The following is a 144,179-nucleotide window of genomic DNA, read 5'->3' as shown; positions in this document are numbered from 1 at the left end:
CAATTGGTTTCCATTGTTTATTTTTTTATAGTTTTTAAATTATTTGTCATCCTCATCTGCCTCTTTTCAACTTTCAAATTAAGGGGTCACTGACCCCGGCATCCAAGAACTATTGCTCTGTGAGGCTACAGTTTTATTATGTAGGCTCTCTGCTATTCATATTTCCACTCTCTCGTTTAAACCACTGCCTGGTTGCTAGGGTAAATAATGTCCCAGCAACTTGATAGCTGCTAAAATACCAAATGGAGAGCTGTTGAACCAAAAGCTAAATAACTGAAAAAACATAACAATTAAAAAATGAAGACCACTTGTAAATTTTCTCAGAATATCAATGTCTACATCATATCAGTAACCAATCAGTGACTTGAAGGGGGGTATATGGGATTTGAATCTGACTTTGCTTACAAATTAACAGAAGTAGTGCATTTATATATTTATTTTACACAGCCTATCTATATACCCAGTTTAATATTTACACTGAACTGTTTCTTTTAGCAGCATGAAACTGGAGTTATTTAGATTTGGCAATTAAAGACAAAAGCAAAATGGTTTTAATTAATTAGAAACTAAATTGTTTTTTTAAATGCATATTCATTTTTTTTTACAGATTCTGAGAGGCCGGGTGGGACTAAAAAGAACAAGTAAGAATTGATAGTGCAAAGGTAAAAATATTCTCAATGTATTTTCAATGTATTTCTCAATGTAAATTATCATTTGCTTTTTGACTTGGGTTTGATTTGCAGAGTATGTATTATAATGTGGACACAAATTGGCATCCACAGTGGTAAACTGCATGCAGCGGTAAGAGTATGCGCTTCCCTGGAACTACCTTCAATCTATAGAATCAGGTTTGTCTTTAAAAATATATATATTTATATCTAGAAGTTCAGAAAAGGTTTTTGCACCTTTTCTACATAAGTCCAACCTATTATTCAGTAACAGGTTACTGCCTCCCTGATAAGTCATATACCCTTCTGCTATGTCCTCATCCCCCATATTTTACCTACCCAAGCGAGAGAGGGAAGGCGGAGGAAAGTATTCTTGTGATTGAAGAACATTCATCTGTAATTTCTAATACGCCAGTTGCACTGTTTTATAGAAGATCATTCATTCTCTCATTTTTTTATTAAAAAATACAAAAGATTTTTTCCTATAAGTGTCTCTTCCCTGCTGACAGCAATTTGACTGAAGAAGACCCTCAATCAATATTCTGTCAGTAAGAGCATTATAAAGCAACTGCAGGCAGAAGGCAGCAAGCAGGAGAACAAGGCAGCCAGCTGAGCCAGTACTGAGGAAAATGATGAAGGGCAGGAGCAAGGGGGGAGGCATTTAAAAGCAAACCCAGTCAATGCAATGACAGAAAGGTTATTTTTCCACTATATATGTCTCTGTTTAGCAATAGCAATATGCACAGAAGACTATGGCATTGTAAATCTGTCCAAATGTAAAATGTATAATTCCTTAGAATACTGAGTCTTTGTTTCTTTTTCTGTTAAATGAAATTACAATTAAGCTGGGGGGTAGACTGAATTTTCAAAGACGTGGAACATTCTGGCAGTAGCATTTGCCAGCAAAATAATTCATAACTCTAGGGTTCAGAATTAAGCCCAATCTTAATTATCTTTCTGTTGCTTGATTTTAATTAGCTTTCTGAGTGGTTTTCAGAAGAGAAAGAGGCTGAATATACATTTTCCGCGAATGTGATATATTTCTTTTTCTCTTCTGCTGTAAGAGCTTTACACTTTTAATTGCAGTGGAAAGTGTTGAGATATGAATATGTGAAAAGAAAGCTGTCAGAAATTAGATAACCCACTGTTATGCATCCTAGATGAGGGAGAAAAAAACTATTAGTATGCAGATAATTCCCTATATTCTCTAAATGAGCTATCTTAATATTTAATTATGTTACTGAAGACAGTCTGAATATAGAATTAAGATTAATCACTGCTACAAACCCAGCAAGTTAGGGCATTTTTTAAATGTAAATATATGATTTAATATTATATTTAAGAATTCTCCAACTTCCACTCTTGTATAATTTTGGATACCCTTGCCCTCTACCCTGCCCTGGCTCAGTGTGTGTGGGATTTTAGCATGGCGGATGTGCTGTAGATAAATAAGATGCAAAAGTTGCTGCTCTTTAGGGAGGCATTAAATACAGGATTCGGTTCATGATTTGGTCAAGGTTCGGCCATTTTCAGCAGGATTTGGATTTGCCTAAATCCATGTGCCTGGTGGAACTGAATCCAAATCTTTAAAATCACATAAAGTTGAAAATTTTAAACCATGTGCCCAGCATGCACTTCTCTTTCAACCTTCCGTAGCCTAATACACATATCCAAGGTTTCAGATTCAGTTTGGTATTCAGACGAATCTTTTACAAAGGATATGGGGGTTTGGCCACTTGGTTTGGATTCAGTGCATCCCTTCCCCTGATACGTTGGCAAATATATTCAAAATTTAGCACTGGGGGAATTTCCCCTGGCCAAAAGATCTGAATGCTAATTCAACAAAACTTGTCATATTCTTCTACTAAATTACACATGTTGTGGCAAATTTTCATTTTTGTTGATGGAAACTCTCCAAATTTTAACTTTAGCCTTTTAACAAAAATGCCCCCATGTCAGCACTGGTTTCCTTAAGATGGTCATACATGCACCGACATTATTGTACCAAATTGTGATTCATACAATAAACCCTATTTGTATGGTGGGAGACGAGGCGACTGATATTGGCAAAAGCCTTGGATAGTGATCGTCTCACCCATCACTCAGGACGGAAATTTTTGAACGGGCGCCTTTGAAGGTTCCTGAGCACCAGCAAACATTTAGTGCTGAATCATCAGACAGGGGACAAATTCTTTTGTTTCTACCTGCAAATCTGACAGTTCAGCTCTGAATGTTAGTGGAGGAAAGTTCATAATCACCATTAGGCCACCATTAGATATTCTGGTTCCCACCCACAATCCCAAAACATACTTGATTGTAAGGCAATTGACCCTAGTGCCTTGTGTGAATATGATAAGGTCCTAGGAAAACTAGGGCAGTGACTGACAAGAATGATCATCTTTACAGAGGACTGCACAAATGAGTCTGGGCTATATAAATGAATAATATAAAATAATGATAAACATTGTTGTTTATTTAAAAAAAAAATTGCAGCTAGTGTTGCATATGAATGTGCTCATTTTACTGAGTTACCAAAAACTTTTACAGTATTACAACATGAGTTTGGCAGTGGCAGGCCAAGAGTTAAGAGCACTGTGTGCCCAATCCAACATGCTCCACCCCATCCTCCCCACACGCGCATCATTCTACCCCACGCATGGAGATTCCTGGCCGAAGCTAGGGGTAGGTGACAGAAGAGGTATATGCCAACCACCCCTCCCCCGACTGTTGCGCCCTAGTCACATGCCTCTTCTGCCTACCCCTAGTTCCGGCCCTGGAGCTTAGAGCCTCTATAATTGCTTCATAAGAACAATTACTTAGCTTTGCTTCTTTTGCAGCATTTTTTAATTTTAATGTCATTGAATGAATGACCTAGTGCCAAAACATTTGTATTTATTTGTGACCTGGAATCTCAAAAATCAAGGATTTTAAAATTCACTGTCAGTTCTTTGAGTTTAAATTTAATGAAATACTTTGGAATGTACCGCACAATTCTCAGAGAGGAACAATATAATCATATATGCAAGCTTTTTATTGTCAATTTGCAAATAATTCCTATTTTTTGCAATCTCCTGATGTGCACCCCCCTTTCCACTGCTGGTTTAATTTAAATGTATGTTTGCTGCCATATCTGTTTTCCCTGCTTGGCTTTAATCAGTGACTTCCATTATCATACCCCTAGGGGCTGATTTACTAACCCACGAATCCGACCCGAATTGGAAAAGTTCCGACTTGAAAACGAACATTTTGCGACTTTTTCGTATGTTTTGCGATTTTTTCGTTACCAATACGATTTTTGCGTAAAAACGCGAGTTTTTCGTATCCATTACGAAAGTTGCGTAAAATCTGGCGCATTTTTCGTAGCGTTAAAACTTGCGCAAAAAGTTGCGCTTTTTTCGTAGCGTTAAAACTTACGCGAAACTTTGCACCTTTTAAGTTTTAACGCTACGAAAAATGCGCAACTTTTCGCGTAAGTTTTAACGCTACGAAAAATGCGCAACTTTTTACGCAACTTTCGTAATGGATACGAAAAACTCGCGTTTTTACGCAAAAATCGTATTGGTAACGAAAAATTCGTAAAGAATCCGAAAAAATCGCAAAACATACGAAAAAATCGCAAAATACCGATCATTACGAAAAAAACGCAATCGGACTCATTTCGACCCGTTCGTGGGTAAGTAAATCAGCCCCCTAGTGTAATCACATTTCCTGCTCTGTGTAAGGGTAAATCATTATCTGATAACAGGCAAAAGGTGTGAATTTGGATGTATTTGATGTCTAGCCAATTGGGCCCTCCCCTTAGAACCATGTGACTCTCTTGAACTATTTCATTGGGATCACTCTGGGAGCAGCTTGGCAGTATAGCAACTTAAAGTATACTTTAATGAGTTAGACAGAGTTGGACAGCAGTGAACAAACTCCATCTGGGACTTCGCCTGAAAATGACAAAACTCACTTCATTCCTGTTGATTGTATGCATTGTGCTCCCTAAGGTAGTCTCTTCCTTTAACCCTCCTGTTGCCTGTCCATACTCCATCCACATATCCTCCTCCTTGCTCCATCTACATACTCCGGCTCCTTTACCCTCTATAACTACTTACGTCACCTCTGTCCCCCGGTTACTGTCCGTACGCGGAGGCGCAATCATTTAAAATCCTCTGCTCACGTCTTCTCACTACTCTTCCTACTATTGCTGGCTGCAGGGGATGTCTCTCCAAACCCTGGGCCCTGCTCCATACCTACTTATATTCGTCCTCGGCCTTCTGTCCCCATGCCTAAAACCTGTCGCTCTGCTGTTTCTAACCTTATTCAGGTTCCCACTCTTCCCTCCTCCTACCTTCTGTTTTCCTGTGCCCTTCTTAATGTCCGTTCCTTGACTAACAAAGCTACACTAATCCACAATCTGTTCTGTTCTAAATCATTTCATCTCCTCGCACTAACAGAAACCTGGCTCTTACAGGATGACACCGCCACTGAAGCTGCGCTCTCTCATGGCGGTCTGTCTTTCTCACACACCCCCCGGACCACTGGACGCGGTGGGGGAGTTGGAATTCTCCTTTCCTCCCGTTGTCGGTTTGCACCTATTCCCCCAGCTTTTTCTTTTAACTCATTTGAGGTGCATGCACTTCAAATCTTCCATCCTCTCTCTGTACGGGTGGCTGTCATTTACAGGCCCCCGTCAGCCTCCTCCCCTGCTACCTTCCTCTCTGATTTTGAAACCTGGCTCTCCTTTTTCCTCTCTACTGACGGCCCTGCAATCATCCTTGGGGATTTCAACTCCCACATTGATGATCCCTCGCAACCCTGGCCCTCGCGTTTTCTCCGCCTAACCTCCTCCTTTGAACTCCAGCAGTGGACAAATGCTCCAACTCATAAGGATGGCCACTTTCTGGATTTAGTCTTTACTAAAAATCTGTCCCTGTCTGATTTTAACAGTGTCCCCTTCCCCTTCTCTAACCATCACCTGGTTACATTTTATGTCTCTCACTCTCCTTCCCAACCTGCTCCTTCCCCCACTGTATTAAGTAGAAATACACGCGACGTAGATCTCCCGGGCCTTAGCTTCCTCTTTCAGGTCCAGTCTCTCCTCCTTTGATGAGATGTCGGACCCTGATACCCTGGTTAGCAAGTACCACAGTATACTTGCCTCCACCACTGACCTATTTGCACCCCATCAGCCTAAGCGTACTCGGGTTCAAAACCCCCGCCCCTGGCTGAATGTGAGCACCAAATTCCTACGCTCCTGTACGAGGTCTGCGGAACGTATGTGGAGGAAATCCCGTACGCAAGCAGAATTTATACATTATAAATTCCTATTGGCCTGCCTCAATTCTGCCCTGTCGAAGGCTAAACAGGAATACTATAACACCCTCATAAACCACAATAAATCCAACCCGCAACGCCTGTTTTCTATTTTCAATACCCTTCTGCGTCCCTCACAGACTCCATTACCTCACCTTATGCACTCTCCCCAGGACTTTGCTGAGTTCTTCATGAACAAAGTGGAGTCCATCCGTAATCAGATTCCTCCCTCTACTAATACAAACCAGCTCCTCCTTCCTCAGCCCCCTGCTGTATGTCTTAACTCTTTTGGTCTCGTAACTGTCTCCGAGGTCTCCCACCTTCTTTTGTCTGTTCCCCTCACCACTTGCTCTCTTGACCCTATGCCTTCCTCTCTGCTCAAACACTGCATTCCTGAACTTACTCCGGCTCTTACTCACATCTTTAACTCTTCTCTGACCTCTGGAAGCTTCCCCTCTTCCTTCAAACAGGCCTGTGTCAAGCCCATCCTAAAAAAGGCGACGCTGGACCAGTCCTGTCTCTCTAACTACCGCCCTGTCTCACTTCTACCGCTCGCCTCCAAAATCTTAGAGCGTATTGTCTTCTCCCGTATTACTAACTTTCTCAATGACCATAATTTATTAGAACCTCTGCAATCTGGTTTTCGGCCTGCGCACTCTACTGAGACAGCGTTGTGCAGAGTTACAAACGATCTTCAGGTTGCCAAAGCCAAAGCTTTTCCATACTAATCCTCCTAGATCTATCGGCTGCGTTTGATACGGTTGACCACTCCCTCCTGATGCAAATTCTGCATTTGATTGGTCTCCACAGTCAGGCTGCATCCTGGATCTCTTCTTATCTCTCTAACCGTTCATTCACTGTCTCCTATGCTAATAAAACCTCATCTCCAGTTCCTCTTAATGTGGGGGTACCTCAAGGCTCTGTACTTGGGCCGTTGTTGTTCTCCCTCTACACGCTGTCTTTGGGAGATCTTATCTGTTCATTTGGCTTCAAATACCATCTGTATGCTGATGATACCCAAATTTATCTGTCGACCCCTTCATTAACAGCTGAAACTGAGACTCAAATCTCAAGATTTTCATCACACAGTGGCAAAACCTACCCCTGACCCCTCCCCCACCAAAAATCAGTCAGTATAAATATTGTATTGGGTTTTTTCTTTCTTTTTTTCTCTGGGCCACTGTGTCATTAAAGGACAAAGAAAGGTAAAATCTAAGTAAGCTTTATCAGAAAGGTCTATGTAAATACAGCCATAAGCACTCACAGAAACGCTGCACTGACTTCTCTAAAAAAGATTAGTTGTGTCTGTAATTCCTGTGCCAGAGACACGCAGCTCTCTGCTTTCTCCCCTCTCCTGCTCCCCCCTCCCTCAAGAATGCTAAGAACTCACTCCCCCACTTAGGAATGTGGATCTGAGCCAATCAGCAGGAAGCTGACTCATAGTCATACTAACTGAGCATGTTCACTTGGTCTGGGTGTCTGTGCAGGAGTGAGGCATTATGGGAACTTTCTTTACACAGCTCAGCGTTTTTTTTTTCCTGTCTGGCTTCTGATCGTCTGAATAGGTAAAATATGGGGAGACTTAAGGGCACTATTGAGAGAACTGAAGGTATGCCTGCAGCTTGAGATTAACTCTGTATTAGCCGTTCCTTCTTCTTTAAATGCTGAGGCCACTGTGCCAAATATTGTTGTAATATTGATGTAATACTAAAGTGGGTGAAATATTATTGTTGGGCCACTGTGCCATGCTGCATGCTACTTCAAAATTGACACTGTAACATCAGGGTGTGGTTAAAATTGGGTAAAAATGTTGCTGTGGGTACAATGTGTGCTGCGTTCTTTGTTGTGCCATTTCAACCACTGGAGAACCTGTCTAAATTGTAAGCATTAAATGAGTTTCACAGCCAAACTTAGTGAAAAAAAGACTATTCATTCTACACCGCCCTGGCCTGGGGCCATAAAGAGGACCAAAGAAGTGGAAAAAGATCACAACATGGTCCCCTGTGCTGCTGCAGTTTCAGTGAAAAGGAGTACAGGTATGGGATCCCTTATCCGGAAACCGATTATTAAACCGATTATTAAGTTCTGAATTACGGAAACTCCATCTCCCATAGACTCCATTATAAGCAAATAATTCAAATTTTTTAAAATGATTTCCTTGTTCCCTGTAATAATAAAACAGGACTTTGTACTTGATCCTAAGATATAATTAATCCTTATTGGAGGCAAAACAAGCCTATTGGGTTTATTCAATTTTTAAATGATTTTTAGCAGACTTAAATTCTGGAGATCCAAATTACAGAAAGATGCCTTATCCAGAAAACCCCAGGTCCCAAGCATTAGGATAATAAGTCCCATACCTGTACCAGCTGGGGCCTCAGCTAAACAGTTACAGTCATTGGGAGCCCAGTGATTATACCTTTTCTTATCCTTTAAAGGTTTCTTAGCTGTTTTATAAAAATACTAAAATTAATTTTGGGACTGAGCATCATAATTAAACATGTGGCTATTTAATTATTATCAACTATTGTAGCAGAACACTACTAGTAAAGGGGCCATGAATAACTGCCATAAACCACATCAAATTTGGGTCAAAACCCATAGGTTAAGAATCACAAAAACAATAAAAAACAAATAAAAAAGACCAACTGAAAGGTACATATCTAACATGCTAAAAGTAACCTTCCCCCTCAATTATCACTCTCAAACCTCCACAAACTGTAACTCATTTCCTATTGACAAATTGCTTTATGTAAGTGAATTAATGGGTTACCCCAGGTCAAGAGTGAGGTCAAATAAAAATGAAGTTAATTTGGAGTTTTATCAATGGAATTGCCCCCCAGTGTATATAGATAATGTAATAGATATCACCTGTGCCTGTGGGTGCATGTGTGGGTCAGACAATCATCCTTCAAAAACATGAATGATAAAAAAAACATGAAAATGAATTTTCAAGCAATAATCACCTGGCCTGAGAGTGCACCCACAGCTGCAGACGATTCTCATGGGTAAAAAAGAAGAACAAAAGCCTAAATACTAATATGGCTAAAATACCATATTTTATATACTGACTGAGCTTAATGCACCAGGCCTTCAAAGTTGTCACAAGGGGGCACCATCTTTGATTTTGTGTCAGTGACACTGCACATGCTCACTGCACTCCGAGCAGATGTTAAGAAGCTAAAGTTAGGCAGCGGCGTCAATCATGAAGCAGAAAATGAGGTTTGTCTATTATATAATTATTATGATTATTAAATTCTGATGCAAATTAGTCTGTTTTCAGAACTGTATTATAATCTGTATTATTTACTATTCAGCCATGTATTGTGACATTTATATTTTGTGTATATTGTAGATTGTGCATCTGCCTCTAATCTCAGGTAACTGACAGCAGCACAAAGCATGTACCTCTGTGGCTGATTACTACATTCTGTGTGCCTTGGGTTGCCTTGAATTGGTACAGAACCCCAAAATATAATCTGTAGCTTTCTAGCTTGTTATTTGTTTAGTTCTGCTTTAGTTCTCCTTTTATTACCTTTTTTATATTTAGCGCACATGAAAGGTATGGTTTTCCTTTGGTTAACCCCTGTACTGTAATATAGCTGAGGTTAATCCAACTCCAGGCTTTCCCTTTGGACTGCCTTCTAGAGTGCTTCATGCCTTATTCATACTACTCACTACTCAAGTACTTTATACAGATGCTCAATAAATCAGTCAGGGCCATAGCTAGGGGTATGCAGAAGAGGCGAGTGCCTAGGAGCAACAGTGGGGAGGGCGTTAGCCATATGCCTCTTCTGTCTGTCTCTCCTTAGTTCCAGCCCAGGCAGTCAGGTGAAAGAGCAAACAGGAAATTGTTGCAAGAGTTTGAGTGAGTTATCACATTTGGAGATGAGTGAGGGAAGTCTGATTGGCTTGCCTCTGAATTCTATAATAAAAAGAATGTGGTAATACAAGCAGAGCACTTTCTACAAGAAATCAACTGCTTATATGTTGTACCTATAATACAGCACTAGATGGCAGCATCATGCTGTAAAAGTATATCAAGAAGTGAAAGCCTTAAAAACAGAAGGTATATACATGCCCCATGCTACACACATACTATTGCCTTAAAACCAAAAATGAAAGCATTATTACTGATATTTAAGGGGTCTTATGAGCCCCAACTGAAAAAATAATTTGCTTCTAGAGCCCTAACCAAACCTCAACATTCTTACCTTTTCAGTTCCTGCATGGGCACCAACTTCACTCATTACAAGAATTCTGGGACAGGTCCATTTCAACAAAGAATTGGGCTAGAAATGCTTTATAAGGCTCAGTAACACAAACTCCATGTAAATTTCCCATAATGCAATGTTTTCCCCAATATTACAGCATCAAAATGAATGCAATTTCATTTGCGCTTTCCAACTGTCATAAATTGGACGCAATATTGTCAACATATTTCCAGTGTTCCCTGTGTGAAGGTGGACTGCGCTTATTGATGCAGGGCGCTGAGGAAGCCTTAACCAAATGCCTGGTCTGAAGATGGTGGTAGCGCCAGGGTTCCTCGGTCTCAATAGGTGCAACTACACTGGATTCAGAATGGGAATCAGGAAGGACATAGCTGTGCCAAGCGCTACTATGCAGAAGTGAAATGCGTGCATCTTAATGCAACTACGTTTAATGAAAGGGGTTTTACACGTAATTGACTGCAGGGAAATTTGCGGGGCCTCAGTTGCACTTGCTGCCTTAAATAAGCCCTCTTATGTTTTGAGTGAAGATCTGTGCACTGAAGATGCCCATAGTAGAACCTCTCATACTGTTGATTCAAAGTGCAGTAACACTGACTCACCTTAAGAAAGCATGCAAGCTTGCAATCTTTGCCCTTCTCTGCCACTTATTAATGGTTCACTGAAAATTCCTTGGTTTGTATCTTAGGTCCCCGCAGCAAGTAGTACACTGAGTCTCTTCCACATTACTGGGTTTTATGATTAAAAAATACACTCTGGACAGAAGGTTACATCTACTGTACTTTACACTGTTCTAACAGGTTAAAGCAATGCTGAATTCTCTAGGTATAAGTTTGGGTGTCAGTCACTACATAGAGGCTAATCCCCTGAAACTGCCCTGTGTTAGGCGTTAAGTGCACCCACAGCAAATCCTTTGGCACGCTCACTGAACTTCACATTAATGCACCCCATATTTACTATGGTTGGTCTACTCTTATTGATGAAGACACATCCCTTTTTGTGCTTGATTTGGCATGTCTATTACATTCATTTATGGATTTATGCAATTTTAATCCTATTGCTACTCTTCTCAGTATGGGCAAGAGATTTTATTGTGGGTGCAACATTTGCTTCAAAGTATTTGTTACTAGAGAAAGAAAAATAATGGGCATTTGTGAGCATACAAATACCACAACCAAATCAATATGGTTCTGGAAATGTTTTAAACAGTTTTGGGTGAGAGCTGGCGATGGAACCCAAGAATATAGAGCAAGTGATTAGAAACAAAGTCAGGCTTACACTCTACCCATTTTATCCTAAATGTTATGTAAATGTATATTTGTATGTACATAGAAACAATCCCTAGTTATCAAAACTACAATTCACAGTTATCATCCACTCAAAATAATTTCTCACAAAAGTGAAATGTGTGTGTGAAGTGTAACAACATCAGTGCACAACAATAGTGCTTTGACCAATCTAATGATCCTCTGGATCAGAAGAACCAATAAAGACTTATAAAGAGTATAATAGCAGGGAGTACTAGCTACATTATAGATGTATTTATAGCCTATTAGTATGGAGATAAATATTGACTACTTTCCATGTTAATTCCCTACTAAGTATATAAGTGGGCAGTATGAGAAGTCAGTAAGATAGCCACATAAAGGTGGCAGAGTAGATTTACTAATAAAGATTAGATAATATTGAGCAAATATCGAGAGTGCCTGAGACAAAATTAAGCCATCTGTGCTCTTGGAGCATACTAGAACAGTACAGCGGTAGATTTAAAGGCATCATAAATTGGCTGCAAGATATTCTGAATAATGTGGGGACCTGAGGGTTAACAGCCCCTATGGCTTTAATCCCTAGACTTCCTAGCTTCTACTGTTACCAGGCAGAAGATCTGTTCCAATTTTTCTATTAGCATATGTGTAATTATTGGCCCATACACTCTATATATATCTATATATATATATATATATATATATATATATATGTTTAGAAGGTGGTTAGTCCTTGCTCTTTGGCCTTCTTCACTTGATCAAGGTGGACGTGTTCCAGGGAGCCTGAAATCAACAAAGCCCAGAGGGATCCTGCCCTAGAGGAAATCATTACTTCTATTGATGTCGAACAGCAGGTAGCAGCTCTTGTGCTCCAACCAGGAGAGATAGTGGATAGTATTTCTCATAAAGGCTCTACCTACCTCTGTGAAGGGACCACAGTATTGAAGAGGGAATCCGGCTATATCAGATTCCTGATCCATTTTTGCTTTATGGGATCCAGGCAATTTGAGGTGGAAACCGAAGAACTTTTTATAATCCCTTCACAGTGGCACACCTACAATCTGCTCTGTTTATGACTGATTGTGGTTATTACCCACAATATTATTATTATATCAAAAGTTGTGAGTATTTTCCCTGGGTATTTGGGACAAATAAATTGTTCCGTTTTGTTACAAAGGACATCTGGCATCCTATTTTTTTTTGTGGCAGTTGTACTACACGACCTCAGTATATGTTTCCATCTAGCAAAGGCCGATCCTGGTGGATAAAGAGTTCAAATGTAACCCATGTTCTATCTCAGTAGCTGGATTTGGCCTGATTCAGCCAAGAGAGAGTTACATAATGTACCCTATTGGAAAATATGAGGATAAAAGGAGTTCCTAAGCATATAAAAGCATGAGGCCTTTTGGTTTTATACAGGTCATGAATCATACAAGTTTCAGTGAATCATGTGACACAAATGAGATCAATAATCACTGATTAAAAGAATATAATTTACAGGATACTCATGTCTCTTTTACATTAAAACTCAACAATTAATCCCCAAAAAACAAGCTGTCGAGGGAGATTAAAAGCAAATATTTGGTACACCCAGCAGTATACGCAGTAATAGTAAAGAAAGCCCACTGTCTGAATATAATTTACCCATCAATCAATGTGAAGTAACTATCTAGCTAGTCAAGTGCACTCGAAAGGTTGCATGTCTTGCCTGGGGTGATAAAAATCTGTCATGAATGGAACCTGATCTTTAAGCAAGGCTGGTTTAAAAAATACCTTCTAGCCTTTATACAAACAGGTAGGGAAAGCAGATCTAGAGGGAATGAAGCATATGAGGAAGAGTCAGCAGTCATAAAACACACCCATCCGCCAACGCAAAGGATTAGCTGCAAACATACATGGGTTCTTATAGATGTTAAACATTTTTCAAAACCTGTTTAAAGCATCTTAACATACCCTTTCTGAAAATGGGGGCCAGATAAATGAATGTATATAAATGTATGGGTATACACGCATTTGGCATAAACAAGAGGTCTTCTGCACTCACCCATTATCAATATATATAGGACATTAATACATTCTGTGCATTAAGTTACTAGGAAATGGTCTTCCCTTTAAACAAAACAGGGATTGTTTGTCCATATATTGCAATACAGTATATTCTAGCTGGCCAACTACGTCAAAGTCATCCCCGGTCTGGACAGTCCTACACTCACTTTCATCTGATTCATTAAGAATTCTGCAGCTTCAGTATACATTTTACAAAGGGACTGAGTTTTAGCTGCATATTGCTTGCTTTCAAGGTCAATACTCCCATTTGGTTGCCTGTTTATTATTGGGATCACCTTACCGTAGCTAGGAATGATGGGAGCTACAACAAGAAGCTGGCCACTGCTCCTTTAAATATTATAGCAACATAGGGGAAGTTGTGCTCACCATTAAGTGGGGGTCTGTGACTGTCTATATGAAGTTTGTTATCACAGCCTTATTGAACCCCCCACTTAATGGGTTAAAATTTAGTGGTGAGCACAACTTCCCCTTTATTGCCATACACATGTTTGAGACCCAAGTTTGAGCACACCTAAATGCCAGCTAACTGATTTCATTATAGTCTTCTTGGCTGAGAGTTCAGTGAGTTTTATTGCATTGCATTATTTTAGATGCACATGCTGCATTTTGAATTGCATTTGGAAGCAGCTCCTCCATGCTTGCTTATGGAATTAGCTGGACTATTCCATAAACAAGCACGAAGGAGCTGCTCTAAAATAGGTGGTGGAAATAAAAATAGATTTGGGGAAATGTAACCTCTATCAAGATCAAGTTAGATTACATTTTGCCACGTAAAATTCTAAAGAATGTAAGCCGTGAATGGTTTGCATACCATTATTCATGAATCAGTAACATCTAGACAGACACTAGGAATGGCAAGCATGGGGGAACTAAGTTCATTTTTAACTCTTGTTAGTTATTGGAAAATTTGTATAGAGGAATGTTTTTCCAATCTAAAGCAGGTCTCCAGTCTTCACTAGAACCAAAACCCCAAAGTAAATTAATTATGGGTAGTAAAAAAACAAAAAACAACACACATTAGAAAAGAAGTTGTCAGACCATTTACTGATGCATCAAGGGGAAGCAATTCACTGAAATAATCTTCATAAATACTCAAACTACAAATCTGGACTTTCATCCTGAGCCCTGATCAATCCAGACCAGAAATGACCCAATCCACATAAACCTGCCATTTTCAGAAAAGACCTGAACCTTTTGTTGATGGATATGGAACAGTTTCAACTAAAAAAAGGGTCAACTGGTAGGTATGCAACCTGGATATCCACAAATTCTCTTTTCTTTGCTTTTACTTACTCACAAATGTATCTTGTGAAATTAAAGCAAATAGTAAATAGGGCCAGGTCAGTTTGTGTGTTCTGTTTAAGTTTTGCACAGTTTTTTAACATTTATTTATATTTATAACACTACCTGTAAGAAGGGTGTATGTTCTACCTGTGGTTGTGTGGGTATCCTCTGGGTACTATGGTTTCCATCCACACTCCAAAAACATACAGGCAGGTTAACTGACTCCTGATAAAATTAACCATTGTTTGTGTGAATGTGATGGGAGCATGGATTGTAAGGTGCTTTGGGACAAAGAGGCATGTGACCGCCCTCAGTCACTATTTATTGGGCTGGTGGGGAGTTGGGTCTAAGTGTACTTGAACTGCCAGGACCTATTTTGAATCCTAGTTCAGACATGCCAGGACAATGTAAATGTCCCCTAATGATGCTTCGTGCTGTGTGATGATAGGGACATATATAAAACAAAGGGTTTCTAACACCAAGGCACCAAGGCCAGATATTAAACATGTACCTTATGAACCTGACTTACAAACCATCATGCTAAAATCACACGGACACGTTGAACAAAATACTTCATTTGTAACTAAACTTATCGAGTCTTTCAGGAGAGGGCTCGTTCCATTCCATCAGACTGTAAAAGTATTTAAGGGTTGTGCGGAAATATTTGTGTCAAAGTAAATGAATCGATGTAAATAGATTTGGTTCAGATGTGTTCAGAGTGCAGTTCAGTTTGTCTTTTTTTGTGAAAAAGCTGTTTCAGGATGAAATCAGCAGTCTTTATAATGACACCAGTAAAATTATTGGTTTTTCAGTATGATATTTGTTGCACATGCCCTGCAATTCCTGAAAGTGCTATTCATAGCAGGTTTTTTGCTTGATTTCAGTTTCACCATGTACCTGTAGAAATGACCACACTTTTTATAAATAGTCCCCCTAATTTCAGGGCACCAAAATGTTTGGGACAATTGGCTTCAAGGTGCTTGTGATTACTCAGGTGTGTTGCGTTGCTTCATTAGTGCAGGGATAAGATACCCAGGCTTGCTTCTACCATTTGGAGTCTGTAGTTGCCATTGTTCAATATGAGGAGAAAAGCTGTGCCAACGAAAGTCAAGGAGACATTGGCCAAACCTTAGGATTACCAAAATCAACTGTCTGAAATGTCTGACTTCCTCTCTCAGAAAAATCCTTAATTCCCGTGGCCAGAGTCTGCGCAGTTCTCTTCTCTCTCCCCTCTCATGCCAAAATGACTTTCCTTCTCCTTTAAGAAGAAAGAATGCACTGGTGAGCTATAATCTCAAATGGACTTGTAGACCAAGGAAGACCTCCACTGCTGATGAAAGAAGAATTCTCACTATGTTTCTGATCATTTTGTGACTTGCTCTAATGGTTATCTTTCTGAGTATTTTCTAACATGTAATGCCTTTTCCTTGCATTTGGTGCTTCTTTGCTTTTAATGTTCCCTCCCCTTGTATGTTATTAGCCAATGTGTACTTTACTCTGATTTGGGGGGCTTGGGCTTATATACTTGTTTCAAAATCCATTTTGTTTAGCCTATAATTTAGTGCTTTATGCACAAAATGTGTAAAGCTATGTCTTCTGTTGGTCCTTAATAAAGCTTGCAATTCTTTTATACAAGCCTAGTCGTGGGATCCATGAGTGCCTCCTTTTTTGGTTGTGGTGCAAACATTATGGTGCCCTGAAATGAGGGGGTCTATGTATAAAAATTGTTGTAATTTCTACATAGTGAAACTAAAATGTATGCCAATAACTTTAAAGTCTGGAATGTGCACTTAAATCACATCTGAATTGTTTGATCTAAAATTTTACACTGAGGAGCAGAGGAGTAAATCAAAGTAAAAATTTTCTTTGTCCCAAACATTATGGAGGGCACTGTACAAACCTTCATTCCTAGGGGCCCATTTACTTACTCACGAACGGGCCAAATGCGTCCGATTGCGTTTTTTTCGTAATGATCGGTATTTTGCGATTTTTTCGGAAAATTATCGAGACTTTTTCGTTACCAATACGATTTTTGCGGAAAAACTCGAGTTTTTCGTAGCCATTCCGAAAGTTGCGATTTTTTCGTAGCGTTAAAACTTGCGCAAAAAGTTGCGATTTTTTCGTAGTGTTAAAACTTGCGCAAAACGTCGCGCCTTTTAAGTTTTAACGCTACGAAAAAAGTAGCAGTGAGAGTATTAGGAATCCTGTGTAGCCTGGTCTGCTCCAGAACATGTTTCAAGTCTTTCCTCTACTTATGGATCAAGCACCTTGGCTTTGTCATTGAGTGAGATTTTCTGAGCAGACACAGCTTCTGTGACCTGATATCCTGAGTTCTTTCATTGTGTTCCTGCAGGGATACTGCATACAATTTCAGTGTCTCTCTTGCTGTGTCTACCATCCAAGTTTAGTGTTTTAGCAACCTTAAGGCCTCCAAACCCGTCCTTGCCTGCTATGAGACTAACTGGGAGCTGGACAAGAACAGACAAGATGCCATAAAATACAAAATCCAATGCCCCTGCAATAGAAATTGGGTAATGGGAAAGACAGAGAGAGAGATAAAGTCATGCTTTCTTCATGAGTTTGTTAATAAAAGTTTCCAGTTTAACAAATGTTTCCCTGACAAAGAAGGGCTTATCCCATACCTGTATGTAGCTAGAAGTTTTGTTTAGGTTTTTCAGAAATATCTATGTCAAAGGGCATGGCTCCCTGAAAAGAATTAGGTTCATGTGAGTTTAAACTTATGTTGTTCTTGTGAAGAGGCAGGCATTTTTTTATTGATACAGAAGTGGAAAATGTAAATGCAGTGGTGTAACTAGTCTGCGATCCCGCCCACAGGTAGTAGAGAGCCAGGGGGGATTTCTTTACAAGTATAGATGAAGCAGATTCAGGCCCAGACCGTGGAGTCTGCTTATCATTTTTATTTAAACGTGATCTAAACTCAAATTAACTTATGTAAACTTATTCAGAGCGTTCCGCTAAGCATTTTTGCAATCTACATTCATACTGCTATAAATCTGTTTATGTACTGTGCATCAGATAAGTCTCCTTTCTCTTTCACTATATTAGATCAGCAACTGGCATTCCGAGCAGCAGTGTAATAAATATTAATGAACCATCCAGATAACGGGGAATTGATCCTACTTTAACCTTTAGGCTCATGGCTCTTAAACTCTTCAGCCAGTGGAGAAGTGCTGGGATCCTGTCAAGGAGTTCATCATTTGGTTCAATTAAAACCTACTGCTGATTTTGCAATCAAAACACTCTAAAAATGTTCTGCCTGAAATCTACTTAGTATCTAGTGACAGGTGGTCGCCATTGAAACTTATGGAAGCATATGGCCCATGAGAATTAAGACAGTGGCTTTGACCCTGATATTATATATAGAGTCCCTGTCACAAAATACTACAGGGCTTCTGTTGATTGCTGCAGAGGAAATAGAAAAAGTCAAATCATTACCAGGAAACTGATTTCTCTATGCTGTAGAGATGTCAGGTTGATGAGGAGGCATGTCCCTAAAGTGATGTTCTCTTGAATTATTATTACTTTCAGTAACTAGATGGTGGTGTGGGGCAGGAAGTCTAAATAAGATAGCAATTGGCCACTTCTTCTTCAGCTGATGTGATAAGAGTGGATGACACCAGAGAGTCTGTGGTCAGCTATCTCAGAGAGGTGCCAAGGTAAGCCATAAAGGTAATTTGGCTAGTGGTAGGCCTGGCCCATAGGGGTAGTAAGAGATAGAGGTAGGCCAGCTAGTTGAACAGCGGGGGCAGCATCTTGGCAGTAACTCACCAGTCAAGTATCCAGTGTATAGGTAGCTAGAACTAGAAAGTTCTTCTTGCTGCTTAGATTGCACCCCTAGAACAAGCCTTATCCCGTGCCAGAAACCTGGATGTCATTACACCTGATGTGAAGGAGGAGTATCAGGAAGAAAGACAGCAGGAGAGGGCCAAATGACCTGGGAAGGTCTGTTTTACTATTGATTATATATTGGGGAACAGTGTGCATTTCTCAGAAGCTGTGCTAGTGACTGTGAATAAAGCTATTACTGAGTTCATCTGCAGCCTCATGCGGACCACCAGTTTACTCCATTTTAAGTGTTCAACTACAAGTCTCCCATTATTTGTAACAGTGGTGTGTGCCCTATATGGTTAATTCAGCCATTACCACTAAATGAATTATCACCTGTGGTACACTACATTACACACCCCTAAGCGCCCTGGATGATTCCTATTACCCAGTTTTGGAGAACATTTTTTATTTTTCTGCTGAAAAACATTCATTGACACTTATTAGGGCTAAATGTCACATAGCTGTGACAGACAAACCTCTACTCAGACACTTTCTGCTGATTCACTGCATATACTCTCTGCTGTTAATTACTGAGCTTAGGGACAAACTCAAAATATACTGTATATATAGAATATATATGTCACGATATACTGATTAGTAAATAATACTGGTTACTAGTGCATGGCAGCTCTGAAACCAGTGCAGCTAGCATTAGAATGTAATAATCAGCCCTTTAGCATTAGTTTAAAGACAGGCCAACATCATTTTCTGCTTGATAAATTGTGATAACCCTAAGCTTAGCTTTTCAACAGCTGCCCAGAGTGTACTGAGCATGACCCTTCTTACACTTCTTACAGTATATAAAATAAGGCATTTATAGCCATATTAATTTCAGCCCTCACATATACCATATATTACGCAATAAAGTGCAGAAAGAGGTTTTTTTTTTTAACCGCCACTCTTTTCTGCATGATTGCAGCAAAACCCAAGTGACATTATCTTGAAAAGTATTTTTCAACATTTGCTTGTAAAGTCATGCTGGTGTTTGACTTTTATGTTCCCCCACAATCCCTTACAGCAAAGTCTGACTGTCTTTCCTCTGAGAAGATGTTGTAGTCATTTCCATTGACACAGATTTAAATATAAGAGGATTACATGATACTAATTTGAGAGTACATACTGACTTATTCAAACACACTCCTCCATTTTTACATGGTTGCCAATGTGTCCATCCTGCCTCTTCTGATTGGTGCAAAACTGTTCCTATTTACTGTGGGAAACCCTGGAGCTACTGCTACGCTTGACCTGGGATCAGGGTTTCCACAGCAGGTTGTCTCAAAAGGGTTAAAATGAACCAGATACAAATACTGTTCTAAACACACACAGTGGAATTGATTCCAAACCCACCCATGAATATAAACAGTAGATGAAACTTGTGCCTGTTTTGCATCAAAATACAAGCCTATTTGTATCACAACTGCATTGAAATTATAGTACAAATAAGGCAAAAACATTGTGATTATCTAGTTAAATAAACTGAAAAGAACCATTTGCTCTGGTCTCAGTCTGGTATACCATCTCAATAGAACAGTCAGATACTCTTGGAATAAAGTGGGAGGGGAAATCAAAGAGATAAAAAATGGAAACCCAAAAAGAAAGTAGCATATACCAGTTTCTGTATAAACAGTATTAATTCAACAAAGCACTCAATTTTAGGTGTGCAGACTTTGCCAGTATAAGGACATCTCTGCAATATATTAACTGGGAAAGGCTTTTTACAGGGTTAAACACAGAAAGAAAATGGATATTTTTTTAAAATGTTGCTTAACATGTATACATGTCAGTAAATTGCCCTTGTAAGCAAGGAAAGGCATTGCAAAGCAAAACCTTTATAGTTTTATAAAAGTGTTAGTCTTGAGGAAAGCAACATGTATTTTATTGAAGATGCCTAGTTCTTTGTAACTATGATAAATAGGTTTCTGCTTTGTGTCAAGAAAGTATAGCTAATTAGTCCCAGTGTTGTATATGCTAATCCAAATCTGACTATCCTTGAGCATGTCCACCAGATACAAAACATAGGCCCACAGTGGGGTTAGATTCTGATGAGGATATGCATGCAAAGTTATTGCTTAGCAAGGGAAGCAAGTCCAAAACACATTCATCTATAGTTATAAAAGTCGACTCTACACTAAGTACATATGAAATATTTCAAAAAGGGAAATTTTGGAATAACAAAATGCCTTTGAAAGGTATATTGTTAAAATGCAGCGGGATGAACAGTTATACTTAGAGCTGCTGCCATGTTTGTTTGCATGTACCTAATGCTGCTCAGGTATCAGGACTTATGCAATATTAAGGAGGCTTCAGTTGTGCTGAACATGCAGTGTCAAGCTATATAAGGTACTAAATCTAACAATATAGTACATTTGCAAAATATATCAGTGAGTTAGTGATAAAAGTAGCATTGTGAGGTTTCAAAATTCAAGTTTCTTATCCTGGCTCGCTTACCATTTACAAATATTAAAAAAGCACCTTAAAACCTTTATACAAAGGGCAGATAGAACAGGCAAACCTAGAGGGAATGTGACAAAAGAGGAAGAGTCAGCAATCATAAAACACACCCATCCGCCACCGCAGAGGATTAGCTGCAAAGGTTCACAGGTTCTGACATAACAGAGCAGTAAGTGGGATAGGCTTATGGATGTTAAGCATTTTACAGTCAGGCACAACCTGTTCAAAACAGATCTTTTTTTGTTACTCTTAAACCTTTGTTTGCTACATTATTGTAAAACCCCTGTTCATTATAAATGAGTGTGAAGCGCTGCGTAACTTGCTGGCACTATATTATAAAATGATCATGGTAATGATGATAAATCATGTCACAACTTTTCTCAAATAGCAGGCAACATATTTTTATAGACCTACATTGTTCAGGGGTTTACTTTTCCTTTAAAGTAAAGGTAACACCTTAAACTCTCAAGATGAATGCTATTGATTGCATGTTAATAAGGAAGGCAAGACTGAATATGATGAACTAACTAATGCTATAAACAAGCTTGGAATAGATGCTCTCTACTGGGTAATGAAAACACACTCTGTGGAATGTAATTTGGCTACACTGCCATAAAGTGAGCTTCATGAGCTACTAAAGGACTGGGAGACAGATGGTGCTTCATATATCCAGCAGCTCCAGAGATTATTTTATTTTCTATCTATATCATATAGCTCACAACCAAATAATGGTACGTGACCCAAAAACTAAGGCCAGTTGGGACAAAGTATTAGGCATTTTGCCAACCATGGTTTTTCCACTTTAAAACACAGTATCTACATGAATTAAAATGCCGTAAGTTGTCCCAAACAGTTCTGCTGCAGTTAAAATGCTGCAAAGCTACGCTATTTGTAAATTTTTCATGGTTCTAACAAGAATTCACAACATTGTGGTTTCCATCTAGCAGCATGGAAAAAGCAAGGACCGCAGTGTGGAGTAGTAGCTGATAACTGGACTGTACAAACAGGAATGGCATGGTAGTAGTTTGAATACAGCTGTTTTGGAGCAGTTTTATGCTACTGTATCCTAACATGTTCCTGTTGTGCTAACCTCAATAGAGGAAACAGCTATACTAGCATAATTTATCTCTAGGACCAGGCTGTGAACAGATTCAGGTGGGTCCCAGTAACTGCCAGCTGGCTTCTGCAAGGGGAACTATTGTATTATGGACCAGTAATATAGTCTCATCTATCTGTCTTTTCATTCAAGGTAACCCTTGTTAGTTACTATAAACACAGTCAGCCACCTTGCCCCTGCAACCTACCCCCTCTGCAAACCCATGCGCAATGCCATCGTAAGGGGGGGGGGGCATTAAGAATATCTTAATCTAGATTTCTCCATTTTTAACCAGTAGCATCCCACTCAGGGCCCCCCTGCTCAAATGCAACACTGACTAATGAAAATATAGGGTCTTATATTTACTAAAAATCCAAAGTAAGAAGTTAAAAGAGAAATTAAGCTAATTTCCAGGGGCATAAATTCTCTGTGAATATAAATAAGTAATTTGCCTATACAACTGTAGGGAACATTTGCTAGAGAATTTGCCAGACAAAGAAATTATGTATGTGGGATGGAGAATTGTGATGTATGTGATGTAAATGATGTATGTGGCATGGAGAAGATGAGGTAAATAATGAAAAGTGGCTGCTCTGTCTTTACAATAGCAGTTTCTCAGCCTCAAACTTGGGGAAATTTCTTCTGGCAAAAATTCATTCTTGAACTCTTAGTAAATTGGCAAATATTTACTGGAGAAATTTCACCTGGGAAGGGATGTGAATACCAATGCAAAGAGAATTATCACAAATGCAAAATAAATGTATGTATACAGTATTCATAGATACTACAATAAAGGACACTAGTCCTTGCAGGAGAGCCCCAGAAGAAGGTGATGGCCTTAAATGGTACAGTAATTGAATTCTTGTTAAGCCATTAGGTGTCACTGTGTTCAATCTAAATGTCCATCTGGCTTCATGCTTAGCCTTGTAAGCCTGGGAAGGACAGTGTTGACCGGAAAGTTCTGGAAAACTGTACATTGCTAACAACTGTGAGTGTATTGAATCCTATCTGTTATCACTTTTAATGCAAAGCCAATGATGCAGTTGGTGGGCAGTGAATCCTGTCTGGGCATCTTCTTAAGTATGGGGGGTTTAGTTCTCTTCAAAACTTTTTTTTTGTTTTTTTTGTTTTGGTGGTTATCTTTGTACATGGATAGAGAATTTATCTTAAAGATTATATAAAGAGTGTAGGTGTCAGCTGAACATTTCTAAGTGGTGTGCTGCAGGGTTCTAGATTGGGTCAACCTTTTATCTGGGCGGTGATATATCAACCATGTCATTTTTACCAAGCACTAACACATTACCAAGAGTTTTAGATGTAACAATTTATGTTACGCTAAAAAAATAATCAAAAACAATTGTCTGAATCCCTTCTCCCTACATGTCGCATCCATTAAGGAGCTAAGATTTGGACAGCTAATGGTTCTAAGTGATGGTGCTGAGCAGAAAAGCGTGAGACTGAAGCGGATTTAATCAGATCCATTTTAGGGCTTGGTGGTGGATTAAGGGAATGAGTACAGTTTGTACTGCAAAATTTGCTATTTACTCCACAGTACATGCAGGAATGTACAATCTTCAAATTACCTCTTTAATTATTTTATTATAATACCATAATATTTTTGACACAATTTATAATAGTGTTCTGCTATTTCCATCACATTAGAGATTATGATTTCATATATTTATCTAGATCATACATTCAATTCATCTGTTTACTTTGCCTCAGATAAGCCTCCTTATCTATTTTACTCTCACTCTTCAGCCACAGGCATCACATGAGCAGTGCAATCATAATTTATGAGCCTTTCAGAGGAAGGTAATTAATCCTGAGAGTATATCTAGGGTCCCTGCCACATGCCTAAAGAGGGGTTCTGTTATCTGAACAAAACAGAAAATAGGAAACAGTTACATGATTACTAGGAAATGGATTTCCCCATGCAAGCATAAATGTGCTTATAAACCCCTTATTTTCCACCAAAACTACAGTACAAGTATGGGATTTGTTATCCAGAAACCCATTATCCAGAAAGCTCCCCATTACGGAAAGGGAATCTCCCATAGACTCCATTTCAATCAAATAATTCACATTTTTAAAAAATGATTTCCCTTTTGATTTCCAATAAAACAGTACCTTGTACTTGATCCTAACTAAGAAATAATGAATCCTTATTGGAGGCAAAACATATTGGGCTTATTAAATGTTTAAATTATTTTTTAGTAGACATGGGGCAGATTTATCAAAATGTGAGATTAGAGAAAAACCGACTTTCTATTCATTCCTATTGGATTTTTAGAATTGTATTTATTCACGGGTGAAAGTTAGAATTCACCATTTGCCTAATATGCTTTTAAAAGTCCAATAGGAATGAATAGAAAGAGGGTGACTTTTTCTGTGGAAAACTCTAATCTCACAATTTTATAAATCTGCCCCTTAGGGCTGTGGCACACAGGGAGATTAGTCCTGAGTATTCTAGATAATAGGTCCCATACTTGAACTTTACACAATAGCTTCCAGGCACAAATTAAAATTTTTAATCCTTATGACAGTATCCCAAAAGATGTTTTATTATTTTGACTGCGAAAAGGCACTGCACAGGGGAGCATGGTGGGTCATTGGTTTAATATCAACATAGCAATATCTGCATTGGTTTATACACATGGGTCTAGATTTAATAAGTGAAATAATAACTGTAGTGTCTACAAACAGTAGTACAGGTATGGGATCTGTTATCCAGAATGCTCAGGACCTGGGGTCTTCCAGATAAGGGATCTTTCCGTAATTTGGATCTCCATGCTTTAAGTTTACTAAAAAAATCATTTAAACATTAAATAAACCCAATAGGATTGTTTTGCCTCCAATAAATATTAATTATATCTTAGTTGGGATCAAGTACAAGCTACTGTTTAAATATTATGGAGAAAAAGGAAATCATTTCTAAAATTAGAATAATTGTTTAAAATGGAGTCTATGGGAGATGGCCTTTCCGTAATTTGGAACTTCCTCTATAATGGGTTTCCGGATAAGGGATCCCACACCTGTATCTACAAATCATATTTATGGATGGTAATTTTAAGTTAGCATGATGCTTTCCTGCTCCCCCCACTTCAGCTACAGTGCTTGGGACCCTATTAAGGTGTGCGTTCCATCTTTATATAATCAAGAAGCCCAGTAATTATACTATTATTATTATTATACTATACTATACAGTAATTATACTAATTAAAAAAAACATAAATTTCATGTCATGTGGTTGTATGGAAATTACAGTTGTATGGAAATTACTTGTAAGGTACAAAGTACTCTATTCATGTGATATCCTGTCTGATTATAGAAGGAGCCATTAAGGCCAGAGCAAAGTCTGTCATTCATGTCAGCAGATGTTACAGTTTCCCATTGACTCATGTGACTTAACTCACCAAAATGACATCACCACCTTTTAATTTGAGAAAATTACATAATACTGTCATACATTGAGCAAATGATAGTTCAGGATATAGTTTGGATCAATATAGCCTAGACAGGGGTCCCAAAACTTTTATACCTGTGAGCAACATTCAAATGGAAAAAGTGTTGGGGAGCAACACAAGCATGTGGTGCCAGAGGTGCCAAATAAGAGCTATAATTGGCTTTTTCGGTTGCCCATATGTTGACTGGCAGCCTACAGGAGGTACACCTGCTATTTATGCAGCCAAAACTTGCCTCCAAGCAAGTACTTCAAAAATAAGCACTGGCTTTGAGGCCACTGGGAACAACATCCAAGGGGTTGTTGAGCAACATGTTGCTTGTGAGCTGTGATTGGGGATCACTGGCCTAGTGTTTTTACAGTTAACAATCAATACATTTACTCACATTTTTATGGGATGTTCAAATAATAAAAAGTGCAAAAAACTAAGAGTCAAAATTATCAAGTTTATCCAAAAATGGTTCTAACACATTTGGACATTTTAGATGCCCATCCAGAAAACAGCATTTACTTATTTCTGGAGGAACAGCAGTGATACTACAAAGAAGAAGAGATTCTCATATAGAGATATCTAGGTCTAGGGATCTACCGGAATTTGTTTACTTAATCAATTCTGTCCTGCTAAGGAAAGCCCCTGTGGATTCCCTATCAGAGGTGCCCCCAAGATTACATCTGATATGTTGCATATCCTTTTCTAGCCACCCTTGAGCATGCCCACCTCATATAGACATATACCCACTACTAAGCTATTGCAGTAAATTGCACTGTGGGTAATCCAGAAGAAATGCAGTTATAAAGATTTTTGAGGTTCTCTTGCTCCCTATTCGTGTACATGAAACTTTATTCCTGCTCCAGTCAGCTGTTCAACAAACTGATTCATGGGATTGCGTGGGAAAATACCAGTAAGGTACAAACTAATCATTCCACATGACAGTGTCTGATTATGGAAAAAGCTATAAAGACAAAGCACAATCTGGCAGTTTTCTTATACAAGAAAAATTCTTTGGGATTCCCCTGTTTTATATTTTATCAAAACCGACCTCTATGTTTGTCCTAGATTTTAATATATGCAAAATTATTTAAGGTTTTTTATAAACTGTTGGTGGTTGGTTTCATTTGCACTCCATCACTTGATGGCTTCTACTATGTGTGACTGTAATACAGTTTATTTAGCAAAGCCATAATGGTTGTGTTCTGGGAAGAAATATGCTTCATTCTCAGGATCTAGAGAGATAATGACAAACACTGTTGTATGACCTTTCAATGTCACTAACTTAATGGTAAATAGAAAACTTAGTGGCTAAATAGAAAATTGCCATTTTAAGAATTAAGGGCTGCCTCCTGGGATCATAGGATTCACAGTGCACACAAACAAGCCAAGGCACACATACATGCTAGGTCACATCAGCCAATTAATGGACAGAAGTCTGTCTTTTGCATCCACACTTCTTCCTGTTACGGTTAGAGCTGCATTATTTCCTGTCAGGTGATCTCTGAGGGAGTACACATCATCAACATTTATTTATATAGTGCCAGCAAATTACACAGCGCTTCACAATAAATTTAAACAAACAGGGATCTTAAAAAGTTTAACAAACAAGGGTATACAGAGTAACAATAGGAGGGCCCTGCTTGCAATAATCCACAATGGTGGATCAAGGGAAAGGATGTAAAAGGGCAATATTTACTGATATATAAATTCCAGTTTGGCACTTAACATAAAACTAAACATAACATAACTAAACATAAACTATCTGTTGGTTAAAGGAAAACTATACCCCCAGAATGAATACTTAACCAACAGAAAGTTTATATTATGATAAGTGACCTATTAAAGAATCTCGCCAAACTGGAATATATATATCAGTAAATATAACCCTTTTACATCCTTGTTAGTGTGCACTGTGAACCCTATGATCCGAGGAGGCGGCCCTTAATTCTTTAAATGGCAGTTTCCTATTTAGCATTACCCAATAGCACATACTACTAAAAAAGTATATTTTTATAAAAATGGTTTATTTAGATGAAGCAGGGTTTTACATATGAGTTTGTTTATGGAATATATTTGTATACAGACCTGCATTGTTTGGGGGTATAGTTTTCCTTATAGTATTCATTCTGGGGATATATTTTTCCTTTAAGCAGTAACATATTTCGAGCACTGTAAAATGACTGGGTTTATACATTGAACATACAGATTACAAACCAATAACTGTTATTAAAGGTATAGAGGCTCCTGCCTAAAAGATTTTATAATCTAAAATGGGCTCAAAATTTAGAGGAGATATACGGTATCAGCCGCATCTCCTACTATTATATTCTTCCTCCCGTTAAATGTATAATGTCAAAGAAAAATATTGTTTAAATTATGTTTTGCCTCTTAAAATGTCATTATATCAGAGCTGAAGAGACTACCTTCCTGCTCAGTGTCTAGACTGAGACTTATTGCACGAAAAAACGTTAAAGCAAATGTAACAATACTAAAACCACAACTTTTTCGTATTGTCACACAAAGGACAGTGTAAAAAAAAAACACGTTGTAAAAGGGACACCTACCATTGACTTCTAACTGATATCGACGGCTTTTAGATGGCATATTTTGCTTTTATTTGGGTCACATGTGACAAATTTGTACTATGGTGAAAAAAAAACTCAAGCGTTACTACATGCAAGTGGAAGTTCAAACTGTATTTCACTTGTTTGATTTAACTATCAACCGGACCTCCACCATACCACACTCATGGTAATTTGGCAATCCTAAAGGTGGCCATACACGAGCGACATCGCCAAGCGAGCGGATCTTCCCCCGATATCCCCACCTACGGGTGGGCGATATCGGGGACCATTTAGGTAAAAAAAATAATAATCCGATCGTTTGGCCCTGGGGCCAGACGATCGGATTATGTGGGCGGCAATGGGGCAGTCGGATCGGGGACCGCATCAACGAGCCGATGCGGTCCCCGATCCGACCAGATTTTCTAACCTGGCCGATCGAGATCTGGCCAATTTCAGGCCAGATATCGGTCGGCCAGGCCGCTCTGCTCTCCCCATACACGGGCCGATTAGCTGCCGAATTGGTCCAAGGGACCGATATCGGCAGCTATAGTCGGCCCGTGTATGGCCACCTTAAGTGTGAGATAACCTTATTGTCTATACATTTGCATACTTTCAACAAGTCTACTAATGTAACTATCTTAAACTTTGAAATGACCAGGCACTCGCGCATAACATCCTATCCTGTAATGATATCATATATACAAAATCCTATGTTACACTGTTTTTTTCTTTTCTCCTATAATGGATATTATCTTGCATATGTGGATTCCGATTGTTACAAAAATGAATAAAAACATTTCTAAAAAAACCTGTATTTCACACTGTTTTTCTTGTGCTTTTACCTACCTTTGTTAAGGACTAATAAGCTTAAGAGATATCACTTTGCAATGAAAAATACATTAATGGTAATGGCTGCAACATGTTTTCCCCGACAGAAATCCTTACACATCTCTAAACCAATTTTCTATTTTTGTATTCCCACTGAAACATCATGTTGATGACCACCTAACAGATGATTTTTCCAGATGGACCTTCTATACTTCTTTTAATTCAGTGACACATGGGCCACTTCCTGGAATGGCCTGTGGGTGATTTACAGCAATGAAATTCCATTGTTTATTTTTAAATAATTACATTAACCTTAATTTCTTCTTGCACAGAAATGGTTATTGCTTCCTGGAACAAATAACAGCAGCCAATAGTGGTGGGAACAGGTGATAATAAAGAACTAATTTACAAAGGAGTGAAGGTGGAAAGTGCCATGGGTTTTGCCCAGAATGTGCCAGTGACAACTCTGCTCCTCCATTATGTTGTTGTTCCCAACTGTAAATACCACACTGGTTAAAGGAGAAGGAAAGTCTAAATCACTGGGGGTGTCAAATACTTACCTGATACCCCTGGCCAGTGCTCCTGTTAGGAGAAAACTGCACTGGCCTGGGGCATATGCAAGCAAGTTTTCTTCTTCTTTCTGTAGAATACTGGGGCCTGGTCAGGGGTTGCAAGTAAGCGATTAAAGTCACTTGGGGTGCCTAACATTTTGGAACCCGCCGTGATTAAGCTTTTCCTTCTACTTAAAGCTTTAAGTTAAGCTAAGCATATTTGTATGAAAAATATTTCAAAACTACAGAAAAATTAGCAAAATGTATTTGTCACAGCTACTGCATACGGTAACTTTTTTCTTACTCCAAATACATTAAAGTCAATGCCCATTTTTAGAATTTTCACTGCAGTTTCACTAAAAAATTCACTGATGCCTAAATCCATGCCTGGTGAAAAAATTTGCTCATTACTATTTTATATGCCATAGAAGGAGTGGTACATAGTTTTTCCCATACACTCCCCTTATCTGAGTGGCATTTAGAAGGAGAATTCAGAACCTTGTACCTAAGGGCTGGCATAACTAGGCATTAAGTAAAGGGCACCTTTGTGCAGCAAGTGCTATACTCTGTGCCTTTTGGCTCTACCAAGGGCACAACCGACACAAACTGCATAGTGCATATAATATGTATGACCCCCCCCGATGGGAGTAATAGCATTAAATAAGACCTCAAATCTAAAAAAAAAACACAAGTGACAGGTAGGAAAGAATACTGAAACAAGTGTTCGAAAAATGAAGGCGCCATTTCAAAGTGAAATAATAATACTTTTAGTCTGAATCATTGTTGTAATACATTGATTTGTAAAAAAGATTTTTTAAAAGGCAGTAACCAAGAAGAACTGATATACTCGTTTGCCTGTAAAACACAGTGTTCACAATTGTCAGGCAGAGACGTGCATAGTTTATAAATACTAAGGGTGGAAGTTTGCTTTGCAATAAAAATATATTGGAGGAACCAAATGAAAAAGTCTTTTAAAAGCTGTTCAATTATCTCCATAAAAGCACTCTGCAAGATCCCTGCTATTCATGTTTATTTTTTCTGTGAGAGGAAATTATTTAACCTTAAAGTGGTGGTTCACCTTTGAGTTATGTTGTAGCATGTTATAGAATGCAACTTTGCAACCAGTCTTTATTATTATTTTTGTAATAGTTTTTTAATTATCAGCCCTCCTCTTCTGCCTCCTTCCAGCTTTCGAAGGTCACTGACCCTGGTAGCCAAAAACTATTGCTCTGTAAGGCCACAATTGTATTGTTATATTTACTTTTTTATTTACTTATCTTTCTATGCAGGACCTTAACTATTCATATTCATATTCTTGTCTCTTGTTCAAACCACTGCCTGGTTGCTAAGGTAATTAAGACCCTAGCAACCAGATAGTTACAAAAATACCAAACTGGAGAGCTGCTGAACAAAAATCAAAATGATCAATATCTACATCATAATAAAAATTAATTTAAAGGTGAACTAGACCATTAACTGCCACCATATTAAACAAAGGGGATTTAACCTACCATGGGGTTCTACAAAACAGCTGAACAGATCTTCTAGGCTGCCCACCACCCTCCTTTGCCTGCCAGCAGCCTGTTGGCATGCCACTACCGCCATTAACCTACATCAAAACATTAGCATAAATACTGATTTATACTAATGCTTGAAGTTAACAGGGCAAAATTTAGTTGATAAAGTAAGAACGAGTAAGTTAATGAAAAAGTTAAAACTGACTAAATTCATTAATGGATTTATATTGAGCAGGAATAAAACTGGCCTGACTCGGCTAGGCTAATGCATAGCTGCTGCACTGAAAGTGTCAAAGAAAAACTTGAGTGTAGATCAATATGTATAGACTCTGGATTGGTCTATCTGGTGACATTATTGAGGCAGCAGCAAACTCCAAGCTGTTTAAACATCAGCACATGACTTTGTGCTCTTATCAGATTAAAAAGCAAGCTGTGCTCTGGCAATCATCTTTCCTTGCTAAGTGGAATATCAGTCAAGTCGGTATAATTTCTAAATCTTACAGGTTACTTATTAACAAGCACAGAGGCCAGAGTGAGTGACATATTAATAGTAGACAGCTGCATATTTCCGGAGTCGTAAAAAAGCTACTGTTTTTCCGAGCACGTTTGTTGTGCTCTAACCTTGTTTGTCAACTTTTCCATTGTAACACCTGTATAAACCACATTGACAATGAAGAAATCATTTTTGGACGATTCGGTTTTCTTGGACGACAGTGAATTGCTTTCGGAATACCCAAGCGATCACTCTCCCCTCAGCCTCGCTGAAAGCCTTGAATTCCCAAGGTAAGTAATGATTAATTGTTTGCAGTGAGGTGTTAGCAGCTTAAGGCATAGCACCACTGGGTCAGAAGCAAACGCCTGTACCAGCTACAGGTATGGGACCTTTTATTCAGAATATTTGGGCCCTGGGGTTTTCTGGATAAGGAGTCTTTCTGTAATTTGGATCTCCATATCCCAAGTCTGCTAAAAACAATCCTTTATATGTTAATTAAACCAAATATGATTGATTTGTCTCCAATAAGGATTAATTATATCTAAACTGGGATACAAGGTTCTGTTTTATTATTACACAGAAAAAGGAAATAATTTGTAAAGATTTGAAATTTTTAATTAAAATTGAGTGTTGGAAGATGGCCTTCCCTTAATTTAAAGCTTTCTATATAAAGTTTTTCCGGATAACAGATCCTATACCTGTATTAAGGTGGTCATACATAGTAAGATCCGCTCGCTTTGTGGGGTTGCCAAGTGAGTGGATCTTCTCCTGAAATACCCACCTACGGGTGGGCAATATCAGGCTAATTTGGTCGTTTGGCCCTGGGGCCAAACGATCGAATTAGAACCGCGGGTATAGGCACCGTTTGTTCAGGGACCGCATCAACGAGCTGATGCGGTCCCTGATCCAATGGAAAAATTAAACCTGACGGATTGAGATCTGGCCGATTTCAGGCTAGATGTTGGTCGGGCAGGTTCGTTGTTCCTGCCCATACACGGGCAGATAAGCTGCTGAATCGGTCTAAAGAACCGATATCGGTAGCTAGAATTGGCCCATGTATGGCCACCTTTAGTATAGTATAGACAAGTAAGCAGTTCATATCATTTGCATTCAGATATGTTTATGTATGCATTATATGATATTAAATGATGCACTCCCTTCCAGTATCGAACTTTTTATTTAGTTGTTTCCAAAAAATAGTTTCTTTGACCCTGTTTTTTGTTTAGTTAGACACTTATGAATGTGACACTACTGTTTGCAGCATTGGTCTACCGAGTTGATTTGGTCTACGGCCCTGTCTGTAAGGAGTTTATATACCCTTCCATGTCTGCAGTTGTTGCAGACCTATTCACAGACCTATTCACTGCCTATTAGACTTGTTGCATTGTATTGTACAGTGTTGAGGATAGCCAGTCAGGGACTCTAGCAAATCTGCCAACATGCCACCACTGCTGAATAAATTAAGGCTTCCAGGCCTGCGGAAATTATACAGAAGCAGAATGCCAGTGGAGGGTGAGAGGTTAACAACTGGGTACACCTGGACATGCTTTACAAGGGTGTTTGTGAATTTGTACCTGGGTGCTTGGGCAGCAAGATTGATATACAATATAGCCCTGGGCCCATAGCCCTACACTTTCTAATATATCTCTATCTTCCACAGCCAGGGACAATGGACCTAAGTAATCTTAAGCCAGAACATTTAATGGCAATAACACTTGGCTCTAATGTAATAAAAGGTTGCTACAGGTCTAGTAACCCATAGCAACCAATGATCAGGTAGCATATTTTGGTCAGCTGTTTGGAAGCATATTGCTTTGAATTGATAGAACTGGGCAGATCTTGATGTTTTTTTTATTACATTACCCCAGTGGTATTTTGCTACTTATTTTAAACATAAGGCTAAATGTTGGCACATAAAGTATGTTTCACATGACACAAGATACAGACAGAGAGGCATGTCTGGTGCACATCTCTACTCCCTGTGTAAACACAATTCCAGAGGGTGCTTGCATGGAAAACAAGATCCAACAGTTCCAACAAGCACCCAGAGATTGCAGCCATTGTCTTCTATTGAAGACTGAACGTTTGTTGGTATAGAGTGGGTGGGAATATACATTCAATCCCACTGGTCATTTACTATTGAATGCATTGAAAAGTGTCCAAACTAGCTCTTTGCCTCCAATTATGCTTCAAAAATGTGCCAGATATTGATAAGAAGTATATAAAGCAGGGATGCAGGTATTGGTGCTAGCCACACCAGTTTTATAATCATGGAACAAATTGGCACCCAATACCTGAATAATGCAGCAAACGGAGTTATCCTAATTTTATTACACGGTTTACATGACACTTCAGACGTGATCTTGTCATGAGCACTGTGTAATAAAGTTGGGATCACCACATTTGCTGCATTTCTCAGGTCTTGGTTCTCAAGACAAGGCAAGGGGACAAGAGAAATAAATGGGCAGTAAGAAAAGTTAAGACAGCTATTGAATTATATAGAAAGTGCCCATCTCTGTGAGGGTCCCATGACAGGTTTACCCCTGCAGTATTACAGATGCTCCTTTCTATAAGAGTCTGCCTTCTGCAGGATTAGCTCCAAAAATTAAGAACCTCAAGTTCCAGGAACTGTTTTATTCCTCATCAGTAACCCAGGCTCCATATTGGGCTGGCTTCTTTTTTATATTATAGGAAATACTCATCACTATTTTTTTTTATATATTAAGTATATAGTTTGTATGTTCTCCTGTGTCTTTATGGGTTTATTCTGGGTACTTTGTTTTTCTCCCACACTTCAAAAGCATACAGCTAGGTTAAAAGAGAACTAAAGCCTAACTAAAGACATAGGCTAGAAATGTTGTAAATTATGTTTTGTGCTTATGTACCAGCCTAAGCCAACAACAGCCCTTTAGCAATGAAAATCTGTGCCCCCAAAGATGCCCCTGTAGCTCCCCATCATTTTTTTGCTGATGCCCTGCACATGCTCTGTGCTGCTGTCACTTACTGAGTTTAGGGACCAACTCACAATATAAATGTCACAATATAAGGCTGATTAGTAATTAACACATATAATTACTGCATGGCAGCTCTGAAACCAGTGCTATTAGCATCAGACTTTAATCATCAGCCCATTAGGATCATCTTATATGACAGACAAACATCATTTTCTTTGCTTGAGAATTTCCAACAACCCCTAAGCTTAGTTTCTCAACAGCAGCTCAGAGCGCATGTGAGTGTCGCAGACACCTCTAACAGAAGTGTCCCGTATGGCCAGTATGGTCACCCCCTGTGACAACTTTAAAGGAATGGATTATTACTACTGTAGAGATGGTAAACCTTTAGGCTGGTTCAATAAGTTCATTATATTAAATATGACATGTCTATCCATATTCATTTTTAGAGTTTAGTTCTCTTTTAATTAACTCCTGACTAAATTGACCATAGTGTGTGTGAATGTGATAGGGACCTTAGATTGTAAGCTCCCCTGGGGCAGAGACTGATGTGAATGATGAATAATCTCTGTAAAGCACTGCAGAAATGTGTCTGCTCTATATAAATAACAGGAAGTAAATAAATATCTGACTGTAAATTGTATTAGTAATTAACTTGGTGTCTATAACATTAATGATAAAATTAAATAAGAAATGTAATGTATGCTATAACTGGCTGATGCTGAACATAACAATAAACAGGGAAATACAGTGGCTTGCAAAAGTATTCGGCCCCCTTGAACTTTTCCACATTTTGTCACATTACAGCCACAAACATGAATCAATTTTATTGGAATTCCACGTGAAAGACCAATACAAAGTGGTGTACACGTGAGAAGTGGAACGAAAATCATACATGATTCCAAACATTTTTTACAAATAAATAACTGCAAAGTGGGGTGTGCGTAATTATTCAGCCCCCTGAGTCAATACTTTGTAGAACCCCCTTTTGCTGCAATTACAGCTGCCAGTCTTTTAGGGTATGTCTCTACCAGCTTTGCACATCTAGAGACTGAAATCCTTGCCCATTCTTCTTTGCAAAACAGCTCCAGCTCAGTCAGATTAGATGGACAGCGTTTGTGAACAGCAGTTTTCAGATCTTGCCACAGATTCTCGATTGGATTTAGATCTGGACTTTGACTGGGCCATTCTAACATATGGATATGTTTTGTTTTAAACCATTCCATTGTTGCCCTGGCTTTATGTTTAGGGTCGTTGTCCTGCTGAAAGGTGAACCTCTGCCCCAGTCTCAAGTCTTTTGCAGACTCCAAGAGGTTTTCTTCCAAGATTGCCCTGTATTTGGCTCCATCCATCTTCCCATCAACTCTGACCAGCTTCCCTGTCCCTGCTGAAGAGAAGCACCCCCAGAGCATGATGCTGCCACCACCATATTTGACAGTGGGGATGGTGTGTTCAGAGTGATGTGCAGTGTTAGTTTTCCGCCACACATAGCGTTTTGCATTTTGGCCAAAAAGTTCCATTTTGGTCTCATCTGACCAGAGCACCTTCTTCCACATGTTTGCTGTGTCCCCCACATGGCTTGTGGCAAACTGCAAATGGGACTTCTTATGGTTTTCTGGTAACAATGGCTTTCTTCTTGCCACTCTTCCATAAAGGCCAACTTTGTGCAGTGCACGACTAATAGTTGTCCTATGGACAGATTCCCCCACCTGAGCTGTAGATCTCTGCAGCTCGTCCAGAGTCACCATGGGCCTCTTGGCTGCATTTCTGATCAGCGCTCTCCTTGTTCGGCCTGTGAGTTTAGGTGGACGGCCTTGTCTTGGTAGGTTTACAGTTGTGCCATACTCCTTCCATTTCTGAATGATCGCTTGAACAGTGCTCCGTGGGATGTTCAAGGCTTTGGAAATCTTTTTGTAGCCTAAGCCGGCTTTAAATTTCTCAATAACTTTATCCCTGACCTGTCTGGTGTGTTCTTTGGACTTCATGGTGTTGTTGCTCCCAATATTCTCTTAGACAACCTCTGAGGCCGTCAGAGAGCAGCTGTATTTGTACTGACATTAGATTACACACAGGTGCACTCTATTTAGTCATTAGCACTCATCAGGCAATATCTATGGGCAACTGACTGCACTCAGACCAAAGGGGGCTGAATAATTACGCACACCCCACTTTGCAGTTATGTATTTGTAAAAAATGTTTGGAATCATGTATGCATTTCGTTCCACTTCTCACGTGTACAACACTTTGTATTGGTCTTTCATGTGGAATTCCAATAAAATTGATTCATGTTTGTGGCTGTAATGTGACAAAATGTGGAAAAGTTCAAGGGCCCGAATACTTTTGCAAGCCACTGTAAATCAGTGATTTCTAATCTTTCCTTAAAAGATGCTTACCAGAGAATAAGCAGGATCAGATTGCAAATGCTAAAATATGCATTGTTTATGTGACCTATTTGGCAGGATGCCAGACTCTATAGAATGATACTGTATGCTGCAATACGACTTCCTTGTATACTTCCTTGTATAATTAAGAAAGGCAAATGTACATATTACTTGTATTCTATTACAACATAAAGAGTCATTACACCAATCATTATTTCTGATTTACAGAAGACAAATGATGCATGCTATTCAGAGGTCTCATATGTCCAGCCGGATTCTTCCTCTGTATAAATAATAGCCGAAGAAGAGAACTTGTTCTCTGATTTAGGATTAAAGAAAATGAAGTCAAACAAATTATTTGGGAACACCTCTATAGAATAATAAGTCAAGGTATCCAATGTGTTTCCAACTTTTCATTATACCTTTGTAAGTAAGAAGTTACTGTAGATAATTGAAAACAATAACACCCAATACAGAATCTAACATGACACCTAGTCATTAGGTTAGTAGCCCATAGTAACAAAGAGATGCTTGCATTCCAACAGCATACCATCAAAAAGTAATTTGTTGCTATGGGAGGCAAATTGTAATGTGTTGTTAAAGGGGAATCAAACCCAAGGGTAGCCTAACAGAACTGGCTCCATTTGACCATGCTTAGGGTCAAGGGTGCCATCTACCCTGGCCTGCCAACAGATCACCTCATGTCACACAACTACAAAGGAAAGTGATTGTGGAATAGGCAAATGAAGCTATGCCCTGACACCACAGCACCACCTTTCCCTCAATTGTAGACAAAAACAACAGGAATCCTGGCAAGAAATCCAAGTATTGCCTTCTAACTTTTCTCAAGGCTCACCCACTGGGATTAAACCAGAGCCAGAACAACAGCCGATCAGAAATGATTCGCAGAGGGCATACTTTTTCCATTAACAGTGATTACATTCCCACTATGTCTTTGCAGCATTCTTCAAAATCACTGAGACAAGCCACTCCCTGAGTCAACAGTAAGATACAATGTTTTCAGCTAATAGAGCACAACCGTAGCCCAGCAGCCATTCAAAGTGAAAGTAAAAACATTTCTAAATGGTTATCGAGAGGGCGGACAAAGGGGCATATTTGTAGATAGGGGAACAAACAGAAATTTGTTTGTAACACAGTCACAATGTTTTTCATCTCCCTTTGATCAATATGCTTCTACCTATATATTATGTTTACATGCAAGAGATACATTATAAGTTTTGTATTAATGCCAGAAATTTGTAATGTATGAAAGAGCATTTGGGCAATTCCAAAAAAAAAAATTCTAACAGTACAGAAAAGGGAATGAGTCCCTTGTGCTGTTAATCTGAAAAACCTAATTGGAAACATATCTACTATAAATAAATTTAAAGCAACTGGACTTTTTAAGTAATCATTGAAGATGTTTCACTACTCATCCGAGCAGCTTCTTCAGTTCAACTGACTGGTATGGGAAGTCCTCAGCATATTTACTCTTCCACTAATCCAATCACAATGGCACTATGTAACTCTTCAGAAAGGTGACATCTGAAACTCACAGAGGTGTGAATGCTGTGGAGTTACTTTGAAAGGATTGCCAAAGTATCATGGAACTCTTCAAAGCAGGTGTAACTTGTTAGAGTTGCATGAATGGATGTGTGAAGAGTTCTGAAACTGCCGGGGTACAGATGTTAGAACAACATTGTATGTAGCAGACAGATGGTGTCGAAGTCCCTCGCCTCTGTTTAGGGATGGTTTCTCCACTTTGACATGAATAGCCTCTTTTACACCTCTTTCAAACCAGCGGTCTTTTTTGTCAAAAATTTGGATGTTGCTATTTTCAAAGGAGTGTCCCTTGTCTTTTAGGTGTAGAAATACAGCAGAGTCCTGGCCTGTAGTGTTCGCCCTCCTATGCTGAGCCATTCGCTTGGAGAGCAGTTGCTTTGTCTCACCAATGTAAAGGTCTGTGCACTATTCATGTCAAAATGGAGAAACCATCCCTAAACAGAGGCGGGGGACTTCAACGCCATCTGTCTGCTACATACAATGCTGTTCTAACATCTGTACCCCGGCAGTTTCAGAACTCTTCACACATCCATTCATGCAACTCTAACAAGTAACACCTGCTTTGAAGAGTTGCATGATACTTTGGTAATCCTTTCAAAGTAACTCCACAGCATTCACAGTTCATACCAGTCAGTTGAACTGAAGAAGCTGCTCGGATGAGTAGTGAAACGTCTTTAATGATTACTTAACAAGTCCAGTTGCTTTAAATTTATTTATACTAGATATACCATGACCTGGATGAATGAAAATCTTCATAGACTAATTGGAAACAATTGCACAAGTATGCCTGCTTGTAATTCTTTTTTAATCTGAAGCTGTTTTGTCAGACTTACTATGGAAACTTTTAATAAACTGAATGGAATTCTTATGATGATAATTAACTATGGCATGCAAAACATTATGTAATTTATAACTATATCTACCTTTTTCCGAGTGGAAATAGGTGCTGCTTCAGTTACTGGATTTCCTGCCTGGATTACAAAGTGTGATTGATAAGAAAGTAATTATTATCAATGCAGACGTGACAAGTCAGTGTGTAGACTATTGGCAATATGAGTTATATTTTACTCTCCTTGGAAAACACAGATATTCTTATCAATATCTTACTGATTAATGTGGTATACTGTCCATGACAACTCAGTGGTTAAAAGTCCACTATAACCATTGCTGGGTTATTACGTTACAGTACAGGTATGGGAGAATGGGATGGGAAGTTTGAGCCAGACAAAGAATAGAGGGGTGTTTTAGCTCCTAATACAGAAGCAAGGGAAAGTAAAGCCCAAGCACTGTGTGCTGGAAAGTGGCATGACAAGAAGTTTCCCACATGGTTTTTTGAAGGCTAGACCTAGATAAACAAATGCACTAGTTTTATGATGTATGTACTGTTGCAGTAGATGTTGTTTGCTTAGATTTGGCCAAGGCTTTTGATACAGTGCCACATAAACGATTGCTTTCTAAACCAAGGTCAGTTAGTCTTGGCAATGCTGTTTAGGCATTGAGAAAAAGGCTAAAGGATTATGCAGAGAGAGGTTAGAGTGTAGAGAGGTGCTTAAAAGGGAACTATTGTGAAAATAAACATTTTATATAAGCTTCATTTCATTAAAATAAGAAACTTTCTACATATAAGCAATTACAAATTTTGTGCTGTTTCTGAAATAATTACGTTAATGACCCCTGTTAGCAATCTGTCTCTCTTCAATCTCTCTTTATGCAGCAGCGGGAGTCAGATTTTGATTGAAAATTAAGTCTAATACATTCTTTGGTGGAGATTAGTGATGGGCGAAATGTTTCACGGCGAATTTCCGCGTTTCACCATTGGCAGATTGTTTCACGAAACGGATAAAGAAATTCAGCGCGCGTCCAAAAATTGTTGCGGGTGGCAAAAGAATAGTTGCACGTCAAAATAAATAGTTGTGGCGTCAAAATAAATAGTTGTGGTGTCAAAATAAATAGTCGCACGTCAAAAGAATAGTCGCAGGCGACAAATTTGTTCTGTCTACAGGCAGGATTTTGTTTGTGCTGGAGTTCCTTACCAGCCTGGGGTACCTGCGAGTGAACATCTCCTCTTCCTTCATCTGTCTTTGTGTGCTTGCACATGCACATGCTCAGTAGAGTGAAAAGCCAAACTTTAACAAAAAAAGCCCGGGATTCAAAAGACAGAAGGAAGAGAAAACACTTGCTGCAGCTACCCCAGGCTGGTGCTCCTGTTAAGCGATTACAATAACTGGGGAGTTCCTAACATTTGGCACCCCCCTATGATTTTCCCTTTCCTTCTCCTTTGATTGATTATATTTGAAAATTTTCTTATTTGCATGATAGGAAGTGAATATTCAATTTTCATTTTTGCGATAGTTCCCCTTTAAGGGGAACATGATCATTATGTATAAATCCAGAGGACCATTTAAAAATCTCTATGATGCATTTCTCACCAGTAGACTAGAAGACATGAGGGCATCACCTAAGACTGGAAGAAAGGAGGCTTCATTTTAAGATAGGAAAAGTTAACAATGACATTCCAACTGAGAAAATGCTATTAGTTTAACATTTATCCAGGGATTAGTCTGATTGACCTTTTGGAGTCAAGAAGGATTTCCCTATCTCTAAGGCTAACTGGTTTCAGATATGGATTTTTTTAACCTTATCTGCTATGTCACTATGTAGTAGGTGATGCAATTTTTTCAGAAGATGAATTTCTCCTGCGAGGTATTCATATCCTGCATTCCTAGCATGAGTGAACGTTTCTTATCTCTTGCATGCTGCTACTTTGTTTTGATAAAGTACCTACTGGTTATAATATTACAATCAACAAAATGAAAATGAGTTGGACATTAGGAACCACAGATTTTTGCCATGTTTCCTGTATACAAATATATATGTGGTGTGTCTGTGTATAATCATTTCTGGCCTATTGCAGCAAAAAAAAAGGAAAATCAAACAGCTAATAAAAGAAAGTGATTTTTTTATCTATTATTTGAAAAAAGTTACACAGCAAGCTATGAAATAGTGGAAGACGATTTCCCAAAGGGGCTAATTTCTGTTGGGGTGGGGTAATTTGTTTTAAACCAACTGGTATGTTATTTCATAATAAGTTACCTATTTAAGATGTATAAGCAGCCCAATCTTACTGCATAATTTGTAAAGATCATATAACTTGTACCTGAATACTTCCCCCGCCTGGGGTTCACAGTGACTGAAAAATAAAAGGTATTTGGCACTAAGACTGAAATTCGGTTCTTGCAAATACTTTATTATGCTATTGTACATGACTTGTTTGGGGGATTGTCCCCTTCATCAAGTATAAACAAGTGTTCAAAACTAATAGCTTTATGGCTCCACCACCAAAGAATTACTGTATATACTTGAGTATACACCTAGTTTTTCAGCACCCAAAATGTGCTGAAAAAGTCACCCTTGGCTTATACTCGAGTCGGGTGCCATGGGTCCCTCCAGACTAGCACCCTCTGTCTTTTTTGTGCAAATAAGGCCACCCGCAACCAGACCCTCCAGTGCCCTGGCCCGGCTCCCAAATTCATCTTCATCTACCGTTCTCACCTGTCCCATTCTGCACTAGACATTGCAGTTTATATTCTATATAATCTATATATAGTTTTGAATGATTTTAACTCTTTGTATTTTAGCTGGGTTGCTGATTGAGTGGGGGTAGTACTCTTAAGGTATCATTATTGATACTGTATTGTTTTTGTTGACCCTCTTCTCCATTTACAGAGCTAATTTACTGTTTATCTTTGAAATAAATATTTAAAAACATAAACCCCACTGATGCCTCATTTAATGTAATTGTATTGGTATTTATTTTGATTATTGAAACTTAGCAGTAGCCATTGCATTACCCATCCTATAGGCTTATACTCGAGTCAATAAGTTTTTCCAGTTTTCCTAGGTAAAATTAGGTACCTCTGCTTATATTCGGATCGGCTTATACTCGAGTATATACGGTAATCAAAGAGCAACTCACGTGAAAACTCCACTTCCCACAATTCTTTATTATGTTAGGACTGCATTACTCACAATCCTCAATTATACAGCAGTGGTATCCAATTAAAAAAATCCTTGTCATTTAGTCCACTTTCATGTCCCCTTATTTAGCATGCAGTATATTCTAGTCCATTTATACAGAATACTAAAATAGTTTTATCATTACAGCCTCGCTGGCTTATCCAGGGCTCTCAAACATGTTTACGTTTACACCAATTTAAAGGGTAACTATTACAAAAATAAAAATGTAATACTTGCTTTCTCTCATAGAAATATGAAACTTTATAAATATAATCAATTAAAAACTGTATACTGTTTCTAAAATAATCAAGTTACTCTTTACTAATCCTCTCTCAGCACCATGTCTCCCTTCATACAGTCGGTCATATTTTGATTGACATTTAGATCTAACACATCATTTAGGGGGCCCCTTTCCTAGCAGATGTAAAAGAGCCTACTCAAGTGACTGACTCTAACACAAACAAAATCTAACAAAATAGCTGGCTCTGGCACACATCCTGCATATAGAGAGTCATGATTTTCTTCATTTGAAAAAATTAGCTCTAATACATCTTCTAGGCAAGTGTGTGAAAAAATGAGCACTAATACATCTTCTAGGCAAAGGGGCTGATTTACTAACCCACGAATCCGAATGGTAAAAATTCCGATTGGAAAACTAACATTTTGCGACTTTTTCGTATTTTTTGTGTTTTTTTCGTCGCCGTTACGACTTTTTCTTAAATTGTCGCGACTTTTTCGTAGCTGTTATAACTTGAGCGAATTCGTACTTTTTCGTATTAAGCGCTCGTAAACTGCGGGCAAAACTTTCAGACTTTGCATGATTTTTGAAGCCTCCCAAAGGACTCAATGGCACTCTGCAGCTCCAACCTGGCCCAAGGAAAGTCACGATACTGAAGCTTGAATGAATCCGAAACTTTCGTACTCGGCGCGATTGGCTACGAAAAAGTCGCGACAATTCGCGCAAGTCGTAACGCTAAAAAAAGATGCAAGAATTTACGAAAAAGTCGTAACGTCTACGAAAAAGTCGCGACAATTTCCGAAAAAATCACAAAATACTGATCATTACGAAAAAAACGCATTCGGATGCTTTTCGGACGTTCGTGGATTAGTAAATGTGCCCCAAAGTGTGTGCCCCAAGGGTGTATTAGAACTAACTGAATCAAAATCTGACTCCTGCGTTAAGATAGACAGAAGAGAGACATTTTTCTGATAGCAAAGAGAAACTTGTGTATTTCAGAAACAGTATAGAATTTTTAATTGATTATATTTAGAAAGTTTCTTATTTCAGTGAGATATTGAAATATTATATTACATTTTCAATGCATGATTTTGGAAGCCTTCCATAGGACTCAATGGCACTCTGCAGCTCCAACCTGGCCAAAAGATAGTCACAATACCAAAGTTTGAATGAATTCCGAAATTTTCTTGTCGTTGCATAAAGTTTGAAAAGTACTAATTTTTCATGGAATAACGAACGTATAAAAAAAAAACTCGTACTTTTTTTAACGATATTATCGTTAACAGTAGAAAAAGTTCTAAACTTTAGAAAAAATAAAAAATTTTTCTAATTGTGGTCATTGTGCTTTAATGAATGTGCCCCCTAAAGTACCCTATTTAAATGACCAATTGCTCTTTCTCTGTATTGTATTGCTCTTTCTCTGTAATGCAAGACAGAATCTCATAACTGGCACAAATCGATACTTTTTAAGCTTACTGGGTTTTTAATATTTAAACATAGCCATAAGGCATGGGGCTCTACAGTACAAAAAAGAAGCTTTATCCATAAAACCACAGGTCCCAAGAATTATGGATTTTACCTGCATGATTTGAGGGGGGGGGTGCTATTTTATTAAACTAGTGACTGCACAGTTCCTCAAGTTTCTATGTACATTTGCACCTCCCAGTTGACAGATGACAAAGTGCATTTAATGGCATTTACAAAACAGAACCCTGCCAATAATTGTTCATAGTATATATTGTGCTTTATTGACATTGTGTTTTTATTCTTTGGGCTTCATATCTTATTATCTCTAACCACAGCTCTCTGTAGGGAAAAACAGACTTTGCTCGTTGTGAATACTGAAAGCCCTCGAGGGCCATGAAGTTTATTCATTGTATTGTGAGTGGTACTTATTTACTGAGTTACAACCTGCACACTTCCCTTTATAATCAGTGTGCCTTAATGACTTTCAGAATGGTGTCCACCTAGGTATGTAAAATAGGGAAAACAGAACTTTCTAAACAAGGACAGTGTATTATGTATATATAACACGTGTTGGATATAGCACCCTACCTATATATAAAATAAGTTGGTAAGTTGTTTGAAGAAGTTATTTATACAGTAGGTAAATATATACATGGGAAAACAGTTGCATAATTAAAACTGAGAATTGGCATTACATTCCCCCATTTAAAATTATTTGTTGGAAATTCTCTCAACACAAATGGAAATGAGAAATAAGTTTGACAGCCCATAATTGTGGTCTTTCTATTAACACTCAACAATGGTCTTATGATAAAGGGATGATTTAAATGTTATTTGATACTGCTTTCTTGCCTCCTGCAACCCAGTCATTCCATACCATTATGTTCAATGGGTATTGTAAAGATGTGTATTTAACATTGCATTTGTACGAACTTTCTTGTTGCCAAGTACAATAAAAGGACAAACACACGCCACATCACATTTAAAAGCTCACGATGACAAATGCTATTAATACACACAGTCATTTGTCTGCAACTTGAGCCTATGGATGGAATATTTGTTTAACAAAAGTTCTTATTAGCTACCGATGACATTTGTCTTATTTATTAGAATGATATGTACAGAAGAAGGTTAGATTGATCATATATTATGTTTTAATTTCTATTTACGTTTGTTTGTCAGGTATGTGTGCATTAGTGCTATCACCCCTGGCTATGGTACATGGGGATGTGGATGCACCACCACCAATTGCGTCATGAGTACATAATAAACTGCGTCCACTTTTTTTAATTTATAGCCCTACTTCACAAGTCTTTATTTATTAAATTAAATGTTTTCTTTATACAAGGGAACACAAATGTGAACAGCAAGAAAGGTTAGATTGGGTCAGAACAGAGTGTATACTAAATCAAGGAAAATACCCTCCAAGGACAATGCTGGAAAAGAAAAATTGGAAATAACTTAATCAGGTTAAAAAGGAAAGGAAAATATTATACTGGTACAGATTCTCATATAAAAGCACTTTACTCTTTAAACTGTTAGTATGGCCTCCAGGTAACTGTTGTAACTGTTGTAGAATGGGCCACGCTTAGTAAACCAATGAAATGTTAGCAAATATAAGAATTGCAAGCTCAAACAGCAAACCTGTTTTGTGTTGGTCCATCACAGAGATATATTGCACAATGCAGAGCCTGTAAACGTGGACATTGATGTTGGCTATATACACTTTCCAGTGAGTTTCTAGGCTACAAGTCTGAATAAAACAGTGACTGCAAATAGGGACCTTTTGTGAAAGATTAAAATGGTTCTTTGACCAGGGTTTGGAGCTTGCTGTACTGCAGCAGTAATTGTACTTCTGCTATGATTTTAATTTGTTTACAGAGCACATTACAGGAACAGCCCCATTGTTCTTTTCAATCCTTCATACAACTCAGTCACCCCTGAGCACATTAAGGGGGAGATATTTGATATATTGTGATTATGACTTATAGGCATACAGCATAAAGGTCAAAGGGAAAAACTCAGATGACATTTGTTACTGCTCACATGGTCATTTTGTCACTGCTCTTGCGCATCAGACAGGGTGCTTTCCATTAAACAACATTACGACTGGTTAGGGGCAGACTGGCAAAAAGCCCAGTGTGCCATTAGCCTTAGAAAAGGCTTAGAGTGGGCATATTAACTAAAGGGCGAAAGAGAAAATGAGAGTATTTTGATGAAGAATAAAATTTCATACAACAACATCAATTTACAGAAAGGAGAGTATAAAAGAACTTTGCTTTGGCAAAAATTCTCTTTGGGTTGGCAACATATCTCCAGTGAATCCTTGATGGTTTACTAAGGGCACAAAGAATGAATCTTCACCAAGAAAATGAACATTATAAAAACATAGCAGCTACATTAGCATTTCATTATGTATGTCACCTCCTCCATGCTAATATTCCACATGTATCATTTATGGTGCCAAATTCTCTCAACTATAATTGTATGGGGAAAATCACAGGTGAATATGAACAGAAAATTAACAACAGGAGAACATTTGCCATATTTCTCTTAACTTGTGAGTTTTAGTAAGTATGAAATCTGAAAATACAGCCGATGAATTGAGGCAAACTTTAGTAAACTTAGCAGATTAGATAATGTATCCTTTAGTAAATATGCACCAAGGGATGAAAGTGATTACGCACTTCAAATGTAAAGAGTGACCAAAATGTAGAAGAAAACACTGCATAGAGTTTCTAGTTATGCTATTATGTTGAAAAAGTATGTGATTCCAACTTCTAATGCTTTTTCCAATGATAGGATCAAAACCGTTGTCTATACTTTACATACTCTGCAAAGCAATAGTATCAGAGTCTACTCTGCCATTCGATCTAAAACTGAAAACTGCAATTTTATATACTGTAATAGAGGGTTAGTTAAGTCCGTGTTTCATTGATCAAGGCCAGCAAACACGTTCTCATTGTCTAAAGTTGCAGGTGTTTTATCTGTTTATAGCATAATTTGAGTGTTTACACATGCTGATAGCTGTCACATGCCTGTTCTTATCTGCCATTATTGGCCTTTATAGCTCCTTACCTTTTGTGGGTAACTGTCCTTCCTTATTGCTTATATAATGTTACCATTTTAACTGAAATCCCAATTTTTGATACATACTGTAAAAACTGAGTGCTCATAAAACCCTGCCTTGCATCAGAAATAATTATTAGGATAATGTTGTTTTTTTGCATGGATACTAACCATAACAACACAAATATAACCAACATGCTAACCAACACAGTTATCAGTTATTCTGCAAGCGCAGAGCTGAATTTATTATGGTTCCTATAACATCGAATTATGTTGTATCTTTCACTGATTCAGTTTGTAGAAAAAAGTACACAACATCTTTGGAGAAATGTACCCTGTGACTCCAGTCACCCCTGCCCTACTTCACTGACATGATGGGAATAGGATGCCTACAGGGAACACCCAGGTGTACGAATAGCAGAGAAGTAGAAGTATTTAACTACTTTTCATACCTTTCATCTGTGTTTTATGCAGCTTGCAATCTACATTATTACTAAATTATACTATATTATATATTCTTATGTAGCCCAGGGTATGATGGCTTTTACTTCCCCTTTAAACTGGGATATGGGACTGTAAGATTATTATACTGAAATAAACAAGCTTAAGCACTGTTTTTTGAAATTTTACAAAATTGGTACATGAGGTAAAACCGAATATGTCAGGCTTTAACCAGTGACTAATGTGCATTAAAAACGTAGAAGTGAGAATTTATATACTAAATAAATAGGTTGCAAGGATCTACATGATATAAAAAGGAAAACATTTTTAGTACAGGTATAGGACCTGTTATCCAGAATGCTCAGGACCAAGGGTATTCCAGATAAGGGGTCTTTCCATAATTTGGATCTTCATACCTTAAGGGGCTGATTTACTTACCCACGAACGGGTCGAATGGAGTCCGATTGCGTTTTTTTCGTAATGATCGGTACTTTGCGATTTTTTCGTATTTTTTCGGATTCTTTACGAATTTTTCGGATCCAATACGATTTTTGCGTAAAAACGCGAGTTTTCCTATCCATTACGAAAGTTGCGTAAAAAGTTGCGCATTTTGCGTAGCGTTAAAACTTACGCGAAAAGTTGCGCATTTTTCGCGTAAGTTTTAACGCTACGCAAAATGCGCAACTTTTTACGCAACTTTCGTAATGGATACGAAAAACTCGCGTTTTTACGCAAAAATCGTATTGGATCCGAAAAATTCGTACAGAATCCGAAAAAATCGCAAAACATACGAAAAAGTCGCAAAATATTCGTTTTCAAGTCGGAACTTTTCCAATTCGGGTCGGATTCGTGGGTTAGTAAATCAGCCCCTAAGTCTACTAAGAAAACAATAAAACTTTAAATAAACCCAATAGGATTATTTTGCATCCAGTAAGGATTAATTATATCTAAGTTGTGATCAAATACAAAGCACTGTTTTCTTTTTACAGAGAAAAAGGAAATCAATTTAAAAAATCTGAATTATTTGATTAAAATGGAGTCTATGGGAGGCAGGCTTTCTGTAATTCGGAGCTTTCTGGATATTGAGTTTCCAGTATTTCCATTGTTATATAATAATTTAATTGCAACCATTAGTACTACAAGATACTATCAGGAGGCTGGACATAAGTATGCAGTCATTGAACTTATTATCCTGAATGCATGTGGTTTCCAGATAATTTTTTTAATAAAAAAAATACATTTAAACTTTAAGTTAACCCAATAGGATTTATTTGCCACCAACATGGATTCTTAGGTGGGATCAAGTATAAGCAGACCCCATATCTGGGGAAGCCTGGGGGAACAGGGGGCATGATCATTGGTAACTCATAATTTTGCGTGTGGCGGGTCACCTGTGGTTTTGTGCCGTGGGAGCAACAGGTTTACACTCTAAGTGGCACAATTAAGAGGCAAATAGCAATGCAGTCAGTCACAAAGCTAGTTAATGTTAAACTGCATTTGGTAAGTTATAGCAGGCTTTTTATAGACCATCAGGGAACCTCCCTTCTATGTGTATAACAACTAACTTTGTATTATATCTCACAAAGATACCTTTTTCATTTATGTTATTTTCATTTATGTTATTTTCAGTGAGAGAAAGTAAATATTGAAATTACGGGGCTTATGGGCTTTAAGGTCTTGGGTAAATATGTGTTATTTAGTAAAACCCTGGTTAGAAGTGAAAGATCTTACCACTTAGAGTGTATGCAGAGAACACCTCTGTCTAGGGTCTTTCTGCACCCTGCACCTCACGCCAGAAAAGAATCAAGCATAAAGGGCAGAGAACAGCATCAGCAGGTACAAGCCAACCTTATCCTTAAGGACAGACTGCAGGGAGCTTATATTGCCACCCCTTCTGCCTTTTTAAATACAGTGCTGGTGAATTTAAGTTTATGGCTCCTATAGTTTCTCAAATCTGGTGTAGGTTTATATGGAGTACTTAGATGGTCAGCCTGAATCCCACCTTTAATGTGGTGTCCTGCCCAGTCCCAAATAACACGAGCCAGGGTGCAAGTCAAGGAAGTTCAAACTATTATGCAAATCTATGTTCTTAGGAGTATATGGTTATTAAGGAAACAAAGTGTAAAAGAGAAAATAAGTGTCACACACTGATGTGTACAGAGTAGGCCCTAACAATACTACAAGCTTGTGTATAATGGGAAAGTTAAACAGTCACTTCTTTGTGCTATATGTTGATGCAGTATAGGAAACTTACTATAGCAACACTTGCACTTCATCAAACAGGCATTGGTAGAGCCTATATAAATATATATAAGGTAGTCTTAAAGGAGGAAAAGAGAGGAGGAATATGAAAGAAGCATTCAGAACCATACAGTGCCTCAGGAAACCACCAAAAGAAAAGGCAATATCAGAGTAAGAAACTGGCTGGAAAAGAAGATCTCTTTCTCAATGGTAACATGTTTCTGGGAAGGAAGGTGGATTTACTGTATAGCCTCTAATGCAAGGAGATAGTATGCAATTAAAATACTGCTTTCCAGACTACAAGCTCAGCCTTGGAATAGGCTGTTGTGATGGTGAATACAGAAATTGGGATCAGCTTGCATTGTTACCTAGGAGTAGTTTATTTAAGCAAAAAGGCATGATGTTTAATAAGAGGGAGGCACTCCATTTGGAAATGGCAAAATATATTACACAGTTGAGTATTTTTCTTCTTGGTCTTGTTCTTGTAAGAAGTCTGCACTAAATATTATTCCTATGAGTAAGAAACCTAAGAAACCTATGAGTTCCCCATAGTCTTCTAAGTGAACCTAACCTGTTTTTATGCCAAAAAGGAAAAGGGTTTACTTAGTAAACTATGTTAGACCGTCTAAACATGGGATTAGGTTGTTATCACAGACAGAATATTGAATATAAGCTTTTCCCAATTGCACTTATTTACCAGGTTTATAAAACTGAATAACTGTACAAGAAGGTTTAAACTTTATTTCTCATTCTGAACCATGCCCTTAAAATACAATGAAAAAAAAACGCAAAAGTAATGACCATTAGGCTTGGCTTGTGTAATTGACCGGCCTGCTGTCTCAGGACATGCTTTACAGTTGTTGGTAACTATGAGTTATATTTATATCCATACTTCTATTTTTCAGACTGAATTATCATCAATGTAGTATGAGAGAAGTTCCACCTATTTTGTTAGGGGTCTGCCAAAGCAAGAAATAGTGCTTACAAGATTGAGGCTCTGTTAGGGTAACGGTTTGAGATGACCATGACATTGTCTGGCAGGTTTTAATGAGTAGGGATGAATCTGCTTTGAACTGCTACTTGAGAAACTTGTTAAGGTTATGAACAAAATATCAGGGATTTGTAGCCTAATGTTTAAAACAGGCAAGCCAGTCCTCCAATGAACTGTATCACTCCAGCTTCCTAAGTAATGCAATTCCATAGAACCAGAGCAGACTAGTATATATTTAATTATAGCCTTTAATTGGATGCCTGATGAGAACTTGCTATGTAATAGTGATTCAATCTCAAAGATTCTGCTGATGTCATCCCCACAATCTGATATGCCAGGAATTACATTTTTTGAGACAAAACACTGGGTGTTTCAACAGTACAAATATCTAACCTTTCCTTCATTAAGAAGTTGGGCTGCTTCCCACCTGCAAGGAAATAAAGTTAGCAGCCCAAGTTCTGGGAATCTAAGTCAGCTAGGCATTCAAGTTAAGGTTGCTGTAGAAAATATACCATCTTTAAAGAATTGGCTTCTGAGCATAGTATGGGTGGAATTCTAAATACAATGTCAGCATCCCTTTAAAGAAAATACATATCATGTCACGTTCTTGAGTTTAATATGTCTAAGAATTATGCTCAATTATAATACATTAAAGAATATTTTACATTAAGATTTTTAACTATATATCTTCTCCTTGACAGCACTCACCACTCGCCGGGTGCTATTAAAAATGTATCCATACGTAACCAGTTGAAAGCACTCACAGCTCAATATAATTCAAAAAATCAAAAATAATTTTATTGCTCCACACTCACATCGATGTGTTTCAATCCAAAATTCTTTTTTAGAATTATATTGAGCTGTGAGTGCTTTCAACTGGTTACGTGTGTATATATATATATATATATATAAAATAAAACACAGCCAGCACCAAGGGTCTTATAGTTCAAAACAATCTCAAGTGTATTGCATGTAGGTTATACATGCAGTACACTTGAGATTGTTTTGAACTATAAGACCCTTGGTGGTGGCTATTTTGTATTCCGTGCACATGGGCGGCTATTTATTAGCACTTTGGCGTGAGGTGCTGTCGTGAGAACTTATATATATATATATACTGGCATATATATATATATATATATATATATATATATATATATATATATAGTATATATATATATATATATATATATATATATATATAGTATATATATATATATATATATATATATATATATATATAGTATATATATATAGACAAAGAGATAGTGATGGCACTTTTCACACTTGGAGACATCAGATGAAAAATAAAACTGAGGTTTAATTCAGTCCAACGTTTCAGTTCCAACTGGAACTTTCATCCCTGTTGTCCCAGATGAAAGTTCCAGTTGGAACTGAAACGTCGGACTGAATTAAAGCTCAGTTTTATTTTTCATCTGATGTCTGTTTCATCTGGTGTGAAAATTCCTGTGAATGCCATCACTGTTTCTTTGTCTACATTTGCAACATTGCACTGGCACCCAGGTAGCATCCTAGTTTTTTGGTGTGCAGCTTAAAGACTGTTTTTACTTGTATACATATCATCTGTTACATAAAATTCTCCAGTATAAAAGCTATACTTGATTTGTATGATAAAAGGTGCTTCAAGGGGTATCAGCGTTACAGTGACAGTCTATACATTAGCGTCACAGCTTAGAGTGGCAAAACAGGGATACCTGCACCAGCTGCAGTAAAGTGCTTTCTGTTTGCAGTGCTTTCTGTTTGCAGTGCTGATGTATTAATTACCCTTCAGCCACCAAAGTGAGCCAAGCTGCATTAAAATGTAAGAACAAAATTATGCTTTCAGCATAATGAAAAGAATACATTTAAAGTTAACCTGAACACTTTGTAGAACTTAAGCAACTAAATGCCCATCAAATATGCCATGGGATGCTCTTGGCACATGTAATAAGACTCATGGGGTGGGACCCTTGCACTTTGATGATGTTGTACTGCTGTTTTGAAATAGAAATTCTGTAGGCAGGTACCAGTATCTGCATCAAGAATGTACTTTGAGATGCAACTTCTGGCACTATGCAGAAAATCTAAAGTCTTTTCACTATACTAGGCAGTTGGAAACTATTTCTTCCAGGAACCACTGAGATAGGAATTCTAACAAACATTTCTGAAAAACAGAAGCAAGGCTTGCCATCTGTCTGTTAAACTCAAAGCAAACTGATGTGCAGTAATGCTCTGTGAGTTTCATTTAGTAAAGCTGCTGCTGCTGCTTTGCACCAACTAGCAGTGGCATACATAGAAAGTGCCACACAACTACATTTATTTCTTTTTCTGAAGATTTTAGGCTATTTAACCTTTATTTTCAACCCATTGTCCTGCTCAGTTCTAATTCTCAAAGTAGAGAATGCGTCAGTGACAGCCACACCCCCAGCTATAACTAATCATGAGCCATATAAACCACCAGCAAACTACTTCACTGGACTGGTTAACTGATTTAAAACAGGACATATAGGAGATCCACCATCTGCAGGGTTAACAAGCACTAGTTCTAGATACAAGCTTCCTACCTCCCTGGATTGTGTGTATCCAGGTAAACTTTTATTTGCAGTGCAGAATGTAAATATGATATTCCAGCATTGATTGACAATCTGACTTGTGATGTTGATTGGTTTGACATACATATAAATGTTACTATATGAAGTAGTCTAAAATCAAGCTTCACTTGTTTTTATGGAGCATGTCACACAAAATACCAGCAGAAACCAGAAGGCACTTGTATGGAGTGGTGCTCAGGGGAAAAACAGACACCCGTGTAACACATCTCCTGCCCTTGAGTGGACACTCCAAGCATCTTATATATATATATACACACACACACACACACAGCAGCCCAAGTGGATCTGCTAGAAATATCAGACATGCACATACATACTATATCTGGTGCTATTATAATCATATCAACATGCAAAGATATTTCTGGAAGCCACATCATTACATACTACATAGCTGTGCACAGTTGGGTTCAGATAAAATATGTGTGACTTTTGTGACTTCATGCTTTGTCTAAAAGCATAAAAAGCAACTGGTGTATTTCCCTATCCCCCATAAACATCCACTCCAAATTCACATGTAGTAATTAACCTGCGCATCATATGAAAAATCGACATACAGTAAAAATTGTTCCCTTCTTATAAACAGGCTTCACTCCAGTCCTGGAACATTATCTTCAGGCAAGTCACTTAATCTCCTTGTGCCTGGGGCACCAAACACACACACAGTCAGCTCCGGGCTGGTTCCTTATGTAACTTCTGCTGCGTATGTTATGTAAGAATAAACACAATAGCCAGCTAGCTTTAAACTAGTACATTCTGCCTAAGAAAAGAAAATTTAATTCTAAAGCACTTTCTAACATACAGTAATTTATAAATGGTTTTAAAGTTATTTGCAAATGGTGATGAGCAAAATTTTTACCAGGTTTCACTATAAAAAATGTTCAGATTCAAATGGTTAAGACACATGGAGCTACTTCGTAGCAGCTACTTGTCATGGCTACTAAATGCCAGAAAATACCCTGCTATAGACAATACTGAGAATTGTCTCTGCTAAAATCATAAGCGTTGTCTATTTCTGAAACCTAGAAAAGTAGCTGCTACTACAGGTATAGGACCCATTATCTAGAATGCTTGGGATCAAGGGTATTCCGGATAAGGGGTCTTTCTGTAACTTGGAATACTCAAGTCTACTAAAAAATCAATAAAACATTAATTAAAAACAATAGGATTGTTTTGCATCCAATAAGGATAATTTATATCTTAGTTGGGATCACTTACAAGGTACTGTTTTATTTCTACATAGAAAAAGGAAATCAGTTTTAAAATTCTGAATTATTTGATTAAAATGGAGTCTATGGGAGACGGGCTTTCCGTAATTCTGAGCTTTCTGGATAACAGGTTTCTGGATAAGGGGTCCGATACCTGTAGTAGCTCTGTGTGTTTTTACCCTAATGGGTGAAATAAAAATGTTGCACAGTAAAAAAAAGTTGCGCAAAAAAAAGAAAAAGACTTTGGGACTGATTCACTAAAGTGCGATAACGCTTATTGCATACATTTTTGCGTTAAAAAGCATGCGATAATTAAGTCTCGATTCATCAAAGTCATTTCGCATGCGTTGACGCATATTGCATGCACAAAAAAACGCGTTATTTACCTCGCATTGTGTTAATTCTTACATAGAAATAATATTAACGCATGATTCACAAACACATATGAAGCGTTAAACGCGCTAATATATATTAGTCTGTGCGAATATTAACACCTACTTGGGGCAGGCGGTACTTAAAGAAAATTGTGGTTCGTGAGCTTTTGGCAACACAACATGGGCTTTGCAATGAGATTTTTTCAAGTATGTGTTGGCCCTAGAGTCATGCATCCTCCAGTTTTCAGGGAAATGGCAATTATCAGAACAGTAGTTTTCCAAAAGTAATGGTTCCGTGTGTAAAATTGTGCCCTAATATAGCAAGCGGCGAAATATATCGCGCGCAGCAGGAAATAACGCACGCGGCGGGAATTAACGCAAGAAAACCGCTCATCGCAAGTTAAATAACGCAAAGAACATCACGTCTTAATTATGACGCCAGTCCTTTTAGTGAATTGAGTGTTAAGTCACAAAAAATAAGAAGCAATAACATTTTTAACGCATGCTATAAATAGCGCTCGTTTTATTGCCCTTTAGTGAATCAACCCATTTGACTTCAATACATTTTGCATATTTTCGCCATTTCACACATTTTTCAGCAAAGCAACAGATTTGCTCATGGCTATATCTGACTATGGCATTCTCTGCACTCCTGAAACTGAATTCTGCTGCAATTCCAATAGTCAGACCCAGAGAACTGAAAAGGGCCAAGACAGAAACTGATTTTACCAAAAACAACATTTACAAGTAAATGCAAACCCATTGAAAGCTGTTAATGAAGGTATACTGAAAGTTGCTTAGAGTGATATTCTCTTTCATTATGCAAATAAACAGCAGTTTTTGGGTGGAGGAGACCCTTTTACTTGCAGTGCATTTCCATTATGTTAAAAGCAGCTGGAATAAAACCCAAACCCAATGTTAGGTTCCGCTCCAGCAGGCAAATGGTTACTGTACAACCCTATAAGCAGCAGCCGCTCACTCATCTTCCCCTGAAACATTAAGCAGCGCTATTGTTAATAGACACATGTAGGCTGTTCCCTGGGAATGCAGCGTCCTGACTGAATTATTTAAACTTTGAGCTGCAGCGAGAAGCACAGCCATATCCCGAGAGAGCCGTATCCCGAGAGAGCCTTGCCGCTCGCCTATCCACCTCTCTCCCCTCAGCAAGTTCAGCGGCCGGGGAAACAGCAGCGCTCGCATGTGCCCGGCCAATTGTTTTCGGCGCGACTTGCAGAACTGGTTCTACTAAGGAGCAGGATCTGGGCTGCTCTGGCTGGGAGCCCTGTGTCTCTGCTGCCTTTGTTTCTGACAGCTCGGTTATTAAACTAGAGGTCGGCGGGGAGAGACTATAAATAGTGGCCGGCCGGAGGGGCTTCTCTGGTGTAGGAGCGCAGGTTACTGAGACACCGACCCACTGCCCATGGAAATGGTGGTCATGACGGAGCCGAGCTGCGAGCCTCAGGAGCCAATAGGTCTCTCCGGCAAAGAAAACAGAGCAGCTTACTTAGTGTGAGTACTCAGAGTTTCCACTGTGGGCGGGCGGGTGTGGGGAGAGAGCAGGCAGCGCCTCTAACCCACTGAGGGTACTGATCAGCCCGAATGTTGTAGTCGCAATCACATACTATGCTTTATTTTTTATCTGCAAGTACACACTATGGCGTCCCCGACTTTATCTAAAGCCGCCATGCACTGGTCCATACCCCTTACCAATTGTATAAGCACAGAGTGAAACCACTGGCCATAGGGTAGATTTCTTCTAAAAATAAGTTGTTATTGTTGTTGCTCCATGTCTGTAACCTTAGCCAGATGCATGTGATGCCTGAGTTGCACTGTGATGTTATGGCTGCTGCTTTCCAGCAGGTGTGGAGATTGCCAGTTACTAGGCCAGTTCCCATTTGTTCTAAGAACAAACTTTCTTAGTATTGGTGGGCCCAGAGCAAAGAGTTACTGCCCAGAGCCTTGCACCCTGTAAATCTGTGGCACTTTGGCACATTTTAACTATAAAGTCATATTAGTAATGCTATTTGCCAGGGAGGGATTATATTGAATATTCTGAGACTGTTTGAAGTCTGCCTGGCCTGCAGGTGCTGTGTGCTTAATGGGGGCCCATCTCCGTCTGGGCTTTCTGTTTATACTGATCTATATTCCTCCAAGGATTGACTACAATACAATGCCATTGTACAGAGTGCAGCATGGGCCCTGGGTAAATGCTCTAAGAGGTTTATTAAAGTGGCTTTGCTTTTGTTTGTATTTCCTGGCAGTATCGTAAGTGGGTGCTGGGAGTTGTACTTGTACAGATGAAGGGGGCAGGCTGAGCTATACTGCTGTAAAGTGTTCGGGTTGCAAGCTCACCCTACAATATTGATTCAAATAAATTAATCCTGTGTTGACGTGCAGTGAAATAGGCTAAACCTATGGTTCTGCAGTTATTAACAGTAACTCCCAGCAGCCTTAGGGACCCAAGTATGTTAATCTTTTAGCTGTCTACTGATATCTGTTTATCTGTCTGCTGATATCATCTAATGCTAGTTTTACTTATGCCATCTACAAGTGGGAGTTGTAAGCAGCCAGACAGTAGAATGCAGATAGGGCACACATTAATAAAGTTTACTGGATAGTAGCTTAAAACTAATGTACAATCAGGCAATAAGTATTCAGCTACATGTACTTGCCTGTTTTAATCCCTTGTTGTCTGCCCACATAAGCATCCTCCATTTTCTACTTGCAAGTTACACTATGAAGCTACAAGGCAACCTGCTGACTGTTTCAAGTGTCCATTTTATTGAGAAATATTACAATGCAAGGACTTTTTTTTATCTGTACTTTTTATCTGTATTAGTACCTGGATACATTTCCAGAAAGTAAATCTTAATTAACAAACATGGTTTGTGGTACATAAAGTAAAGCCGTATATATGTACAGTATCTATAAAGTATGATATGTTACATGCTCAAAGAATTTTCTAGAGATACATATAATAATAAAACAGTACTTGATCCCAACTAAGATATAATTAATTCTTACTGGAGGCTAGAGATGCACCGAATGCACTATTAGGATCTGGCCAAACTCTGAATCCTTTGTGAAAGATTCGGCCAAATACCAAACCAAATCCAAATTAAGAATAGGAAGGTTTAAAGAGAACCACACGCAAAGTGGAAAATTTTTCACTGTACACTTCTATATTTGTGACAAAAAGTCACATGATTTTAAGAATTCAGTTCAGTCTGAGGCATGGATTCAGCCAAATCTGACCTGTCCTGCTGAAAAAAGCAGAATTTTGGCAGACTAAAGGTCTGGAGATCCAAATTACAGATGGACCTCTTATCCGGAAGCCCTCAGGTCTTGAACATTCTGTATAACAGATCCTATACCCATATTTGGACAGTGATTGCTTTAATTATGTATATACAACGTGTAAACCGCAATACTTTATGTGAAGTGGCATTGCCCAGCTCTATCGAGGTACAGCCTCTCTGGGCAGGGTAGCCATCAGTTCAAGCACTAAGGCTCTCTCACTTTACCTATTCAATATCCATGGTTCCAAGACCTTACACAACATTGCCAGCACTCAGTAACTGAGCTGCATTCCTAGCCACTGCGCTTTGCAAATAGCTCCTTGTCACTCTCAGGTACATGTGCGGTTCCTTGTATAACCATTAAGAACACTGCATGTACAGTACAGACGGGAGTCATGTTATTGGGCGACAGCGTGTACTGGCACTATTTACAATGAATTGTGACATAACTGTGTCCGAATGAGAGAGGGCACCATTGTAATTATAAATAAGCTGTTGTAAAACTACGTCAGACAATAAGCATCACTAGTGTGATGTTTATGCAAAATTTAAAGGACCTTCCCAAACATTTTTTGTTTAATATTATTCTTTCCTGTGTAATCTTTTAACATATTCTTACAAAAAACACAAACATGCAAAAGTTTTGTTAAATATTTTTAGAATAACAGGGCTGTGACATTAGACCAATGTAGTAATTGGCGCTCTGCCTGATGGGCAATCATATGTGTGAATAACATGGCTCATTTACTAATTCAGTGTACTGGGCAACTTGGTGTTCACAAACCTACAGCTAGCAGTAAGCAACTGGCTACAGATTTTTGCTCTGTTTTTTTTTTTTTTTTTTTTTTTATTGGCAATAAAGATAATAAGACCTGTATGGGATCAGAATAATTTGAGTTTGTAAAGTTCAGTAAATGCATTTATCTAAAATGAATATCCATTTTTGAATGATTTTTTTAAAAGTAATGCCAGAATTGTGCAGATAGTCTAGATAGTACAACCTTTCACTGGTCTACTGGATATCCACCACCCTTCCCTTAAGAGATGCAGATCATATGGTGGCTAAATAGTCACTGATGTACCTGGCCTTTTATGCAGATAGTTTAATCCTAATATTTAGTTCATTATTACTCTCATAATGCCCTTGTCTGTCATTCTTCTTGTTTGACAAAATGATCTGATGTCATTGTAAAAAACCACACATAAAGACTTCATGCACAGTCTGTTGAAAGGGATTTAGCAGTCAGTTTGCATAAGTCTTTCATTAGCTTGTTCTATTTATAAGGGTTTTATTGAAATTGAAAGCGTGCATGTTAATGACATTTAGGTGCCTCTGATGTAAGTCACAACAAGTGTGTAAGGCGTTTGTGTGAATATCCTTCAAAATATCTCTTTATAGACAGTGCTTAGTGATGTTTGATAAGCAATACTTAATGATGTACTTTGTGTCACGTAGCACCTGTTGTAAAATATTAGGATATTAGAAGACACCTTATTATAATAGAATGGCACTTAGTTTTCATGCAATGCAACTTCCTGGTGATTTCTAATATCTGTATTTAAATACACTGTTTCCTATATAATGGCATTCAAATATTCATATCACTCTCATAATTCATAAATGTACACTAAAGGACCTAGTGATTTAAAGGAAGAATATACCCCCAAACAATGTAGGTCTGTACAAAAATAAATTTGCATAAAGCAACTTATATGTAAAACCCCGCTTCATCTAAATAAACCATTTTAATAAAAATATTATTTTTTTTAGTAGTATGTGCTATTAGGTAATCCTAAAAAGAAATTTTAAGAATTAAGGTCCTCCACCTGGGATCATATGATTCACGGTGCACACAAACAAACCAAGGGCACACATACATGTTAGGTCATATCAGCCAATTAATTGAGTAAGTTCTGTCTTTTGCTTCCACACTTCTCTGTTACAGTTAGAGCTGCATTATTACTGGCCATGTGATCTCTAAGAAAAGCACGCAGCCCATCACAAAAGAGATACAAGGGCAAATTTACTCATATATTTATAGTTATAAATAGTTTATATACAGTATATAAGTCACAGCATCAGCTACAGATCCATCAGAAACACAAGAGGCGTGCTTTTTGTCAGTCCTGTGGGCAGTAGAGGAAATCCATGCAGGGTTAATGAAACACTAACAAAGTCTGTTTGCAAATCTGTCTTTAGGCTTTTGAAAAATAAGGCTGATGCCTTTTAGTTAGTCTTGATTGTATTAATAAGCAAGTGGGCACTACCATACTGCTTTCTATCATTCTCCAGCGACATGAGCAAATTGTGCAATACAAGGGGCCAGGTTTATTAATTTTTACACTATTGCAGGGGGGAAAATTTGATCTTTTTATTGAGATATTCATATTTAAAATCTCACATGGCTTTAAGGACGCAGGTCATTGGTTTATATAAATATTCATGCAGGCTGACTTTATAGTCGAAATAGCAACTGCCAGTCCTTGTATGTTGTATACATACCCAAAAATGGTCATAGGAGCTCCCATTGGTGGCATTGCGGCAGGCAGATATGTAAAAGGTAAAGAGGGAAATGCTTGGTAGGTTGGTTAGGCATCAAATGTGGATTTTTATGAAAATGGTGTTTGTTAAATCTTTTGTCCTATACAACCAAGGCATTATCTGTAATAAAGAAAAATATTTGTGCTGCATACCCACCCATACTTTAAATCATTATTTAAATACTGTGTTCCCGTTTTGCCTTTGGTCTGTTTACTTATTTACTAATTTGGATAAGGTTTTGACTTTAAAATCAAATGTCTGCCTTTACTGTAATCAATGTCTTAGACTTCTACTGAGCCCTATTCAGAAAAACAATGTGCAAAGTGTTTTACACCTAAATGTTGTCATGGTAGGCGTCCTCCAGCCAAAACTGTTTTTTTTTTTTTTTTTTTTTTTTTGCTTAATGAAAGAAAATTTATTTTAAGCAACTTTCCAATATACAATATTTAAAAATGTACAATGGTACCCCTCTATGCGGGAACTTAAGAGTTTGCAAAACCTTATTCAGCTTGATTCTTTTTACACTACCTGCCCACCTTAAAAAGTTCAATGATTTTGAAGTTATTTGTAAATGTAATTGCAATTGAAAGCAGAGTAATAGGGGTCAGGTCTCCCGTTAGTCTATTAGTTGGCTCTTAGCAGCTGGCTTGCAACATTGTTTCAGGAGTCAGAGTGCAGAAAATGTGAACAGCCAGACAGATAATTTATTATATAGCATAAATTATACATTAACAAATAACTTTAAAACCATTGAAAATGTATAGTTGATGTATATTGGAAAGTTGCTAAGAATTACCTGTGCAAAAAAGTTAAACATTTTTTTTTCTTTAAACCTAAGGCCAAACCCTCATATCAAACTAAAATAAGCAGCAGCCTTTAACACAAAAAGCCATATAATGTGTAATTCTGTGCATTGTTTTTTACACAGCTTTTTGAATAAGCTCTATATGTAAAGATCAAGCAGTGACAATAATAGCTGGAGATGACGCTACGTGCAGTACTTTGGACCTAAATTTCAGAAAGCAGCAGAACAAACTGTAATTCCTAATTATAATATATATATTTAATAAAGAGTAGCGCACACACAGTGGCTTGATACAAAAGAAAGTGTTTTTTATTGAAAAAGTCCAACGTTTCGAGTATGACCAGTAGTGCTCTTCCTCAGGGTTCTGCAGTATATGTTAGTCCTTTATAAATGTGGTGGTGGTAATAGTAATAAACTGTTCATTAGACATTTTTTAACTACCGTTTTGGAGAAAATGTATCCATTTTCTATACATTGCATTCCTTTCTGCACACAATGTACTGTAATAGTGGCACTGCAGACACCCTACTCTGATGTCCTTATACATCGTAATTCTGATTGAACCCGGGGGGGGGGGGGGCGGGATGATCACATACAATCTAATTTTCACTTGTATGCAATGCGGCGGGCTGTGCTACTAACTGCATTTTTGTGGAGTGAGTAAAAAAAACACGTGAGGCAGTAGACAAGGTGCTGGGAAAATAGTGAGTCATGCCCCTTTTTTGAGAGACTTCCTCTTGTGTCACTTGTGTGTGGATAAAGCAGACAGATATTGTTCGTTTGACAGCAGCTAGCACATAGAGAGGCTCAGGGAAGGTAAGACTTGCTTTGCCTCTTCTCATCGCACTTGCGATCTACTGTGTGCGTTCTGCCTACACAACTTATATGCAAAACTAGATATTTTTTTTAAGGGCAAGTCATTTTAAGGATATATACATAAATATTCCCTAAAACAAAGATTATTTTTGAGACTTTAGGTGCAGTTAAGGTTGCAAGCTATTGGATTTGTATTAGAGATTTTTGCTGTGTATAGATAGAATAGGCCTCGCTACCTGGGTATAATAGTAGTTGCAGCTTGAACTATGGAATAAAACCAAATTCAGACTAATCTGTTTTCACTACGTATTGAATATGTTTTGTTTATAGGAAAGAGTGTTTTTTTTTTTTTCTTTTATCATATAAGGTATTTAAAGTTATACAGCAATCAGCGATTTCTTTGTACTGATATACAAATCTTTTATTTCATTATTATTATTTTTTTTTTTTTTTTTTAAACAGTAAAATCCTTACAAGAACCTGAAATGCATATATCTTTATATCCAGTAGTGTACATATATTTTTTAAGACAATGCAATAGCTATATATTGGGGGGGGGGGGGGGGGGGGGTTAGTGCAGTAATTTACAGGATGAGGGCTAGCTGTAATCTAAGCTACCAGGTTTGTATTGAAGTCCCACTCGGTAAAGGCGCCTTCTAAATGAATTTGGATGTAAAGCATGTCTGTGTGCACGAATGCATATTCCTTTAGCTGGTTAGCTTGTATAAAGCCAACAGTAGATAAGTCTTGTGACTAGAAAGCATTGGTTTCCTTTTTGCTGTTTCCGATAAATGCACTCTGAATTTTATAGCCTGTATATACACAATATGTTGTTTGACTTGTTAGACTTGTGGCACCAGTTACATCACAGTTTTCATCTTCAATATAGATATTTCCCTTCATAGCAAATGTGTTATTTCTAGGTTTGTGTATGGTATGCAGTTATACTATGGAACAGGACCTGTTATTTCATCTCCATAACGTTAATTTTGCACATTTGTTTTGTTCACACCCTGTAAGCCATATATTAATCAGTGTGCAAGCAACATTAGTTTCACATACAGAATAGTAAAGCAAATTGTTTTCTGTACAGTAGGTGGGATTTAACTTTTGTATTTTAGTAAGCTTTATGATCACGTTCCAGATAGCAATTAGAAATGGTTGTCAGTTTAAGGTAAAGAGACCATTTTAAAGGGGAGGTTTCTGCTGATGGCTTTAAACAAATCCAATGTAAATGATCATAAATCAATATGTTTGAGCATGTCAACCTCAGTTTTTAGATAGAAACCCAATTTAGGACTTGCAAGCAACAGAGTAGTAGTATAACCCTCATAAATTCACTTTTGTTTTTTTCTTAACAGCTCTGAGACTGAGAATGGGACAGATGAAAGGAAAATTGCTAAATCGCAGTGTACCACTCCACAGATTCGGATAAATGATGCAGACTTGCTAGATAGCAAAGGAAAGATACCTTTTTCAGGGTACTTGTATATTTCATTACCGTGTTTCCCCGAAAATAAGACACTGTCTTATATTTTTTTAAGCTCCAAAATATGCACTAGGTCTTATTTTCAGGGGATGTCTTATTTTTCCATGAAGAAGAATACAGTACACCTTTATTCCATCGTTTGAGTGGGTGTCTTATTTTCGGGGGGTGCCTTATTTTCCGAGGGGTGTGAAAAATCGGGGGGGTGCCTTACTTTTGGAGGATGTCCTATTTTCGGGGAAACAGGGTATCTTTTACTGTATTTGTGTGCCAGTATTTGAGGAAACTACAAACTGGACATATTTAATTGTAATACAAAGAAACCTATTGCCTTATAGACATTGTGCTGGGTTTACAGTCACTCTTAAGTAACCTCTTTATAATGTGTATAAAATGTCTTTATGTAGTCTCCAGTAAGACCTGTATGCTAGAAGCTAATTTGCATGCTAGGTGTGAATAGAACAGCTCAAGGGCCAGTAGCGCCAAAAACTGAAAATGTTATACGGGTATAAGGTCCGTTATCCAAAAACTTGTTATCCAGAAAGCCCCGAATTACAGGAAGGCCATGTCACGTAGACTCCATTTTAGGTAAATAATTCACAATAATTTTTCTTTTTCTCTGGAGTAATAAAACAGTACCTTGCAGTTGATCCCAACTAATCTGCATAAAGCCATATTGGGCGCAAAACAATCCTGTTGGGTTTATTTCATGTTTAAATTACTTTTAGCAGACTTTATATGGTGATCCATATTAGGGAATTATCCCTTATCTGGAAAACCCCAGGTTCCAAGCATTCTGGTTCTGGCAGGCTGTTAACTGCAAATAAAATATTGATTGGTAGCAACAGTCAGATTTGGTTATGTATCCTATTTGTGTGTAAAAAGTCTTGAATGAAACTTTCAGCATTTGACTAATTATTTTGTAACAAGCTAATCTATACTCTGCAAATATGGGCCCTGCAGCCCTATTGAAATGGCAGCTCCATGAAGCTTGATTATTTATATAAACTTTATTAGCGCTTCTGAAGCAAACATTTACATGTTTACCAGTAAGGGCTAACAGTACATTAGATTTTAAAACACAAGTACCATCTCTCTAGTGCTGGGGAATGTTTCCATTTTGCTTTTTGATCTATGTGGTGCTGCATGTTTCTGGCAACACGCAGCAGGGCAAGATTAACACAGATAAGGCAAGCTCTTATTTAAGTGACTTTGCAGGAAAGGGTTGATCTAATGCCATTGCTTTATCTGATAAAGACACCTATGGGGAAACTAGAGCAGGGAATCTTTAAATACTGCATGCTATTTGCTGTGGTGTGACCAGCAGCCTCTGTAGGGCAGAGGTACGGCATCCCTGCAACAGAAGCACGTAGTGTTGTGTAATATTGCCATGCCCACTGGTTGTTTGTCAGTCAACTCAGTGCTGCAGGGATTTTTTTTTTGTCATATGGCTGACAAGTATTTCTTTTCTTTTTAAAGGACCAGAATCTATGAATCTGACCAAGCCATTGACATGCAGCAGGAACTAAAGCGTGAAAGAAAGAAAACGACTTCTGGGCAGGTAAGGCAAATCGGTCCCTTTCCTGTGAGTATACTAGAAAGTAATCTTAATTTAAAAATATTTAACAAGTAATGGAATGGGGCAGTTTAAATGTGTTTTCAAAATTCCCCGATCGCTAACTTTCCGCAAGCAGTCTAGTCACGTCTTTCTTCATTCGTGCACAACATTGCATTTATATTGCCTTTAATATAATTCATACTAGCTATATATATATATATATATATAATTACATACATATAATAGCAATTGCTAGTAAAAAAACAAGCAAGAAGCTTACCTTTGCCTCCAAGCTTTCGTGACAAGTCAGAGATTACATACCATGCATGGTAGCAATAATTGAATAGATGCTGTTCTTTCCCCGCCTAGGCCTTTGTTTAATGACTTGCATGCCTGATTTGTCCACTCATTACACCTTTGTTTGTTTTTTAGTTTTCAAAGTCAAATGCGCAGTTCCACAAGCTGTTTAAGGATGTCCCCAAGGAGGAGCCTCTTATTGAAAGTAAGTTGGATAAACAGATATTGAAAACTGTTGTGCATTTTTTATATATATATATCAGTCCTGATATGTGAGAGGGTATTTATATGTGAGATGATACACCGTTGTTTTATCCTTGATAAAGGTCCTAATGAGGACCGAAACGTTGGTTTTTAAACAATGAGTTTTAAATAAAAAATTTTTTTTGAATTTTAAGGGTGTGCCGGCCATGGATTATTTCATGCTAGCTATATATATATATATATATAGTTCCAGGACAGGTAGCACTCCACAAACAATAGAAAATGCCCGGGTGCTAATGCCAGTAAAAAATGAATCTAGGTGCATGGAAAAGCCAGCACTCACGGGACTTTTAACAACAGTAAAAAATAAAAGAATATACCAAAGCAAAGCGTCACAGCATGGTTTCTTTATTGATCCGACGTTTCAGTTCCAGCAGGAACTTTCATCAGGGAGAACCTGATGAAAGTTCCTGCTGGAACTGAAACGTCGGATCAATAAAGAAACCATGCTGTGACGCTTTGCTTTGGTATATTCTTTTATTTTTTACTGTTGTTAAAAGTCCCGTGAGTGCTGGCTTTTCCATGCACCTATATATATATATATATATATATATATATATATATATATAATCACAGGGCTTATCCTCCCCCACTATTATGCTATTTGCTTTTATAAGAGAATGACCACAGCATTGGTTCGACAGGCTTAATCCTCCCCTACTTGCAGCTTTTAAAGGAGAGAGACAGATATAATGTGGCCTTGTCTGCCAGGCAGTCTTCTGTGCTGGGTGAAACAGAGTAGCTATTACTAGAGAATAAGCAGTAGTATTAAATGCAATGCCAGCAATATACAGACCTAAAGCCCTGCTGTGTGATATACACCTTTGCACTATGTGCAAAATAAACCCTACACTACTATATATTTGAAAGGAAAACTGCAAAACAAGGAAATATCACATGCTAGGTACTAAGGGTTGTGCTTACCACAGGTATCCTATAACCATTCATTGCATAATATTGCTTTTGGTAAAGGTCTCTAAAGCTTTCTGTATTACTTTGTAAATACCATACAGCAAATATGCATAGTTTACGACTGTCAGTTATTAAATGCCCTTTATTATGTGGTTTATTATGTGAGTTCATCAAATATTCAGTTGTGGTTTTGCTCAGTGATTCCAGCTATGATTCATAATTTAGTGCTTGGCTGTCCCCTATTGTCCCCTACTGCTCAACTAATCCCTCCATGAACGATTCTTTGGTTGACAACATTAAAACAGTTGAAAAGAATTGATAGGAAATACTGAGAACAAGAAATATTTGGGGAAAGATAAATGATTTTCTGACCAAGGGATTTGGTGTCACCTGGTATTCTATAAAGTTTTCAGATGTCCATAGCCAAGTTGGAAAGATAAGTTGCAACCAAAAAACTTTGGCTTCCATCAAATTGTTCCATGTACATTATGCTTAAATCTCTTTCATGTTCCCATTCCCAGGTTTTACCTGTGCTTTACAAAAGGACCTCTTATACCAAGGGAAATTATACATTTCAGCAAACTGGGTTTGTTTCCATTCAAAGGTTTTCGGAAAGGACACAAAGGTTAGTAAAATGTTTGGAATCATTTAACTTTATTCTATATCTAATTTTTATTGTCAGAATGTAGTGGTTTTTTTTTGTTTTTGTTTTTTTAACTCTCAAAGTGATGGTTGGGGTTTAGGGCTTGCTGTCAATCTCCAGTTTTATCGGCTCCACTCCACTTTCAGTACATTACATTACATTAACATACATGTATTATTCCATTTTAATTGTGAAGGCAGCCCTTTTTTCTTAAAATGGCAATGTTTAATTTAGGATTACCCAATAGAACATACATCAAATTTTTATGAAAGTGGTTTATTTAGATGAAGCAGGGTTTTACATATGAGCTTGTTTATGCAATATATTTTTACAGAGACCTACATTGTTTGGGGGGTATAGTTTTCCTTAGGGGTGTTCTAGGACACCTCCGGCATGAGGAAGATATCTGATTGTGTTATTTCATTGCTTAATAGCACTGAATGTCAGGAGCTTTCACAACACATTCTTGCAATTATTTCTGATGTTCTTTATGCTACTAATGACAGAGACAGATTGATTTTTGTTAGAAATTTTGGTAGAAATTTTGTTTAGTCAAAGTGATATACACTGAAGAATGTCTAAGAATTTCCCTGTATTTTGAGAATATATCTGTATATAGAATCTATGCATCTGATGCCAATATCCTTCTTTCCAGATTGCCATTCCTGTGCTCACCATAACTCTCATCAAGAAAACCAAAACTGCACTTCTTGTTCCAAATGCATTAGTGGTCTCTACAATCACAGAAAGAGTAGGTTGGCTTTATTTTAATGTTGCCACTAATGACTCCGTGATTGCCATTTTCATTTCTTTAACTGAGATCAATTCTCTTTCTGCAGTTTATATTCGTGTCTTTGTTATCACGAGATACAACATACAAGTTATTGAAATCCATCTGCGGTCATTTGGAGGTCAGTATAAATAGATTTGTTTTAAAAATAAATATATATTTTTTGCACCTTTGTTTTCTATCTCTCTCCTTGCTGCAGTTTTAAATAGAAATCAAAATGTTGGGGTGGGTTAGTAACCAAACATTTTTTTTATTGCTTATATTTCTGTTCAGGTTGTGTACCCTTCTGACATCCAAACCAGGGTTTGGTTGCAAGGGCCTTAGTATATGGTTTTAAATTCTGAATTGAAGTATTGCACATTTAGGCTGTATGGTTTAGAAAGACTTATTTTAAAATGCATAATTTAACTGAATAATGTAGAAAGTATAAAATTGTGTGTATACATTTCATAACTTAAGTATTAATAATCTGTGCTTGAGTACAGTATATTCTGATATTTTAGTTCTGCCATTTAAGCCATATTCACAACGTATGGAACATAAAAGCCCCACATCATAGTGTAAGGATATCTGTATCTGTTACTGTATAGTTTGCTTAGTGTAATTTACTTTATCTCTTTTTTAAGCTGGGTGGAAGCACAGGAAATAGTCCAAATCCTTCTCCAATTGATCAAAGTTTCAGAACAGACCGTCCCAATTCATTTCCCCTTGTAAGTAAAAGGTGTTTTTTTTTGGTCATGGTGATCTGTTAATTTTGACAATCCTTATCTATCCACATACAAAACTGTATATTATGAGATTGTTTACTGGCATTATGATCAGTAGCTAAATATTAAAGTCTGAGATCTACAACATACTACAGGGATGGGATCCCTGAGTCAGAGAAACAATTATTCAGAAAGCTCCGAATTACAGGAAGGTCATCTCCCCACATATTCTAATACTTTAAAATGATTTAAATTTTCTCTGTAGTAATACTTGTACTTGATGGTAACTTAAGCTGGCCATACACGTGGCGATCTGACGATGTTTCGTGCGACCATCTGTCAGGGCTGAAACAGCAGATAAGGAGGTAGAAACAATAGGATTTCTACCTCCTTCTGCCGATTCAGCCCTGACGGCAGATTTTGGTCAGGTGCCTTCTACGGCGCCCGATCAAAATTTTCTAACCTGGCCGATCGGCGAGTCGTCCGATATCAGCAGCTTCCTGCGATATCGGTTGACTCGCCGACATGCCATACATGCACCGAATATCGTACGAAACGAGGTTTCGTACGATAGTATTGGTGCGTGTATGGCCAGCTTAAGCTGCATGAATCCACAGTGGTGGCAAAACGGTCCCATTGGTATGGTGATCCACATTTTGGAAAGATCCCTAATCTGGCAACCCAAGCATTCTAAACAGGTCCTATACCTATATTTTGCCTTTGGTGACTAATATAAAGCAGCTTAGATGTAGGCAACACTATGATGTGTAAACACATGTTCAGATTTAGATTCGTATTGCAGTTTTTTATTTGCATTTGTGCAGAATCCAAGGCTTTGTAGTTGGCAGGGGTCAAAACTGACTACAAATTAAATAAGATAGATAATCTAATTATTTTCATTCACTGATAATCATAATGTACCAGCAGCAATCATTGCTGTATTCAGTGGGACATTTGATAAGTCTGCTTACCTAATTTTATTATTCGCTAGCAAAATCCACTGTTTGAAAACAATTGGCCTGTACCGTAGCAGTACTAGTTTTAGATGCCGATAGTGCAGTTGCTTTGGAATTGATTGAACGCTGTATATAGTGAATTTTTTAATCCTTACTGGTGCCTCTGATTTACTGTTTATGGTTTAATTCATGTATAATTTAAGGGCCTATCCTAGAAAAATTGATCTTATCAGCACTGGATGACATTTAATTTATATCTGTATTTCAATTTTTAGGATTTTAATGTAGACTTTTCAGAACTAGATGGCTTGGTGCGACAAAGGAGAAATGATATTGAAGACTGCAGCAGTACAGGTTCCCAGAGTGCAGAGTCGGAAAATTCACAAGGTTGGTCTTTGACTATTTTGGGGTTTTATATAACTTTTTCCCCTGTAGAAGCTGTTAGATAATCCATTTTTATAATGTGTTTAAAATAACGCATAGAATGCTCTGAACCTTTGCAAATAAGTTTTTTTTTTTTTTTTGTTTTGTTTTGTTTTTTTTTCCCTAGAATTCCATCAGCCTCAGAATGTAGCAAAATCCCAGCAAGCGCTAAACCAGAGTGATATGTTCACAATCCGAACACAAGAGAGAACTGGTGTAACTGAACATAGGAAAGGTATGTATAATTATGGGTTTTCAGAAATACACAAAGCCATTTCTATATCTATGGAAATTAACTCGTACTGTGTTTGAACAGGTCCTTGGCAGTTCTTGGCATGTGTGAATATTTGGAAGATGTTGTCAATGAATGCCCTGCTACTTATCTATGCAGTTATGTAAGTGTTTGTCAACATCATTTGATTTTGCTAACATACTTCTTACCTTATACTTATTATGCCAACTTATGGTTTCTTGTTAAAGAACATTACATTTTCTGGTTTATGGTCTGGTTTATGTCCAACTTGTGAATCATTGGTCATCGTCAAGTATGCACTGCATACTCAACCATAAACTAAATATTTTTGATGTTCCTCTCTACTTTTATTTTGAATGCTTGGATTGGTTTTAAGTAGGTGAGTGTTGGTATATGTATGTTTTAAATGTTCACTATTGCAAAATGCACATTTTTTTTTAATAGTATGCCATAAAAACATTTTTTTTTTTTAATGAACATTTTAAAATGTTTTCAGTTAGAGCACAGTACCACCAACTGTGTAATCCATTATATTATGGATATTTACTCTTCTGTACTGTGCACACTCCTGAAATGATTCTTCTTTACATGTCTAATGATCAGAGAACATGCAAAGCATAATGGCAATAGGAGTTGTGACTGTAGGGAACAGACTACTGCTACATTGTTTTACTGGTACAGGTAATAGCAATGAGGAGACTTCTTAAAGTAGCAATTACTTTTACAAGTAACTTTGCATATAGTGCAAATGGCAAATATGTCATAGGTTACCACACATGGGCAGATTATGTGCCTTTTACACACAGGAGTACCTGTTAGTTAGATACATTGGTCAAAACTTCTGGTCAGGAAGGATGCCCAGTAGGGGCTGAAGACGCTTACAAATAAGCTCATTTATCTTCTGACCACAAGCAGGGGAATGCTATAAAGAGTTTACATAAAGCTTACAGCTCCCAGTTTCCATTGTCTATAATGTCCTAAAGAAATGGCAGTTATTGGGGAACTGTTGAAGTCAAGGCAAGATCTGTAAGAGTAACTTGTATGCTGACCAGAAAGGCAAATGCTAACCCTCATATGACTGTAAAGGACCTGCAGGAGGGTTTGGCAGACACTGGAATGGTGTTGCACCGTTGCACAGTGCAGTGTTTGCACAAACACAGGGCTGGAACTAGGGGTAGGCAGAAGAGGCATGTGCCTAGGGCACAATGTTTAGGGGCCTGGCACTCCACAAACAATTGTGTGCCTTGTCTGTTTCCTCCTCCCAAACCTCAACATCCGAGGTATGCAAAACAGCATGTAGACAGACAGGAGACCTTTTGAAAAAAAGTGATGTGGACTCATAGTCATAATTTAACTCTTTGGCCACAACCACAAGAAAAAACAGAACAGCATTTTATGACAGAAATACCTTGTCAACTGTTAAAAGTGGGGGTGAAGCTGTTCTGCTTTAGGGTTGTGGGCACAAGAAACACCATACATGTAGAAGGAAGAATGGATTGCACTAAACATCAACACCAATGTGAAACTGAAAAGGGGATCTGGCTCCTACAAGCAGAAGATAATCCTAAACATACCTCAAAAAGTTTTGGAATAGCCCTCGCCTAACCTTAACATCATTGAAAATCTGTGGGTAAATCCTAAACATTCAAGATGGGCCTTGAATATCTTTGGGGGTTATGAAATAAAAGGACAAAGTTTGCCCAGTAGCAACCAATCAGCAGGTAGAATTTACTGGTCACCTGTTTAAAAGCACACATCTTATTGGTTGCTAGCGGTTACTGCTAATGCACAAACTTAGTGCCTTTTATTACATATGGGGTTTAGAGTTAAAAGTTCTCTGCAAGGGAGAGTGGTCAAAAATTCCTTCAACAAGAAATAAGACTCTTAGGTGGATGCAAAAGGCAATTACAAGCTGTTATCTGTGCTTTGTTCCTATGTTTCAAATATTTTAAATGTTTAATTTGGCAAGGGGTGCCTTTCAACTGCACTTTACAGGCACAAGTGCCAGGTATGGTTACAATGGTGTTACAGATTCACCTGCACTCCTTGGATATTTATATGAGAATGTATGACTTTATAATTACATATTTAATTTGAAAATGAAATTATTAAATGTGATTTTGTTTGTTTTCTTTAGTGTGTGCCTTCTGCTTTTTTCAACTTTATATATGCATTCAAGAATTGAGCATTTGGAAGAGAGGCTGTCATTATCGGGATCCATTAAAGGTTCTCCATTAAATCTGTAAGCATCTGTGTTTGCATGTGCCATTATATCAGTAGAACTAAATCAATAGCATGAAAGCTATGAACTTTATAAACCAGCCAGATCTTTGATCTGTCTACTACAAATTTGAAAATGACTGCAAAGACCTGATTGGGTGCCCAGGATAACCACACTGCAGGGTAGCCCCTTTGCTAGCAAATTAGCCTGTTTTTTCTGTATGCAGTGTGTTGCTTTTTGTTTGGTTTGCCTTTACATAAGGATTATTTTAAAAATCAAGATTAGTATGTACCACTTGTAGCTAATTGTTTTATGGGACAAGTAGCCTATTATACCCACACAGTTGATACTGAAATAAGGAACTAATATCCTTGTGTGACATAAGCCTAACCATTAGTATTTTTTTTACTTTATTTGTATTACGGATATGGTGCCATCATCTCTGCAGAATAAGGGGATTCAAACATAACCGTTGACACCTACGATCAATCTTACAAGAGCCGATACTCACAGTATAGTTTGCGTAGTGTTAAAGACGGTGGCATGGTTCTACTCCAAAGGGCTTAAAACAAAAGGTTCTGTCAGCCTACATATTGGTAGTAACTAATGAAGAAAATCAGTAATTAGGGCGTGTTGGTGAAGAACAAAGTTGTTCTGAGAGGTGGAGGGCTTAAGTTGTAACCTTGGTTGAGCAGGTAGGTTAAGTAGACAGGTAGGTAAGTCAGTGCTTGAAGTGGTAGTGTAAGAGGTAACAACTGAGGAGATGAAAAGTGCATAGAGGGGCAGCACAGAAGATTAGGAGGAGAAGTGTGTTGCACTGGCAGCAATGTTCATGATCATCCATCAAGCTTAAAAAAATGCATTCAGATGTCCGAGCAGTGGGCTGGGCCACATACCATGACATACAGTAGTTACTGCAGCCTCAATTTCTAAAATGAATTTAAACTATTTCTGACTATTGGTGTTTACTCTTCTACAGTATTTCCGGTGGTTCTGCCCTAAGACAGCCACCCCCCCCCCCCCCCCCGGCTGAGTTGAGGGGGCTTCAATAGCTTTTTGTGCTAGAATCGGCTTCAAGTTACCAGAAGCAATATTTTGCTGCCCCGGTAACTCGCTTGGTGCTGCAGCCTGAGGCGAGTTTGTCAACTTTCCCATGGCAGCAGTGCTTCTGTCCATGGGAAACCAAAGCCAGTAACAGATGTTCATTTTCCTGTTTAAGCTTCTGTGAACACCTGCTTAGTTATGCACTGCATGCGTGTGTGTTTAGATTTGATTATACATACAGGCATGCCATTTTCCTGTGTAACCACACAGTCCCTGCATTTTACAGCAGTGCCAGCTTTATATTGATGAGTGATGTAAAGTTTTGTTCTTTTTGTTCATTTACAGATGGTCTCTAGAAAAAGCTATGGAAGGCTGGCCTATCAATATTAACGCCATATGTGGTGAATTAACAGACAATCTCGAAAAACTAGACAAGGTAGTATATCCATATCCAGAACCACTACTCTGCACACACTATCCAACTCTGTGGTTGCTCAGAACCATACATTTAAAATCTGTAACTGTTTGGGTTGCCATTTTTTTTTTTTTTTGCTAGATATCTGACATGTTTGAAAATCCCATGGTGTGAGGACGAGTTGGCATGTTGGCATGGTCTTTTCAAAAAGGCTGCGTAGGCTCTTGTTACGATCCATTAGCTGGTCCGACAGCCAAATGATCAGTTTACCTGATTTTGCCCAGCATGTAGATGGCCAAATTGGGCAAAGATTCACTTGTTTGGTGAACTTGCCAAACAAAGATTTTTGTGTATGGCCAGCTTTAGAGTAAAGGCACACTGGGCACTTTGAGCGTTTTCTGTTTGTTTGAAAAATCTGCCCTTAATGTGGCTGCTTTAACAAAATGTGAGATTAGAGCTTAATATATAAAAACTCACCGATGTTCTGTTCATTCCTATGGGATTTTTTTGAAGTATAATTTATTAAATGGTAACTTTTTTTTTTTATATAAAGTTCTAATCTCACATTTTAGTGGGTGCCCCCACACATTCTGATGTTCATACAGTTAAGCGTGAATATATTTATATTTTTATTATAGTAAATTCAATATATCCACCAACAACCTTGGGTGAAGGTTACTATTGAAAACAACACAAATGTTTTATTCTCATCCTAATATTGGCTTCTTTACCTGCTGTGATGAAAGAGAGGGAGGGCCTTTGTTATTTTAAAATGTAGGAATTTTGAAGTCACTGCTTGAATCCAATGTTTGCTTCAGAGCAGTTTTTTAGAAAGAGGTTGCGTGTATTTTGCTCTTAGATATACTCTTATTTGGCAGATTACTGCCATTCTGTAACTACAGATTTTGATTCAGTTTTAGAAACCCAAAGCATCCAGCAGATTCCTTTATACCGGGCTGCTACTTTAAAGCAAACATCTTAGTGGTTGCTCTGGGTTACTAGAAATGGAGCAACATCCATTTGCACATCCAAGTGTTTTATTACAGTATGTAATATTTCTAGATGTTCTGATATGTTCAGCTGACATCTTTTGCTGACTTAATGTTTCTAATCTCAGAGATACAGAGTATACTATGGCAGTGTATTTATAGTATATTTAGGACCAAACCCACCCCCCACCCCCATTTGTCCCATGCAAAAATAATTATTGTTTAACTGTCACAGTTCAATAGGATTTATTTAATTTTTCTGTCATGTGCTGTCTGAATTGCCCAACCCTGTTTTAAAATCTGCTGTTTGACTACTGCAGAATAAATACATGTCTCCTTTTTCTCTTGCCAACCCAAGCCGGAAAGTCAAACAAGATGTGATCTGGGAGATAAAGAAACATTTCTTTTTTTAGACAAATGGTGTTGTCCGTAGAATGTCTTACAATTGTGCAGCTTTTTTTACAATATAGTACAATGGTATTTCTATGTAGTAATGACGAGTTAGAGCAACGTAGGTGTCATACTACGTCATCCTTCATGTAAACAAATGTAGGGCACTTGGGGCTTTATTGACTTACATTTGTTGTAGACTCTTCTTAAAAAAAAAAAAAAAAAAAAAAAAAAAAAAACACATTCAAAAACATTGTGTCTAGTTGTTTAACTTGTTCTGCTGTGAAGGAAGTAATCGGTCCAACCTGATTAGATACTAGTGACTGTCACAAGAAAATGCATCATTTGATGGCACTCCTCCAGCAGAAATCAATTTTTTAAAAGAGCAAACAGATTTTTATTTATATGTATTTGACTTGAGGCGAGATCTATTATTCGTTTCCCAGGTGCCCCCAGCCATGTGACTTGTGCTCTGGTAAACTTCAGTCTCTTTACTGCTGCACTGCTAGTTGAAGTGATGTCACCACCCCCCCCCCTCAGCAAGCGATGGCAGATATGAGAATAGCACTTAGTATTAGAAAGAGTAGCTTATCTGAAAGTAGTTCGTTGTGCAGTGCTGGCTTCTTCTAAAAGCTCAGACTCAGGCACAATGCACTGAGATGGCTGCCTACACACCAATAATACACTTAAAAAAAAAAATGGTAGCATTAATTATGTGCAATGTACGCAGTGTAACTTGGTAATAAAAACTAAACTATAAACTCATTACAGAATCCCTTTAAGTTTTGCAAGGACTACTATTATTGACTTCTCTTACCAGTGGCTAATTCCTTCATATGTTTTGTTTTTCATTTAGATCCAAAGGAATCTACAAAAACTTCTGGAAGATTCTGAATAGCTTGATGAACTTAAAGATGGATGAACCTTTAGACAAAGTCAGCATTGCCCCCAGGAGCCTTTAGCTAAGCCTCTGCTGGACAGGGGCCTTACTACTGAATCTGTTCAGGAGCTTCTAGCTTCTATCTCAGGAAGATTTGTTCAGTAGATTAAAGGATTGCTAGCTCACTATCAGAAGAAATATATTTCAATTCACTGTGAAGATAATGGACTTGATATTTTGCACATGGCTAATTCATAAGAAACACTCCATTTTGTATGTGTTATTTATCTTTAGTGGTTGGTGTAAGCCAAAAATTATGCTTTTGTTCTTTGTGTACATTTGTGTGTCTTGTGTACCTTTTCAGGCCAAAAATGGGCATTCTGTACCTCTATAGGGTAGTGTAGAAGTTTGAGGGGGCTGTCCCCTTGCTGTGAATGTTTAAAAAAGACAATTATTAAAACTTGCATCATAGAACAAGGTGAGAATATATCTGGCCTCATTCCACTGCTTACATATGGTTTCTGTGACTACAGGTTTTGCACACTAAATAGGGTGACTAAATACACTATATCAATAGTTTCACCAAAACATTTCATTGTGGGTTCTTCCTTTTCATTTTTCATGTGTCCACGCCGTACTGTTACAGCAAAGCTGATTTTGTGTGGCTTTTTTATACAATGTTAATATATTTTGAGATATAAAGTTTTCAGCACTTTTTGTATGTATATATATATCCATGACAATGTCTGCAAAGTTTGCTCCAGTTATAGTAATCTGCTAGCTAAGTGACAATCCACTAGCTGCCGTGGGATACTAGACCTATGGTTATGACATTACCCCCATCTATTTTTGCTACAGCTGGGAGTTCTTTGTGTTTGACTTGCAGTTCCCTGCTTCACTGTCTTACTTGTGTGGCTTCTAAAGTCCGTTATACTGTTTAGCTCCAATTATTTAATCCTTGTTAGCGTTATCGTTGCTTTTCTAAGATTAAATTGTATTGGAGTTTATTTTTTTCATGAAAATGTCATTTATTGCTTAGAACGTGGGGGCAGGGCATTCTGTATAAATGGTGCATAATTTCAAATGATGTTCCTAGCACAGAAAATAAAAATTAAAAAAAAAAAAAAGGCAAGTGGTACATATCCAAGATAATTCTTAAAAGAACAATACAACAAAACATTTATTAAATGCCTTTTTAAAACAACACATCCCAAAGAATGAATATATTGCTTTTTTAAGGCATGAACTGTGCTGTGCAGGAACAATGTTGGTTCAGTATAAATGTTTCCCAAGACTTTTTAACCATTTCTGTGAAATGTATGTCAGATTGCTACTTTGTTAAATAAACTTAAATTATCTGAGATTTGTGGGTTTTATTTCATCAGTGTTCCTTTTCTATCATGTAGAAATATATAAAGTGATGAAGTTGGGGAATAATGGAGGAAGAAACAAAGAAGAAAATGTATAAGTAGTTTATTAAAGGGCACCTTTAGCAAAACTCACCCCCAGGCTAAAATTAATACATAGATTATCATAGATTAATTATCATAGATCCCGGTCTGGGGTTTAAATGAGTGTTGAGCACATCCCGACACTGCCAGTAACAAAGTAGATGTGTAGCCAATCCCTGCATTCACACATGCAAATAAGTCGGTAGTTGCTTGTCAGGTCCATCTACTTGCTGATTGGTTGGGATAGCAGCCAGGTGGAAGTGAGGCTACTAGGGTTTTTGTGGAGGTTATGATTAACAGTTCAATATAATACTTCCTTCTGTATTAAGAGGAAGGTAATGCAATGGCAAACTTATTTTACCACAAAATGTTCTCTTTAAAGCATCTTATATTTATCAAGAAGGGGAAAAAAAAAAATCCGGAAACCGTAGAAGCAGAGTCAGAACTACCAGAAACGTAACCTCATTGGAGTCCAGACAAGAACCAGAGGGTGAAGGGCCTCGATATAATTAGCAGGCACTTATAAAGGCATTTTATAATTATTGGGCCTAAATAAACGAACACTGAGCAGCCCATTTATTAATTCAAGGCAAGTATGTGTTGCAACTGGCAGAACACCAGTTGTTACCAATTCACCCATAAATGTCTGCATGTACAGACAGTTCTACGCATAGTGAAACATTTTGGGTACTTCTCCGGTCTGAGAATCAACTGGGACAAATCTAGTGTATTCCCTATAGACCCAAATATGAACCCCAATATGTTCCCTCCTACCCCCCTGCAATGGGTTGAAGCATTTAAATATCTGGGCATCCAAGTACGGAAGGAACTGAGCGACTTTATTCCCAATAACCTAGATCCTATCCTTAAAGCCATGAAAGAGAAACTACAGGTATGGGCCAACCTCCCCCTATCTATCTGGGGCAGGATCAACCTGCTAAAGATGATATTCCTTCCTAAATTTCTCTATATTTTCCATAACTCACCTATTTTCATTCCATCCAAATTCTTCACCTCTCTAGACCAAACACAGACAGCTTTCCTGTGGGCCAATAAACCTCCCAGATTCTCCAGAGCCAAGCTTAGAGCACCAATTACAGAAGGCGGCCTAGGCCTCCCACACTGGCAATTTTACTTCCTAGCCGCACAGCTTTACTATGTACAATGGTGGTTCTCTCCTGATCTTACCAACCCTAATGTCCCACTACAGGCAGCCCTAGCTAGCTCAATGGAATCATTAAAATATATCCCATTCTGTAAATTATCAGATATTCAGACCAATCACCCAGTCATTGTGACACCCTACAAAGTATGGCAAAAGACACTAAAATTATACAAACTGGAGTCTCCAATCCTATCTCCGGGCCTGCCATTGTGGGGAAACTCCTACTTACCCAACTTCCAACAAATTGCCCCATACCGAATATGGCCTCACTGGGGCATACGCACACTTGGAGATGTGACCAACGCTGGGGCCCTGCTACCTAGGAACCAGATTAGACATGCAGACACAGGAGAGCTGCTACCCTGGTTCTCATACCTACAACTCCAACAGGCCTTCCGACACCAACTCCAAAGAACTATAGTTCCCTTTACGCTCACTAAGCTCGAAACTACCCTCCGAAACCCCCTTTCCAAAAAGCTGATTGCCACACTATACTCCCTGCTCCTCTCCACCCTCCAATCTCCCTTTCTGACAGCTCAAAAAGCCTGGTGCCAAGACATACCGGAGCTGGACAATGAAGATTGGGAGGAAGCGACAGACAGGGCCTATGACTATCTGATCTCTACAAGAGACAGGTTAATCCAGTTCAAAATCATACATAGACTCCATCTGACCCCACTTCGACTATACCGTATGGGAATCCGCAACTCGTCCCAGTGCCCCAAATGTGGTGCCCCAGAGGCCAACTACTTTCACTTGATGTGGTCTTGCCCACAAATACACCAATTTTGGAATCAGGTCCTAGACCATATCCAAAACACAACATCCTTACCTAAAATACTCAGTCCCAAGGTCTGCCTACTTGGCATTGTGGATGACATTACCCCCAAAACAGCATTGCGCATCCTTTATAGAACACTACTGTTTTATGCCAGGAAAACCATCCTCTTTCAATGGATGGCACACTCTCCCCCAACAATTGCCAGCTGGCTCAATTTACTTAAAGCCCTTCTACCACTGATACAAATCACCTATATAGCAAGAGGATGCCCTCAAAAGTATGACAAGATATGGGGAACATGGGTCGAAGCCATGGAATAACGCCACAGGGGCCTCCTTGGGAACTCAAACCTCCACTGGCAATCCCAAACCCTCCCCTCCTTGATAGGAATCTGAACACCATTTTGAGTAGGACATTACTGATTACTTAACCCAATGTACCGTTACATTCTGGCATGAAAAGAAAACGCTTGTAGAACCAATGTCAATGTTTTATGTTGTTTTATGTTACAAATGAATAAATAAACACCTTTAAAAAAAAAAAAAAAAAAAAAAAAAAAATTAATGTCTGCATGTATTCTTGAGTGTCTGCCGTCTTCTAAGCTCTCCCTTCTGCAATTCATTAAAACAAAATTCAGTGCCATTTTGCTGCATTAGCCAGAATGATTTCTAATGATTTGCCTTTTAGCTCTAGTTTGCTCTGCACAGTTATTAGAATGGACCCATTGCAATGATGCCGCTGCCATCCTCGGAAAGGCACCAAGTTCATTACAGCCAGTAAGTGTAAATGCAAAGGAAGATTCCATGCTTGCACAATCAGTATTTGTGTTCCACAGAGAATTTCCTTTAGAAGGCTTCCTGAAAAACTTGCAACAGTTTTTCAGAATTACACAATAAGGGACTAGTGAATATTCTTAGGTACTGCATTTGTGGTAATTTAGATGTTTCTGCTATTTCTGACAAACCTTGTTGATTATATTTGTGTTTTGGTTACCCAGGTGCAAACCAGTGCTATGTATTGTGTTCATGGCATTTTTATACTGCATCCACGCAAAGGTTTATGGATATCTTACCACAGTTTTCCCCACCTCCAAACAGGGCACTTTCACTGTTCCTCTAGTAATTTATTTGTATCACCGTCCCTAAAACTTTGTTCTTTTTGCATAGATTCAGGTCCATGTGGCTCAGATCCTCAGGATTTGCTTCATACGTGAGGCATATCATGGAATAGTATGCTTTTTACCTTAACAACAAAATCTTTGAAACTATGCAGCCCAAATGGGTTCTTTTCCACAGGGTCCATCCTTTTCATAGGAAAAGTTTTGTTTTGTTTTTTTTAAAGTGATGGCTGTGAAGTTGTGGAATTCTTTCCTCGAATCACTTGTATTGCAGATACATTAGTTAGCTTTAAGAAGGGGTTGGAAGGCTTTTTAGCAAGTGAGAAAATACAGGGTAATTGAGAATAGCCCTTAGTACTGTGCTGACCAATGACTGGTCTGATTGCCAGGAAGGAGTTTTCCCTCTGAGGCAGATTGGAGAGGTTTTAGATTGAATGTTTTTGCTTCCTCTGGATCAACAAACAGGCAGGTTTCATATAGACATAAGTTTGAACTACTGAGTGTTTTCAACCTAAGTTACTATGTTTAACTAGATGAAGTATTAAGTTGAGACAACAAGAATAGGCAATGGGCATGATAGGGCTCATTTCTAAACAACGACCTGATAACTACCCAGTGGCCTAACTAGATGTTGCTGGACTCCAGAGCAAATTCAATTTATGGCCCCAAAACATTGGTACGTTGACCTGTTCAACCAAACTATACTGAATTTGCTAAATAATTAGGGTAGGGATCCCCAACCTTTTTTAACCGTAAGCCACACTCAGATGTAAAACCGCAGCGTCTGCTTCCTCAGTAGTTAATGCCCCTGTTACTACCACAAGGCTGGCAGTAGTCACCAACAGGATTTGGGATAAAATGTAGACAGTCTGCTACGAGTTTATTCATTAATAGAAAGTAATTATCAGGTAGCATTTACTGATCTTATTGGTTGCTGTGGGTTACTGCACCTGGGCACAATTTGTGCTTTTGTTACAAATGGAGGAAAGGATGCTACTGCTAAGGTACCCCTCTTTGACTGCACAGTGTGGTGTCTTAGCAATAGCCGCCTTGCCATTAATAAATGTGTTAATAAGGGTATTTTGGGGACTGCCTGTAGCATACTTACACAAAAAAAAAAATAGTATTGCTCAGTAGCAGACTTATTATTTCCTCTGCATGAATGGGAATTCCATGGAGACCCACAACATTTCATGTAGATTACTCTTGCAAATATTGCATAACAATTTGCCATTGCTTCATCAATATTTACTATATGATAGTAACTTTATTTGTTTATTCATTATGGTCAGAATACTGTGGCTTGATCCAGAGTTTCCTCTGAACTCCCTTACCTGTCTGGTACTAAAAAAAAAAAAAATAGAAATATTTACATTTCAAGCATTTTACAATGACAGGGATAGGATCTATTATCCAGAATGTTTGGGACCTGGGGTTTTATGGATAAGGGATCTTTTTGTCATTTGAATCACCGTACCTTAAGTCTGCTAAAAATCATTATTCATTAAATAAGTCTAGCTGTACTGTTTTGACACCAATATAGATTCATGCAGCTTAGTTACCCTGAAATACAAATGTTTTATTATTACAGAGAACAAGGTTCTTATTATTAAAAATGATTAGTATTATTGATTAAAATGGCCTATATAGGGGATGACCTCCTTATTATTCGGTCTTCCCACAACTTACATTTAGCCAATAAAAAGCATTGCCCATTTTACCATCAGCAGTGACAGCCTAGCTCAAAGTATTCCTATACACCCCACAAGGGTCACTGCAATGGAACTGTGTGTATATAACAGTGAGTTTTTCCACCAGGCCTAATTTAAAAAAGTGATGGGTGAGCATTTAACTGTTGTTATGTTTAAAGGGCTCCTATAAATTATATATTTTATCGGAAGTGTACATAGCACAGGAGAATACCTATTGTGGCAGTTTTATGATATCTCTCTGTACAGACTATGGGTCTGTGTATAAACATGCAATACATGTCATTTTATGTATAAATTGATAAAAAAAAATTTACGCTATAGCACGTATATTAAAGGTACATATTCATTTTGATTAATTCTGTGTATAAAAACACCCTTATGTCTGTTTAAAATGTGGACAGGTATAGGATTACATAGTAACATAGTAACATAGTAAGTTGGGTTGAAAAAAGACATACGTCCATCAAGTTCAACCATAATGCCTATATATAACCTGCCTAACTACTAGTTGATCCAGAGGAAGGCAAAAAAAACCCCATCTGAAGCCTCTCTAATTTGCCACAGAGGGGAAAAAATTCCTTCCTGACTCCAAGATGGCAATCGGACCAGTCCCTGGATCAACTAGTACTAAGAGCTATCTCCCATAACCCTGTATTCCCTCACTTGCTAAGAATCCATCCAGCCCCTTCTTAAAGTTATATAATGTATCAGCCAGCACGACTGATTCGGGGAGGGAATTCCACAACTTCACAGCTCTCACTGTAAAAAATCCTTTCCGAATGTTTAAATGGAACCTCCCTTCTTCTAAACGGAGTGGGTGCCCTCGTGTCCGTTGGAAGGACCTACTGGTAAATAAAACATTAGAAAGGTTATTATATGATCCCTTTATATATTTATACATAGTTATCATGTCACCTCTTAAGCGCCTCTTCTCCAGTGTAAACAGACCCAACTTGGCCAGTCTTTCTTCATAACTGAGACTTTCCATACCCTTTACCAGCTTAGTTGCCCTTCTCTGGACCCTCTCTAACTCAGTAATGTCCCGTTTGAGCACTGGAGACCAAAACTGAACAGCATATTCTAGATGGGGCCTTACCAGCGCTCTGTAAAGGGGAAGAATAACCCCCTCCTCCCGTGAATCTATACCCCTTTTAATACAGCTCAAAACCTTGTTTGCCCTTGCAGCTGCTGCCTGGCATTGCTTGCTACAGCCAAGTTTATTATCTACAAGGACTCCAAGATCCTTCTCCATTATGGATTTGCCTAGTGCAGTCCCATTAAGGTTATACGGGGCTTGCATGTTTTTACATCCCAGGTGCATGACCTTACATTTATCCACATTAAATCTCATCTGCCACTTAGCTGCCCAGATTGCCAGTTGGTCAAGATCCTGCTGCAGGGATGTCACATCCTGGATAGAATTGAATGGGCTGCAGAGTTTTGTGTCATCTGCAAACACTGATACATTACTCATAATACCCTCCCCTAAGTCATTTATGAACAAATTAAACAAAAGTGGACCCAGTACAGAACCCTGAGGGACCCCACTGAGGACCTTATTCCAAGTAGAGAATGTACCATTAACAACAACCCTCTGTACCCGATCCTGTAGCCAGTTTTCTATCCATGTGCAAACGGCTTCACTAAGACCAATAGACTGTCTAAAGTGTGGTGTCATTCACAAATAGGCATAAATAAAAGAAAATAAAGTGTGGTGTAATTCACAAATAGGCATAAATAAAAGAAAATAACTTTTTATTACAGTAAACAGCACTGGCTATACACAGTATATATATATATATATATATATATATATATATATATATACATACAGTATGTATAGAGCAGTGTTCATGTCAGTCATCTAAAAAGGCAGTTCCACTGAACTTATAGGAACCTGTTTGAGTGGTGACAATATCATGGAGACTCCAGGGCTGCCCAGAATCATGCAACCAAAACCCACAGCTATGAGTAATTGTATGAACTGCTACAGTGCTTGTTCCTATTTGTGCTTATGGCTGGCAATAGGCACAGGGCTTTCCTGTGCTTTTCTATGTGTGTAGTTCAGAGCGTTCTTTTCAGTGTTTTATGTATGGGTTCTAATGGGAGAAGTGTTGTCCCCTTTAGCACTCCAGAAGTTGCAGCCACGCACACAGTAAATTAAGGATTATCTAAATCAGATTAGGAATCTCTAGTTTTCAGTAATGGTTGACTGTACCATAAAAGAATAGTGTTTGTATGTGTTTTTAATTTAGACACGTATACCACAAAATATCTTTAATATGACTTGTTATACATATTATTAGTGTCAGAACTTAATTTTATTATACAGGTATAAGACCCGTTATCCAGAATGCTCTGGATCTGGGTTTTCCAGATAAGGGATCTTTCTGTAATTTGGATCTCCATACCTCAAGTCCACTAAAAAGCCATTAAAACATTAAATTGCATCCAATAGGAATAAATGATATCTTAGTTGGGATCAAGTACAAAGTACTGTTATATTATAAGAGAGAAAAAGTAAATATTTCATTTAAATTTTGAATTATTTGATTAAAATGGAGTGTATGGGAGATGGCCTTACTGTAATTTGGAGCTCTCTGGATAATGGGTTACCAGATAACGGATCCCATACCTGCACTAGGTTTGTAATTTATGTATATACTATATTACGTATTCTTATAGGGTATGCCTATACTCCTAATGACATTCGGTACAAGGACCACATCCCATCATGAGACTAAAGACTGGGTTGTGGGTTGTTATAATGTTGTGTTTTTTTTTGGTGTTGGTAAGGCAAGAAACACTACTAGTATCTTTTTGGGTCATGTTTATTCTTTTTTAAAGACCAAATAAATTGTCTGTTGGGGTGCAGAAATAGTGCTTGAAACTGATGTAGTCACTAGGGCTTTTCCTAGCACCCATCTACATTTTACAGTGTGGAAAACTTCCCCTGTATTATACGCTTATATATTCAGTTCATGTTTACATACCTTTTAGTATGACATAAGCAGTGATTTTTGAGACAATTTGCAGTTGGTCCTCATGTTTAACTTTTTTCTACGCTTTTTGCTTATTGTTCAGCAGCTCTCTGGTTTGGAATTTCAACAATTATCTGGTTGCTAAGCTCCAGTTATGCTAGCAACCAGGCAGTGGATTGAACAACAGACTAGAAGATGAATAATAGTGGGCCTATACATAATAACAAAGTAATAAAAAACCTGTTTGAATGCTGGGGACCCCCATTTAGAGACTGAAAAGAGGCAGAAGACTAAGGTAAAGGATTTCCAAGCCTAATTTTGGTTGTAAGGGTGTGCTAATAGTTTCTCTTTCACTTCACTTTCCATTTTGTTTGCCAGACAGAAGCTGATAATGAGTCCAGCTGGCATTGATTTCCAGTTGCTGATAATGATTTTCACTCTGTATAATCGTGTGTAGTTTAACACATCTATAACATGCCTACAGATTGCTTATAAGGCGTGGTGGGTACAAATAAATCGCTAAAAAATCAAGAACAGCCGGTTTGTGTATAAAGGAAGCACTGCTGAGCCCACACCCTAGCAGCACCCTTGAGTTACATCACTGAGGTTTTAATGTTAAATTTGCTTCCTCATACTTTGTACAACCCTCAGTAATATAACATACAAGTAACATACAGGCAGATTCCACCCCATGGGGCTGATTCACAGGTGTGGAATTGCACCACTGCAGTTACTAATGGCAGAAATTATTGTACTTCTATAATTATACTGCAAAGCAAATAATAGTTTGGGACACCTTATACAGTAATATCTTTGAGTGTTTGCCCCCAAATACTCACATGCATTTATTTATAATTGATGTGTTTTATCCTAGCAGCATCTACTCAACCCCTTAACTGGCCTGCCTCGACCCACGACCCACCTCACCTATCCCTTATTGCATACTCTGTAACCAGCGCCGGATTTGTTGTGTGGCTGCCCCCATTGGTCGCCCCCCCCCCCCCGTGCATGCGCAAACGTTTAAAGTCCCATACGGAGCAGTGGGGAGAGGTCCCCATTGCTCTGTATGGGAGCCAAATTTAAAACTTTAGTTGCGGCGGGGTGGCATGCCGCCCTAGGCCTGGGCCTTTGGGGCCTCGCGATAATCCGGGCCTGTCTGTAACTTAAAAAACTGCCCTGGTCGCAAACCCCAACCTAAGGCTGATGCCACACGTGGCGTTTTTCCGCTGCGTTTTTTCTCAGCCTAAAAACGCCGTACAAGCCACACAACCCGAGACTATGGCGTTTTTCAGCCTAGTACTGGTGACGTAAGCAAATCCCGTTTCCATGGTGCTAATAGTGCGAAATAGCAAAAAACGCTGCATATTTCCGCAAGGTCTGGCAGCTGCCTTTGCGTATACATAAGAATAGCTTGCTTTGCAAATACTGGCGTATTTCGGCCTACGCTTGAAAAATCCGTGCTAAGGCGTTTTCTAGCGTATTTCCGCATTGTGTGGTTTGCTTAGAGTCTTTTCAAGCTATTTCTATGGATGATGATATCAGGCGTTTTTCAGCCGCTGAGAGAATTAGAAAATATGCAGCGGAAAAACGCCACGTGTGGCATCAGCCTTAAGGAGCAGCGCAGCAGCGTATCTGGACGCCATCTTCTTTTCAATTGTAGAAGCTTTGGGTCTCACCTTCGATACGAACCCTGCTTGAGCCTGCGCAGTTGGGGCTATCAGGAAATCAGCTTTAACTGCACATGCTATGTTATAGAATTCCCAACTCTAAGCAACTTTTTCATTGGCCTTCATTATTTATTTGTTTCAGCTGTGTGAGGCTGCAGTTTTATCGTTATTGTTACTTTTCATAGCTTATTTTTATATTTAGTTCCTCGTCTATTTATATATCTGTTTTTCATTTAAACCACTTCCTGGTCGCCAAGGTAATTTGGACCCTAGCAACCAGATAGCTTCTGGAACTCCAAACTGGAAAGCTGCTAAACAACTACAAATAATAAAAAATGAAAAGCAATTACAAACTCTCTCCAAATAGCACTCTCTACATCAGGGATCCCCAACCTTTTATACCCGTGAGCCACATTCAACTGTAAAAAGACTTGGGGAGCAACACAAGCATAAAACATGTTCCTGGGGTGCCAAATATGGGCTGTTATTGGCTATTTGATAGACCCTATATGGACTGGCAGCATACAGAAAGTTCTGTTTGGCAGTACATCTGGTTTTTATGCAACCAAAGCTTGCCTCCAAGTCATGAATTCAAAAATAAACACCTGCTTTGAGGCCACTGGGAGCAACATCCAAGGGGTTGGAGAGCAACATGTTGCTCACGAGCCACTGGTTGGGGACCACTGCTCTACATCATACTAAGTTAACTCAAAGGTGAACAACCCCTTTAAAGGAAAACTATACCCCAAAATGAATAATTACAAAAAGATAGTTTATATCACATTAAGTGGCCTATTAAAGAATATTAAAGGAACAGTAACTCCAAAAATTGAAAGAGCTTTAAAGTAATAAAAATATAATGCACTGTTGCCCTTCACTGGTAAAACTGGTGTGTTTGCTACAGTAACACTACTATAGTTTATATAATAAGCTGCTGTGTACCATGGGGGCAGCCATTCAAGCTGGAAAAAAGGAGAAAAGGCACAGGTTACATAGCAGATAACAGATAAGTTCTATAGAATACAATAGTGTTTTATCTGTTATCTGCTATGTGCCTGTGCCCTTTCTCCTTTGAATGGCTGCCCCCATGGCTACACAGCAGCTTATTTATATAAATTATAGTAGACTTTCTGAAGCAAACACACAACTTTTACCAGTGCAGGGCAGCAGCACATTATATTTTAGTTACTTTTATACACTTTCATTTTTTGGTGTTACTGTTCCTTTAACAAAGTGAGTTGGCAGTGCCTGGCAAGTTACCAGGAGCATCAAAAAGCTCTTCTAGTGCAGAGAGATGCAGGCCCCCCTCACCCGCCTTCAATGCAAGAATACAAAGCGAGGGAGGGAGTGGGGGCAGCGTCGACTTGGCCGCCTCAGGGTGGCAAGAACACATGGGGCAGCTTAAGTAAATATTGCTCTTTTAACCTTTTACCTTGAGCCACCAGTGTACTCCCTCAGAGATCACATGACAGGAAATAATGCAGCTCTAACTGTAACAGGAAGAAGTGTGGGAGTGAATAAAAGACAGTTCTTTGACCACTCATTGGCTAATGTGACCTAACATGTATGTGTGCCCTTGGTTTGTTTGTGTGACTCATATAATCCTAGGGGGCGGCAATTAGTACCTAAAATGGCAGTTTTCTATATAGGATTACCCAATGGCACATACTACTAAAAAAGTAAAATTTTATGAAAAATGTTTGTTAAGATGAAGCAGGGTTTTATATTATAAACTTTTTTATGCAATATATTTTAAAGAAGACCTACATTGTTTGATGGTATAGTTTTCCTTTAATAAAATAAGCCAGGTCATGTGAGTTACCGACTGCAGATTGAACATAAAGTGCTTGGAATTTAACTCAGTTGACCTTGTACTGTCTACTGAAAGGTTTGATCTAAGTGCACAGAGAAAGACTTGCATTTGTGTGAAGTTCATTTCTAAGGTGCTGACAGTGAACAGTCACTATAATACTATACTGCAATATACATACCAATCTATAAAGCATATTTATGTGTAGCACAATATTCACTAAAAACATAATGGAGATGACTGGTGCCATGGTTGAGGCGTGCCATAAATTCTTCATAGCATGATTTCAAGTGGCTATACACTTGAAGTTATATAGTTACAGCCGGATATGGTATGATTGGCTATGCACAGGGATGGACAAATGCTATTATTCCAGGCCTTCAAGCTAATGGCTTCACTCACCTCCTCATGCCTGTGCACCACGTTCCTGCTGACAAGGTACATTGGCATAAGAAACTGGATGGTCTGTTAAAACTGATTGGTCAGGAAGTATAGTTATAATTGTTAAAAAAGAATAGTTAATCTAATCTGGGCATGTATGGCTAGATTACATTTTGAATAAGATGTCTGCACTGTAGGTAAGGAGTGAGTGAACTGCCAGAGAGTCCATTCAATGCGAATAGCTTAAACAGAAAATAACATTTTTAAATATATCATTACATTGTCTTTGCATGCTATTTATAATTTTGCCATAAAAGTATTTGCCCGATCTGATCCCACCTGATCAGAACGGGCAAATACCCACCTGTTCCTGTATGAGGGGGCTGCCATATTTGTGCAGCAGGAGGCCGTTAGCATTAAAAGCTGTAACTGACAGGCTGAGAAGGGACAGTCAGGTTGGCAAAACACTCAGGTTTAGGAACTTCAAGTAACAATTACTTACAAAATCAGCCCTATCAGTGAAAAACAATCAACATGACCTATAGGGAACTTTATGTACATTCATATCTGAAAAAGTACCTTATACTTGATAGTGACTATGTTGCATGAATCCATATTGGTGGCAAAACAATCCTATTAGGTATTTCTTGTTTACATGATTTTCTGCAGACTTAAGGTATGGTGATCCCTTATGCAGAAAACCCCAGGTGCATTCAGTTTTACTGATCTGCACCATTCAGTTATGAATAAAAAGAAACAAAACTATACATTTATTTGAATTAAAACAATAGACAGAATGAATGATTATCAAAAGTCCTATTTATTGGGCCTATCTTGAACCATATATGCAGTGGCCTTTTTATTAAAAAGATGTACTTATCACAGTTAAATGAAACGAGCAATATGGTAATTATAGTCATATGCAATCTGAATTAACTACAACACCAAGATTTTAACTGATGACAGACTTTATAAAATAATATGACAAATTGAATTATAAATTATATCCCTCCCAGAGAATATTATAAATATAAATATCTATTAGATTACTGATCACTGACACAACATTGCCTGAGATATCAGCTGTTATATAAGTAATCATTAAAAACCATTCTAAAAAAATTCTAAAGCAGTAATGTAATATAAAATATTATGTAATTGAGTCATTTATTAGTACATTTCTAGGCACTGGCAGTATGATAGTATGTCCTTCTATTTACAGGAGTTGGAGTCAGATTTTGATTGGCAGGTCAGATACACTGGTGTATGCTCCCATTGCCTAACTTGTATCAGAGCCAACCAGTGGCAGGCCAAGCGACTGGGCACCTTAGACAACCTGGTCGACCACCTGCACCCTCCCCCCCCATGTGCACAATGACAATCGGCATGACGAGGGAGCGCAGATTAGGGGTAGGCAGAAGAGGTACCTCACCGTTGCACCCTAGGCAGCTGCCTCTTGTGCCTACCCCTAGCTCCGGCCCTCGAGTTGTTCTTCAACCAGGGCCGGAACTAGGAGTAGGCACAAGAGGCAGCTGCCTAGGGCGCAATGATCGAGGGGCGCCAGGCAGGAGCCTCTCCTGCCTACCCCTAGTGCTACTTTGTCATTGCCTCCACCGCTTGTTATTAGCGGTGGAGGCAATGACCGATCTGATCACACCGGGTTGCCTAAGGTGCCCGGCCGGCTTGGCCCGTCCCGTCTTCAACTAACCAACTGTGACACAAAGCTGCGTGAAGAATTACAGACTGCTAATAGGGAAATGCTGAACACTAACTTGATTACAGAAACAGAAAGTTTCTTATTTCCATGTGATTAAATTGTATTAAATGTTCTTTGTGGAATGCCATTCAGCAACAACACCACCCCCGTAATTCTCAGAATTCATAATTATATGAAACCTAAATCACTTTAACCAGTTTTGCCACAGGCTGTGTCACTTGCTAGGCAAAGAAATGACAAAGTTAGAGGGCAGTGATGTAGGCAACTGCAAGCAGTTTAGGATGAAAGCCTAAAAGGGGAGCATGTAAAGGTTTAATACATGTAAATATAAACATTATATCAGCGTATACAGTTTTCAGATTTTGCGCATGTGATGTAAGTGTAATATTTTGTTTTACACATAAAGTATACCTGAGTATACAAGTGCATAGAGATTTGCCTGAAACAGAAATTGCATGTGGCTATTTAATAAAAGACATTACAACATTTCTAAAACTCAGTTAATATTTATGATGTTTCAAAAAATATTACTTCTGGCTCATTGTAACACTGTCACAATTACACCCTCCCCAACTGCTTTTGGTTTTTATTTTTATATAAATCTGGCTAGAACTGGTAAAGTAGACAAACAAGAAAAATGTTGAATGGAAGCATTCTTCATGAAGTCATGCACGTCCTTATGGCTGAGGTTTCCAAACATGTTGGGCTTGTAGGTCTCTATAAAAATATATCACATAAAGCAGCTCATATGTAAAACCCTGCTTCATACAAATAAACCATTTTCATAAAAAATATACTTTTTTAGTAGTATGTGCCATTGGGTAATACAATTCACCATGCACCCAAACAAACCAAGGCACACATACATGCTAGGCCACATCAGCCAATTAATGGACAAAGTTCTGTCTTTTACTCCCACACTTCTTCCTGTTACAGTTAGAGCTGCATTATTTCCTGTCATGTGATCTCTGAGGGAGCACACAGCCCATCACTAAATGGCGGCTCAAGGGAAAGGATGTAAAAGGGAAATATTTACTAATATATATATTCCAGTTTGGTAGGATTATTTAGACCACCTAAAGGAGAATGAAAGGTAAAAACTAAGTAAGCTTTATCAGAAAGGTCTATGTAAATACAGTCATAAGCACTTACAGAAATGCTGCACTGAGTCCTCTATCAAAAGAAACACAGGATTTCTTGTCTCTTTTTTTGTACACATAATGTTCCAGTGTCTGAATTCCTCTCCCAGAAACAGCCTTAATTACCGGGGCCAGAGTCTGCACAGTTCTCTCCTCTCTCCCCTCTCCTGTTCCCGCCTCCCCTTTACTGCTCCCCCCTCCCACCAGAATGCTAAGAACTCCCCCTCCCTTAGGAATGTGTGATATCAGCTATAATAGAGACTGCAGGCAGGAAGCTGCTTAAAATGGCAGCTGCTATCTTAAGCAAACTGAGAAAGCTTCTAAAGCTATACTCAGGTATGGTAAAGCTTTCTGCAGAATATATTGTTCTAGGTGCCACTAATGTGGCAAATCTATTGGCAATAAAATACAAAAATGACTTTCCTTCTCCTTTAATATGATATAAACTATCTGCTGGTTAAGTATTCAGTCTAGGGGTAAGAGATGAGGAATGCATGGAACAGCATTTATTGTCATTGTATACAAAATACTAGGAGGTAATGAAAGCGTGGGACTATACCTGCCTTTGTGATATAACCAAGCTGATGACATAGGGTAAGAAATATGTTGTAGTGCAAATGTAACAAGGTAAAAATCCAGGTTGTATTATGTAAAAAAGTGTTTCCAAATGAAAGCACGGGTGAAAAGGACACAAAATTGGGCACACTGACAGGATTCACAGGTACTTGCACCCATACATTCTCCTTCGCAACATGCAGTGCAACCACTAATGTTGCTGCAGCACACACTACAGCTGCCCACAATTGCACTGGGACTATAGGGGGGAGTGCTGCATTGTGAGTAAAAATCAATGCAATTTGCATCTGAATTTTGCACCTTACATTGCATTCATGGATGAGCCTTATTGTGACACACTTTGTTTGTGGTACAGAATACTGGTGAAAAGCTTACTTATTTGTGCAATCAGGGCAATGTTATCTGTAGGATTTCCTGAATGTTGCTACTTTAGGCCAGAGTAGGACTGGCCCACCGGGGCAGCAGGAAAATACACAATCCCCACAGGACACTCCCTCAAGCCACCGCTCTCCCTCCCTCAATGCACTGAAGGTGGAGTTATTTTCCAGTGATTATGGTGGACAGTATTTTTTCAGTGACCCTGGTGAAGAATAATTTTTCAGTTTCCATGGTGGAGACTATTTTTCCAGTGACCATGGTGAAAAGATATTCTCCAGAGACCATGAATTTTCCAGGGACCTTGGTGAAGAATAATTTTCCAGTGACCATGGTGGACAGTAATTTTTTAGTCTACAGACGCAAGAGGTCCTCTGCACTCTGCACCCATTATCAATATACTGTATATAGGACATTAAGACATTCTGTGCGCTAAACTACTAGGAAATGACATTCCCTTTAAACAAAACAGGGAATGTTTACTTATATTTCAATATATCCAAGCTGGCTAACTACTGTAAGTCATCCCCATTCTGTTTCATCTAATTCAGTAAGAATTTTACATTTTACACAGGAACTGAGATTTACCTGCAACTTGCTTGCTTTAAAGGTTAAAAATCCCAAATGGTTGCCCTAATATTGGCCACCACTGGAAACGCCTGACCATAGAAAAAGTAATTTTCCCAGTAACCATGCTGGAGAATTATTTTCCATGGTGGAGAGTTGTCGGCGACAATGGTGAGAGTAGTTTATCAGAGTAGAGCTCCAGTGAACATTTTGGAGAGTAGAGTTTCTAGTTGCCATAAAGTAGTTATTTTCCATTGACCATGGTGAATAGTACTTGCCACCAAGGTCACAAGAAACTGAACCAGAGAAATTTTAGTGACCATGGTAGAGAGTCATTTTTTTCCGTGACTGGTAGAGAGAAGTTTTCCACTGAAAGTGGTAGAGACCATGTGACCATGGTAGAAAGTACATTTCCAGTTAATATGATAGACAATATTTTTTACACTGACCATAGTAGAGAATCATTATTTAGTAACCACAGTGAAGAGTAATTTTCCAATGACTATGAAGGAGTGTAATCAATAACCATGGTGGAAAGTATTTTTCCGCTGACCATGGTAGAGGGTAGTCCTCTAGTGAACACAGTGGAAAGTAATTTTCTAGTGAACATGGCGGAGAGTATTTTTCAAGTGACCACAGACAGGGCCGCCATCAGGGGGGCACAGGGGGTACAGTCGTCCCGGGCCCGGATGTTTTTAACTTTACTTTAACTTTTAACGTACTAGTGTTTTCCTAGCTCGGGCCCCCTTTAATCAATTCCGGGCCCTCTCACAGCCGGCATCCTTCGCTAAGTCCTGGTGTTCCCCGCTACATCAGCGCTTATATAAGGTTGCGCCCCGTGCGTAGTGACGTCACACGTACGGGGCGCAACCTTATATAAGCGCAGATGGAGCGGGGAGCTGCAGGACATAGCGGAGTCTTCCTCATAAACAGCGGTCGCTGGTCTGCGGGACCCCAATGGGAAAGTAACGCAGGGGGGGCCCCACAAGTGGTTCTGCTCTTCCTTATGTGCTCCGCAATCTCACATTTTGCTGGGATGGGGGGAAGGGGGGAAGGGGGGGGGGCTGCTATAAAATCTGCACCTCTGTAAGGAGAAACGGGACATTAGCTGCTCTGCTTGTGGGCTGAACCCCGGCCATGGCTAGGGAGATGTCAGTGGGGGGGCCAGGAGGACGCTCGGGGGGACTGGAGGATGCTTGGGGGGCTCTGGGGGGAGCTGAAGGATGCTTTGGGGCCCTGGAGGATGTTGAGGGGAGCTGAAGGATGCTTTGAGGGGGTGCAGGGGGACGCTGGGGCGGGGGACTGGAGGATGCTGGGGGGGAGACTGGAGGATGCTTTGGGGGCCCTGGGGGGAGCTGAAGGATGCTTTGGGGCCCTGGAGGATGTTGGGGGGAGCTGAAGGATGCTTTGGGGGGGCAGGAGGACGCTGGGGCGGGGGACTGGAGGATGCTTGGGGGGCCCTGGAGGAAGCAGGAGGAAGTGGGGGGAGCCGGAGGATACTGGCGGGGGAGCTGAAGGATGCGTGGGGGGAGCGGGCCATAGTATTTGGGGGAGGACCACCAATGTTTTAGGGGGCCCTGGGCTGGCTAGCAATGTTCTGGCACCAATGCAAAATATAGCCCCTGGCCACAAATGTTTTAGGGGGCCCTGGCTACCAAAGTCTCTGTATCGTTTGTATTGATGGGAGGGGTCACTGGGGGAGGGGCTATTGGGGGCGTGGGAGGAGGGAGGGCCCAGAAAATTTTGTTGTGAGGGGCCCTGTGATTTCTGATGGCGGCCCTGACCACAGTGGAGAGTTATCACTGACCATTTACAGTTATAAAGGCTTATAATTTTTCTATAGAGAGAATGGAAACTTTTTAGCAAACACTTTAGCACATCATCATGTGTAGCCACATATTATCAGTGTGTAAAACATATGGGTCTGTATAAAGTGCACTGTGCAACAAAGGGATAAGAAACAGTCATCAAAGTCCATTACCATATGCTTGTTTTGAAGGAGTTCTTCTGCAGGGAAATTCCCCTGGCCCTATATAAAAAATAAAAATATGCAATATATCATTCATTGCTTGCACATTGAACTCAAGCACCTGACTTGAATTGTAGAGCATATGACATATCATTTTACGCAAGAAAATAAAACAACAGAGTTAGTTCTAATAAACACAATTCTGCTAAATATTTGATATCAGCCTAGCACTGTGATCTGCAGAACTACCTGCTGTTTCACCTTATGCTACTATAATGAAATATGTGATACAGGTATGGGGCCTGTTATCCAGAATGCTCTGGTTTTTTGGATAAGGGGACTTTACATAATTTGGATCTCCATACATTAAGTCAGGGCTCCCCAAACTTTCTTAATCATGAGCCACAGTCAAATGTAACAAGACTTGGAGATCAACACAAGCATCATAAAAGTTTATGTAAGTGCCAAATAAGGACGAGGATTGGCTATTAGGCAGCCTCTATGCACACTATCAGCTTACAGGAGGCTTTATTTGGCAGTAAATCTTGTTTTTAGTCAAACAAAACATGCTACCAAGTCAAGAATTCAAAAATAACTACCTGGTTTGGGGGCACTGAGAGCAACATCCAAGGGGTTGGTAAGCAACATGTAGCCCCCAAACCATTAGTTGGGGAACACTGCCTTAAGTCTACTAAAAAGTCATTTAAACATGGATTGACCCAATAGGATTGTTTTTCCTCCAATAAGGATTATTTATATCTTAGTTGGGACCAAGAGACACCTTTTCAAATGAGATTATCAACAGGTTCATTTATCAGTCCGGAGACAGCCAAACCTTTACCCCAAAAATAGACCTTAAGCCTAGATGCCTTGTGTTCTGCTAAGCACATAACAAGGATGGGCCCCAGAGCACTCACCTTTATCTACAGTTGCATTTAGAAAGGAAATGAGCTATTATTGTTCCAGGGGAGGGGCAGACAGAGTCACAATAGCACTAGCATCAATTTATGCTCTAAAGATAAATCCTTTTACTGAAAATGCGCACGAGTGACATAAAGTATCCATAAACAATTTTGTGACAATCTTTGTCAAGGTGTGTTCAACAACTGAATTCAAGGGTCCAACCTTTATTTCCTTACTCCCATGCCTATACCAGGCACTGTAACATTAAGAAATACATAACCAGGGCCACCATCAGCGGGGAGGAGGGTATCGTGCCCTGTGAAAATCTACTTCAGAAGGGGGTCCAGCCGCATCGGGAAATTTACGCAAATTGCATAAGTTATGCACATGGTTACGTTAAAACTTACGCAATTCACATATACATAAGTAGTGAGTCCAATATTGACCTAATGTGAGGGTTCCATTCCACACCTTTCTCCTGTGCAACAAGAAGGGTTTTTTTTTTAAATCATGGCAATGTCCCCAGTCCCTGGGCTTTGGGTGGGTAATGAGATAATAAAATACCATAACATATTTACCAAGTACCACTGCACTTTAGAAATGAATACATTGACAGATCACCCAAAACTTTACTGTGTAGTTTAAGGGTGGGAATGGGTTCGTACAGGATTTTATGCACTTTACATATAGTACTATGCTTAACTCCCCCGCTATAGAACTGAATACCTGCAAACACCTACACTTCCGCATAATTACAGATTATTTCTTTGCAACTGATGATGCAACTAACTTATTCAAAGCCTTTGCTATAGGAAATAATAGTGTTAGGTAGTAGATTAACTTTTTTGCTTGTTATATAACATTACCTTGGTAATCTGCAACTAGTGACTCCTCTTTGTTTGAATCTGGCATACCCAATGCATCAGCCCAACCTGTCCTCCTCAGTGCTATTTGGCCAGCTTCATACATGGCAAATGTAAAAAATTAAAAAAAAAAAACACACAGAAGCTTTGGGTCTTCTTTAACCTTTACTTTTCACAGAACTAACCTGGGAAGCTATTTCATTATACATTAAGTCTGAGGGCTGCAATATACAGTGGTGTGAAAAACTATTTGCCCCCTTCCTGATTTCTTATTCTTTTGCATGTTTGTCACACAAAATGTTTCTGATCATCAAACACATTTAACTATTAGTCAAAGATAACACAAGTAAACACAAAATGCAGTTTTTAAATGAGGGTTTTTATTATTTAGGGAGAAAAAAAATCCAAACCTACATGGCCCTGTGTGAAAAAGTAATTGCCCCCTGAACCTAATAACTGGTTGGGCCACCCTTAGCAGCAATAACTGCAATCAAGCGTTTGCGATAACTTGCAACGAGTCTTTTACAGCGCTCTGGAGGAATTTTGGCCCACTCATCTTTGCAGAATTGTTGTAATTCAGCTTTATTTGAGGGTTTTCTAGCATGAACCGCCTTTTTAAGGTCATGCCACAACATCTCAATAGGATTCAGGTCAGGACTTTGACTAGGCCACTCCAAAGTCTTCATTTTGTTTTTCTTCAGCCATTCAGAGGTGGATTTGCTGGTGTGTTTTGGGTCATTGTCCTGCTGCAGCACCCAAGATCGCTTCAGCTTGAGTTGACGAACAGATGGCCGGACATTCTCCTTCAGGATTTTTTGGTAGACAGTAGAATTCATGGTTCCATCTATCACAGCAAGCCTTCCAGGTCCTGAAGCAGCAAAACAACCCCAGACCATCACACTACCGCCACCATATTTTACTGTTGGTATGATGTTCTTTTTCTGAAATGCTGTGTTACTTTTACACCAGATGTAACGGGACACGCACCTTCCAAAAAGTTCAACTTTTGTCTCGTCGGTCCACAAGATATTTTCCCAAAAGTCTTGGCAATCATTGAGATGTTTTTTAGCAAAATTGAGACGAGCCATAATGTTCTTTTTGCTTAAAAGTGGTTTGCGCCTTGGAAATCTGCCATGCAGGCCGTTTTTGCCCAGTCTCTTTCTTATGGTGGAGTCGTGAACACTGACCTTAATTGAGGCAAGTGAGGCCTGCAGTTCTTTAGATGTTGTCCTGGGGTCTTTTGTGGCCTCTCGGATGAGTTGTCTCTGCGCTCTTGGGGTAATTTTGGTCGGCCGGCCACTCCTGGGAAGGTTCACCACTGTTCCATGTTTTTGCCATTTGTGTATAATGGCTCTCACTGTGGTTCGCTGGAGTCCCAAAGCTTTAGAAATGGCTTTATAACCTTTACCAGACTGATAGATCTTAATTACTTTTGTTCTCATTTGTTCCTCAATTTCTTTGGATCTTGGCATGATGTCTAGCTTTTGAGGTGCTTTTGGTCTACTTCTCTGTGTCAGGTAGCTCCTATTTAAGTGATTTCTTGATTGAAACAGGGGTGGCAGTAATCAGGCCTGGGGGTGACTACAGAAATTGATATTGAAATTGAAAATTGAAATTGATAAACCACAGTTAAGTTATTTTTTAACAAGGGGGGCAATCACTTTTTCACACAGGGCCATGTAGATTTGGAGTTTTTTTTCTCCCTTAATAACGTAAACCTTCATTTAAAAACTGCATTTTGTGTTCAATTATGTTATCTTTGACTAATAGTTAATGGTTTTTGATGAGCAGAAACATTTAAGTGTGACAAACATGCAAAAGAATAAGAAATCAGGAAGGGGGCAAATAGTTTTTCACACCACTGTAATTGTTTGGTGATGGTAGATTGGTTAACTAAAATGGCTCACTATATTCCATCTAAAACATCTTCATTTGTTATCCATACCACCCTCTGTGAAACATTACCACTTTAAATTGGCTTGCCAATACTTTTCCAGCCACCAGTCATGGACCGATTAGTTTGTTAACAAACCAGTGCATTGCTTAAATTATCAAAAATTAAATTACTGACAATATAGTAAGTCTAGTGGTTTTAGGCCCTGGGTTCAATATTTGCATTGAGATACAGTTAAGCTTCAAAAGGAAACCCAGAATGACTGTAGAGCTAGTGGGGTAATTTTTACAGAGGAAGTCTGAGAATTCTAGGTGTTCTAGTGACATCTGCAGGAAGGAGAAGTTCACAAAATGTTTTTATAGATGCAAAGAACTTGGCACAGTACACCTGTATATTCTGATTAACCTTCCAGTTTAGATATGCAATACACTTTGCTTTGCTGACTTTCATCTAATCCCAATCTAGAATATTTTGGGGATGGAGCCAAAACCCAAACCTAAATCGTCTTTACTTCCCCTTGTGTAATGGAATAATGAAAGATAAAGGTATAATGAATTCTTTGTTTACAGTCTAGCTACACCCTTCCTTATTTCATCCCACAGTCCAAATGCAGGAATACCTGTTCAAGAAGTCAGAAAGGAGTGTGTTAAAGTAGCCTAAGGGTTACAATTAGAATGAAAAAAATAGATATAGCAATCAATAGCAAGGCCCTGAATCCAATTCTTTTTACTCTGAAAATCAGTTTTTTTCAGTTATTAAATATGATGCATATTGCTGCTGGTATTGTACAAATAAATGATAATGAGGATAGCAGGAACCAATACTCACCACTAATTGGACAATCATACATTTCTGGGCATGAAAAAAAGATTATATTCATTTACAGTGCAAAATGTAGCTTTGTGTGTGTTACTGTAATGGAACTCATATAGACAGATATATTGACAGAAATATCTATAAAGATATAACATGTAATTCATCCCTAAACCCCTCTGTGTTATGTAAGATTTAATGTTTATATTTAGGATATCCAACTTGCATTCTTTCAGCTATTAGTTAGCTACAACTCCTGACAAGTTCCAGAGGTTTGGGCTTTTAACCTAAAAAAATGAATTGGCGTAAACTTATTCAGAGTGGTACTCTAACCGCTTGTTTGCAATTTACACTATATTTTCTATGTTAAGTGGTTTCAAAGATATTACCAGTTATGAAACCTGTTATACTGCTATGCAGGCTTCAGCTCGACAGCTTTTTGAAGGCCCAATGTAAATGATGCGAACATCCTGGCTAAGTCTGCCTGGTATTATCATTCTAAAAATATCTAAGAAATAAAAATGAGTGTTAATTACAGAAGTGCTAAGAGAAGCATCCTGAGTATAGCCGGCCATACACGCACCAATATTATCGCATGAAACCTCGTTTCTTATGATATTCAGTGCGTGTATGGCGGCTCGAAGATGTGACCGATATTGCAAAAGGCTGCGGATATCGGTCATCTCGAGGATCAGCCAGGTTAAAAGATTTTGATCAAGCGCCATTGAAGGTGCATGAGCAAAGTCTACATTCAGGGCTGAATTGGCAGGTGGTGAAAGAATTTCTATTGTTACTGCCTCCATATCTGATGTATATCCATATCAGCCCTAAACGTCAGTGGAGGGTGGGTACGATGTTTCGTGTCACCAATGGGCTACGTGTATGGCCACCTTAAGTCAATTCAGGTTTTTTTTTGGTTTAGATCCCCCTTTAATCCTGCAAAAACGAGAGCCACTGTGCATAATCAGCTGCTGGATGGTGCATAATAATTTAAGGAAAAAACCTGTAATAAAAGTCAGCACCAGGCCTAGAAACCAAGCTGCACCCTATTTACCGTGTGTATTTTGGATATAAACTGTATGTTGATTGTATAATCTTTCTATTGTACAAGGCTGCAGGATATTTTGGTGCTAAGTTGTTATTCATAATAATAAATATAAAACATATAGGCAATAGCAACAATCAGATGTTTGGTCATCTGGTTGAAACCAATAAATGCCACCTGCTGATTGGTTGCTGTGAGATTCTAGATTGCATCCAGACTTTGCAACCTTTATTACATTGCAGCTTTCATAGAACCTAGCCAAACTACTTATAAATCTATTTTTCATCACGTCATATTGACTTTACATACTAAGCAACTTATTTAGCATGAAAAAACACTGTTTAATTATTTTTTATTAAAAGTTTTGCAAAATACAGTTTCAGAAAAAACCTAAAGGCTGTTTTCTAAGATGGTGGCTTACCTAGATACTGAGCAGTTAAACATTTATAATCACGGGTTTAGCAAAAGAAAGAAATGGTGCAAACACGACAGGATTCTCATTCATGGAGCTGGCTCAAATATCATATAAGTTTACTTTCTTCTTTAGCAAATGAGACTTTTGCATTCTCATGGCTGGGATATCAGTCAAGAAAGTGCAGATAAGTGCTTACAAGTGTTTACCAATTTTTCCTCTAAAAAATGAATGACTGTAACAAGAGCAGATAATTTGTGTAAATGGCTTCTTCCATCAGTGGTTTCCGAGATGTTTGCCATGCATTGAATGTCATCCTAAGGTTGTTCACTGGAATTTTATACCCTGTGCCAGTGGCAAGTCCTTGCTGTAATTGATGGTACTGAAAGAAAACGAGGTACTGATCATTTTCTGGATTTAGGAACACAGGGCACACATCCAAGAACAATAATAAAAGCCTTTCCGATGTATCATTGATTATAATCTTGTTGTTATTACACTAAAGCTGAGCTAGGAATTATTATGGGGCTGCACAAAATGACACGCTGCTGCCTGAATTACATAAACCTCTGGGGCATAATAGAACTTTTACTGCAAGGAGGCCAATGCTAATTACTCATTTTTTTTCTTTGACCCAGGCACAAGTGCATTTATAGATTAAACACAGGTTTCAGTGCAAACAACATGGTAAACTGTGCCTGTTTTTTGCACTTTACACCCAGCCCTGCACTTACTAAATGACTGGTTTGTGTGCTAGACTTTCCACATATTTATATACTGATGGGTCAGGCTGTATTTATGAACAGACCTGACTTATCAAGTGATGCTTTTCATTATTTCATTACAACAAACCAACCCTCACAAGGTCTAACTTTGCTGTAGATAAAAGGTAACTTGCCAAAAATAAGCTGAAATGAGGGTGCTAAAACAGTCACACATGTAGAAAGCTAGCAGCAGAGTTCGAGATTCACTGAAAGAATATCATCTACAAGTAAGACAGAAAGTGATACTTATTCTGCAATAGGGTTGTTTTTTATGTATTATTATTTCTATTTACTAGTCTAACCTTTTCTAGAAAGCATACAAAATATTAAAAGTATCAGTGCTGATCCCAAGCCATAACCAAGTCAATGAACGCATTCTTTATTACAAATATGTTCATTGCCCCATGCATCTATATGAATGTTGTACAGAATACACTTAAGGCAAAGCCCCTGGCCATGATTTGTGGATAATTTGAGGTAATGCCCGACTTGCTTCATAGCTCAGAAATATTAGCATGCATCATTTAGATCTGACTGGTATCACTTATCATTCTGCAGTCAAGAGATAGTATACAATCTGCATACCATTAGACTATTAGTATATTGTATGTTTTAGTATCAGCACACAAAAAGCCATATTTGTTGCTAAAAGCTACTGTGTCATAAATAAGTAGTTACATAACTAACCTCTCATGCACTTTTATGATTGTGTATCTGCCCACAATTTAATAATGTTTCTTTTTCTTTAGAGTCAAATAATATCAATAAGTTAAAATGCTTTGGCAGGCTGAGCCCTAGTACTGTCATTCAGAAACTTTTTTTGCAGTGATACTATGGATCAACTCACTGGTCTGAAATGCCAAGGTTGAAATCTTTCTTTTAAGCAACTGCAGCTATGAGAGAATTATAGTGCAGAACAGTATATTAAGTATAATGAGGATTAAGGACAGTGCTAAAAGTGGGCAGATGAGAAGAGATAAGCTCAGATAAGATAGACATATGCAGGCAGAATTAAGGGTAGAAAAAAGTAATCTTCTTTTGTGTAATTCTACATCATGGAAAGATATAGGACTTTAAATACCAAAATTGTAAAAAAAACAAAAAACAAAACAAACTATATATCAAATATGAATTAACTTACAACTGTTTTGAAAAAGTTCTTACATCCAAAATGCCCCAATACCAAAGATTGCTCATTTTAAAATTAAAAATCCACTGCAATACAATGTCTGATTTGCATTCTGCCCCAGAAATAAGCTAACTTTAACCTGCAAGGCCAAAAATGCCAACAGTAAGTTGCCCTCAGAAAATAAAATACTATGGAAAGTATACCGTTTTATCAGAATGGGTAAATAAGTAGTTTGAAGTAGAAATACCTAATTGCAAATCTTTAGCAGTTTTTAGATTAAACAAAACCCAATAATGCCATAAATCACTTTGCAGAGATTTGTTTCACTTTGACATGAATCCGATTTTCCGATGTTCAATAGAAGAGAAATTAGATCCACTCAAATACAATTTTTTAGGACAATATGACAAGATTTAAAAAAACAAAACACAACACTAATAAAAAGATAGACAGACAAACAGACAGATAGCCTGCTCTAGCTTTTCTCATACTTACCAGGTAGACCTTCTCATATAATGTTTCCAGGAGTCACTGCCAGATTCTCTCCCACCTCCTGTGTGTTTTTCACCTCCTAGTAAATAAAAATAAAGTTTGAATTATGCACCCACAGCTTTAATAACCCACTATATATTAAAACAGGACTACATTTATAAGCTTCTTTGACTTGTTGTACATAGCTAAGAACTAGATGTTCCCATGCAGATATTATCTAAGCCTTACATTGCCTATTGAAATTACTTTCCAGTTAACTATACATTTAAAAAACATATTTTAATCTCTCTCCAAAAGTTTGGAATTTGGAGTGTTTTATCAAACATTATCAAGGATTTTTCATGTTTTACTGAAGGGACCCAGGTTTAACCTGGCAGTTGGCTTTACAACCTTTTAATTGCTTTTCTTACTTTATGATGAAATTTCGCTGTACTCAAGGGGGATTATGGAAACAATGGGGGGGGGGGGGGGCAATTTTGAGGGCCACTAACAGTCTGCACAATTAGCAATATCCAGTTTAGTTCAGCTGAGACTTCAGATTTACTTGTAACGGCTAATATTGCACTCTTCATTTCTAAGAGTTACCATTGCTCTTGAGAATAAATTAGGCTCAGGAAGAAATGCGATTTAAAAAATCCAGTTGAAGAAATGCTTATGTTACATTTCTAAAAATCTTTTCATGTTACAGCATGCCTTAAGGGTTTATGTAAAACTAAGGGCAAACCCATGGAAACCAATTAGCACATTGGTTTAACCTTTACACATTTGGCAGACATCCTTAAATGATGCCTTCTTTATTCTATTTTAGTTTTACATACAGCTGGAATCCCTGCTGCTGCCAGCTACCAGCAACTCTTTCTTCTAAAATATTTCTAGGGAGCACATTAACAAATTGCAGGGGTCAGGAACTCTAGAATCCACAGAACCAGGGGATCTCTGGGGTTGCTGCTTGCTTGGCAGTCAGTCAAATTGCCCCGAGTGCAACTGGTATGAAGTGTGAAATTCTGTGCAAAAAACTCTCTTCTGAATTTCCTAGCAAACTGCATTCTGTATCTGACTTCACTTTGGATATTGCAATAGGAATCTCCACATTCCTCAAAGCAATGTTTATAGTAAGAATAGGCCTGTCCCTCAAAACTAATACTTTAGAACAGTAATTATATAGCCACATACCAAAAGCTCCTCCAATTTCAGCTCCACTGGTAGGAATGTTCACATTCACCAAGCCACAGTCTGAACCCTTTGGCCTAAAAAGGAAGCACATAAATAGTCCAAAAGATGGACAGGCAACCTCAGCAGTATTTTTGAATGGAGCGAGAAGTGTTATGCAAGGAAGGGAAGACATGGGCAAGGTGACACCTGAATTCCATGTGAATAAATTTAAATAGAATAAGGGTTTGCACACAAAAGACGCAAGCACAGTGGTAGTATTAAAAAAGTAGTTAGCCTTTATATAATATGCAGAAAATCAATTTTAATTTACAAAATTACAGAAAATAACACATAAAATTGTAAAGTAATACATACCACAAAAATTGAAGATTCCCTTTGAGAAAGTCTTTCTGCTGAAACATTGGGGTAATTCTCATCTTTGGCAAGTGTATCCGCTTAACTGTGTGTCTCTTTTTGCCTGTGCATATTTTTGTGGTATGTATAACTTTCCAATTTTATGTTTTATTTTATTAAAATTAATTGTTGTTTAACTTTCTGCATATTATATAAAGGATTATATAATACTACCACTGTGCTTGTGTTTTTTGTGTGCAAACCCTTATTCTATTCACAATTATTGTCCCTGGTACCCTATATGGGGGGTACAAATTGTTTTTTTTTTTTGCACCAAATACCGATATTGTATTTTGTGATTGTGAAGTGAGTGCCCTCCATTTATCTACAGTTGCAAGAAAAAATATGTGAACCCTTTGGAATTATATGTCATATTATATGTCATTGGTCATGAAATGTGATCTGATCTTTATCTAAGTCACAACAATAGACAATCACAGTCTGCTTAAACTAATACCACACAAATAATTAAATGTTTCCATGTTTTTATTGAACACACCATGTAAACATTCACAGTGCAAGTGGAAAAAGTATGTGAACCCCTAGACTAATGACATCTCCAAGAGCTAATTGGAGTGAGGTGTCAGCCAACTAGAGTCCAATCAATGAGATGAGATTGGAGGTGCTGGTTACAGCTGCCCTGCCCTATAAAAAACACACACCAGTTTTGGGTTATCTTTTCCCAAGAAGCATTGCCTGATGTGAAGGATGCCTTACACAAGAGAGCTCTCAGAAGACCTACGATTAAGAATGGTTGACTTGCATAAAGCTGGAAAAGGTTATAAAAGTATCTCCAAATGCCTTGCTGTTCAAACTAAGACAAACTGTCTATAAATGGAGAAAGTTCAGCACTGCTGCTATTCTCCCTAGGAGTGGCCATCCTGTAAAGATGACTGCAAGAACACAGCACAGAATGCTCAATGGAGGTGAAGAAGAATCCTAGAGTGTCAGCTAAAGACTTACAAAAGTGTCTGGCATCTGCTAACATCCCTGTTAGTGCATCTACAACACGTAAAACACCAAACAAAAATGGATTTCATGGGAGGATACCATAGAGGAAGCCACTGCTGTCCAAAAAAAAACATTGCTGCACGTTTAAAGTTTGCAAAGGAGCACCTGGATATTCCACAGCAGTACTGGCAAAATATTCTGTGGACAGATGAAACCAAAGTTGAGTTGTTTGGAAGAAACACAACACTATGGGTGGAGAAAAAGGGGCACAGCACACCAACATCAAAACCTCACCCCAAATGTGAAGTATGGTGGTGGGGGCATCATGGTTTGGGGCTGCTTTGCTGCGTCAGGGCCTGGACGGATTGCTATCATCGAAGGAAAAATTCATTCCCAATTTTATCAAGACATTTTGCAGGAGAACCACCAGGTCCACCAGCTGAAGCTCAGCAGAAGATGGGTGTTGCAACAGGACAACAACCCAAAGTATAAAAGTAAATCAACAACAGAATGGCTTAAACAGAAGAAAATACCCCTTCTGGAGAGGCCCAGTTAAAGTCCTGACCTCAACCCGATTGAGATGCTGTGGCATGACCTCAAGAAAGCGATTTACACCAGACATCCCAAGAATATTGCTGAACTGAAACAGTTCTGTAAAGAGGAATGGTCAAGAATTACTCCTGACTGTTGTGCATGTCTGATCTGCACCTACAGGAAACGTTTGGTTGAAATTATTGCTGCCAAAAGGAGGTTCAACCAGTTTAAATCCAAGGGTTCACATACTTTTTCCACCTGCACTGTGAATGTTTACATGGTGTGTTCAATAAAAACATGGAAACATTTAATTATTTGTGTGGTATTAGTTTAAGCAGACTGCGATTGTCTATTGTTGTGACTTAGAAAAAGATCAGATCACATTTCATGACCAATTTTACATCAATCTGAAAATAGATGTAATGACAATAGTCCTGTAGCCTACTGCTTTTTGTATAATGTTCCCTAACAATTTAAGCTCTGAAAATAATTTGTATAAAAAGCTTGAAGACTAGTAGTACAGCTGTAAATCCCCCCTGCTGTGATGTCCATCTTTTTATAACTAAGTCAGTTTAGTTAAGCCTTGGGTTTTGCCACCAATGTTTGATAAATATGTGTTACTAGGAAACAAACGGCCTTGTGTAGGCCTCATAAGGACTATGTAAAGGTTTAAGGTAGTAAGGGTAAATTGGACAGAGTAACAATATGGGCATATATAACATTTTAGGTATATACCCAAGCCAGCGGAAAATCCTTCCAAGATCCTTAGTAAAGATGCTGCTTGAAAGGCCCTGTTTCACCTCATTATTCCATGCAAAAGCTTCTTCTTCAGTCTGAAAAATAAAGGTCATTTGAATTTGAAAAATTGCTGATAACTGCGTGAATATGAAGAAAGAAATGTGTAGCTGCTAAGGCACTATTACTTGGGTTTCCTAAAGGTAGAGCCTGAGTTAGTAATCAGTAGATCACAGCTGCCCAGCAAAATTGCATCACACTTGAACCAGTAGACCTGGATGCAAAAACCTCTCACCCCTGCATTGTACTATGCATTCTGCACTCAAACAGCTAATGATCATTTACTGGGCATGAGAACCTGTCACAAGTTAGACCCAGTCATCAGGTATTTTTTCTAAATATATAAGATTTGTGGTATGGTATTCCTTATCCAGAAGGCTCCAAATTATGAGAAGGACATCTCCTATAGAGTCCTTTTTAAGCAAATCATTTTAATTTTTTTTATTGATTTCCTTTTTTCTCTGTAATAAACATTACCTTATACTTGATGGTAACTAAGCTTCATGAATCCAAAACTGGTGGCAATTTAAATTTATTTAATGTTTAAATTATTTTTTAGTAGACTTGATTCATCAAATCACAAGTTTGAATCCCGAATGGGAAAAATTCGGATTGGATACAATAATTTCTGAAGATCGCAAATATCACAAAAAAATCGTATTAGTCACGATAATATCATATTAGCGATCCGAAATTTTCGTACCAAACGATTGTAAACAGCGGGAAAACCTTTCCGACTTTAATCCTTCAGTGCAAGATTTTGGAAGCCTCCCATAGGAATCAATGGCACTCTGCAGCTCCAACCTGGCCCAAGGAAAGTCTCCCATAGGGCTCAATGGCACTCTGCAGCTCCAACCTGGCCCAAGGAAAGTCTCCCATAGGACTCAATGGCACTCTGCAGCTCCAACCTGGCCCAAGGAAAGTCTCCCATAGGGCTCAATGACACTCTGCAGCTCCAACCTGGCCCAAGGAAAGTCTCCCATAGGGCTCAATGGCACTCTGCAGCTCCAACCTGGCCCAAGGAAAGTCTCCCATAGGACTCAGTGGCACTCTGCAGCTCCAACCTGGCCCAAGGAAAGTCACGATACCAAAGCTTGAATGAATCCGACATTTTCGTACTCGGCGCAACAATATGATTTTGTCGCAAGTACAAAAAGTCGTGCAAGCTACGAAAAAGTCGCCGAAAATATGCACGGAGCATTCGTGGATTAGTAAATGTGGCCCTTAAGGTATGGAGATCCAAATTATGGAAAGATTCTTCATCTGGAGAACCCCAGGTCCCAAGCATTCTGGATAATAGATTTGATACCTGTGTTTATATTTGGCATTTGTAGCATTTAAATTAATGTATAGTGATATACATTTAAATATCTATATTTAATACTTTAGAGCACCTTACCTTAAATTTAATCACGTACAGTATTGGAGCAAAAGTCTCTTTGTGAACAATAGCGGCGTCATGAGCCAGTCCAGTCATAATAGTTGGCTCAACAAAATTCCCTGGGCGATCTATTACCTAAATAAAATAATAATGACAATTATATGTATTGTTCAATCAAAAAACAAACCAGAGGACTAGTGATGAGCAAATCTCTTCTGCTTTGCTTTACCATAAAATTTGCGAAACGCATTTGTTGCACCCAGCTGGCTTGGCCCACCTTCAAATAATAGTAATAGTGGTAGTAACAACAGTTATACAAATCATAGTAATAATAGTAAAACTAATAGTAATACTATTAATAGTAGTAATAGCACCTGTTGCAATTGTAGTAATAAAAATAGTAATAGTGATAGTACAGGTATGGGATTCATTATCTGGAAAACCATTATCCAGAAAGCTCCAAATTATGGAAAGCCTGTCTCCCATAGACTCCATACTAATCAAATAATTCAGAATTTTAAAATTGATTTCCTTTTTCTCAGTAATAATAAAACAGTGCTTTGTAATTGATCCCAACTAAGATATAATGAATACTTATTAGATGCAGAACAATCCTATTGGGTTTAATTAATGTTTTATTGATTTTTTTGTAGACTTAAAGTACAGAAATCCAAATTAGAGAATGAGAGGCTGGAATATGAATAGGAAAGGACCCGAATAGAAAAAAAAGTTATAAAAAGTAACAATAAAACTGCAGCCTCACAGAGCAATTGTTTTTTGGCTGCTGGGGTCAATGACCCTCATTTTAAAGCTGCAAAGAGTTAGAAGAAGGCGGCAAATAGTTCAAAAACTATAAAAAAAAAAAAATAATGAAGACCAATTCGAAAGTTGCATAGAATTGGCCATTCTGTAACATACTAAAAGGTAACTTACAGGTGAACTACCCCTTTAATAGTAAATGGGAAACTGTATCTTTTACATACACACAGGTCAGATTTGTTTCTCGCACGCAGTCTATGAGAAAGAACAATTAGACGTACCTTGCCACCACACACAACTGTACCCCCTTCACATTTTGCTTGTTCAACAGCAGAGAGATACATTTCCACTGCCTGCTTAGTGTGTAGAGGACCGCAAAGTGTGTCAGCTGAGGGGATAGAACAGACAATAATCATTACTTAATTATTTGCAAATATCCAGAATATGCATGTGTAATATTTATGGATTGCTGACCAGCTAATACATCAGCAAAACAAAATAGAGGATAAAGGCACTATAATCGATCAGAAGTCCCTCTTCCATGCTTCCTAGGTTAAATCTTAGGCCTCTGGCACATGATTTGACTGGCACAGTGCTCAAGCAAAGAACCGCAGTGGTTAAAACACTTAAAAACAACTTTTTCCATAGCAAATAATGGGAACCCTTTGCCGGCAGACAATGGTATACGGTATGTGGGTACAGTTTGCCACATTTCCACACCAGAACCCAATAGGGGGGCCATATACCATTGTGTGTGCCATAGGCTTTATGGAAAACCCTCTGAAAGCACAATGCACAACCCTATGCATCTGTGGATGGCTATAGCAGGAGCAAGCTAACTGGGTGCACAATGTACAGAAGGACACAGGGCAAGATATACATGTGGTTAGTATTACCACCACTTAAAGGGGTTGTTCACCTCCAGGCAGCTGCCCATGTCAGTAAATTATCATCTTTAAGATACATACTTCAGCTGCGCGTCATGGACACTATCTTAAAAACAGTTTATTTAAAAAAATAAAGAACATTTTTACGGTTCAAATTCAGGCAGTTGTCTGAAGGCGAACAAACCCTTTAATTTTAATAAAAAATAACATTTACAAAGGTCGAGTCATTTTCAAGAAAATGTAGAGAAAAAAAAAAAGCACCCAACTGAAGTACAGTAGAATTGGTGGGTCCAAAAAACACAATGTAACAGTAATAGGTTAATACTATCCCGGTACCGAGGGCCATAACTTTTCTGGTTATGGTAGAGGGCAGATAATAGAAGCCAGTTTTAACCACTCCCTTTTTAAAACCCATTTTATCACAAGCACTTTTAAAAGAATATCCACATTAATGTTGATAGTACACCAAAAAAAAAAAAAACGTGGGATATCACCCTTCACTCACTCAGATGCTAACAAACTCCCAGAACAAACCCTTGCCAGGCTTACCTCCCACCGGCAGCTTGGGGCAGGCAGGCAGGGCGAGTATGGCGCACACAGGCCGCATAGGGCAGGCAGGGCGAGTATGGCACACACAGGCAGCATAGGGCATGCAGAGTATGGCACACACAGGCAGCATAGGGCATGCAGAGTATGGCACGCACATGTAACATAGGACAGGCAGAGTATGGCACACAGACAGCATAGGACAGGCAGGGCAGGGTGAGTATTGCACACACATGCAGCACAGGGCAGGCAGAGAATGGCACACAGAAAGGGTAGAGCAGGGCAGTGACACAATTCCAGACCTTCTTCTACAGTCTGTCTGAGGTATACTAAGTCTGAGGCCTTATACATGTGAACAATACAGAAGCTTACAGCCTGAATCTGAGGTGTGAACAATGCAGGGACCAGTTAATATCAGTACTGATACCATTTTAAGTTTACACACAGATGGGGGGGGGGGCCTGGGCCGCCAGTTGGAAAGCACTGGGCTAATAAATAGGTGGGTTTTTGTACAACAGCTCTGCCATTAGTGGGCAGAGAATCTGAAAGCTGCCGTTTGCTTATTAATCAATAAGCTATTCTTTATTATCGCCTGTTTAAGTAACACACAACCCCCATTTCCAAAACATTTGGGACACTGTAAAATATAAATAAAAAAAATAAAAAAAAAAGAGTACTGGATGTTTTGCAAAACATTTTAACCACAAATAGTAAAAAGAGAAAATATCAAATTTTGTAACTGAGAAATGTTTTGTTTTTTGAAAAATTCACATTTTAGTTTAAATTTGATGCAGCAACATGCATTAAAAAAAGCGAAACGTTGCCCCATTGGTGCCTGATAAAGGATTTCAGCTGCTTAACAGTTCAGAATCTTCTTTGTTTTAGCTTTAAACAACTTTATCAGACTCTTGAAATGTGTTGCTTGCATCAAATTCAGTAAGCATATACTGTATTTTTCAAAGAACTATAACATTTCTCAGTTTCAACATTTGATATGTTGTCTTTGTACTATTTGCAATTGGACATAGGGTTTAAATAATTTGCAAATCATCCCATTCTGTTTATTTACACTGTGTCTCAACTCTTTTGGAAATGGGGTTGTACTATGTACAGAACGCTTTTTCTGGTATACACAGCTTTAGCTCAAATACGGAATAGTTGTCTCTTGTAGAAGCAATAGAGCTTTAGATTTGCCTGCTTCTTGCCCAGTCGAACCAAATGCTGTCTTTGCTCCATCACAGGCACAACAACTTGTCAAATGGTTCTCCTATAGGTAAAAAACAGTATTCACAAAATAAAAGAAAGCCACTTACGCGCACAAGGATCTCCAATTCGCACCTGTGCATAAGCTTTAGAGAGCTTTTCCACAATTTCATCATGAATGCTTTCATGTAAAAACTAAACAGAACAGGAAAATATACATTTTATATTTCAGGATGGGTAATAAATCGCTTGAAGCTTCAAACATTAACTCTCATTCCCAGTCAATAATAATAATAATGATAACAGGCCAGGATATACAGGCATGTGAACTGATGCAATGTAATACACCTTGCTAACAGAAAAAAAATAACCTTCTATGTGAATATTATTAAAGTTTTATTCCATTTCTGGACAAGCAAGAAATCCTTACCAGCCTTCTGGCAGTAGTGCATCTCTGGCCTGCTGTGCCCACAGCAGCAAACAGAACAGAAGGAGTTACTAGGCTAAGATCAGCATCCTCGAACACTGGGAATTTAAAAGGGGAGAGAGAAATAAAGCCTTGAGCAATTTTTGGTGTTTTTAATCCCTCAAGTCAAGCAGTCACATGGTCAAAATTTGCCCCTGTTCAGCAACCAGTATTTAGCTTTAATTGGTCTATGAATGCAAATGCCTGGCTATTTGCCATGATATTTTTAGCTGCTACAGTAAAGCAGACACAAGGCATAAAGGCAAGGAATATGGGGATGCTACACAGATATTGCCAAAATGCTTGTTGCCTATACCATAAGGGTTCTGCTTCAATTCTTAAATAATTGTTTTAGAGACATTTAGAGCTCTATGGGAATAGAATGCTGCCCTCAAAACAAAAAGTTTACAAACTGGTATTAAGTTTTTTTCTAAGTAGACACACAGTAAACATTACAACTTAATACATTGCTGCCATTGTGCAGTAACTTGGAACTTTCCTCATAGCCTAAAACATAAGTAATAAGAGATGCCCTAAGTCACAGGTGCATCCTTACCTATAATGGCATTGTTTCCACCCAGTTCCAGTAACTTGCGTCCTTGGAATAAGAAGAATACATTTGTTCAAGGCAGAGAAACAAAAATCAAAAAGGTATTAATTTTTGTAAGCAGAACCAGATATTTGGGCCATATCCAATGTGTGCAATGTATTGAAATATGATTAAAAACAACCACAAAGCAGCAAAAAGATTTCTCAACTTGCTATGAAACCAAAACGTTCTACATTAAGAACCTGAACACAAACACATAATGAGAGAGTACATAAAAGGAAAAAAATAAAAGTTTCTTTACATTCTTTACACCATAAGAAATAAAGTCAATGTATGGAGCTTCTTGAAACTCACCAAACCTTTCTTGAACTTTAAGTGCCACCTGCTTGCCAACATTTGTGCTGCCAGTAAATGACACCAGATCTACTCTTTCATCCTTTGCTATGGCATTGCTAAGAATAAGAAAAGAACAATAATCAATTTGAAGTTACTTGATAATGCTTAAAATAATGCTAACACATTTATATATAATACTAACACATAGACCAATATGCCCTATTCCGTGCCTTCCACTTGCATCTGCATTAGCATGCGTCTGTGCTGACTGACAATGCATTGGCCTGGGTGCAAGCACGTAACAGATTTCAGCATGAAAATGCATATGTTCACGTTTCCAAACCAAAATTGCTCCATGCATCAGTGCATATGCAAGGGGCGCTTATATGCAGGCCATGAAACAGCCCATTGTGGCACTAGCCTTAGGGCCATGGCCCTCGTGGAGGGGGCGGTTAAATCTAGGCGCTCTCGCCAGTGGGAAGGCATATGCTGCGCTTTGTTTTTCAAAGTCATCTGAAGTTTCCTTCTGAGGATATCCAAAGTTTCCTCCTGCAGCAACGGGTATGCCTTCCCACTGACAATTCACTTTATTGCTGGTGGGAAGGCTTTTTGTGAGATTAGTAGCCTGCAGTTTGCTATGAATGAACCACGAGAGACTAATCTCCCTGTGGCCAATGGCCCTTACTGTCCATGCCTGTAGTTATCTCCTGCCCATAGTGCCCATATTTCGGCATCTAAATGACCCACAAGTTAGGGGGTATGCCTGCTCTGGATTCAGGGATGCTAAAAGCAGGCAGCATTGCATTTAAACAAAAGTGAAACACAAAGAGCTATGCCAGAAGTGATGACCTAAGCAAAGTGCAAACAAACAGGGCATTTTTAACAAATAAGGTTCCTTATTGTCATCAAATTCCACTGCTGCCATCCTTCTTTTTTCAAAGTAAGGTTATTTATTGGATTCAGCAGTTACTAACGTACACATACCAATGGTTGAAAATCAAAATTTCGACTAATAATAAAATAATACAACTATATTCCTGGTGTGACTAAGTGTGCTGAAAATAAAGGTCAATATGTGTAATGTGAATATAATGTTAACATTTCTGACTCCTGGCAGGTATGTGCTACAGTTTTTGTTTGTGCTTATGTTGAACACCAGATTGCAGAGTCCTTATCTGTGTTTAGTTATTATATATAAATGATAATGTAGTGAGCACAATGAGTAATACATTTCTTATAAATAAAAACAAGAGTAACGGTTTCACGTGTGTAAATATTAAGATTGATTAATTCAGGAGTAATACATAATAGAAAAAAACAATGAAATCCCATTAGTCAATTTAGGTACCAGCATAATAAACTTGTCTAACAGTCTCTTTAAATTTGTCCTTGTGAACTTACCCAATGTCTGCACCACCACAAGTCAAGGAACAGATAGCACCGGGCAATTTGTTATCTTCAAATACTTGTGCAACGATTCTGTCAATGACAGACAAAATAAGAGCTGTACATTCCAAAACAGACTAAATTTTTGCACATGCCTAAACACCCAGGTCCACTAAGGGCTGTGGCAGACTGGGAGACTAGTCGCCCGCGACAAATCTCCCTTTGTCGCGGGCAACTAATCTCCCCGAATTTTCCCCACTGGTGAAAATGTAAATCGGAGATTACTCGCCCGCGACAAGGGAGATTTGTCGCAGGCGACTAGTCTGCCACAGCCCTAAGGGGATTGCAATAGGGTTAGATTATGGTGAGGTATGTTTAGGGTGTAAAATACCAGGGTTGCTTTGAGGTGGGCCCAGCCCTCAGCAAAGACCTCATCAGTTGTCCTCCACAGACCAACATTTTTTTTTTTTAAAAAAAAGAGAACGACCCTCAAGCAAATGAACTTGAAGCCAATAAGGCAAGCAGTGAAGAAATAGTCGGTGCTTACTGCCCTATTAACAAGTGTTACTCTGGATCAACATGGGAACAGATTCTACATATACCACATTTTTTTAGAAAGATATAAGGTGTGAATTTTATGCCATGGCAAGAAAATAATGGTGGCAATAGGGATTTTTTTTTTTTGTTTACATGCCATTTTTAAATGAATACTTCAAAAAAAAATTACACTAGAGTAAATGGCATTAGGGGTAAGAATTAGACATGAATGTTCTTACAGTGGAGGAAATAATTATTTGACCCCTCACTGATTTTGTAAATTTGTCCAATGACAAAGAAATGAAAAGTCTCAGAACAGTATCATTTCAATGGTAGGTTTATTTTAACAGTGGCAGATAGCACATCAAAAGGAAAATCGAAAAAATAACTTTAAATAAAAGATAGCAACTGATTTGCATTTCATTGAGTGAAATAAGTTTTTGAACCCCTACCAACCATTAAGAGTTCTGGCTCCCACAGAGTGGTTAGACACTTCTACTCAATTAGTCAACCTCATTAAGGACACCTGTCTTAACTAGTCACCTGTATAAAAAACACCTGTCCACAGAATCAATCAATCAAGCAGACTCCAAACTCTCCAACATGGGAAAGACCAAAGAGCTGTCCAAGGATGTCAGAGACAAAATTGTAGACCTGCACAAGGCTGGAATGGGCTACAAAACCATTAGCAAGAAGCTGGGAGAGAAGGTGACAACTGTTGGTGCGATTGTTCGAAAATGGAAGGAGCACAAAATGACCATCAATCGACCTCGCTCTGGGGCTCCATGCAAGATCTCACCTCGTGGGGTGTCAATGATTCTGAGAAAGGTGAAAAAGCATCCTAGAACTACACGGGAGGAGTTAGTTAATGACCTCAAATTAGCAGGGACCACAGTCACCAAAAAAACCATTGGAAACACATTACACCGCAATGGATTAAAATCCTGCAGGGCTCGCAAGGTCCCCCTGCTCAAGAAGGCACATGTGCAGGCCCGTCTGAAGTTTGCCAATGAACACCTGAATGATTCTGTGAGTGACTGGGAGAAGGTGCTGTGGTCTGATGAGACCAAAATAGAGCTCTTTGGCATTCACTCAACTCGCTGTGTTTGGAGGAAGAAAAATGCTGCCTATGACCCCCAAAACACCGTCCCCACCGTCAAGCATGGGGGTGGAAACATTTTGCTTTGGGGGTGTTTTTCTGCTAAGGGCACAGGACAACTTATTCGCATTAACGGGAAAATGGACGGAGCCATGTATCGTGAAATCCTGAACGACAACCTCCTTCCCTCTGCCAGGAAACTGAAAATGGATCGTGGATGGGTGTTCCAGCACGACAATGACCCAAAACATACAGCAAAGGCAACAAAGGAGTGGCTCAAGAAGAAGCACATTAAGGTCATGGAGTGGCCTAGTCAGTCTCCGGACCTTAATCCAATAGAAAACCTATGGAGGGAGCTCAAGCTCAGAGTCGCACAGAGACAGCCTCGAAACCTTAGGGATTTAGAGATGATCTGCAAAGAGGAGTGGACCAACATTCCTCCTAAAATGTGCGCAAACTTGCTCATCAATTACAAGAAATGTTTGACCTCTGTGCTTGCAAACAAGGGTTTTTCCACTAAGTATTAAGTCTTTTTTTGTTAGAGGGTTCAAAAACTTATTTCACTCAATGAAATGCAAATCAGTTGCTATCTTTTATTTAAAGTTATTTTTTCGATTTTCCTTTTGATGTGCTATCTGCCACTGTTAAAATAAACCTACCATTGAAATGATACTGTTCTGAGACTTTTCATTTCTTTGTCATTGGACAAACTTACAAAATCAGTGAGGGGTCAAATAATTATTTCCTCCACTGTATGTGCTTCAGATGACGAATAGGAAAGAAACTCATATGATCAACTTACTTTGTCACAGCAACACTAGTAAGGGATGTGGTTGGAGCTCCTTTCCTATAACGAACAAAATCAAAACATTTTGCTTCAAGGAAAATCCCAGCCTTTGGTGATGTTTGGGTTATTTAAAAACAAAACACATTTTGTAGATATGTCACTAAGGTTCATTTTAAAGGAGACATATACAATAATTTTTCACTTTATCTTAAAAAGCAGCTAACACAGTAAAATTGAATACAATAAAGTTTATTTTCTACCTACTCTTCAAGAAGGCTGTTAAATCCTTGCTGAAACGCTGCAGCCCCTCCCATCCACAGGGCTTCCGGCCAGAAGAAAGTCTCTGTCTTCAGCTAGGGCCACCGGCCCCAGCTTCTTTCCCATAGAGACGCTGCAGCCACTGAGAGAGGAGTGGGCGTGAGACGTGGGCGGGGACTTTGGTGATGTCATTTCCCCGACCACGTCAGTCACGCTGGGGTCCTGCTCTCTTGTGCTGCTCCCGGCCCCGCCCAGCCCTCCTGACTAGAGCTGTTCAGTTAGCTGTGACTGTGACTCATCCTGGTAAGTCTGTAAGCCTCTTCACTCTCTTTATTGAAAAATAATATTTTGCCAAATAAAAAAAAATGTTTTTCATACTAAAGGAGTCAAATCTGTTCATTCTATAGACTGTACCTAATGAAAATTTGTACTTTGACACCTAAACTGGCTGTTTTTTGGTATTTTCCCCTGCAACAACTCCCTGCAACTTTTACTTTGACACCTAAACTGGGTTTTTTTTTGCATTTTCTTCTGCAACAACTCCCTGCAACTTGTAAAGATCAGGCAGCAGCACAGGACAGCTATGTGCAGACTGGTAACAGATACACAGGCAGGGGGGTGGGAGGGGTTTCCCTGCTACAGCAGAGTTCAGCCTGTCAGTCAGTGCTGTGACCATTTCCTGTGGGAGAATGAAGAGACACTCCCACCTCTCATTTCAGTTTAGCTTCAGAGGAGTGAAGATCTCTCTGCAGCTCTGATATAAAAACGATTTTAGCAGGTAAAATGCATTCAAATCGTTTTTTTTCTGCAAGATTCCATAGATTGAAGAAAGATGAATCATATAACTGAATATGAAGGTGATATGAAATGTCTCCTTTAATATTCTCCTACTATTCTGCTTTTTTCATAGGACAGTCGACTTCCCATAAACAAAAGTTTTCTTGTCTATTGGAAAAGAATTAGTGCAACTTATCACATAGCCTAAGGCTAATGTCAGGGGGGACGCATTCTATGTTGGTATATATATGCCAGCCAAGAAAACGACTGTGTATCAACAGCCTAAGGGCTAAGACAGACAGGGCAATTCGTCGCTGCAATTTTTAAAAATCCAATTGTGGCAACTAATCACAGCAACAGCGAGCTCTATGTCTGCATGGGTACTAGTCGCCTTCATTTTAGCTAGCTCGCGATTAGTAACTGACTTTTTAAAAAAAAGCTACAACTAAATCGACTCGATTAGTCTTTGCACTAAAAGGACAACAATGTAAATCCAAGGGGGGAGTGTGGTGAAGTATTAAAGGACAATGAAAGGTTAATATAAATTAAAAGTAAGTTGAAAGGCATTCTTTTTAAAGGGGAACTATCGCGAAATTAATAATTCTTTAAATGAATAATTATATTAAGTTATTAAAGTTCCTAAATATAATGTGTTACACAATTTATACAGTTTTTAAAATATTTCAGTATTTATAGTAGTCCCACAGTAAGCTACTCCTCTCCTAACTGGCCTCTGGCCAGCTCTGAAGTCGGGGTCGGGTTAATTTGCATATCAAGTCTGACCTTACTCTCATTGGTTGTTCTGCTGTCCATCATGATCGTTTAATTGAATGCCAGTAACTTTCACATGACATCCCTTTAAAATCAGCATAGGTAGTAGGATGACATCACTGAAATCTCTCTTCCCTTCCTGTAGGTGCCAGCGGCAGCCTTCCTATTCTCTGAGCATGTGTGTAACTTGATCCTGTCTCCTGTTCTGAGCTACACATGCCCACCAGCCAATCAGAAGCGGATCTGGCAGAGGGGAGGGGGGGAGGGAATGAAACACATGTGCAGTATGAAGCAAGGAGGGAAAGGAAGGGAGAATACCTTTTTAGAGATGGCTGCCTGTTCTAGAAAATGCCTGTTCTAGAGTAAGTGTGACTGAGTAAATATTTGATTAGGTGAGCCAAAAGTGTGGCGTTTTTACTAAATAGGAGGACTATTGGGCAGTATGCTTTTTAAATTTTGACTTGCATTCTCCTTTAAGACTACTTGACTTACATACACTTGACTAGAAGCAAGTTTTATTCTAAACATACTTACCATAAACAGACATTTCCACAGATAAGTGCAAGTGCGTTGTTCCAGCCGTATACAGCAACAGGAAAATTGAAGGCGGTAATTATACCCACCAAACCCACTGGATTCCACTGTTCAATAAGAGCATGCCCAGGTCCTACAGAAACAGATTACAAAGCCCACCACAATAGATTACACTAATTATTCAGGCCATCATGTACCCTATCCTATAACACTACACTGCAAAATCCTGTGAGAATCAGCATTGACAAAATCTAAGAAGCAAGAATATTTTATCTCTATGTACAGATTATGTCTCTAGATCAATGCCCTCTAAATGCATGTACAGTGGCTTGCAAAAAATGCAGTTATTTATTTGTAAAAAATGTTTGGAATCATGTATGATTTTCGTTCCACTTCTCACGTGTACACCACTTTGTATTGGTCTTTGACGTGGAATTCCAATAAAATTGATTCATGTTTGTGGCTGTAATGTGACAAAATGTGGAAAAGTTCAAGGGGGCCGAATACTTTTGCAAGCCACTGTAGTAAGGTTCAAGACCCTCTTTGAGGTTCAACATTTGGCCCCTCTTTAGTCCATTTTGTCAGATATATTTGAAAACATTGTAGAAGTCATTCAGCAATGTCTTGGCTACTTATGATGTTACTGAGAAAATCATGTTTTGTAGCAATGTTGCAGACAATAAATTAGTGCTGGGCGGTATACCGGTATAAACCGAACACCGTTTTTTTAAAAAAAAATGATATAAATTTTTAACGTACCGGCAATGCACGCCTCCTGGCAATTTTTCTTAGTATTTCCGGGTTGCGCGCGTGACGTCATCGCGCACACTCTACAAAAGCGCCGTCGCTAGGACGCATCACTCAGAGTCGGATACCAACGTGAGCTGTCGGGGGTGCCTGGCCAGTAATTTATATTTATGTGAAGGGGATGGGGGGGGTGTTTGGGGTGGCGGGGGTGGTGTTTGGGCTGGCGGGGGGGGGTGTTTGGGGTGGTCACCTAATCATGCATGGGGAAAAAAAAATACCGTCAAATACCGTGATACCGATATAATTTTGAAAAATACCGTGATATAAATTTTTGGTCATACCGCCCAGCACTACAATAAATAAATGTGTATAGTTTTTGAGCATTTTTATTTCCTGAAGGTACAAGCCTTGTAAACAATGCTCCACTTACTTTCTGAAGGCAGTATGGGTCCTCCAATTATACGAGAAAGCCCTACAGCATAATCACAGATATCTACGTATTCCTGGACTTCTCCAACTCCTTCAACTAATATCTTTCCCATCTCTAAGGATTCCTTAAATGAAGAGAAAGACCAGATTTCAATATCTTATTTCCACAGGAGAGACATATAAAAACAAGGCGTTTGGGTTTGGTATTCTACTGTTCATTTTACAAAATGGATGTTTTGGTTACTCTAGCTAGCTGATGAGGCCAAAGACTTTATTAACCTTTCCAAGCTTACTTGGATTAAACTTTGCTTTACGAAAACAAGGAAGCAAATTTGTGCTGATGTACGCATACTAAAGGCAAAATGTCATCTTGTGAATAATCAATGTTTAACAGATAACAATGGGAAGGATTTGCTTACTGTACACAGATAATCCATTTTTGCAATTTTCTATTCTTGTAATATTGGAGCTTCCAAGTTGCAAATTTGCATAGGCAACAATGAAAAATATAAATATTTTCTTTAAATTCATAAAGCAAATCGATAAAAATATTCTCTAAATTATGCTTTTCACCTAATTGTAAAAGCCTTTACTCACTATTTTATATTAAGCAGGTTCACTAAAGTTCTTTCTAGATCTATACAAAATTGTCCTAACATCTGATGAAATCTGATGTAGAACAGGACAGCCTTCTTATCAGACAATTTCAGAGGCTGTGTACATATAACTCTCCTCTGTGATGTAATGTCAGTCTAAAAACAACAAACTCACCCCTATATTCCTGCTGTTTAAAGATCACTAGTAAGCACAGCACCCTGAATACCTGCTCACACAAACAGACTGCTAGCAAGTATTATTCTACACTGCCCTGAAAACCTTCTAGAATACCCAACCAAAGTGACTCTATTAGGGATTTAGTGGGAACCACAAAGGACATTTCAGTAATTAAGCAGGTTCAGATAGAAAGGCCTGCTACATTATACATCCTGCCCTGCAGCTAATTACCTTAACTGACCAAGGTTTCCTAGACCTACATCATTAAATGTCCAGAGCATAATAACTGCAAGAGAATTAATCTCCAAAAATGTTGTGTAAATATTTCTTAAATTTAACTGGTACAGTAGATCCCCACTAGAGGTTGTAAAACCACAGGGATTACGGTTAGCTCCCAGAGAAAAAGGACTGCAGAATTAAAGGCAGCTATCTGTGGCAACCTAGTTGGGAAGCTCTGTATCTCTTGTTTTCACAAAAGCATACATTTCTCCCACTAAATTATAATATTTAAAAGTACAGAAATACAAATATAATATTGTACTACTGTCAACAGTGCTGGGGCAAAAAGCTCAGCCCCACCAACCCCCCACTAGTGCCAACACCAATTGCCTCCTTGCTCCTTGTCTGGATGCAAAGGGCTGGAGTTAGAGAAGGCAGCAGAGGTATATGCCTAGAGTCCTAGTGCCTCTGTTTTATCCTAGGCAAGTGCCTCTGCTACCTACCACTAGTACTGTCCCTGTAAATAATATTGTTATGTGTCAGACATTTATAACACACCTCTTTCATGTTATTAGGAAGAATTTTGAATCATACCAAGTGTCCAAGTAGTTTTATCTTTTTCCTCAGCGCATCCCCAATTTGTCTCACAATTTCCCCACGCTTTGGTGCTGGGATCTGGAAGAAAAATATAAAGTTTAATAAATAATACTATATTAAAAAAGTAATGAGATGTTAAGAAATAGCTTAGCTTATTATAGACACGCCCATTTGGGAGACAGAGCTTACAAAAAGCCAAATGTATGGGGCAGGCACCTGCAATCTATATTCCACAGGTAGTGATCTGTTGATCATGTAGATTTTTAAATGTTTGCTATGATCATTAATTTAATTTAAATTTAATTACAGCAAAAAATCTAATCAGTGAAAAATTAAGTTGGTTTGATGCAAAATGGCACTGCCATATTTCAGCGCTTTCTGGATAAAGGGAGTTTCTTAAGAAAACATCCAGTAATAATTATCTAGGTGCAAGGTACACAGGCTCAGATTCAGTTTGTCATTTTGCCCACTTATAATTAGACTGCCTGATCACATGGGCATATGTAGTGGAGGAAAAAGCATCCTAGGTCCTGTCAGATCACAGCTTGTCTGTCCAAACTGAATGTTTTATCTGTTAGTTCGTCATCTCAGCAGATGGATGGGGTATTGACAGATTCACCTGATAGAACAGGTTAGGTGTCTCCACATCAAGGGACCCAAAGGAAGCCAAAAGGGGGTGCACAGTGGGTCATACAGACAATGGTTCCCTATAAGTGAAGTTATCCCAATTCCTCACTGATAAGTTTCGCAGTGTACTTACAGAACTCTGATGTGCAAGTATGTGTTTAACAATTACCTTCAAATAAAAATACTACTACTTACATCTGCCCAGATCTTCCATGCTTCTTTAGCTTTATTAACAGTTTCATTGTATTCATCCAGTGTGGCCTAATGGTAAACAGAAATCATTACAAATAGGAATTTTAAAGGTAACAAAAACCTAATGAATTACTTTATTGTCCATCTACTCTTTGAATAGATCCACAATGTGTCAGATTTGCCTATTTGACGTGACCATTGAACAAATGGATGATTAGTTCATGAATTTGCTTTCGGTTGCATTGAATGGATTTGGCCTTGAATGCCGAGTAGTAGATTAAGGCAGCCAGCAGTGCAGGTAAAAGCACACAGGATCGTAAACAAAGAGTTCATATTGTGCATATTAAAAAGCTGTAGACAGTGGTCATGGCTAAAGCATCTAAGGGGCTGAACACCAGAAAAACAAAATAACCCAGAAAATAAAATGTAGGTTTGCCTTAAACAGTGTTATGTTGTCAGGGTGAAGCAACATTATAGAGTCAGATGGGGTAAGAGAACCTTACAGACCCAGTATTTATAATGTGGCTTGTGATCAGAAGTTAGCACAAGGAATAAATAGGACATTACGCATACAGGTATGGGACCTGTTATCCAGAATTCTCGAGACCTGGAGTTTTCTGAAGAAAAGATCACATACCTGTACACCCTTTTTTAAAATAGGAGGTGTTCTATTAACATATAAAAGGCATGAAGCCGCAGACCAAATGCATTTATATAGGTCACTGAACTTGGAGGTGTCAATATTTTTTATAACACATAGGTTTTAGCACATATAACATTACTAAGAACTAATTATAATTTATGACTTCACTAAGCACTGAATATAAAGATATAAATTACAGGATATTCATGGCTCTTCTGTATTGAACTATTGTATTACAATATAATATAATATAATGATGAAGATACATTTAAAAAAGATCATTAAGAACAAATTATAATACCTGTTTAACTCTAGCTATTGGTGCATTGTTCCCAGGGCAGTAAGATGTCACAACCTGTGAAAAATAAATGACAAGTTTACAAAAACCAAAAAACACTTCAGATTATCTTTTTTTTTTTTTTTTAAAGGTTAATGCGTTTTTGTTGATATGATGGCTAATTCAAGGTTCTTTGACTTAAAATCAGTGGGAAGCAGCAGTGTTGAATGTGGCAAGAATAGTCCCTTGTGCCAACAGTCAAGGTGCATATATGTGTCACCATGCCAGGGGTAGTTTTGTGCAGACAGATAGACATATTATGGACAGGCATTAATATCTTGTGTTTCATTGCTTAGAAAAGATTCCTTAAGTTTGGTACTCAAGCAGCCAGACGATAAACATTGACAGTTTAAAGGGCAGAGGTTTTTAAGTGCTAAGTTCAAAGTCAGGCAAGGATTGGCAAACCAGGTATGCTGTCAGAGAGGTTGCTGACGCAAGATTCCATAAACCTTTTGGGCATGTGGGCAGCTGTACTTAAAATGTCAGAACTGCAAATGTTCATGCACCCAATAAACAGCTAATAGCAAGCTATAAGATATATAAACATGGCCATAAGCGTTACCCACCTACATTCAAGGCAGATAAAAAGCATTCACCCCAAAATATCAAACCAATTTTACACCTTGGGAACAGGTACATTTAGGACTATGATACATTGGTCTTATTCCAACTAGGAACACCTGAAACTCTCATTGCCTAACTCTCATTAGTAAGAAAAATGAATGATAGCACTTTTCAGCCTAAAAACATAGTCAAGCGAAAGGGAGGTCACCATCAAGATTTCTCCTTCACCTGAAATACACCAGTGGAGAATATACTCTGTGTGTGCGCATCAGCTTTATAGTTGATGTCAAAACAGTGCAGCCCTGGGACACAGGGAAAAGATTCACTAATATACGTCTGAATTAAATGCATATATTAGAAAAGAAATATATTCATTTTGATAGTGTGCATTAGGGTAATATGCTGAATGGATAAACATTTGTACCGAGTCCAGTCAGTGCACATATGTCCTATAAAATAATTGGTCCAAATTTGGCAAAACTGTTACTGCATTGCACATGTGCTGCATATACTAATTGTATTGCAAATAAAAGTATTTCTATAACAGTGGCTGATTAAGGTGCACTGCTCACAATTAGCACTCACTGTTCACAGATTATTTAGGATTAAATCCTGCACACTTGTGTCTGTAATAGTTGGACACACATTGCTTTTCCAAGGTCACATGCTATCGAATTCCCTTTCCAGGATCACAAGCGGAGAGACAGTAGCTGCTGGGCTGCTATTTTATTCCATGTGTTCTGTAGAATTCTCATAGCAGGGGAAGTTCTTGTGAGACACAAAGCATTGCACGTAGATAATGTGCAAGAAATCTGATCCGAAAAAAGTAACAGCAATCAGTGCCTCTTATACTGGCAGCAATCTGTGTAACGTGGTTTGAGGCCTCACAAAACATCTGATACCAAATTTAGTGATGACAGTGTGGGTGTTTTTAACATACCTCTCCTTTTCCTCCCCATGTACCATTGTAAACTCCTTCATTGTCCTCCTTCAAGCCCAGTTCTTTCAGCCATGAATACTCAGGTTGGTTAATTAACAGAGAGGACATAGCCGCTGACTGTCTGCAGCAGGAAGCAAAAATTTTCCTTTTCAGCACAAAATGTCTGTATAATGGGAAGGATAGCTGCAGCATGGTGAAGGCACACAGGGATATGCAGCTGGCTAATGAAAGCACTAACAGTCAGACCCACCCCCCGCTTCCTGACATTCTGATTGGCTGCTGGAGGACTCAGCCTACATGAGTTCACGCTGCATGTACACATCACTTGTTGGAGATTGACTGACTCGCAGCCTGCACAGCTAGAATGGGCAGTGCCACCTGCTGCAGGGAAAGCAGACAGGGCACCATAAACTTTATTTTGTATGGAACCCATATAGCAATAGGGGAAACATACAAACTCCTTGCAGACAACCCCCTGAATAGTATCAAACCTAAGAATAACCACTGCAGCAGCATGATTGATATGTGTTATTAATGGATTTTCTGGAATAAGGCATATCAAGGCATTATGTCAAATTTTTAGGGAGAAGACATATCAAAGCACATATTTCCAGCTCTGCAGGTGGGTAGCACAATGTTTGTAAGTGGCCCTGCTCACTAAAATGGTAAGTGCCGGTGCCAGTGAACTCCTAGGTCAGACAATTATTACTCTGAAGTTTTACAGTGAATGGAACTGCTAGATCCAGTTAATTACAATTACAGTCAAAAGAGGGGCAGTTGTGATAACAGAGGTTAGCAGTCCAGGTGGCCAGATAATACATAGGGGCATATTTATTATAGTGCATAAGCCAACATCACTGGTGATATTGCTCATAGCAACCAATCAGAAATTACAGTTGAACGGTCACCTAGAAGTTAGAAAATAAAAACAAAAAGATCTGATTGGTTGCTATGGGCAACATCGCCAGTAATGTTGGCTTAAATACTATAATACATTTTCCCCATAGACTTGCTGTAGTACAGGGGTTGCTAATAAGGTTGCTACCTGGCTGGTATTTTCCTGGCCTGGCCGGTAAAAATAATGCTTGGTGCCAATGATATTAATCGAGAAGATAAAAACTATAGGAGGGCCAGAATTTTTTTTCCAGAAAACATGGCAAGCCTAGTTGCAAATGAACCCAGAATGTAAAATTGCTTGACCTTCAGGACCTAAGAAATAAATATTTTTAAACAATTTCACAGTCTGACAGGTGGGCAAGCACACAAATTAGCACTTAAGGCTGATGCCACACGAGGCGTAGGGCTGATATTTTCGGCAAGCGGAAAAACGCTTGGCGAAAATTCAGCCCTACGCCTGCTACTTGTGCCTGCACCCGAATGAATGGAATACGCTGTATCGGCTATATATCGGCTACATGTGCCTGCACCCGAGCGTATCCCATTCATTCGGGTGCAGGCACAAGTAGCAGGCGTAGGGCTGGATTTTCGCCAAGCGTTTTTCTGCTTGCCGAAAATATCAGCCCTACGCCTCGTGTGGCATCAGCCTAATATTATGGATGCTGGCTAATGGCAACACCCAGGGTCAGACTGGGGGGTGCAGGGCCCCTGCCAGCCGCGTCCCCTACCCCCCCCCCTGCCGGGGTCCCCCACAGGTTCCCCACACCTGATGTCCTCCCCTGAGCGTGTGTAAGTTTAACGCGTCAAGGGAAAACCGGTCGGGCGGGGGGGCGCTGACCCTGGCAACACCCATCACCCTTACTCCCAGCAAGCCTGCCTGTGAGATGTCTGCACACAGCAGGATACACCAGGATAGGGGGCCCATAAGAACTCCTTTTTATCTGGGATAACTTTGGGCAGAAACATCCTGCAGAGATGGCAGACCCCTCATTGTAATCAACAGGAAGAACTTTACATAATAGTTATTTTAAATTATTTGCCTTTATTCTTGTAGCATCACCTTTTTGTAACGTATCTGCTCCCGGGGCTATTGGTCCAGTATGTCCCACTTGGTTAGCGTGTCTAGTTTAGTAAATAAATGTTAATGTAAATGTAATGTAATGTAGTAAGTACAGACCATTTTCTTCCCTGCCTGCCTTATATTGAAGTTGACATGCTTGAGTTTTATTCTGACACAAATTTCCGGCCAATGGGGGCCCGCCTATTAAACCTTAAAGTGACGTATAGTTAGTAACCTCGCTAAAAACCCCACGGCCATTAATAAGTACAATTTCCAACAAGCAATGAGCGAACAAGCAGTTCACTTCCGAGGCGGGACGGTAGGATTGCCCATTCCAATCATGGCAGATCGCTTACAATGGGCTCTCGGCTAGGTCTCGCACTCTCATTCGGCCCCTGAGTTTTCACTTTCTCAACGTATTTCCGTATCCGGCTGGGTATCATGGCGCTAGATGCAGCCCGGGAAATGATGGAGGATGAGGGCTTGGAAGACGGGGAGCTAAGCGGCTCTGACACAGACATGAGAACGTCGGGAGTGGGGAACAAAGGGCAGCAGGTAGAGGGAATGCCGGCCTGTGGGATAGTTGAGGGCTCCCTGTGGCAATAAGTAAAGCCAATGTGTTAGACGTGATGTTCCATCTGCTATCATGCCTCTACCCTGCAGTCTGTGGTAGCCATACCTTGCCGGAGCAGTAGCCATATAAGGCCCTGTTGGGCGATATACCTCCCCATGCTTTTATATATCCATTGCTGTCATTTTATTTTCTCACTTTGATGTCAGAAATTCCATAGAGTTGTGGCACATAATAGCATTTGCTGATATAATGGAAGTTTTAGTTTCTTTAGTTGTTTCTTGGCATTGCGAAATGTAACCTTTGCTGTACTTACTATTGAAGCATGGTGCAGTGTTTTGTTTCCCTGCAATTTTCTATCGTCCATATTAATGATGATTAGTTTAACCCTTTAGTCTTGAAATCTCTGATATTTCTGTTTCTGCTAACACATAATATTGATTAGTTATACTTTTTGAAAGGCATCTTCCATTGAACTGATTTTTTATATTTTCAGAAAACAGATTTAATCACCACTTCACTCAGTTACCGGAGTAATAGTACCCTTTCAAATAATGTCCCCTACCGAACGACTAAAGGTCTGGACTCGAGTGAAGATAGTGCATCTGATTCTGATGATGAAGATGGTTCTTCATGGAAACGTAAACGGCAGAAGTGTACCCACCCAGCCCCTAAAATGGCCAGACCTCTTCCTGTACTGCAGGGCCAACAAAGGCCTATTGGCACGGGGGGTACAAAGCGTAATAATGTATGGGGAGCTGTCCTTCAGGAGCAGACCCAAGAGGCAGTGGCAACTGAACTAGGTATTATGGATATGGAAGGCCAACTGGATATGAGTAGGCAATCGGAGACATATAATTATATTCTTGCCAGGAAACTGATGGAAAAAACAGAAAAGGAGGAAGAACTGAAGCTGGACAAAGAACTAGATGAGTACATGCAAGAAGATAAAGAGTCTGCACCAAAAGAGGAAAATGGGCACCTCAAGAGGAAACGACCTATTAAAGAAAGACTGGGAGAGAGGTTAGAAATGGATTACAAGGGCAGATATGAAATAACTGAGGCTGACTCAGAAGATAAAGTCTCTGATGAAATTGCCCATAGGTAAGATTGCAGAGCTGTTATCTGCCTTAGCATTGTAGTATTATGCTTGTAATGGTGGCTCTTGCATTACCACTGTCAAAGAAAAATATTCTAAATACTTTAGTACAGGGATGTTGGATCACAAAATAATGAGACTTAGGGGCTGATTTACTAATCCACGAATCTGAATCCCGAATGGGAAAAAATTGGATTGGAAACTAACATTTTGCGTATTTTCGTATTTTTTGCGACTTTTTCATAGCCATTACGACTTTCGTGAATTGTCGCAACTTTTTCATAGCCATTACGAAAAGTTCGCGAAAAAGTCGCAAAATACCGATCATTACGAAAAAACGCATTTGGGCGCTTTTCGGACGTTCGTGGATTAGTAAATGTGCCTCTTGGGGTAATAAATGCAGTAAGTGCTAGGATACAGCTGATTTAGCATTCATCTCACAGGGTACTATAACTGTCTGCAAGCTGAGTCCCTGTGGAAGGCAGCCACAGATTATTAGACAGTTAAAGTAAAGTCTGCCAAAATAAAGTTAAAAGTTCTTCTAATGTTAGTGCAGTCAAGCAACCTTCTTGTTGCGGTTTGTGTTTTGGCCAAGTAAATAAACCCAAGTTTTCCCTATGTAACTAGACAAAAAAAATGCGGTTTAAAAAGATATATATCCATCAGGATCAAATTTTGTAATTTCTTGTTGATCCAGAGGAAGGCAAATATAACATGTGAAGTTTTATCTGAATTTCTCCATTAGGCTATTGGTCCAGCACCTGGGTTAAGGTTGTACTAAGAGGTAATTTGAGTAACCTTGTATTTTCTAGCAAAAGGTATCCATTATTTTCTTGAAACTATCTAATGTATCTGCCAGTACAACTACTTTATGAAGAGAGTTCCAGAAATTCACAGGTATCGCTTTGGCTAGCTTGTTTATGCTCTTGTTTGTATTGGAGGTCATAGGGGCCCAGGAAGACTGGGAACTTCATCAAAGCCTTTCAGCATAAGCATGTAAAGAATAACTGAGGTCTAAAGAATGAGGGAGTCTAAAAAAATGTTATCATGGGAACTATAAAGTTCCAGTTACACCACTGCCCATTACTAAGGGGTAGTATCAGACATATCAGAGGGCAAAGGAGGAGCACTGCTGGGAATTCTGATAAAATAATCTGATGATCAGGTACAAGAGGGGGGTTGCTACCACATACTACAGACTTTGTGTAATGGCTTTCCTTGTTCTTTAAGAATGACATGCTTAGTATTCTGAAACAATCTTTACAGAATACATATTGTGACTAGGTGTTGTCAGGCAAGACCATAGAATGTAAATAGTTGTTAAAGGAGAATAAAAGCCTATAAACACTATGCTCCCTTAATGGGCCTTCCTTCTGAACTGTATCACTGCAGACTCCTAATACTGCATTATTTGCCATACCTGTTCATAAAAAGCAAATTTGCACTGTGGAGTTGGCAGATGGTATCTTTCACTGCTTAGTGTCCATTGCCCAGAAATTGCTGACCAGGAGCATGCGTAGTCATGTTTGGACCTGCTTAAACTGAGCATGGTTCTTGCAAGTATGCAGGAGAAAGGACATTAAGTGATGTAAGGTGGCATCTGCTACTCTGCTTTTCATAAGTGGTGCAGCTAACAGGCTAGAAGTATTGGGGATCCGCTGGGGTGTGGTTCAGAAGGGCGGCTTTCTGGACTGGCCCTCCTTAAAAATTCAGCAGGCTGGGGTACATTACTTGTGATACTGCCATTTGCTAATGCATCCAGCTTTAATAGGTGCAGGGGGTGCCTGGTACATGAATGAAAATAGTGACGTGGAACTTGCAAGTTAGTACACTAGTGATTCTAGATAAGTCCAGCTTTATTGTTATCTCATCTGCATAAAAATATTTTTTGGCCCAAACCGTAACACACAGTACACACTACCTTTCCTCCTTTAATGTAAATGTAAGCTACTACCACACCTCTATAAGTAGGTATTTAATTTACACCAAAATAAATATGCTCATCACAATATATTCTTTTGTTTTTACACCATGTATCACTTTAAACTTATATTTATGGTAATGTCCCAAGCACTGCTTGTACTATGATGCATATACATCAAGATCCATTCTTTTGTATGACTGGTGCAATCCATTTGTACCAATTTTGGAGCATAAAAAGCTGAACACAAACCAAGGCAAAATGTTTAACTCACTTTCTGCTAAGCGGATGTGTTGATTTTCCAGTGGCCACATGGGGACAGCATTTATTTTCCCTGTAATTACTCTTTCCCAGTCAAGCAGATTTACACATGCATTATCTTGTAAAGAGTAATTGACCAACTCTAAGACAGATGGGTTGATTAGTCGCTGCGATTTTTAAAATCAATAAAAAGCATTATTCAATAAATATTTTGCTTGTATTTTGAGGCATGATATAGGGCAGGCAGTTCAAACGCAAATGCCGCAGGCTGCGAAAATGTGAACGTCATACTGAGTGAGGGCATCATAAATTCTTTGCCTTCAGACTCACAAAAGAAGAAATTCTGATGTTTAATAAGCAATTTTCCAAAATGTGAAATAACTGTAGAAGTAGAGCTTACAATTTATGGCAATGTTGACAGTAGGCTTAAGAGCCACAAATAGGGGTCTCAGTCTGACATGTTTTGCATAGGGTGATATGTGATGGTCAGTGTCATGGCAATTCAGAGATTACATTTTGTGTCCCTGTTCTCTAAATACAGTTGTAGAAAACAAGGCACTGGTTGTGGTTTGTGTTCGAAACAGGTGCAAGCCTTTGGTCATTCATAAGTCAGGGGATAAGATTTATGAATGGTTAGTGTAAGAAAGCTAACCTGTATTCATTGGGACAGATGCTCCAGAATTACTGTGTGCTCCTTGCCAAAGCCCCACTAAGTAACCTGAGCCTGCAGATAGTGACCCCCAGTTGTCAGACTGCAGTGCACAGCACAGACCCCTATATTAAATTCACAGGCTTCTTTTATATGTTCAGTGCACAGAATAATTTATTAAATTGCATTTTTATTTACAAATGATAATGTTAAACATATTGCTCAGTTGCTGTAAATGTAATGCAGTGTAAATGTTCCCATATTTATAACGTGTCATAAAGGTCTGTACAATACTCTTATAAGGACATAAAATATCTAAACATAATTTTGCGAGAAATGTCCCCAGGACAGAAAGTTATGGCACTTGCAGAAGATTTATGCAGACATTCATGATTTTTTAATAATCTCTATTGTGCCCTAAGAACACAGCTTGCCATACACTTTTACAGGGAGATTTACTAGTAATTTAACTATGTAAAATGTCACTACTAAGTCTGCTTTCTCTAAGATATTTCCTAGCATTATGTCTGCCAGGCGTCTGTGGGAGACATCAAAATGAGATAAAATGCCTCATGTGCCACTGTATGACATTTGGCACCCATGACTAGCTTAAGGAGATACCAACACCTGAAATGTAAGGTTTTTGTTTTTTTTTAAATATAACATTGTCTTTGCATGAGCTTTATTATTTTGCCTTTACATAACCTATCTGTTCCCCCATGTTCCTTTATGAGGGGGTGCCATATTTGTTCAGCAGTAGGAGTCTGTTAGCATTAGAAGCTATAACTGACAGGCTGAGAAGGGACAGTCAGGTTGGCAAAACACTCAGGTTTAGGAACTTCAATTAATAATTAATAATCAATTAAATAAAATATTTAACAGTGACAGTCACCAATGTCAATTAACTTATAAGATTTAGGGGATGGGTTGTTTCCTCCTTATTCCTGCCTGCAGACAGCAGTGAAAGCAACTACTTATTGCTTATTTTATAACTACATGTATGGGACCTGTTATCCAGAATGTTCAGGTAAGGTATCTTACTGTAAATTGGATCTCTGCTAAAAATCATTTAAACATGAAATAAACCCAACAGGATTGTTTTGCCTCCAATATAGATTCATGCAATTTAGTTACCATTAAGTACAAGGTACTGTTTTATTACAGAGAAAAAGGAAATCCTTTTTAAAAATATGAATTATTTTATTATAATGCACTATAAGAGATGGCCTTTCTGTAATTTGGAGCTTTCTGGATAATGGGTTTCTTTAGAATGGATCCCATAGCTGTGCCTTAATCTGCTGCTATAATATAAGGCTGTTCGAAAACTGCATTAACTGATCATGAGCAGTAGATGGAGCACATAACGTAATAAGCCTGTTGGTTCAGTAATGTTAGCAGATTACGCAGTTTGCTTTTATATACATAAAAGCAAGAGGGTATATATTACTTAATTCAGTTTTTCATGCACATTATGAACATGACACTCTTGCTAAGAAGTTCTCATTTTTTCTATGTCCTGCAGACTCCGAGAGCCAAAGAAGGATTTAATAGAGCGGGTTGTAAAAACTCTTGGAACCAAGAAAGCTATTGAGTTGCTTATGGAAACTGCAGAAGTGGAACATAATGGTGGACTCTTTATTCTGGTAAGGAAAAACGACATGCGATTATTTGTGGAATGCATTTTATGGGAAACATTGCTCCTTTCAAAACTGCATCAAAAAATGTTTTGTAAACCTCTTCCAATATGAGTATTAAAGTATGAGATCTGCCATTTTTTATTTCTTTTATTTAGATTTAAACAAGCCTTAATAGTGTTTTTCTCAGTGACATTAACTGTTCCAATTTCAGACTGCTGGTCTCCCTATCAACTAAAGAAAAATCTTCAGCACACCACTTACATACATGTTCTCAATGTTGTCAATTCACATAATTGAATGGCTGCTTGGGACTGTTTGATACTGCAGCCGTGATGGGGTTAATTGGTCACATGCTAGTGTCACATGGTCTGTTAAGGTATTTAGTGAGTAAATTGTTCACTTGTGTGTATTGCACCTGAAGAAGGGGTCACCCCCGAAAGCTTGTGCTGTTTTGCTCATTTCTGCAAATAAATGATTTAAAGGCATTGCCGACACAACTGGTGTGCTTCTTTCCCTTTGCAAAGCTCCCTATCAACTAAACAGGAAATCTTTGATCACTTTTCAATACAAAGACACTCTGCTAAGCATTTGGATCTAAAAAGCACCAGTGTCATCATTTCCTGTTTAACTTAATTTGGAGACAACAGGAGCAGTTTTGGACACTTTCACGTTGACTGAAATGGAGAAAGTGTAGAAAAGCTTTGTGCGCCAACAACCTTAAGGCAATGGCACACTAAAGGGTATGTTTATCATGCTGTGTAAAAAGTGGAATGGTGGTTCACAAAAGAGGAAATCTTTTGTTTAAAACCAGTATTTTTGTTTTCTGTCTACAGAATGGAAGTAGAAGGAGGACTCCTGGAGGGGTGTATCTGAACCTATTAAAAAATACACCAAGTATTACATCAGATCAAGTGAAGGTAAAAACAGTGTTTCAGCACTTTAGATGGCTCTGTGTACAAACATTAGTAGCTACTGCACTGCAAGGGGGATCCCTCTGTCAGCAATAAGGAGCTAGGAGGCAAGCATCAATCTTTCATGTAGTGTAATTGCAGCACTTCTGGGTATAATGGAATTATAATAATGAAATAATACATGTTTTTACTATGAATTGTACTATTGTTCAACACAGTTGCTGTTATAGTGTAACCTGTGTGTACAAGTCCTGTACCGCAAGGCTAGAGCAAATTCATCACCTTGAGTCATACTTGCATTTGATTGTCTTACGGGCCAAATTGCTTGAAGTCCATGTCTAGTTACTTAGTATCCACCCACCCAAAGTAAGAGTTTGCCCACTGTGAAAGGGAAAAATGTTGCCATTGTTGGTTAAAGATAGCTATACAAACATCTCAGTCATTAAGATGACTATGAAGTCTCTAAACAGTTTAAAGGAACAGTAACACTAAAAAATGAAAGAGCTTTAAAGTAATAAAAATATAATGCACTGTTGCCCTGCACTGGTAAAACTGGTGTGTTTGCTACAGTAACACTACTATAATTTATATAATAAGCTGCTGTGTAGCCACGGGGGCAGCCATTCAAGCTGGAAAAAAGGAGAAAAGGCACAGGGTACATAGCAGATAACAGATAAGCTCTGTGGAATACAATAGTGTTTTATCTGTTATCTGCTATGTGCCTGTGCCTTTTTTCCTTTGAATGGCTGCCTCCATGGCTACATAGCAGCTTATTTATATAAATTATAGTAGACTTTCTGAAGCAAACACAGTGCAGGGCAGCAGCACATTATATTTTAGTTACTTTTATACACTTTCATTTTTTGGTGTTACTGTTCCTTTAAGTGGAGAATGTAAAGTTTACATGAAGGATTTAGCTGCCTGTGGTGGAGTGCATGTAGTAAAAAAAAATTCTTTGTAAATTCTCATGGTTTTTTGTTTTTTTTTGGCTAGCAATCTGGATAGCAATCTATACTATAGCTAATGGGTATAACATGTAATCTGTTTAAACCTGTATATATGTGTTTTAAAATATATAAATATATGGTTCAGGGAAATAAAGTGAGGCCTACTTTGATGCATGTGTCTCAGATATGTTATGAGTGTGATTTAATAAGTGCCGAATAGTTATGTGAGGGTCCACAAATACTCGACCCACACCTGACCCTTACTCGCTAACTCCTAACCTGCACCTGGACCAACCTGCAGATCCACGTCTATTTACAGACCTGTGCCTGACCCACCCTATAACAGAGGCTGCCAGAGGCAGACGCGGGGCTCATTTATGTCGAGGGCGGCAGGAAGAATTCGGCCGAACCCTCCCACGACCCACTTCTGCTGTGTGGATGTCGGCCCCACAGGTTTTGGGCCAGCTCGCAAATCACTAGCGCTGAAATGCTTGCAAATTGAAAGTTATGCATGCCATATGTTCATACAGAAGTGTGTTTGGGATACAACTATAAAACAGGACTTGTGTTTAATACGCATTCTGCCTATTCTTCTCATTAAAAGGAAGACACATGGAGCTACTTATCGGGGCTACAAAAATAGACAATGCTGATCATTTATTGATAATTGTCTCTACGTGTTTTTTAGCAGAGGCAGTTCTTAGTATTGTCTATGGCAGGGTATTTTCTGGCCTTTAGTAGCCGTAACAAGTAGCTGCTACTAAGTAGCTCCATGTGTCTTGCTTTTAATTAGAAGAATGCGTATTAAACACAAGTCCTGTTTATTGTTGTATCCCTTAAAGCGGACCTGTCACCCTAAGAAATAAGTCCAAATTATTTTCTATATTGTTAGTTGAGCAAAATAAACTTACTTACTCTATATAAATAATATAAATCTTGTTTCCTTCCATCTTGGAATTACTTAATCAAAGCAAGCAGGCAGGCACCATTTTGTGGACACTTATTAAGGCAAGCTTTGTATCATGCCAAAATCTTGTTTATGTGCCAGAATGGGGGACCAGATGCCCATGCACTGGCTACACAATCAGATGAGGAGGAGGGGGGGAGAAGTGAGATGTTCAGTGACATCTAGGAAGTGCTGAATGGAAAGCTAAAGTTACTGTCTGCCCCGCCTCTATGCCTAAGGCATAGAGGCGGGGCAAGCAATATATGATTGACAGCTGGGATTTTTAAATGCCTTTATAATGGGTTTGGATGTGTTAATATAAAAATGAATTTGGGTTTCATGTTTAATTTGAACAGGACTTTTATTATACAGATTTTCATGTCTGGGTGACAGGTCCACTTTAAAGCCTTTATAGGAGGCAGATGTAGAGCTCATAAGGTTGTGCTTGCAGGGCTGCTGTTGACCCTCTGATGGTGACAACATGTCATGGACTTTTGGAGATATTTTAATATTTATTTCACACATTTCTAGTTAGATCTGTCTAGCTATTGAACTGTGGATGTGCCCAATGACATGGAGGCAGGAGTGGGATGATTAAAGTAGTGGTGCATAAGGCAGTGCCGGGTTAGCAAACATGCTATATAGGATAAATTTGGCAGTCACACTCTTAATTGGCTTATGAGGCTTATGCTCTCTGGACTCTTTTTATAAGGTGGACTGTCTCTTTAATTTCTTAATTTCCTAAATTCTGGCTTTTTTTAAGCACAGTTACCATTAGGAATACCACCTAGGGGTTTTCTTTCTCTTTGCCCTGTTAAGAGGGAAGCAATTTGCCCTAACCCATTGTTGTATGCCACAAAAATATGGGGTTCTGTGCTTCAAGCAGTGCTTTCAGCATAGGCCTTCAGTCCATTTTCTGTAGCCCAGTGCCAGCCACCATTACATTAACATTTATTTATAAAGCGCCAACATATTCCGCAGCGCTGTACAATATGTGGGTTACATACATTGGACATACAGAGTAACATATAAAGCAATCAGTAACCGATACAAGAGGTGAAGAGGGCCCTGCCCAAAAGAACTTACAATCTACAAGGAGAAAGGGTTGAGACACAAGGTGTGGGAATGGGCATGACCAGAGTTGTGAGAGGTGTGGCACAGGGTATTGCTAAGCTAGATTAGGGTAAGCCTCTCTAAATAAATGTGTTTTTAGAGATCTCTTGAAGGCAGAGAGATTGGGAGAAAGTCTGACAGTTTGTGGGAGCAAATTCCAGAGAAGGGGGGCAGCCCTTGCAAAGTCTTGAATGCGAGCGTGTGAGGAGGGAATGAGAGAGGAGTTGAGGAGCAGGTCAGTAGAGGAGCGTAACAAGCGGGTTGGATGGTATCTAGAGATGAGTAGTGCTGCTGATTGATTTTGTTCTCTTTTGTCTCATTTATATAATTTTTAAAATACCAAAGCCAACTGCAATGTGCCTTTTTAATTTTTCTTTCTTAGGCCATCTGTCATTTCAATTTTATAACGTCTATTTGTCCTCAAAATGATTACACACAGACTATCTTTCTTTTGTTTCAGTTAGCCTTTATCTGTTAGCACAGTCTTATCCCACTAAATTTTATCTACTCCTCCCCCCCTCATCATGTCAGTTCTTTTTTGAGCACATTCAACGCTACATAAACACATCTGAACTCAATGTAGGGCCTTCACATATCACTTCTTAATCTGATAGGCTTCTACTCTGCTATCAGTCTCCTTTCATTTTATTGCTTTAAACCTCCCTGTATAACATTATAATAACACATTTTGCTATCTCTGCCTATTGTGAGTTTAATCTTTATAGTGAACACAATCTTTTCTTTTCTGGTCAAAATGCCTTTAGGGCAAGGGCACATTGAGCGTTGGCTCCATTGCTCCTAACCTCCTTTTTTCTGCAGAGGATCTGCTCCCTTCCCCTTCTCCGTTTCTCTGTACTAAAAAGTGCAGCTTCTACTGGGCTGCAGGTACACAAAACGAAGCAGAGTTCGACCTAAAATATGCAAAATCAGGCATTTTCAACCTGGTCTCTGTACCTGCACACAAGCAGAAGCTTTTACTTTTCAGGGCAGATACATGGAGATGCGAATGCGCTTCTCTCAGAAAAAAATGCTGGCTGAGAGCAGTGGAGCCAATGCTCCATGTGCCCTTAGTTAAAACTGAAAGAAAATAATGGGATTAATGATAAGAGTGCTGTGAAATACACTGGAAAACACAGGTGACACATTTGTATTTTGTTAAGGTTTTAACAAAAGCATTCATCTAAAACATGGAGTCACAGTGACCCAATTGCACTCAATAAAGCATGCTGGTTTTCTAATTTCTCAACCAAATTTAGGATACCCAGAAAACATGATACATTGGAGATGCAGGTAGGCAGAGAGCGGCATTTATAGCAGCCCTGTCACAGTTGTGAATTTCCTTGACTAATTTTCAATTGTATTCCTTCATTCTTTGCAGCTTCTAGGGTGCAGTTGGTCACATTTTTACAGTGTTTTTTCCCATCTTTATGATGTTCAAACCCTTGGTAAAGAAGTGAAATTGTTTTCTGCCAGTGCCCGAGTCTGTGGATTCTGGCAGTGTAGCACAGGGTTGTACAGTTTTACACACCCATGATGTTTCGGGCTACTAACCACTCTGAAATGCATTTCCACAAGCATTGCTTCAGCTTTCCGAAGTCGCATGAGTTTGCTTGCAGGAGGACACTTTGAGCAACTTTGCAAAGCTGAAGCAATGTGTAGGCCTTTCTACCGGCAAATCCTATTGTTACCGGTGGAAAGTAATTTCAGAGCGGTTAGACATCTGCCGTAGCAGAGATCTGTTAGGCTGCCCTAAATAGCTGTCCCTATGAATGCAAATCCCACTTATTACACATTCATAGCTTCTAAAGGTGGCCATACTCGTTGCGATATGCTCGTTTGCCAAGGTCGCCAAACAGGCAGATCTTCTTCCGATATCAGTCCAAATGATCAAGTTAATACGGCGGGCATAGGCGTCAGTCTGAGGACCACATCAACAAGCTGATGTGGTCCCTGATGCGTCAGAAAATTAAACCTGCCTGATCGAGGTGTCGGCTGTCAGAGGTGCCCATACACGGGCAGATAAGCTGTTAGATCGTTTTGAAGAGCCTAAATTGGCAGCTGAAATCTGCCCGTGTCACCCGCATTTAAATCTCTGCTACCACGGGACACTAATCTCCCCAAAATATCTTGCCACTGGCAACAAAATGAATTGGCAAAGCATATGTGCAGACCGGAACCCTGTTACTGCTCCCCTTTCAGGTGGGTGGCAGAGGCCCCTGCGGGGGGGGTTAGTGGGGTGCGGTGGGGGACGTAGCTGGCAGTGCGACCCTGCATATGCGTTGCTTAGTTTTCCAAAGTCGTGTGAAGTTGCCTGCGGGAGGTTACTTCACGCTACTGGAAAACGAAGCAATGCGTAGCCTTTCCACCAGCGATACTTTAATGCCGGTAAAGGCATTTTAGGGAGATTATTCGTCCATGGTAGCCAAGATTAACCATTGGAGACTAATCTCCCCTATGAGCCTATGACATCGGACCTTATACGTTACTTTCTTCTTGGAATAAGCTTAGTGAAATGTTAAAGTGGACCTGTCACCCAGACATGAAAAGCTGGATAATAAAAGCCATTTTCAAATTAAACATGAAACCCAAAATAATTTTTTTATTACCACATCCATACCCATTATAACAGCATTTTAAAATCCCAGCTGTCAATCATATAATGCCTGCCCCGCCTCTATGCCTTAGGCATAGAGGTGTGGCAGTCAGTTACTTTCACTTTCAATTCAGAACTACTTAGATGTTGCTGCACTGCTCACATTCCCCCTCCCTCCTCACCATGTAATTTTGTAACCAGTGCATGGACATGGGCATCAGGTCCCCCCATACTGGCACAGAAACAAGATATTGGCAGAATGCAATGCCGCTTTGATAACAGTGTCCACAAAATGGCCCCTGCCTGCTTGCTGCAATTGTGAATTCCAAGGCTGAAGAAAATAAGATTAAAATAATTGATATAGTGTAAGTAAAGTTTATTTTGCTTGCCAAACACAATAGAAAACAATATGAAATTATTTCTTAAGGTGACAGGTCCGCTTTAAATGAATGGAAGAGTAGGACAGTATTCCTGGTGGTATCCCATTAAAACAGGTTTTTATGTTTATGAGACCAATTACTTGATCCCGATACAATATAATTTGTACAGGATACATACTTGGTCATTCGGTTCCAGCACCATTACAATATTGTAACATTTTTCTTTCTTTCTTTTAGGAAATATTTTGTTTAGAAAACCAGAAGGAACAAGAGAGTAAAAAGGCAGCCAAAAAGAGAAGGCGCCATTTACTGGGGAAGAAGATGAAGGAAGCCATCAAAGGCCTTAACTTCCAGGAGCATGACGATACCTCGAGAGAGACGTTTGCCAGTGACACCAATGAAGCACTGGCTTCTCTAGATGACGAGCATACAGAAATGAAAGCCGACACAGAGGATGCCATTGAAATCGACAATTCCCACGACCTTGAGACTTTTTAACAGCACTTGCTGATATTGTGTAAACGGCTTCTACATTTCAAAGCTAGAAAATTAGGAGAAAAAATCCTATTCATGAAAGACTGCTACATAGGGGAAACAAATGACTTAATAGAAAAACATTCGTTTCTAGTTGGTGGCACCACCATGGTTTTTGGCATACTTTTTTTTTTTGTTTTCTTTGCACTTTGCCTCGTTTTGCCTTTTATTATCATACAAATTAGTGTCCATTAGAAACTGTGACCTATAACTGTAAACTTGTCATTTTGACACTAGAACAGGCCATTCCTATGTACCAGATCAACCATTTCACAAACCACAGATCCCTTTCTATAAACTGCTTTATACTTAGATAGGACGCTATGACTTGTAGCTGCTCATGTCGGCTGGGTTATCCTGTTTAGCACACAGGGAAATTTGTAGCATTTTGTTGCCTCAGCAAAACCCCTACAACTTAACCTCCCATTCAAAGTAAATGGGATTTGCTTTGATTGCACTTTGTGTTGTGCGTTTGTCACCAGACAGGACAGCATGCAGTTTTGGCATTTCTATCTTCTGTGAGGGGGGGGGGGGGGGGGGGATATGGAGCATTTAGTGTACTTCTCTGAGTGATAAATTAGTGAGGCAACAAAATGCCACAATCTTCCCTTGTTCCATTATTAGCCTGCTAGGAGCAATACTGAAAGAAGGTGCTATGGTTCTAAAACTGCAGGGAATCGGGCCACAATAATAAGTGCCTTGCAGCTCAACTACATTACTGATCACAAGACCCTTTAACCCTCTTATACAAGTGTACTGGAACTCGCTGATTCAGAACATTCCACTATTACCAGTATTTATACCACTTTTAAGAGAATAATATAGGGATTCAGCAGGCTGTTGATAGGAAAAAAGGTTTCCTTAAACTTCAGCAATGAAGGTAACATTTCAATGTTAATTGCTGTTCTAGGCAGGTCTGACTTCTTGAATAATTATAAAGGATAATGTATCCCTGCTAAAAGGATATTAGATGGCAGCTTGGTGTTTTGTGATTAAATGCAGCTTCCATTCTGTAACCTAAATGACTAGTTCTAAATTGAAATAGGGGTGTATTATTCTTTAGCTTGAATACCATTAAATGGATTCTGTCATGATTTTTATGGTGTACTTTTTATTTCTAAAAAATACATAGCAAATAATTCACTCTACCATTAAATGTTATTCTTGAACCAATACATTTTTTTGCTGTAATATTGGTGTGTAGGTGCCAACTCAGTGCATTGTGTCAGAGCTTTTAGAAGGAGCCAGCGCTACACATTAGAACTGCTTTCAGGTAACCTATTGTTTCTCCTACTCCCATGTAACTAGAGGAGTCCCAAGCCGGACTTGGATTTCTTACTATTCTGGGAGCTGCTATCTTGCTACCTTTCCATTGTTCTGCTGATCATATTCTGGGGAGGGGTGACTGAAATTTATCAGAGCACAGGTCACATGTCTCTGGCACCTGGGAAATGAAGAATACGGCTAGCCCCATGTGAAATTTTAAAATGGAATATGAAAAAAATCTGTTTTTGAAAAACAGATGCAATGCAGGATTCTGCTGGAGAAGCTCTATTAACTGATGTGTTACAAAAAAAAAACAACATGTTTTCCCTTGACAGTATTTCTTTAGCTACAGTAAGTTAGCCATTGGATACTTATAATATATATAAATATTATATAACTTTTGAATGATTAATAGGTTTATAAAATAAGGCATTTTACTGCTTTCCTTTTAATTGGAGTATATATATTTATTTTATTTGCACGTGACATACTGAAAAGAAACAATCTGTCCCTATATAGTGTAAGATATATTTTGCATCATCTGCTTAATAGAAATATATGAATCATTACATGGATCATAATGTCACTATAATGTTGTATGTGGAGACCTGATTCATTTTT

At 38.7% G+C, this 144,179-nt stretch overlaps 3 protein-coding genes across 6 annotated transcripts; 2 read left to right on the top strand and 1 right to left on the bottom strand.

The window, feature by feature from the left end:
* Positions 1-31,743: 31,743 nt before the first annotated feature.
* On the top strand, positions 31,744-78,221 carry gramd2b (GRAM domain containing 2B). Of its 4 annotated transcripts, none has more exons than XM_031901355.1 (14): positions 31,744-31,908; positions 63,992-64,111; positions 65,596-65,677; positions 66,107-66,176; positions 67,669-67,772; positions 68,446-68,541; positions 68,630-68,701; positions 69,207-69,290; positions 70,519-70,630; positions 70,794-70,901; positions 70,983-71,061; positions 73,057-73,161; positions 74,530-74,620; positions 76,835-78,221. In XM_031901355.1, the coding sequence occupies exons 1-14, from the start codon at positions 31,796-31,798 to the stop codon at positions 76,874-76,876; spliced, it is 1,278 nt and encodes a 425-aa protein (XP_031757215.1). In that variant the 5' UTR covers positions 31,744-31,795; the 3' UTR covers positions 76,877-78,221.
* A 23,898-nt stretch (positions 78,222-102,119) lies between these two features.
* On the bottom strand, positions 102,120-126,939 carry aldh7a1 (aldehyde dehydrogenase 7 family member A1). The gene is made up of 18 exons (NM_001016377.2): positions 126,774-126,939; positions 125,234-125,287; positions 124,293-124,358; positions 123,468-123,548; positions 121,882-122,005; positions 120,705-120,837; positions 118,380-118,424; positions 115,957-116,034; positions 114,574-114,671; positions 114,226-114,267; positions 113,634-113,728; positions 113,314-113,398; positions 110,849-110,955; positions 109,827-109,943; positions 108,368-108,465; positions 105,755-105,828; positions 104,585-104,660; positions 102,120-102,578 (listed from the first exon to the last, which is right to left on the bottom strand). The coding sequence occupies exons 1-18, from the start codon at positions 126,879-126,881 to the stop codon at positions 102,524-102,526; spliced, it is 1,536 nt and encodes a 511-aa protein (NP_001016377.1). The 5' UTR covers positions 126,882-126,939; the 3' UTR covers positions 102,120-102,523.
* A 2,081-nt stretch (positions 126,940-129,020) lies between these two features.
* phax (phosphorylated adaptor for RNA export) lies at positions 129,021-143,389 on the top strand. Its single transcript, XM_002931713.5, has 5 exons — positions 129,021-129,285; positions 129,798-130,405; positions 134,754-134,874; positions 135,702-135,785; positions 141,996-143,389. The coding sequence occupies exons 1-5, from the start codon at positions 129,172-129,174 to the stop codon at positions 142,254-142,256; spliced, it is 1,188 nt and encodes a 395-aa protein (XP_002931759.1). The 5' UTR covers positions 129,021-129,171; the 3' UTR covers positions 142,257-143,389.
* The last annotated feature ends 790 nt before the right edge of the window (positions 143,390-144,179 follow it).

This window comes from Xenopus tropicalis, chromosome 1, assembly GCF_000004195.4.
Source record: "Xenopus tropicalis strain Nigerian chromosome 1, UCB_Xtro_10.0, whole genome shotgun sequence".
NCBI classification, from domain to species: domain Eukaryota; kingdom Metazoa; phylum Chordata; class Amphibia; order Anura; family Pipidae; genus Xenopus; species Xenopus tropicalis.
The sequence above is the reverse complement of the archived record's forward strand: the minus strand, read 5'-3'. Positions and strand labels throughout refer to the sequence as shown.

Bases quoted from the DNA above. Each gene is read 5' to 3' on its own strand.
- phax (XM_002931713.5), top strand. From the start codon at position 129,172: ATGGCGCTAGATGCAGCCCGGGAAATGATGGAGGATGAGGGCTTGGAA. The intron at 134,875-135,701 runs GTAAGGAAAAAC...TTCTGTCTACAG, and splicing joins ATGGTGGACTCTTTATTCTG to AATGGAAGTAGAAGGAGGAC. The intron at 135,786-141,995 runs GTAAAAACAGTG...TCTTTCTTTTAG, and splicing joins TTACATCAGATCAAGTGAAG to GAAATATTTTGTTTAGAAAA.
- aldh7a1 (NM_001016377.2), bottom strand. From the start codon at position 126,881: ATGTCCTCTCTGTTAATTAACCAACCTGAGTATTCATGGCTGAAAGAA. The intron at 122,006-123,467 runs GTATGATTCAAA...TCTTCATTTAAG, and splicing joins TAAAACTACTTGGACACTTG to GAATCCTTAGAGATGGGAAA. The intron at 102,579-104,584 runs GTAAGTATGAGA...GTTTTCTTTCAG, and splicing joins TATATGAGAAGGTCTACCTG to TACCATCAATTACAGCAAGG.
- gramd2b (XM_031901355.1), top strand. From the start codon at position 31,796: ATGAAGAAATCATTTTTGGACGATTCGGTTTTCTTGGACGACAGTGAA. The intron at 69,291-70,518 runs GTAAGTAAAAGG...TTCAATTTTTAG, and splicing joins GTCCCAATTCATTTCCCCTT to GATTTTAATGTAGACTTTTC. The intron at 71,062-73,056 runs GTAAGTGTTTGT...TGTTTTCTTTAG, and splicing joins CTACTTATCTATGCAGTTAT to TGTGTGCCTTCTGCTTTTTT.